General features: G+C 39.2%; 1 protein-coding gene and 1 long non-coding RNA gene across 2 annotated transcripts; one reads left to right on the top strand and one right to left on the bottom strand.

The window, feature by feature from the left end:
• Positions 1-15,799: 15,799 nt before the first annotated feature.
• EDNRA (endothelin receptor type A) lies at positions 15,800-71,937 on the bottom strand. Its single transcript, XM_045798872.2, has 8 exons — positions 71,537-71,937; positions 67,251-67,744; positions 41,147-41,274; positions 28,368-28,566; positions 24,322-24,474; positions 20,423-20,556; positions 19,889-19,997; positions 15,800-18,180 (listed from the first exon to the last, which is right to left on the bottom strand). Exons 2-8 carry the CDS (start codon positions 67,668-67,670, stop codon positions 18,040-18,042), a joined length of 1,284 nt encoding a protein of 427 aa, XP_045654828.1. The 5' UTR covers positions 67,671-67,744; positions 71,537-71,937; the 3' UTR covers positions 15,800-18,039.
• LOC123793235 (uncharacterized) lies at positions 30,244-42,325 on the top strand. The gene is made up of 4 exons (XR_006779875.2): positions 30,244-30,295; positions 33,314-33,411; positions 35,603-41,295; positions 41,883-42,325. It is a non-coding gene; the product is annotated as an uncharacterized LOC123793235 (long non-coding RNA).
• Positions 71,938-135,322: the final 63,385 nt, after the last annotated feature.

Below are 135,322 nucleotides of genomic sequence, written 5' to 3'. Positions count from 1 at the left end.
TATGTTCATTTTGTCTCCTGCAACTTTACTGAATTTGTTTGTTAGCTTTAACTTTTTTTTTTTTTGGTGGAGTCTTTAGGATTTTCTATATATAAGATCATATCATATAGAAACAGAGACAATTTTGCTTCTTCCTTTCTGATTTGGATGCCTGTTATTTCTTTTTCTTGCCTAATTGCTCTGGTTATGACTTCCAGTACTATGTTGATTAGGAGTGGTGAGAGTGGACACATTTGTCTTGTTCCTGATCTTAGAGGAAAAGCTTTCAACCTTTCACTGTTGGGTCAAACAGTAGTTGAGGGCTTCCCATATATGACCTTTATTATGTTGAGGTCCTTTTCCCCTATACCCAATTTGTTGAGAGTTTTTCTCGTAAGTGTTTGTTGAATTTTGGCAAATGCTTTTTCTGCATCTTTTGAGATGATCATGAGTTTTCTCTCTCATTCTATTAACATCTTGTATCACATTTATTGATTTGCATATTTTGAACCACTCTTGTATCCCAGGGATAAATCCCACTTGATCATGCCGTAGCTCTTTTTAATATGCTGTTGAATTTGGTTTGCTAATATTTTGTTGAGAATTTTTGCACCTATATTCATCAGGGATATTGGCCTGCAGTTTTCTTTTCTTGTACGATCCTTATCTGGCTTTGGTGTTAGGGTATTCCTGGTCTCATAAATGAGTTTGGGAATGTTTCCTGCTCTTCAATTTTTGGGGAAGAGTTTGAGAAGGACTGGTGTAAAATCTTTAAATGTTTGGTAGAATTACACCGGTGAAACCATCTGGTCTTGAGTTTTTCTTTGTTGGGAGGTTTTTGATTATTGGTACAACTTCCTTACTTGGTATTGGTCTGTTCAGATTTTCCATCTCTTCATGATTCAGTCTTGGTAGGTTGTATGTTTCTAGGAAGTTATCCATTTTTTTTGGTAGATTATCCAATATGTTGGTATATAATTGTTTATAATAGTCTGTGATGATCCCCCATATTTCTGTGGTATCAGTTGTAATGTTTCCTCTTTCATTTCTAATTTAACTGAGTTTGCCAAAGCTTGCTGTCATTACTGTTGTGAGCATACAGAGGGAGTTGACCACAGGTGTGTGTGTGTGTGTGTGTGTGTGTGTGTGTGTGTATGTGCGCACGCACACGTGTGTGTGAGATACATGGGGGTGCTGGTTGGGAAGATCTGAAGGCAAGGGGTTCCCAGGGGCTTGTGGGTGGGCTTCTTGATAGAGTCTGTGACATGGTTATTAGGATCTGCTTCTCTTTAATGCCCTCAAGAGTCCCATCTACTTCTTTCCCAGTCACTCTTTGCCCCCCAGTCATGCAGTTCATAACTCAACTTGATTGGTGTGGGAGAGGGGGGCCTTATTGGCAGCATCCTGCATATCTGGGGAAGCCAGGTGCTTACTTACACATGCTCACCTCACTACCCCACCCCTTGCAGAAAAATCACTCTCTTGGCTCTAAGCTGTCTTGCCTTGGGCTGGGGAAGGAGAGTGCTGACAAAGTCAAACTATTCTTCTTAAGCTCTCCAATGTATCCAAACTTGGATTTTTTTTTTTTTCTCCAGTGCCCCAATCTGGAACATGTCTGCTAGAAAATTGGACTTCCACAAAGATCTCTCATTTGTGGGTGATTGTTTAAAAGTGTGTTTTCCAGCCGCTCCCAGACCACAGCCAAGAGAGACAGAGCCTAGAGCAGGTTCATGGTCCACTTTAGGGTCCACTGCTGGAACCAAGTATGCCTGTTACTCATAGCATAGAGGTGGATGCGGGATGTGGCAAGACTCTCTCTGGATCCCTTGGCATATGGTACTGAGTCTCACAGCTCCAACAAAGGCAATTTTGGGAGCCAAAGACACTGTGTATGGATGCCAAATTGTTGAGGTGGGGAGGTGCTAGTGGAGATGTCTTATTTGGTCATCTTGCTGGTCTTACTCCTAGTTTGAATAATTTGGGGGAGCTCTGGGGCATGGGGGATAGTGGCTTTAAGTGTGACAGTTGGATAAAGGAGGTGGTTGGGGTATGTGCTGTGGATTGGTTGCTTTGCTTATGAAAGGTGTGCTTGCAGACTAGTTGTTGGCTATTTTAGAAATTACCTAACCCTGAGAGGGGCAGTTCAAACATGTTTGAAGGCAACAGAAGAATTAAAAAAAACCATTCTCTTATTTTGCCCAATTGGATTTATCCTATTTAGTAAACTGAATTCATATGGTGTCATTTAGGTAGTGGGCCTGGGTTGGGGAGGGAAGATAGACCTTAATTTTTCCTTTTACACTTTTTTTTACACTTTTATCATATTATCATATTCATGTATTCCTTTTATAAATTGACAAGTATCATATCCAGAGGAAAGAAAATACTAAAAATGAAGTATAAGAAAGAAAAATAAAGGTTGTAGAGTGCATATTTTGGGGTTTTGCAATGCAAAAGACTACAAAAATTGCTGCTGCATGTATCTGGTGAAAATTTTGCATTTGCTCTTTCACTACTGTTTAATTTACCATTGATCAGAGTCTCTGCAGGGTGGGAAATAGATTGTTTTCTTCCTCCTTTCTTTCATTGTCAGTTATTTTTCATATAAGCAGCTTTTCAATGATCTGAGTACCATTGGAAATAGATCTATCATAACTGCAGTGATAGTTAAGGTTATCTTCTTAACCAGGACACATTTGAATGTGAAAGTGAGTGCTACTAATAATTACACTGGGACCACAAGCATAAACTGAAACTGGAACATAAACTTGGTCAAACTGGGAAATATGTTCACTCCCAGCAAAGCTCTTCTTCATTAGATCCCCCTTACGTGAGGGATACATGTCAAACTCTTCAGAAAGGAACCCAGCCCTATATGATCTGGACCCAGCTCCCTCTCACAGAACCCCATGCTCCCTTGTATACTTGGGCAGCATGTAACTGTGTGTGGAGCCACCCCCTCCTGCAAGCTCCACTCAACCCTATGCTCGCTTCTAGGACTTCGTCCATGCTGCCATCCAGCCAGAATAAACTCTCTCTCCCACAGATGATGCTTATCCCTACTTTAAGGTTTTAAAATTTTCCTTCACAAAGCCTTGCATGCCCTCCTGTGTAACCCTGGGCTAGCATGTGCTTATTTTTATTATCCTCTGCCACATTGTTTATATTTACCTTTTTAGTTGTCCGTCCCTCCACTCGAGTATGAGCTCTTCCAGGGAGCAAGAGCTGGCTTTGTCTGCTTCTGACACACTATCAGACACTTAGGTATTTGTGGAATGAATGAGCGAGTGAGAGAATAATACACTTCAGATCCACCTTCTTAAAAGCACTGAGAGTCTTTAGATGGTAGAATGACTTATTCTTGGCCAGAAACTCAGTGTATCTACCTAGACCATCCTTTTTACTTTTTGTTTTGATCTTAGTGATATCATTAATGTAAAACATGCTATTCAGATTAAATAATTAATTTGAGATGATGGGGTTTGGAAGCATTGTGGTTTGAGTCTCAGTTTTGAAGTTCAAGTTCAGTTCTTTCTCTTATATATCTGTGTTCTTTACTGGTTTCATTTTTTCTGAAACCCCTTCAGACAGGGTGACTCAGGGCTGCAGTTTTGAGTTTTAGTTAGGTATTATTATTTTTTTTTCCTGACATCTGGCAGTTGGAGTTGCAATCTACTATCCAGAATTTGAGTTAGCTATGTATAGATATGTGGACACTTCCTGGATTTAGAAATAGGCTTACTGATTCTGGAATTGCTTATGGAAAATGTGAAGACAGGAAAGAAATTATCATAAGAATGATAGAAATATGTTCTATCAGTTTATAGTAGAGGAATATTGCCAGATTGCCCAGCTTTTAATTTTATTACTCAAAAGGAATTTAGAATTTTTCTGATTTGTTAGAGTACATAGCCTCTAGAAAGGGAAACAACCTAAATATCCATCAGTAAGGTGCTAGCTAATAAATTACAGCAAATCCATACAGAGGACTATAATGTAGCCGTTAAAATTAATAAGCCAGACCTGTAAGTGCTAACATGGAAATAGGTACAAAATATATTAAATGGAAAAATGTAGGATAATATGTAAGGTATGCCACTATTTTTTGTTAAAAATAAGTAAGTATGACAAGTTAGAAGCATTCAACTGTTTGAATTTTTTTTAAAAAGAATTTTATTTATTTGAGAGAATGCAGAGAGAGAGAGCATGAGTGGGGGTGGTAGTGGTGGGGGTTGGGGAAGGGGTATGGGCAGAGGGAGAGGGAGAAGCAGGTTCTCCGTTGAGCAGGGACCCCTATGTGGGGCTCAATCTCAGGACCTCAGGATCATGACCTGAGCCAATGGCAGATGCTTAACCAACTGAGCCACCTAGGTACGCATGAATTATTTTTTTAACTTTAAATTTTTAAGTAACTGGAGTCTCATGCAGTTGTAAGAAATAAGAGAGAAACCCCTATATGCCCTTCACCCAGTTTTTCCCAAGGGTAACATTTTGTATGAGTATAGTACAATATTGCAAACATGAAGTTGACCTCAATATAATTCATTGACCTTATTCAGATCAAACTATTTTGTTTTATTTTTTAAAAGATTTTATTTATTTATTTGACAGAGAGAGAGAACGATCACAAGCAGGGGAAGTGGCAGGTAGAAGGAAAGAGAGTTGCAGGTGGGGCTCAGTCCCAGGACCCTGGGATCATGACCTGAGGTGAAGGCAGATGCTTAACTGACTGAGCCACCCAGCCACCCCAGATCAGACTATTTTAAATTAATTTTATTTTTATGAAAATTATGCATATACATGTTAAAAATTTAGTACTAAGGACTTATTACTTTTGAGGACTGAAAGACTTAGTCTCCAATTAGCTACTGCTGTATAACAAACTATTCCAATATGTATGTATTAGGTTAAACCAACAATAATTTTATTAAGTCTTGAGATTTTGTAGATCAGGAATTCAAGCAAGGCTTGGCTGGGTGATTTTTCTCTTCTATGTAGCATTACCTGGGTGTATTCACCTGGTGTCTGGTCTGGTCTGGTGGTACAAAGACAGCTTCATTCACACGTCTGCTGTCCTGGGGAGGTGGCTAGAAGGTTGGGCTCAGCTAGTTATTTCTCTCTTAATGCAGTCTAAAGGCCTCTCCGTGTGGTCTCTCAAGGGAGGTGGTTGGTCTTTTTACATGTTGGTTCAGGGATTCATGAGACCACAGGGGAAGCTTCCAATCTCTAAAAAGCTAGTACTGGAAATGGCAGAGTGTCATGTCCACTGGGACGTTATTGGTAAGCAGTTATAGGTCAACCCAAATTCATTCTTTTGGGTTGAGGGGAAATAGACCCTACTGTGGGAAGAGTGTCAAACAATTTGTGGCCATCTTTAATCCACCATAGCTAATTATGAAAAGAAGAAGCCCCTTGCCTTTACCTCTCCTGATACCTGTTCCCCAGAGGCTACCACTTTCAACTTTTAGTTTGTTTTTACTGGTATTTAACTCCATCTCTTTGAACAATGTACTTACACTGTCATTTCCCTGGATTTAACAATCTTACACAGTATTTTTTGGTTTCTTTTCAGGGTAAATGAAGTCTTATCTCAATCTCTTTCTCCCCCCCTCCACACACACATTTTCCCTTCTCTGATTACCCCAGTGGAGCAATGTCACAATTAGGACAGTTTTAGATACTTCACTAATTCTATCTCATTATTCCCCTGCAGATAAGCTCTTCTTTCTAGAGCTTTCTGTCCTCCTGCTTCTATTTGCACTGGTTGCTCTAGGTCTGCTGCTATTCTTTATTATTCTGGGAAATTTCTTTGCCTCTCTCCTGTGTTAGAGCCTCTGTTTTACTGAAGCCTAAATTTTTTCTTTTTTGGTTAACCAACTTATTTTACTTGAGTCAATCTCTTTTGTCCCCAAAACTCATCTTGGGTTTGTGTTTTCTTTTTGGGATTTATAGAAGTCATTTATCTTATTTGGGAATAGGAGGAAAGTTGTAGTGAATGTTTGCACAACCTTTTCCAGCATGGAAAACAAAGTTGTCTCTTCCCTTCCATGGGTCGGAAATCTGGAAATATATTTCTGGAGAAAAGTCTTCCTGCTTTTGAGGAAAAGGAACCAATGCTATGGGATCCTGGTTTAATGGATAATCTTGGCTCTACCTATTAGCTCTTAACAGCTTATTGTATTAGAAAAAGAGAAAAGATAACTTTTTTTTTTTTTTGGTAGTGGCAATGGAGAAGAGGGACACAGGTTTAATTGGGAGAGGTTGATGATAGGAGCAGTAGTGTGTATGGTAATGTAGAGATGAAGACAAGGGCTGAGAGAGAAGGGTCACTTCCAGAGAAGTTCAAAGTCACACCATTGATGGTTCAGGTACTTACTGGGAAATTTGTATTAGTCTTCAAGTATCCTGCCAATAAATCATACAGTCACTGTGGGTATGGAAGTAATACCCACCTAAGTTTCCTTTCCTTGGTTCTACACCAAATAGAGGAAGCTACTCTTTTACTTGTACCCCACCTTTGCCTCCAGGACAATTATAAGCCAAAGGAATCTTTGGATACCTAGTGTGGAGGTTTGTGAATTGAACTGAGCTTACCTGAGGATCTCAAACTAGAACAATGAAAGTGGACACTTAGCTATACACAACAGAGTAGGGTCAAAATTGAAACAATCCAAATTGTGTATTTCTGTAACTGATCCCATGTTCCTTTGGAGCTACTTAAATTCCTGGTGATTGTAGAAAGTCATTATTTAAAGCTTACTATTAGAAGGTAATTTCATCTGTTTTATTTTATAGTTTCATTTTTATGGTTGTATATATTTAAGCAATTTAAAATTCATAAGATAAGCCCCACCAGAGTTGTTTCTCTTCTGAAGATTCTTCCTTCCTTTTCCTTGTGTCCAAGATGGCATCTAGGTGCAAGGAGGAGTTTATTTATCCTCATAGTTTTGGAAAGTGTTCCTTGGCCAAGTGATATCATTCTCTGTTGAGGTACATACTCACCTCTGCAGTGAGTGACTTTTGTCCTCACTGAGTCCACTGCTGAAATGTCCAGTCTTGTCCTCAATTGGCTCTCTGCCCTACCCTGTCTAGCCTATGGCCTTTGTTGTCATCTCACCTTTCTCTATAGTAACTCAAAGGTAAGCTCTCTGGCTCTTGACTCTTGGCTGGCTTCCATGACCTTCTCCAGGAACAAGTATAGGAACTCCTATATCTTTTCCAATTGCATGGGAAAGTATGGGGTGCTTGAGGCTATTCTCCCTAACAACTCATGATTATTTCTCAGTAGCTGCAGACACCCATGTTGGCTGAGGTCAGCAGACGCTTTATGAGATGGTCTGCTCATGTGTTCCAAATAGAAACTGTAGCGTACAAGACTTTTTCTACACGGGGCACAATTTACCAGTCTGAGGCTTGTCTTTCTTCTCTACCTGATTTCAGTTTCCACAATCAGCCCTTTAACTGGCTAAATCTTAGGGGTATGGAGTGTGAGCACTGAAATCCAAGAGAACCTGGGTGGGATGTGCATATTGTTTCTTCTTAAGCTTTCCCACTGCTCAGTAAAGAGCATGTATTTTTCCTAATCTAGGGTGGAATCTTTTCTCATCATGTTTTCACTGAGGACTTTTGTTTTAGGTGGTATCTGCCATGTCCTTCTCTTGGGTGATTAAGCCTTAATGGTGGATAACTTCAAGGAAAAACAATTCTGGATTACTGAAAAGGAAAATGTTCTGGGAAGCAGTGATTTCTCTCATTACCTCTTTGAAAATGATTTTTCTCATTACATGTTTTAAACCCATACTATAGGTCCAGTCCTATACCTGTTCTGTTGAAATCTTGGGCCAGTCCCATACTATTTTGGGTCACTCTTCAATAGTTATAAAGCCCTATCTTCACAAGAACAGTCTCATATCAACAATAAAAATATGCAGGCTAGTGTAATCAAGGCCTCATACGCTTATCTAATTGTCATATAGGTTTCGGCTCAAAAATCATCTCCCAGAAAGACTTTCTTTGACCATCCTATTTATTAAAAGTAGCCTCAAGGTCCTCCTAGCCATTTTTTCTATTGTATCACGTTAGTGTAATTGATTTTAACATATACATATTGAGGGCTAACTATGTGCCATCCAGAATTATCCCAGGCACTGGAGATATTACAAAAAACAAGATAGACCAGGTCCTTTATCTAGTGGGAGGGAACGGACAATAGACAAATACACTCAGGTGAGTAAAAAAAGTATCACTTAGTGATACGTGCTGTGCAGAATTAAAACAGAATGTTATGGTAGAGTGACTGGGTGACTAATTTGCATTGTGTGGTCAGGAAATGTCTCTCTGAGGAGGTGACATTTAAGCTGAAATCAGAATAACAACCTTTTATTTGTTGCATACTATGTAATCAACAGAGGCAAGAGCTTTTAGGATTGTACGTCATGCAGCATAACTCCTAGATGAGAGTACTCGAGCGTAACCACACAACGTTCCCTGGAGTGCTGGGGCAACCTGGTGGAATGCTGTGTGATCCCAAGCATGGTCAGAAATTATACCGTTATTTTTCCTGAACCAATTCACGGTTCAGTAGCATATTAAGTTCCCATGACCCTTCTACTTTTTGATTGAAGGAGATTCTGGGTGCTGGGCTGATGACAAAAGTGGATGACTGTACCGACTAACCAAGCCCAAGGAGTTGTGCAATTTGTAACGCAATTGCTGAGTATCTGCAGTTGACGTAGCATCTGAGAAACAGAGGGTCAACATGGAGGAAGTCATGAACTCTGGCTGCCTTCTGCCTGATGAATTTTAGGCCCAAGTATATTTGGAAATGGAGACTCAGTTGAAGGGGAAGAGTTGGAAAACAGTCTACCATTTTATAGATTCTCTATGGACACACAGAGGCAGGGAAGGGAAGAGAAGCATGTTGGACGGCTTTAGGGCTTACTCTCCACGAGCTGCTACACTGACAGATAGATTAGGAACAGGGAGAAAGACTCTTTAATGTGGAATAGCTCGAGATTGGGAGATGTTTATAAAATAAAGGCTTTAAGGCATAGTTATGTAGATAGTATGCATCTCCAGCTTATTGGGAATTTATGTACCCTTATAGGTTCTATAAGAAAACGTGAACAAGTAATGAAATGATTTTGGTTTTTCTTGTGTATTTATTGTATAACTGTGATGATCAATTTTATGTGTCAATTTTATTTTCACTTTTCTGGGCGAAGAGATGCTCAGCTGATAAAACATTATTTCTGGGTGTTGCTATGAGAATGTCTCTGGAGGAGATTAGCGTTTGAATGAACAAAGTCTTCTCTGAGTCCCTCTACTTAGAAGCTGACCAAAGTGAAGAGTTCATTCATACAGGTGCACTTGGTATCTTTCCAGGTTGTTCTTGTAAGGTATGACTTAAAAAATGACACTCTTCTACCTACGGTACAAACAGGCTCTGTTCTTGTCTGTAAGCCCAAAACATAGACAAAGGATATTCATAGGTTGGAAGATGTACAGTGTAGCCTTGTTTGTGGTAGCAAAGGACTGAATAAATTAGATGTAAGATGATAGGAAATCATATGCCTGAAGAAAGATGCTATTGATTAACCAGTAAGGAAGAATCTTCCTCCTTCCCTCCCTTCCTTCCATCCCTTCTTGCCTCCCTCCCTCCCTTCCTTTTTCTTTCATTTGCATATAGTTGACATACAAACCTTTTTAGTTTCAAATATTTCCTTCTATTAAAGGCTGCCATATCTGACTCTTATCTTCTCTGGGAGTTTGATCCATCAATTACCTTCTTTTTTTTTCAGCCATCCATGATCTCTTCCTTCCACTGGCCTCAATTCTTCCATCTTAAAAATGGTGAGGTGGTTTTTCTCTTAAAACAAAAGCCTTTTCTTTGACCCTGCTGTTTCTTCAAGCTGCCATCCTAGCTCTCTGGGACTCTCATTGTCCAACCCTTTGAAAGAGTAGTCTTTGCTTGCTACCTGCACTTCCCAACCTGGAGTTTACTAATCTCATTAACTCTCTCGTTGATTTCCAGCTTCATAAATGACTGACACTTTCATTTGGCAGACACTTGGGAGAGGCTGGTTCTTGTAAGGGTAAGTACACTTGCATTCCATTAGAAGTAATGTTAGATACACAAAAAACCTTTGAGCTTGCAGTGGAGCTCCTAGAGTGGTCTGTGTGAGCACCCAACAGAAAGCATGCCCTTTTACAGCGAATGGGACCGAAGTTGAGGGTGAGGAAGTTTGGATCACCACTTAGTGAAGAGATTGCATACACCCTAAGGTGCCCCAGATAGAGAAATTGAAAGAGTAGTTTCAAATATGAGCCCCAATTCAGTATGCTAAAGAATCTAATATGTTCATTGTTGGAATTTGCCAATCACATTTAGCAGTGAAATAAAAAGTGTGCTGTCTTTGGTCAGATTCCTCCAAAAGCAGTCCTTGAGCCAAGGATTTGGGTGTAAGTGGTTTGTTAATGCCCAGCCCCAGAAGAAGAACCAGTAAAGGAGTAGAAGTAGCAGACTGGGGAGAGGGAAGAACCCAAGGTGAGCTTTCAGGTAAAGTTGCAGACTCAGGCCCTCTCCTGGGGTGCTGGGTGTTAACCCCACCTGAGGCACGAGAGCTGGGCTTTTGTACTCTCACACCAGGAAGTCATTGTCCACAGGTCATGATGGGGGTGGTAGGCGGACATAAAATTCCCTGTCACTTCCTCTGCTCCTTTTAAGCTAGGGGGCTCCCGTGTCCAAGGGCAGGTGCAAATAGTAGCAAAAACCATGAAGCTAGGGGTGGGTGAACAGAGCCGGTACAACGGATCCAGAAGGATCTGGTCAGGTCTCCAACAGCATCTGTACGTATGCCTAAAGGTATATGCTCCCCCACACTGGTGTACAGTGGAGCAGCTGCAAGGCACCCGGAGCCCTGAAATAATAATGGCTCCACTCACAGCTGGGGGGGGACAGTCTGGCAGGATGTAAGGACAGTAACTGAGCAAAATCCCTATGACGAAGCAGCTATCCTACTCCTCTTTAATTGTCCCGGGGAAATCACACAATTCTCCACGAAGACTTGTATGAAGATGTGCAGTGGAGCCTTGTTTGTAGTAGCAAAGGACTAGATAAAATAAATGTAAATTATATGTAAATATAAGTATGTAAATATAAGGTAAATAATATATGCACATATATTTACATATACATCTTACGTTATATTTGAAGTCTCATGTATAAAGATCCCCCCCCCCCCGAATACATGGATCATTCATTAATTATTGTTTTGTTCTGAAAGGGCTTTAAATATATTACAGATCTATTTTGTATATGATTTTTATAATTTGAAGAGCAAAACTTCTTTTGAAAGAAAGTATTAAAAATTGAAGAATTAATTAAGCTAAAAATGTGAAAAAGCAGCAGAAATCAGGAGGAGCAGGATATATGGACGATATCCTCAAAGATGAAGAAAGGAAGTGGTGCAGCTGTTCTCGTTTCCCCTTTCTAAGGCCGTGTGGGGTTTCCTTTGGGAAGTCACCCTTCCCCGCATCCCACCCCCAGTTGGCCCTGTTTGGCCTAAACTGATCAGCAGAAATCCATCCCTCCCAACAAGATCTTGATTGCGAGTGAAGAGCAGCGATCCAGGCCTAAACCCAGTAGGCTTCATAAAATAGGGAAAAGACTGGATCAAAGAGATCAGTTTTGCATTAGGCACAAATGTATGCCTGAAAAGCCTAAAAGGGCCCATATGTTCCCTTCACCTGATCACATTTAGTAGATTTTCTCATTTCAAGATACTTTAAAAAACCTAAGCATTGAACTGCAGTTACTCTCAATGGTCACGCTTTGAGAGAAATAAAGAGCTAATGTTCATAGAGAAATGGCTTTTTCTGTGAAAACTTGAGTAAGTGGGGTGAGTCGGGGCTGTGTCTTGTAGGTGCCGGGGCCTGTGATTTGGCTGATTATATGATACTTCGCAGTCTGGGCAGCGTGCGTTACTGTCTCCCGTCTGGGACGAATCTGTCACACAACACCAGACAGTTGTACCTATCATCATAGAATCCAATTCAAATAAAAGATGGTCAGTTCCACGTAGATAAATTAGGAAAGAGGACTGTGGTTTAAGGCCAGAAAGGAAAAATTTGTGGAATACTCTATATTCCCTCAGGAGATTCCATGACTCTTCTTACTATATCTAGGTTTGGCAATGCTGTTCCTAATTTATTACCTCCTAGGAAGAAACAAGGAAATCTACTGACTAATACTGATGCTAAGAGCTTGGGAAACCGTGAGATATTAGGCCTCCTGGCTTCATCAAATCAAAACTGATCCATGCTAGTTTGCTTCAGGGGGAAAGCCTAGCTTTGCTGTTACAATGTTATTTTTGGTTCTTGATTATTTCCTGGTTCTAAGAACTGTGGCCTCTCCTTTCAGTTTTAGAAACAAAAAAGTCAGAGTATCAGTGCTGACCAAATATAGACACTGGTTTGTCTTTGTAAGTACTTAGAGGAAAATGTGACAGAAGCTTCTCCAAATGTAAGATTATTAAAAAAACAAAAAACAAAAAACATGGGGTGGTTTTCAATATGAAGACCCCACTGGAATTTCAGAGACAACTGCATATGGTGGGCTTGTGCCCTGATTTAACTTCGTTTGTTTGAGGTATGGAGAAAAATAAATCAGTAGACTGCTGTTCTAGATGATATTACAAATGAAGGAATCATAGTCTCAGAATTTTAGGCTTGAGAATACTGGTAGTGCATTTCCTTCACTCCACACCTATATTCTTTAAAACTATGTTATGGACTAGTAATACTATTAAAAATAATGATAGAGATAATAGACTAGCAAACGATTCATATTTGTCTTGGCTCTTTCCTGGACTTAATCTCCAATTTGTTTCATTACCTTAGTAATTTTAAATGCACTGATATTAGGTTTATTTTTGAATGGATAATAACATGTATTTACAGGCTTAAAAAAGCTCATAACGTACAGACAACAGTCTATTGCTTTTTATTATGCCATTTTCCTGGCAGTGACGTATTTTTGCATTAAAATAAGAATCATAGAAGCAAGAACTCTCACACTGTTGTTTGTTCACTAATGTCACCAGCTGAAGTTTAAAGAATGTTGACTACTTTGTCTTTGTGCCTTTACCGGACCCAATGCTGACATCTACTGAGTCATCACTAAGCACTTCAGTGTATTTATTTATTTATACATCTGGTTTTGCATTCCCAGTAACTCACACAGCGTAATAATGGAGGATGTTCACTATATTTGTATTGGGTGAAAAGATAAATCAAGAGGGAAAAGGAAGGAAGGAAGAAAAGGTAGAGCATATTTTAGGGCAGTGAAACTATTCTGAATGATCCTATAATGGTGGCTAACTGTCACTATACATTTATCAAAATCCATACAATGTACAATATAGTGAACCCCAATGTAAACTATGCACTTTAGTTAATAATATTGTATCAATATTGGTTCATCAAGTATACCACACTAACACAAAAGGAAATAATAGGGAGAACTCTTTGTTTTTTAAGATTTTATTTATTTATTTGAGAGAAAGAGAGAGATCACTCGTAAGAGAGCACAAGAAGAGGGAGCAGCAGACGGAGAGGGAGAAGAAGACTCCCTGCTGAGCAGGGAGCCCGACCTGGTGTAGGGCTCGATGCCAGGACCCTGGGATCATGCCCTGAGCTGAAGGCAGATGCTTAACCGACTGAGCCACCCAGATGACCCGGGAGAATTCTTTGTAGGGAAAGGGGAAAAGAGGGCATGTGGAAATTGTCTGTATTTTCCAATCAACTCTAAATCTCTAAAAAACATAAAGTCTCTGAATTTAAGCAATAAGAAAAAACAAATCAAGATAATTTAGATGAGATGTTCTTAGAATGTTTGTGTTATAAGCAACAAAACCCCAAATTTAATTAGCATAGGCACAAAGGTAAGTATGTTGGTTTGCTTACTCAAGCCATGGGAATACATCAGGGAAAACTGGCACCAGGAACTTCTCTGCCCTCTTCCATCTTTGTAACACTCTAGGTTGACTTTCCTCATAATGCCCAAAGCATGGTGGCCAGCAGCTCTGAGGCTCATGACCTACTAGGTGTACCACAATGGGAAAGGGCCCGTTCCTACTTTAGTTGTTATTGAGGATGCTGGTCAAGTTAGCTTGAAAATCCCTTTAGACCGTTTATGGGGGTTGAGAGACAGGCTCCAATTAGGGTATAATGTTTACAAGGCTGGAAACAAGTAGGCATGATAGGAGCCTATTGTAGTTACTCAAGCAAGAGGCGGTGGTGGCTCAGAAAAGGGATGTAGAGGCAGAGAGAGAGGTGGTCAAATTAGGAATGAATATATATATATGTGTGTGTGTGTATATGTATATGTATTTAACAATTTTATTTATTTGAGGGGGGGAGAGAGAGTGAGAGAGAGCACAAGCTGAGCGGGGGTGGCAGGGAGAGGGAGAGGGAGAAGCAGACTCCCCTCAGAGCAGGGAGCCTGATGTGGGGCTCAATCCCAGGCCCCAGAGATCATGACCTGAGCCGAAGGCAGACGCTTAACCAACTGAGCCACCTAGGTGCCCCAGGAATATATTTTGAAGATAGGGCTCTCAGGATGTATTTGAGGCATTGAGTATAAGATATAAGAGGAAGAATGGGCAATGACTTCAAGGTTTTTATCCTGACAGCTCAAAGGATGGCGCTGTCTTTAACTGAGCTGTGATGGTTAATGTTACCTGTCAACTTGACTGGGCCAAGAGACACCCAGAAATCTAGTAAGATATTGCTTCTGGGTATGCCTGTGAGGGTATTTCCAGAAGAGATTAACATTTGAATCGGGAGGCTGAGTAAAGCAAGTCTGCTCTCACCCGTGTGGGCAGGCATCATCCATCTGTAGAGGGCCTGAAAAGAACAAAACGGTGGAGGAAGGGTGAACTCTCTGTCTTTTCTTGAACTCTCTGTCTTTTCTTGACATGGGACATCCATCATCTCCTGGCTTGGACTTCAGTGCTCCTGGTTCCTCAGCCTTTGGACTCTGAGACTTCTACCAGCAGGCTTCCCCATGGTTCCCAAGCTTTTGGCCTCAGACTGGGAGTTATACCATCAGCTCCCATCTTTTTCAGGCCTTTGGACTTGGGACTGAATTACATCACTGGCTTCCCTGGTTCTCCAGCTTATAGATGGCAGGTAATGGCATATTTCAGCCTCCATAATCATGTAAGCCAATTCCCGTAATAAATTTCCTCTTCTATTTATCCACCTAGCTAGTTAGCTATCATCTATCCATCTATATGTGCTATTGCTTCTGTTTCTCTGGAGAACACTGAGTAATACATGAGCAGAGGAATATTAAGGCAGCACAGGTTGGAGACATAGGAGTAGTTTAGTTTTAGACATAGTATGTCTGTTAGCCATTCAATTGGAGATGTAAAATAAGCACTTGGATATATACGAGTCTCTTCCTCCAGGTATCCTCCTGATGCATTGTTTATTGTCCAACACCCTTTTCTAGAATGTGAGCTCCACGAGAGCAGGAACTCTGCCTGTTTTGTTCACTGCTATGTCCCCAATACCTAGAAGAATGACTGGGGCAAAGTAGATGCTTAGTAAAATATACTGGGAAGGCGAATGAAGGAATGGATGAAAGAGTTAAGTGTTCAGTATGACAAAGTAGGTTGCGAATAAGATACAGTTAGGAAGTATCTGTTTGAAAGTAAAATTGCTTGCTGGGCTATTACTAGGGAGAGGTTAGCAATAGGCATCATGTAATCAGCATTTTATACGTAGAACTATGTAAAAATGAAGAGACACTTGCAAGGCTTCTGTAAACTTTATTTTATACTTATGGGCCACTGCCAATGCAGGGGCCTTGGCTTCTGGCTCATTTCTAGAGTTTTTCTTGGAAAGGTGTGATAAAGGTAGAAATTGGAAATATTCCTTCTAGTAAACCATGGCTACTTACTGGTCCATAAACAAAATGCACATTGAAGCTGCTGTGTTATTCAGAAATCTATGACTTTCTGAACTTATGACATGTATTTTTTCATACGCAAGAGAAAAAACATCTTAAAGACAATCATCTAAACAAAATGCCGTGAACTATGGCTTATATTATAGGTATATATCACTGCACCAGTGATGCACCAGTAAGTTATGGAATTTGATTGTTAACACGTAAAGGAGCCCTGTGATTGGATCAACCGAAGCCTGATATCATTTTATACACGACTATGCTAAAATATAGCCCAACAAGTCAGCGTAGCTAATTTATCATCAGCAATCTGTCTGGTGAGGTCTGATAGGAAACATCAGACCTCTTGTCAGTCTCATTAGCATACTGAGTTGAGGAACCAGGACAATATAATACTTCAATATTTAATGACTTTTGCTCTAGCACAGGAAAAAGCACAATCCCAAGTGCTGTTTTATCAAACCAACCCACCAACCAGCTAAACAAACACTATTGCTAACCCATGGTTCGTCCCCACTCATGCTGCCTCCCATATTCCCTTTGTAATGGTGACACGTTCACAAGAATTATGGACACAGATAGATTAAAACTGACTAAGACCAGTGGTCACGATGAGCAACCACTTAGATTCCACTCAGAGTGTGTGCTGTGTTACGACTACGGGGCAGTATTATTAGATTACATGAAATCCATACATACCGTCACACACATGCATATATCACACACACAAGTACATTCCATAAAGACAATCACAGAAAAATTGGCTAAAAGAAATGCACAGTTGTTTATATATATTTATATACACACAGTAAAAGATTTTCTGCTGTACTCACAGTCTGTAAACATCATGGAACATGCCCAGCAAAAGTCACTGTGGGCCCTTTGAAATGGTGACCATGTGAGGAGTGGGGGTGGGGGAGGTGTTTAGATTCATTTGGAAACCCAGAAGTTTCGATACTGGAAACTCTTAAGTTCATGGTGGCATTTGGGGGTAATTTTATTTCACTGACATGATAAACTCAGTTGGCCACTTTGAAATGGTTTCTTCTATGGAAAAAGGAATGACCAAAAAAGTCTTACTGACATTTACCATTTTAAGAGAAATCAAGAGACTATGAGGTGGTATGTATAACATATATGTGTGTGTGTGTGTATACACATGTATATACACATATATATGCATATACACACATACATGTTACTATTACCAAAAAAAAAAACCTTAATGGAAATTTCCAAATCTTCTAAAAACATTCAGTCTTTTTCTACTAGTTGTGCTTTGGACGTCAATACATTCCACTGAAAGTCTTGGGTATGGTTGAATGATATGCACATTTAAATTTTGGTACATGATATTGATTTTACATAAAATATCTATATTAGAAATGACTGGACTTGTGAAAAATAGAACTATTTGATTCAAGCATTATTTTAAAATTTAACATAAAAATTTGCTCCAGATCTCCTGTAATGAAACACCATTACAAAAGAAAATATAGGTTCTTAAAAATTCTTTGAATAGCAGCTATTAAACTGCCACATGTGGATATCAGTCTGTGCTTTAAGTGCCTGTATTTGCTGCAGCTTGAGAATTGATGTTTTAAAAATAAAAAAGTGACATGAAAAACATTAACCTAATTTCTCACCTTACTGCGTCTGGCCAATTTAAAAAAATAGAAAATCCTGTCATAATCGCTAAATTTTCCTGGTGACCAGTTCTCACTGAACATTCCACAGAACTGCCATGGGAGCTGTTATGTACTTGAAGACTCTATTTTCATGCAAAAGTAGTAAATATCCCTCTGATTTAAACAGTCTCCTTTCCCCTTGCCAACTCCCACCATCTTTTAGTGCGGAATATAACATGCAGAATATGTAAATTAGATAAATTAAAGAAGTAAGATTCATTGAATTTGTGACCATAAACCACTCCACACTCCGATGTTTCAGAAAGCATTTTTCTGGGTTTGAGGCTGAGTCGTGGGAGAAGGATTGGAGAAAAGATTTCTGGAAACACAGTTGCTGTGTGATTTTTTTTCTCCAATAGAATTTGAAGGATTATTGATTAGTATCTCTTAAGATGTTTAGTTAATACTGTCCTTATGGCTGCTCCTCTCTGTGTTGTGGTTGTTTTGTTCATGGTTCTTCCACTGTATGCTTGTTCCATTCATGGGGACCGAGGTCATCAGACTTTTGGACTGGTAACAGCAGCAGCAGAGGCAAGACTGCGAGAAAGAACAGATTCTAAATAAATGAGCCTACCAACCCATTCCTAGCAGAACACAGAAGCCTTGGGTTCCTACCAACAAAATGTGAGGACAGAATGTGAGCCTGAACAGTAATCTAGAGTATGGAGCCTGTAATCTCTAGGTAGAAGTTTGACTGTCTATTCTAGTGAAGAGAAATAGATCCCTTGTTTCTTGTAATTTATTCACCAAATTGAAGTGGAAGGGAAGGCAGTGTTGGCCGAGGGAGTGTGCCTTATGACTTGGGGTGGGCATGGGTGGAGAAGGGTCCGGAGGGGCCTGACATTTCTGCAGTGTGCATCACCTGCATGGCTCTCTCCTTTGGGCACCTCATCGGATGCTCTTCACAGCCTTAGGTGGTAGGTGCTATTTTCCCCATTTTATTAATGGGGACAAGGAGGCTTAGAGGGGAAATAGGCAGAACTGGAATTAGAACCCAGGACTCTCTAGTTTAAGCTCTTTCTCCTGCATATGCTGCCTTTGTATGAAGATCAGTCAAAAGATAAGTTTAATTTCTGAGAGTTTGTACCTTGATTTTCCCTTCCCCTCTAATTAATATGTAAATTAATTAAAATGATATTAACTCCAGATTATATATGGATTAATTATGACCAGCATTTTAGTCAATCCTTCCTTGGGTAGCATCTTTCTTAGAGCACTTCATGACTTGTAAACATTGTCAAGTAGACTTCAAAAAGGTAGCAGCTAGAACTTCCATACCAATATTCATCTGTTCGTAAGATTCTTTGGGAAATATATGTCTATCTCCTTCTAGATGGTCCATTCCATGAGGGCAGTCACTGTGTTTTTCCTCTCTTCTCTGTCCCTAATAATAAAAAACTCCTCCTGAGAGCTTATTATTGTCCCAAGTGCTTAACATATATTAACCCACTGAATCCTACCCCTGAGATAGATACAGTGATCATCTGATTTTACACATGATCAAACTGAGGAGGCAGGAGGGGTACCACCTGGACCCGGGTTAGACAGTTAGCAAGTACAGAGCTGTGATTGCTTGCTGCCAGATCCTGCACCCTTGACCTCTAGACTACTCTTCCTAATATGTGCCATAAACTGAAGGGAAACATCCTGGCCAAAGAGAATGTCAGATTGACGCCATGCTAATCGTCTCCGGAAGTGGAGATTGATACCCCAGGAGGAGGTACATGGAGCTTCTGGGAGACAAGGGTTGGCTTAGCTGCAAGGAAGTTTGAAAAACAGAAGGAAATTGATTTCAAATTAAATTACATTAGTTCAGATTGCCAGGGCAATAAGCATTTCCTTTCCTTGAAGAGGCTATTATTAAATATCCTATTATTTAGCAAGATCTTTTTAACAGCAGACTTCATGTTTTGTTGAGGCTGTGGTTAACATCTAAGATAACGTGAGGCATGTATTCTCGGGAGCCCGGAGCTCACAGGTGAGCATTTCTTTTTAAAGCAGCATACTAAACTAACATGTCTCTAAGTTAGTTCTTTATATTCGAACACTTGAATACTTTGTTGTCTGAATTGGTATTGCTTTTCGGACAATTTTTCTGATAATATTGCTTTATGCTGACAATATGTCCCTCTTTCTGGGTAACAATATAGGATTTTCACTTCTCTACTGGAACTTAGCCATGCTTGCTGACTACTTCATGTGCTCACTTGGTTGTCCTTAAAAGATATGTGCAAAACAGTCTTACCTGGAAACAATTTTTAAATTTCTTGCTCACAAAGTATAGAGCTATGGGGTTTATACATGAATTCATGGTTGCCAAGTTAATGCCGATGTAATCCATGAGCAGCAAGAAACTAGAACAGAAGAAAATAGTAGAATAATTAGAAGATACTGTTTTTCAGTCTCCTAACTAGCATTTATCCCTAGAATAAGCATTTTTCTTGCCCAGGAGCCATTTCTTATAGGTGGCAGTCAGAACTTTTGTTAAGTCCTTGTTTAAGTGGCAGTTCAGTTTTGCAGAACCATTTACAGATATACCTGCCACTTGGTTAGCTCAAACCATGACGCACAGCCCTGGGAGGGGAGCCACAAAATTACAGAGATGGCCTGCCCAAACTCTGGGATCAGTCACGGGCTATGTCAGCGAAAGAAAAATAATCAGCTTTGCAGTTTTAATTTTCAGGGCTAACGAGACTGTAGACTAGATGGTTTTGTAAAGGTACTATAAGCGTGGCAATCGGAGAAACTCGCATTTCCTAATGAGTACACGGGACCGTACCTAAGTAATTCACATCGGTTCTTGTCCATCTCATCGTACACGGTTTTCTTCAAAATACGGCTCAAGTGAAGAGGGAACCAGCAAAGAGCAAAAATTACAACCAAGCAGAAAACTGTTTTTGCCACTTCTCGACGCTAAAGGAAAGCAAGGGGGAAAAATGAAATAAGTTAGTGTTTTTGTGCTAGAGGAAAGAGCGACACAAAGGAAGCAGTCGATAGCGGAGGAAGAATGACTTTACAAAGAGCCAGAACAGCAGGCCTCACGGTGCCTCCATCTTGTCGAGATTTGGACTCTAACTTTCTAATCAAGGAGTTGCTAATGATTCTTTTGGGCAGCTGCCAGGAAGGATGGTGGCCTCAAGCTGGTTATTAGGGTCAGGACAGAAGTTCGATGTCAGGGAAATGGGAACTGGCTAGAGCTGAGCCAACGCTGGAGCTGAGTGTGTGTGTGTGTGTGTATGTGACTATATGGGGGAAAGGGTTAACTAAGAGCCTCAGTCATGGGTAACTAGCATTAATGACAGCATGGCAGTCAAGGTGACTTAACCTAGCATAATAAAGAATGAACAAATCTACGAAGATATTTGGAAAACAGAAGTAGGGAATAGAAGAGAAAAAGCTAATAGCAATGTGTTTTCTTCATTTCTTGATGTTGAAGAAAGCTAGCATTGGGAGTCTTTTGCTTTTAAAATTCTTTTATTAATGACATGTAGCTTCCAAAGACCTCTTGTTTGCAAAGAGAGGGATGAGGGTAAAGGATTATCAGCAATGATGATTAGAACAACTGGGACATGTTGACCCTGGACCGACTTCAGTTTGAAGGTTTACATACTTTAGAGTGTGTGTAGGACCAGAAAAATCAGAGGTTAGGAATTATCTGCAACCAGACATTTGTATGCATCATGCTTGAGTATTACAATGCATGCATTTGAAAGCCTAACTAGGAACATAAAATGCAACTTGTCTGTAACTGGGATCAGTTAATGTCAAAATAAAATTGATTGAAAACAGGATTTGGAAGGGCAATGCTGGTTCAACTCAAAACATATAGCATTAAGTATGGGAAGCCTACAATAAACCCACATGATTAATAGAGCCATTTAAAAAGATTTCAAGGCAGTTGTCACAAATTGCTGCTCTAGCCCAAAGGACTGGCGTTCTTTAATCTTTCAGAGTTATTGGGTGGGAGAGCTGGGCTATGGCTTCACAGAACACATAAGCTGAGCAATGATTGAGAAGATAAAGAGTTCCAATCTGTAGGGATAGGGGCTCATTTTAAAGGGTCCTTTTGTGTACACAGAAAGTCAGTGTGACCAGAAAAAGAGAAAAGGAGGGTACTGGGGGGAGAGGTTATCTCCCTTGAGTACATCCTCAAAGAGGACGATCCTTCAAACTGTCATAGTAATACGCTCCCATGGCAGTCTGGTATTTGCTTAACCAGTATCTACTCTCCTGTTTTCCTTACTATCAGTGAGATCCTTGATTTTCCTGCTGTGGCAGGAGAGCTTGGGCGAATCATCTGCAAAGCCACCTGACACAGTCTGACCACTGAGATCAAGTAGAAATCACTGTGTGAGGTTTCCGGAAAAACTACTAAAAAGTGTAGGCTCCTCCTCTGATGCATACACACTAATGTGATCTATATTCTTTCCCTTTTTGCTGCCTGGAAATCTTCTAAGGGCAGAGCTGGAGCTACTGTCTTCTACAGGAAAAGTCAGCAAAAGAGCAGCGCTCTGGCTTCTGAGACCCTCGAGCTTGGAACCAGTGACATCTAATTTTTTTGCTGTGGGAGAAAGAAGAAACCTTCCCTTTTTTTACTCCATGTTATTTTGGGTTTTCTGCTACCAGCATCCAAACATAATCCCTAACCGATAAAAGTTGTTGTCAGAATAATGAAGAGAAATTCGAGAAAACCATGTGGGAAACAAAACCGGGAGCCATATAGAATACTAGTCAAAGGGTGACAGGGTCTTTCACTGTGAGCTTAGCTCCCCAGAGCCCCAGTGGAAGGCCTTCCAGCCAGGCTTGCTTTCCTGCTGTTAGAACCTGCTACAGCTTTGGGTGTGATACTAGGCCATTCCTCGTAGGACTGAGACTTCAGTTTTAATCTCCATCTGGATGAGCCAGTCTCATAATCAACTGTATAAGGACGTCTCCGGCCTATATCATGGGGTGCTTGGAGGAATCAAATAAGCAAATAACATGCTCTTTGGAAATGTAAAGAATGCTATGGAAATGTGAAGCAGCATCCTATTATTCTCGTGACCAATCCCTATTCAATTATTTCCAGAGCAGGTACCATTCCTAACTTAAACAGGCTCAATCATGGTACTAATGAAAAATTAGACATTGAAAAACACCACGTTTTTGGTTTTTGTTTTATACAAATCTATTCTAATTAATTACCTCCATTGCAGGAGTGAGAGGCATGAATTGCTTGATATATTTCACATCTGGAGCCCTTGAAACATTCATGTCTGAACAAAGCCATATTCAATATACTTTTTCTGTTAAATTTTACTAAAAGATAATAGCTACCATTTGTATGCATGTTAGATTTTACAAAGTACATGTATGCACTTAATTCCTTTGATTTCTGTAGTGATATTAATTCAAATACGATTATGGCCAATTTACAGATAAGAAGCTGAAGCTCAGAAAAATCAGTACAGGAGTGGAAAGGAGTCGCTGATGAAGAATGGCGCTTGTGTAAGGCAGTTATATAGGGCCGATTTACAGGCTCCATCAACAACCCGTTACCTTTGGTGTGGTTGGGTGTTCTTATATACATCTCTGCTGAGACTGAGAACTTACCTGTAGCCCAAGTTTTACTCTTTGAATTAATATGTATCAAACATTTTCTGGGTATTTACTATGAGTTGAGCTCTATTAGACATTGTATATGCTTTAGGTAATCCCCTTGATGTAGTATTATATCCATTTTATTTAACTTTTTAAGACTTAAAATTGAATTAATATTTGTACAGAAAGATGCAGATTCTTGAGGTTCTTATATATATTTTGTGAAGAACTAGGGGTTCAAAGAGATGAAGCAATTTGCCCAACAGCACAGAGTCAGCAAGTATGAGTATAAAGGTTTGCTCTCTAACACTACAGTTGTATCTGTGCTATTTGCTGCCTAGGGGTGAGGGGTGGGGGGGCCAACAGCAGCTCCTGTTGATATGTACAATTTCGGGGCTCTCCAAAATTTGACCTCTCTTTCTGTACTCAACCCCATATCCTATCATGAGTCTTACATTAAATGTTTCTCTAATGAGGTTCATCTCTTTTTCCCACTCCCCAAATGCGTGGTGCCTGCACCATGTTCTCACTGGACTCCTGTCCTCACACCTGAAATGCCCTCTGTCGTTTCCTTCCCCATCAAACCCATTTATCCTTTATGAACAGTTCAATCTCCCTCATTCATGACAAGTGTCTCTGTGACTTTGTCTGACATCCTCCTTGGCTTCCCACAACACAGTCTACTTCTACCATACCTTGTGATTCTGTTTTCCAGTGGTTTTATGTTTGTATTTTATTTCTGCACCAAGACTGCGAAGACTGCTGGGGGGGAGAAAGTCATCTGTGTCTTTGTGTCCTGGCACAGTTCCAAGCCCAGTTCAATTCACAGACACACAAACACACGTGTTGAATATACTCTTGGCAAACTAAATAAGAGCTCCTTCCTATTTGGCCCTGCCCCCAGGGCCACCTGTTCTACAGGCGGACTCCACATTCACAAAACAAAGTCCCAATATTATAACTATAAAGAAAACAGTTATAAGACACTGTTTTTATTTTTAGGAAATCAGGCTAAATCTGCTAAATACAGTATATAGGCTTTCTGTTGTATGGGAGAAATCAGTCATGGCCAAGTTTTCACACGCTTATGAGGTTTACCTGTTTAAGGTGCTCACTGAGGGCAATTCTCAAGCTGCCGTTCCTTCTGTTTAACATCTCACAGGTCATAAGGGTGTAAAAGATTGCAGTGCACACCAAGGGCATGCAGAAATAGAACCCGAAGAGCCACCAGTCCTTTACATCTTGGTAAAACTGTAAGGTGAAGAAAAGGGAGAGAAGAGGAGGGACATTATAATCTAAATTTACTGGGCAGTGCCTCTGGTAGCTTCAAAATCTTCACGCCTGCAGGCATGTTTCTATGCGCACCCTCTCTGGTGGTGGCAAAGGGCTTGGGGGTGATGCTCAAAACTCAATTAAAGTGGAAACTCCAAAAATCATCCTGGATTTATAAAAGCACATGAAGGAATGGCCCTCAAAAATAAATTATCCTGACAAAGATACTTTTTATGAACTGAAGTTGGTTTTAATGACACAATGGGAGAGCCCTAATCAAGAGGAATTCCCTTCCAAAGCTCATAAAGCACGATTCTGAGATATACAGAATATGCATCTATCTTTACTTATTGATGAGCCTCAAAATTTTGCTAGTGCCTGGTTTCCTTTTGCCTCTTGTGGTTAATGTGTACTTAACGTGAATCTTGTTTGGTAACAGCAAAGGTTATGAATGGCTTATCTGTGTAGCTTTGGTTACTGGGAGTTAACCCTTTGCCTGGTATGCTTGCTATGTGACCTCGCAGCCAGCCAGTTGGAGCCATCAACAACCATGCCCTTTCTCACTCTTTTAATACTTATCACCTGGAAACTATTGAGGCCGAGTATCTTTCTGAAGGCATAGTTAGCGTTATCTCCTTGTGGGCAGGATTTGTAAATACGAGGATTATACAGTTTTATGTCTTTTTAAAGGAGAAAATTTAGTACTCTATAAAAATGGAAATTAGAAAATTATATCTACATTCTTCCTCCCACTAAATTAATCACCAACTTAGAAATGCTTTTCCCTCTGCTCTTTCTCCAGCTTGTTTATTTACGGAGGATAATGCGGCCTCCTGTATCATCTCAGTTCCCACAGTAAAAAATAATCATGCTGCTCTGTGAAAAACTGGACAGTTGCTGAATATAGAAAGAGGCCCAGTAGGCTACATTTGTAACATGTCTATTAAAATAATCTATAAATGGTTCCTGAGGAAAAAAAGTTCTCAGCAGAGGTTCTTAACTGTTCTTATGCCATGGACCCCCTCGGATGTCTGGTAAAGACTGTAGTCCTTTCTGAGAATAACACTTCTACATGCATAAAATAAGATTACAGTGGTAACCAATTACATTGAAACACAGCTATTGAAATATTAAAAATTCTGAGATAGTAATATAGGTGTTTTTTAACAAATTAAGGGAAAAATCAAACAGTGATTCTAATAACTACCAGAAGTTGAAACGATGAACATAAGTGATATTTCAAGATTATCCAACTGTTATTGTGACATGAAAATATCTATTATTTCTATTAGTGGAAATATAATGGTTCTGTTAAATATGATTGTGGTTTGTTGCCCACATTCATAATAGAAGGAAATTTCAGTTAGAAGTTAGTGAAAATAAATATGTAATTTCTTTTCCATCTAAGTTCACAGACCCCTGCATTCTATCCTAAGGTTAGTGTAAACTATCAAAGGAGTTGGTTTATTCAGATGTGTTCATACAAATATCTCCCTCTGCACATCATACTGTAGAAAGATTTCAGTACTGAAGTCAAAAAACCAAAAAAAAAAAAAAAATCAGAACTCTTTGTTTAAGTGCACACAAACACTCCTTTGAGCACCCCCTTGACTTGTATCCCCGTCTTCCAGATGCATTGCTGACCAGCTGTAAATGCCCCAGGAACAGCTGCAGAGGGTCTGGAAGCTGACCCCTGAGGGGTCCGCACAGGGTCCCCTGCCCCCTCCAAGACCGATGCCTGTAGAGAAAGGGGTCACACATTTCTTTTGAACTAATGTCATCAGCCAGGGTATGGAGGGACCTCCCTCCAGTCTAGGTTAGAGCCAAGTCACAAACTGGGGAATAAAATGAGAAAAAAAGAACAGGAGGAGAAAAAGAATCAGAAAACCTCGGACTTGGAATGGAATCTAAAAATTGATCAGTTTAAACTCCTACCTTTTACTGAAACCCCCTAAGGTAGCCAGCCATTGCTTGCTCACTCTGTAAGGGAGACTCGGTCTTGGCAAAATAGCCCATTCCATTTTGTCTAGTTCACATCATTAGTAAGTGCCTCCTTATACTGAGCCTCTCCTCGCTAACACTTCAGTCAGGAGTATCTCCATTGCTTCTTCCCACTGGCCAAACTCTGATAACCCCCTGCCGTCTACTTTGTTTTTTCACTATGGAGATCGACTTAATAAAAAGGTCAGTAGATAAACAGAATACCTTCATTTTAACATGGCCAGTTTGGCAGTTTTCATGAGCACTTTAAAATTGAAAATAAGAATTTCCAAAGAGGAAAACTGGTCAACTGTAAAACCACTAATTTTGTGAATTTTCCGAGTTAGGAAAACATACCTGGAGATGTCTGTAAATGATTAAATGTGGAATCTGAGCTGCATGAAACCTACATCAAAGCACTAAATTATGCCGATTGAAGGGAAGTGTAGTTATCCTGTTGGTTTTTCTCCTCAGACCACATTTGACTAGTTTGGCAAAGGAAATATGCATTTTAAACATGTTTTCCAATACACTCAGTTACATAATTAAACTTTTGAGAGAAACATTAATGTGGTTAGGTGTATTAAATGATAATGGAATTTGTTAAACTAAAACACTTTTTAAAAAGTTGTGCAAATTTTGGAGGTTCCTCAAGATGTTAAAAATAGAGCTACCCTATGACCCAAATACCCAGTATTTCCCCCAAAGATACAGAGGTAATGAAAAGAAGGGGCACCTGCACCCCAATGTTCATAGCAGCAATGTCCACAATAGCCAAACTGTGGAAGAAGTCGAGATGCCCTTCAACAGACGAATGGATAAAGAAGATGTGGTCCATATATACAATGGAATATTACTCAGCTATCAGAAAGTATGAATACCCACCATTTGCATCGACATGGATGGAACTGGAGGGGATTATGCTAAGTGAAATAAGTCAAGCTAAGAAAGACAATTATCATATGGTTTCAGGATGGAACTGGAGGGGATTATGCTAAGTGAAATAAGTCAAGCTAAGAAAGACAATTATCATATGGTTTCACTTACGTGTGTAAAATAGGAATAGCATGGAGGACATTAGGAGAAGGAAGGGAAAAATGAAGGGGGGGAAATCAGATGGGGAGACGAACCATGAGAGATTATGGACTCCAGGAAACAATCTGAGGGTTTCAGAGGGGAGGTGTGTGGGGGGATGGGTTAGCCCGGTGATGGGTATTAAGGAGGGCACGTATTGCAATGAGCACTGGGTGTTATACGCAAACAATGAATCATGGAACACTGCATCAAAAACTAATGAAGTACTGTATGGTGACTAACATAACATAATAAAAAAATAAACATGCTACTAATTAAAAAAGATAAAAAACATTATGCAAATTTATATTAATGCAGAATTTGTATGAATATAAGTACATGTAAGTATGGCTTCCTACTTAAGTTAAAAAATCTATCTTTTAAAAAATATGAGCAATGTGCATTTGCCCAAGTAACATAAAATACCTACCAGCATGCCAGTCAGGTGGAAATTGTTGTGTTGTATTACTTATTATAAAAACAAATAGCACATCTATTTTTCTTTCTGAGTAAGTTTCTTTCAGTATATGTGCTACTGAAGTGAACACTGAGTAAGTTTGTTTCCGATTCTAAGTTGTTTGGTGTAGAACAACAGTTGTGTCTACAATTGTGCTATAAGAGTGAACACAAAACAGTTGTTCTGTTCAAGAAGCTAAACCCTCCCATAACGTGTACTTTTCATGCAGCTGAAGAGTATGTGACTGAAATAACAAAGTAAACTGCACTGGGCATTGTAGAAATATCAATAAGTCTTGGTGATGGTAAAGTATAAATGAAGACCTCCCCCCCCCAATTAATTCCCTTCATACTCTCCGTACCTCCATGAATTTTGACGTGGCATTGAGCATACAGGTTTTGTGCTGTTCACCCTTGTATTCAAAGGGCACCATGACGAAGCCAATAGCTTCAGGGATGGCCAGGATAAAAGAAAGGATCCAGATGGAGACTATCTCAATGGCAGTGATCAAGGGAATCCCAATTCCCTGGACGCGACTCCAGGAGGCAACTGCTCTGTACCTGAAAAAAAAAAAGGGGGTGGTGGTGGTGATGGAAAGCAGTCATGAGGAAATTTGAAATTTATTTCAATTAAAGAAATTAGAAATGCTGGAACGATCTTCCCCTTGGCCAGTGACCAATCATTGGCTTTTAGGAACTTTCTGTGAGTCCTGATGTGAAAAATAAGTGGGATCATTAAGAGTGCCACCCCTTTGGGAATCAGTTGCTCAGCAGGCCTAAGTCTGAGATCTTCATTTGGGGTTCAGCAAAATCTTGTGAGTTTATAAATGTGGCAGCATCAGATAGATTCGCCTGTGTTTTTTTACATGGGGTGGGGGAGAATTGGATGATGGAAGGAGTAGTGAAAGCTGCCAGTACTTGTTAAGATAGTATCTTATTCTTCTTTACACATTAAAAAAGAAACTTGAGGGAGGTGGGTGGGAGATGGGCTCAATGGGTGATGGGTATTAAGGAGGGCACTTGTGATGAGCACTAGGTGTTATATATAAGTGATGAGCCACCGAATTCTACTCCAGAAACCAACATTGCACTGTATGTTAACTAACTAGAATTTAAGTTAAAAAAAAAAACAAACCTTGAAACATTATTTACGAGGTAGATCTAGATATCCTTAAGTGAACAGTAGCCATGGATAGCCCATCATCTTCTCCTTTCCTCTACTCTCACTGCACACCTGGTACAGTGGCCTTGTACCACGTGACAGTTTTAGTAAGTATATATTTTTGGTAAATGTCAAAGAATGACTGTATCTTCCCCATTATGGTCCTATGCTAGAATAGATAAAATGGAGTTAAAGATACCTTGGTTCCTAATCTTTAGGGCTTACAATCTAATAGAAAAGAATGGTTCATACCAAAATATAGAACATAAATGTAACTGAACAATGATGTCAATCAAAAAACAAACTGGCATTAAGAAATTGTTTACCTTATTTTTTACTTCAATATTTTTGTGATAATAATCACATTTCGATGTTAAGTCTAGAGAAAGTTTGGTTTCAGAAATTGCTTTGACCTGATATGATGATCTGGTGTAAAGACTCTTAGACCTAGTGTTAAGATGGGACCTGTGACGTGGTATGGTATTTTTGTGGCTTCATTCTTGAAATGTTTTTTGCCGCTGTAATGGAAAGGAAACATTCTCTTTTTATAGCTTTCATTAGATAATGCCAGAAGAAGACTGTAAAACAGACCAGGGCATTGGGGACAGGTGGGTTTGTAGGACATGCGACTTTACGTCAAAGATTTTTCAGTAAAGCCAAGGCAAGCTACCCCTATCACTTATATTTAGTGTTCCGTCTCAGTACATCTATGAAAGCATAAGTCATAGGAATTATGCTACCTAGTTCTTCACTGCAGATTAGAACCTGTAGTTTTGGTATGCACGATGATGCCACATGGCATAGATGTAGCACGATTTACTGGAGAAATGTCTTTTGCAAAATATTTTTAGGGTAAATAAGATTGGCGTACAATATGAATCTTTAAAAAAGTCTGGATTAGTTCAGAAGAGAATGAAATACAGCTTTGCAAACAGACCCAGAAAATCCTTTCACGATATGAAGGTTGCGTTTTTAAATTTATGGTTATTTCCAGTGGGATAAAGACTGCTATTTATTTTGCTTTTCATTTCTGTTTACTTTTCTTTGTTGCCTTATTAGACTGGCAGCCTGGTGTCCAGTAAAAGCTAAAAGGAATGGAGACAGGATGTCTATATCCTGAGGCTGTCAGTGAGTTATATCTATTTCTTTTCCCCCTTCCCTTAGATCAGCTATCAGGAAAGGTGATTTAAATAAAATGCTTCATCTCCTAAGGGAGCAAGAAAGCCAGATTTCTTAGGCAGGAGTGGAGATAGAAGGTGGTTTGAGTAAGAAAATATGGTCAACATGTTACATTCATGTGTAATGTGATGAATACATTCACAGAGCAGCTTCATTTGGTAATGTGCCATGACTTCCCAGAATATTACACATCTATAATCTAATGTAAATTCAACATTTTTAAATAAATAGAAGTCATGTTTAGTGTGCAGTGTAGCAAACCCACATAACTGAGAATTAGATTATTTTTCATTTGTAATCACATTGATTTTGGTAATATTTCCATGAGATAAGAAAACAACCATGAGAGCAATGAGAAACAATCATTTGTGATGATGGAGGTAGGGAAAGGTGTGGAAAATTAGAAATACTGGATGCTCCAAAAATAATGTCTATTTGGAATACAATGAGACAACACACATATACACAAATATGTTCTCCTTACTAGGTGCAATTATAAACATCCCTCAGTGGAGCTGATATAAATATATGACATCTTCACTTGCCATAGAAAATCTGCAAGTGTATATTCAACCACTAACAATTGATATTCAAGAAATGATGTCTCCTTTTTGAAATGCTTTCTTCACTTGGCTTCTACTACATTCTTCTGGTTTTTTGCCAGCTGATAAGACTGGCCACTCCATCTCATCTCCTTGGCTGCAACCTGCTCAATTCTCAAACTCTTAGTGTTGGATTCCTTCTTAGTCCTTGGGCCTCTTTTCTACTCTATTGACACACTTTCTTCTAGTGATCCATCCAGGCTCATGGCTTTAGTATCATTTAAATTTTCTATTTACTGATAAATAATTCCCAAATTCATAAGTCTAGTCTAGAACCTCACCTCTAGCTCCAGACTTGTCCATCCAACTGCTTAACTGAGATGGCCATTCGATGTCCAGTAGGCATTGGAACTAACCCAAGCCAGACTCCTCATCCTCTTCCATGACCCCCACCCTATCCCCTCTCCAATCTTTACCATCTCAGGCCCAGAATTTGAAGTTAGCTTTCACTCCTCTTTTTCTCTTTGTTACCACACATCTGATTCTTTAGCAAACCCTGCAACTTCTTCCTTCACAATACATCCAAATGCAACCTCTCACCATCTCTCCTGTTACCATCCCGCCTGGATTACTGTAGTAGCTTCTGAACTGGTCTCCCTCCCTCCGCTCTGCCGTACTGTACTCTACCCAGTGTGAGTCTGTTAGCTCGGAAGTCCATCATGTCATCCCTCTGTTCAAATCCCCCAGTAGTTTCCCACCCCAGTGGGAATGCCTCCTGGTGTCCTCAGAGCTGCTGCTTCATCTCCTCCTTTGCTCAGTTATGTCTTTTCACAGGGTCCTTCCCTGAACATGTTCTTTGAAATTGCCAGGATCCCCTCCAGACTTTCCCTGACCTGCTCACCCTGATTTGTTTCTCCATAGCATTTACCACCATGTGACCAATCAAACATTCTATTTATCTTGTTTATTGCTCATGCCCACCCTTTTCTTTAAAATATAAGCTCCACGAGGGCAGACATTTTATATGTTGGTCATAATACCTAGGACAATAGGTGCCAAAGCAATATCCATTGAATTAAGTGTCTTTGTCTCCTGGCCGTGCATTTCTCTCTCCTGACTGAAGCCAATACAGCGCGCTGCATTCTGAGCATTTTCTTAGTTTCCAAGCCGTCCCTGCCTAAGCAACAGATAAAAAGCTAATACTTTTAGAATCCTAGAATCAGATAATTAAAAACACCACGAGGGACCCTTGGGCTGCTCTTTCTTGCCTTCCTGTTCTACTAGTTGGGAACCTGAGGATTGGAGCGTTACTACATCTTCTGCCTGGTCTCCTGTGAATGTGGGGAGCCTGGACCAGGGCTCTGCTCTGCCAACTCCCAGGGGAGTCTTTTCCCATGACATCACCTTGTACCCCGTCATGTGATGTACCCAAATAAAAGTATAAATTACGTGTTTTATTTATGTAAAGATGTTTGTTACTGTATATGTCTATAAATAGATTTTTACATGTTTTCAAGGCCAAAGGCCTTAAATGCCTGTTTTTGAATTTTTGAGGTATGCTCTGGGATGGTCACTAAATTTTAAAATATTTATTATTGGATGTGCTTTAAAACAATATAAAACAAATTCAAAAGATACTACTTCAACAAAATCTATTTTTATTTCCTCTTATTCTTTGTCCATTTCTCTTTGCATAAGCATAATCTAAATATATATTACAATCATATCAATTACAATTTTATTTTTAGTTTTGTCCACTTTTCATTATAAAAAATGCCCCTGGGGTACTGGGGTGGCTCAGTCAGTTGAGCATCTGACTCTTGATTTCAGCTCAGGTCATGGTCTTGGGTTCCTGGGATCGAGCCTGGAGTCAGGCTCTGCACATAGCGGGGAATCTGCTTGGGATTCTCTCCCTGTTCCTCTGCCCCTCCCTACCCTCTCTACACCCTTGCTCATTCCCTCTCTCTCTCAAATAAATAAATAAATCTTAAAAAAAAATGCCCTTAGGCTTCTACAGAAGCATGACATTTATTAATTTGATAGCTCCACAGTATAACTGGATATTGATACAGTTTACTTAAATATTTCTCCTAAGTTCACATCAATTCTAGTGTTTCATGGTTGTGAATAACACATCTATAAATATGTTCGTACGTATAGTTCTTTCTCTTTTTGAACGATTTTCCTGGATTAATTATCTTAAGTAGGATTGTTGAATCAAGAGAAGGAAAAGGTATCCGAAATACTTTAAAAAAGTTTTTATCAGGTGCCCGCCAATAGCTACCTACATTAGAATTGATTATTTTTCCTTCAATTCTGCCACTTCCATTAAGTAAAGCATCACTTCTATCCTCACCTATGCACACTTTTAACTAGTAGCAAATGCAATCATTTGTAATATTTGTTTATGATTTATGACTCTTAGGCAATAGACAAACCAACTGCCACATAGAGGTTTGGAGGCAAAATACCAGCAGGAAGAATTTTAAAGAGAAACCAGACATGGTGGATTAAAAGATAGCGGTGAGTACTTTCACACCTCAGCTGAGTCTTTCAATTGGGCTGGCCTGTGACTGCTTGGACCGGCTGGGTAGAGCTGGAAGGATGCTTTGTGGGTTGCAGGCCTGGCCTCTGAGCAGAGCCGCAACTCCACCCTGGAGCCCTGGGCCTGTCTCAGAGAACGTGTTGAGAGGTGCTAGACTACAGGCGAGGCAGTGGGGCTCCGCCGAGCTCAGACTTCCAGCTGTTCTTGCCAGTGGGCTAGTCATGTGTCTTGGACCCAAGAGACAGGCTTAACCACCAGCTGAAATCCACCAAAAGACCAAGGCCAAGTGACAAGTTGTGGAAGAATTGCCCAAATTCCTACCCCACCACTTGGTGAGATAATAATAAAATGGTGGTTGTTTAAAGCTGTTAAGTTTTGGGGGCAGATTGTTATCAAAGAAAAATAAGACAGCAGAATTAACCAGTCGCTTGGTCTTGTCAATAGAATTAAGATAAAAGGGCACATAACTATGTGCAACGGGCACAGACCTCAAAATGAGATCCAAAGTTGCCCTACAGTCAGCGTTTGGCTTTGTCTCTGTCCTGTCTCTGGGTTCTCTCTTCCGGCTCTGACTTTTCTTTCATGCCTTCCCTATTGTCATGCAGCGAAAGGAAATCATAACACCAGGAGAATAAGGAGAAATCAAGTCTGACTGTAAATAAAAATGCATTTTTCCAGAAAACCACTTTCATGTGTCTTGACTTAGGATAAACCTTCGAGAACATCAGCGAGACCACAGAGCAATGATTTGAAATGCTGGGATGGAGAACTGACATGGGTTTTTGAGTTTGAGGGTTATCAAACAAAACTGCCTTATTAATAGGTCTCTGCAACTTTACCAGGTATCTAATTATACACCATTCCTGGAGCAGTTGTTAAAAGAGTTTTATCTTTTTACAGGCTCCTTCCCCAGGCAATTTTTAACTACAAGTTAGATCTGTACCCAGACCTTTTTACTGGTCTGACCCTGTCATTTTCCACTTTAAACACGACCGTTAATTTTACAAAGAACAGCATTGAATTCCCCTTCCATTCTGCCCCATCTTTTTTAACCCCCAAACAAACTCAAAGTAACATCTGAAATTTGTCACTTATGGCATGCAAATATACCTATTTTAATTGTTGGTAATGGCTGGTTATTCCTATGTTGGGAAAAATTCATTCATGTTAGAGGTATATTGCCTTAGTATTAAAAGAATTTTCACTGATAGAGCTGAGTAGAGGTCAAAATTGTTCCTAAATTTCTTCTTTCTTTTCTGAAATCCCTGTTTTATCTTTTTTCTCAAGTGACTGAGGATGCAAAGCAAAAGTCAATAAAAGTTAGATTTGAGGAGGAATTAGTGAAAAGGCAGAGCTGAGACAGGTCTATAGTTGATATTAACAATGAAAGCTCATCTTTTCTAGGGGAAGTCATGGGCTTCTCCTCTTACTCTTGTTTACCTTATTCACATTAAAAGCTAATAGTGAGACAGCTAGATTTTTTTCTTTCATCTTTCTGTATTCCATATCTATTGAATAATCAATAAATAAAGAAATCGTAATAGTTTCTCTCATTATTTTCCTCTCAAAAATAACAACTCTGAAATGAGAGATAATTATATTTAAAATATATTTAAAAAAATCATGGGAACTCTTCCTGAACTATAATTTGATTCATTCAGCTCATAAGAGGAAGGCAGGGATTCCCAAACTGCAAATTGTTTTGTAATAGGTTCCAATTTCCCTCTTTTTATTTCTTGTTTTATTTTTTTAAATAGGGTTTTTTCTAAAAAAAAAAAAAAAGTAAACAGGGATTTTCTTACTTTTAGTAGAATATAATGCAACCAAATCAAGAAACTCAAAGCAAATGGTATCTTATCTTCTGGAATTAAGTGTGAATGATTCATTCTCTAGTGTGAAAGCTTTTGAAATAGAAATGCCAAAATAGATTCCCTACATTCAGGTCCCAAAGCTTAGAGTCAGTACCAAATGAAATGGGAAAATAATAAAGAAAGGACCCAGGGCACAAAGAATGTTGAGTTTATTACCGAGGAAAACCTCCTGGATTAAGGCAGATTTTTGTGGGAGTGGAATTTTAAAATGGTTTATCGTCTTGATCTAAAACTGAGCCCAAGTCTTAATGAAACAGACGCTTAATGCCATTTTTTTTCTTTCCTTTTTTTAACCAAGAACATGTCATTGGATATACAACTGATAATTTGTGATGGAGCATTTAGTTCATTTTTCTCCATGCATGAGATGGGAGCGAGGAGGATGTGGTAAGGTGAGGTGAGCCTACACCTGACATGGGACCTATGACTGAATCCCTGCATCCCTTCCACGCCCCACGCCACCCCACCTCACGACAGGTAGAGTTGCTACTGGGGAGAATGAAACTGTGCAAAATGGTTGCTTGAGATGCCCCCAAGGGAGAAAGAGAGGGCATAGCAATGCAGGGTTTTGATGATTCAGGTGATTTAGGCATCCCATAGCCTAAATACCATCATCATGTATTTCCTTCTCCCTTGTTCTCAGGACAGCAGTCCAGCCTTATTCTTCACGTCTGTCCATCATCCCCTTCCTGCCCGAGCCCCTGTGGAACTAAATTATGAATTATACTTCTCAACCTAGGGGTAATTTATTATACAGTATGTCACTAAAGGAATAAATGCCTTAAAATATTTTTTCAACAAAAAATGTACCTAGACTTATATAAAGTATAAAAGGGACCACTATAACCATGCCACATAATACAATTCACAAAATATACTCTAAATTTTCTCACAAGAAAATATATCACAAGGATGACAATTTGCCTACAGTGCTTGCCAAACCAAGCAAATTTTTTCTTCTCTCTTTTTAAAATATTTATTTATTTATTTGTATTGAGGTATAATTGACATAAAACATGATATTAGTTTCAGGTGTACAACATAATCATTTAGTATTTGTATACATTGTGAAATGATCACCACAATAAGTCTAATTAGCATCCCTCACCACACATAGTTACAGAATTTTGTGTGTGTGTGATGAGGACTTTTAAGATTTACTCCCTTAACAATTTTGAAATATGCATTACAGTATTAACTATAATCATCATATTGTACATTACATCCCATGATTTATTTATTTTATAACTGGAAGTTTGTACTTTTTGACACCCTACAGCCATTTCACCCCCAACGCCCTGCCCTTTGGCAACCACCGGTCTGTGCTCTGTATCTATGAGCTTGTTTTTTGCTTTGTTTTGCTTGTTTTGTTTTTTAGACTCTACATATAAATGGGATCATAAGTATTTGTCTTTTTCTGTCTCACTTATTTCACTTAACATAATGCCCTCAAAGACCACCCACGTTGTCACAAATGACAAGATCTATTCTTTTTTATGGCTGAATAATATTCCATTGTTTATGCATACCACATCTTCTTTATCCATTCATCCACAGATAGACACTTGAGTTGTTTCCACATCTTGGCTATTATGAATAATGTGGCAATAAACATAGGGTTGCATGTATCTTTTCAAATTAATGTTTTCATTTTCTTTGGATAAATACCCAGAAATGGAATTGCTAGATTATGTGGTAGTTCTATTCTTAATTTTTTGAGGAATTTCTGTACTGTTTTCCACAGTAGCCACACCAATTTACCTTCCCACCCACGGTGCACAAGTTTCCTTTTTCTCTGCATCCTCGCCAATACCTGTTGTCTCCTGCCTTTTTGATACTAGCCATTCTTACAGGTGTGAGATGATATTTCATCATGGTTTCGATTTGCATTTCCCTGATGATGACTTCTTCCTCTCTTTTGGCTTCTCTTTTTATCTATGCCTCTCAGGAGATTATACTTACATGTCTTAAAAAAGATTTTATTCTTTACAGAGAACAAGAATTGTCCTTCATTCTGTTTCTCATTCTTTTTTGTCACATGCTAATCTTGTCTGACTTTGGCTTTTGGTTGGATGTTTCCTCAGAGGTGTAGTTTTCCTTTAGGATGCTGGGTTCCTCTTTCCCAGCACTCATTATCATCCTGGTTTTTAAAGCCTTTAGGACAAAGTTTAATTTTTTAATAAAATGATATTTTCCCAAATACGACGGTTTCTGTAAAGGCAACAATAGGGATTGGAGCAGCTCTGGGCTGGGCACGTACATGTATGTCTCCATGTACAGAAGCTTCCGTGTTCGTGTTTATGTACCTATATGTGCTTGTGCGTTAGAGCTGCCTGCCCACAGAAATTTAGCCTTGATACAGAACACAGGTCATAGGAATGAGCTGCATAAATGATGAAATAAATGAAATGTATAAAATGGCATAGAGCAAATAAGGAAAATGGGTAACAGGTAATAAAAGTAAATACACTTTCAGAATTTTTTTTCTACTTCTAGAAGAACATTACAAACACCTGTCACCCCATCCCTAGACATAACTACTACTAATATTTGTCATGTTTCCTTCAAGGAATTTTATATTCATATACCTACACATGTTAGTTATAGTTAACCTCCTTATCCATTGGCCTAACATGGGGCAATAAGATTGCTATATTTTCCTGTAAATAATTTTACAAAGAACATTTTGGTGCATGAATTCTCTGTTCAAATTTTTTGGACTGTTTTCTTAGGATCGATCCTAAAAATTGTAATTACTAGGTCAGAAAGTGAAAGCATTTGTAGGATCTTACCTTCCTGAAGGGCTGTTTCAATCTATACTCCCACCAGATATTGAGAAATATGTTTTCTTAATTGGAATTTCTTTGATTACACGAATATTATTCATATGTTAATTAGTCATTTAAATGTCCTCTTTGGTATTTCTATATTCATGCTCTATTTATATGAAAGTCTTATGATTTTAATTACTATTTGTATGGCCTCCTTAATTACCAAGAATATTGACATGTTATAGATTTTATAACAGGTATTTGCTGCAAATATTTCCCCCAGCTTCTTGCTTTGTTTTTTACATTTATGAATGTTTGATCTTTATGTTTTAAAGTTTTATGTCCTGAAATCCTTTTATAACTATATTCAGAATTTCTACCATCCTTTTTAAGTTCAAAAAGTCCTCCTTTTCTAGTGATCAAAAAGATAGTAGCCTGTTTTCTTCTATATGTCTTGAGTTTTTACATGCTGGAGCATAGTGGTTAACAAGGAGGACCACTTATAATTGATTACTGGCTCCGATACTTGGTCAACAAATGGCCTTGGTTAACCTCTTCCAACCTCAGCTCCCTCATCTGTAAAGTGAGGGTGATTAGAGGACCATCACAAGGTGATGTTGTAGGGACTAAGGACAAGAACTTCTGTAAAGTATTTCTAACAGGGCCCACAATACTAATAGTCAATAAGTGGTAATTATTATAAATTTTGCTATTGATATATAGGAAAACATAAGTCTTTAACATGCTTTTTTCCCCAGATGGCTAAATAGCACCATTTTTCCTTCCCCCATTATACTCAAAGTGATTTCAGTCTATATTGCATTCTCATACACTGTAACACCTGTTTCTGGCTCTCCCATTTATTTCTCAGTATATTTGTATGTGTGTGCCACACTGGTTTTTTTTTTTTTTGTTGTTGTTGTTGTTTTTAGATTGGGGAGGAGGGAACAGAGGGTGGGCAGAGGGAAAGGGAGAGAGAGAATCCCAAGCAGGCTCCACGCCCACCGTGGAGCCCAACGCAAGGCTTGATCCCACAACCCTGAGACCATGACCTGAATCAAAATCAAGAGTCAGACGCTTAACCAACTGAGCCACCCAGGCACCCCTGTGCCATACTGTTTTAAATACTGTAGCTTTATAACATTTAACACTATTATATAGGAAGAATATGCCTGTAGAAAACATAATTCTTTCTTAAACTATTATGATTATTTTCTTATTTCTTTCCCCCACAGGGATTTTAGAGTTGTATTGTAATTAAAAATTTAATTGGATATTGTAATAAGAATACATAGCTACATCTCTACATATACAACCTGATAAATACAGGAAATGTTTTACACGTATTAGTAATGCCACCGATATAATTTAAATGCTTTAATTTGTAGATACTACAACACTTTGGATACAAGAGGAAATAGTGTTATTGCGATGCTAGGAGTAGGAACAGCAGAGTGAGAATTCATTAATGAATAAAATCCAGATTATAAGCGCTTAGTCAATTTCTTGGGCATGGCCACAAGTAACATAGTCTATTATTTCATCAAGTGGAAGTGATGCAGTGCCACCTACACTCTGGACACGTGTTAGTACAGAAGCCCTTAATGTCGGCTATGGTGCAGAAGAAAAGCACACAGACCTCAGGTTTTCCTGGGAGCTATGGAAAATCCAACTAGTAAGGGAGCAATGCTCTCTGATCGTTGTGTTTACCACTGCATCGGCAACATTTTTGTCAGCAGCATCAGGACATTTTAAAGTACTTAAAGGAATTTTTTGTGTGTTGTAATTTCAGCAATACATTTTTTGCAATACATTTATTTTTAATAACACTGCTAAACATTTTGTTTTGTTTCACAGTTATTATAGGCATACATTTATAACAGGGATGCCATGATAATTTTCATCTACTGATGGAATGAGTATTTTTATGTTTTAACAATAACGATTTGGTCCCCCAAAGTAATTGCAGATGACAGATAAGAGAATGTCTGTAAAGGCTTGAATATTCTTTAAGAAAGGGAGTCTTTTATTTCTATGAAGATGGGACTCAGGTGCTCTCACAGAATGATTGCCAGAGTGTGAGAGAGAAAAAATGGAAACCTCTTCTAAATTGTGGTAAATCAATTAAATAGGACATTAAAGAGTATTTACATAGGATAATATTCAATACAAAGGAACACCGTAGAGGGGCGCCTGGGTGGCACAGCGGTTAAGCGTCTGCCTTCGGCTCAGGGCGTGATCCCGGTGTTATGGGATCGAGCCCCACATCAGGCTCTTCCGCTATGAGCCTGCTTCTTCCTCTCCCACCCCCCCTGCTTGTGTTCCCTCTCTCGCTGGCTGTCTCTATCTCTGTCGAATCAATAAAATCTTTAAAAAAAAAAAAAAAAGGAACACCATAGAATGTGTTACAAAGTTCCTAACTTCATTCTTCATAATTACTGCTATGAAAGTTAGGAGGTGCAGAAAATACCATCTAGAAGGACTCCTTTAGAGAATTCGACATCCCTATTTGAGGAGAATTCCAGAAAGACTTAGAGATACCTGATGGGTTTTTCAGAATCTGATCAAGGAGTGCTTCTGTTGTTGCCCTCTTTTTAAAAATTGTGAAACATTTCAGGCATTCCAAGACACATAGAGAAGACTATAACAATATTATGTATTCATCACTCAGCTCGAGTAATCAAGTATTATACATATAATTGAATAGCATCTTCTTTTTTCTAATGAGAAAATCTACCATTGAAAATATAGCATTTGCATGTCCTAAAATCTCCTTTTCCAAGGTTCTTTCCATCTAATTTGTTCACTTTTTCCTTCGTTGCCATAGGGTGCCAAATGGCTATAGCTGGCAAAATGCTCTAGATATAAATTGCCTGAGCTAAAATGGCTAATGATCAGCAAATGTGTAAAGCAATTCTAAACAGTAGGGCTAGATTGTTGATATTTTAATTCATTTGAAACTAATTAACAACTGTCCAGGTCACCAACTCTCAAGTTTCCTTGACTTCTCTTTTTTTTGAGAAAAATGCCTTTTGAAACCTAACAAGAGTGGAGGGAGAGAACCATGTTACCTGTCAACACTGAGAGCGCAGAGATTGAGGACGGTGATCCCCACCGAGGACTTTTGCAAAAAGGGGAACAGCTTGCAAAGAAATACGCCAAAGTCATTGTGATCAAAAGGCCAGCGCCCCGCCAGAAGCTGAAAGAAGGAGACATCGTGGTAAGAAACACAGAGCTGGCGTGAAACATGTGGACACTTACATTTCTAATTATCCTCTGAACTTCTAAGTTGTATTGTTCCTTATGCTTTCCACTTAGCAGGGCAGCAATACAGCATTCTTATCATTTAAAAAAATAGTTTAAAGCCTTAGCCATTTTTTTAGTCTGGAAAAACGGAGAGAATGATAAATATCATAACAGAAGATATGAACCTTTGATCTTACGTGAAGTAGTCATACCGCCTACTTTTCAAAGAGCAGCAAAAGGTTAGGGTTTGGGTGCCAGCTTGACTGAGAAGCAGGCAGTCATTTTTTTTATCTATTTTTACTAAATCATAAGTAAAGCTAATTTTCAAGTAGCAGCATTGGAAAATTATATTATCTCCTGACAACCAGCACAGGCTCTGATTGCAAGGTGATGGAGAATCCTGGAAAAAGGAAGTGGCTTAGGTTGTACTGACTCGTCAGCGGCTTAACACCCTAAAGCCATTTTGAATTTAGCTCTTCCTCTGTGCTAATGGGGCTGACTCTGCTTCACCAGGTGTGTCTTAAGTGGCCTTCCTTAATTAAACCTCCCTTTATCATACAGAGAAACGAGGTTACTGTGATCTGTTGGTAGAATTTGCCAAAAGTCTATTCTTCCATGTTGACAATTCAAAACCTTTGTTGGAAGGAAAGGATGGATACCCGCTAGTGGCTACGGTAAGTAGCAAGGAAAGGATGGATACCCGCTAGTGGCTACGGTAAGTAGCAAGAACATAGTCTCCTGTGAGTTGCTGATATTTATTGAATTAGGTGTTATGGCAGGAGCATGGGCTCAGCTACCTAAAAGGGTAGTTCCTGCTGAATACATGATGCCTTTTCAAGAGTAAAAATGGTATTGATTTCCTTTCTAATTTTTGCTTAGTAACTCAGAATTGAAACTGACTCCACTCAGTTGGAAACACTGTCCTACTAACTTGACAGAACTGTCTTCTTTTTTGCAAAGTACCCATTGCCTTAGTAGCTCTGAGTTGAGCTTTGAATTTCTGATCTGACATATCTAAAAGATTATGTGAGGTTTAATTTCATGGTCAATGTGATCATTAACATAATCTTCATTTTGAGAATTTAGTAATGTAGGGCTCTCTAAAATTCTATTTTTATGGCCAAGACTTTGTATGATTTATTTCAGAAATCCTCTCTTTTTAGTCTTCAAACATATTTCCCTTTTATTTAAAACATTTTTATCAATTTAATTAATATATAGTGTATTATAAGTTTCAGGGGTAGAATTTAGTGATTCATCAGCTGCAGACAACACCCAGTGCTCATACCATCAAGTGCCATCTTTAATGACCAACAGGCAATTACCCCATTACTCCACCCACCTTCCTTTCAGCAACTTTCAGTTTGTTTCCTGTATATTTCCTGTTCTTTGGAATAGTTTTCTGAAAAGACCTCTGAATTGAGGAATCCAATTCTGCCTCTCATCTCTTTTTTTCCCCTTGCACTCTGATGAGTCTTGGTTAGTATCTTCTCAGAATTTCTGCATAAACTTTTGTCCAAGGACAATTGCTGGGCTCTTCACAGGAACAATCCCTAAACTCTTGACAGTCTAATGAAACTAACAAATAATTATATCATTGCTGAAGGCTGGTTGTTAATGCTTGATGCACGTAAAGATATAAAACACTATTTCTGAGATGAATCTCCCCCCATAAAGAGAAGAAAACCTGAAAACTACTTTTTATAGAATGAAAATTTAATATTTTGTCCCACCAATGTAATTCTCCACTAAAGACTACAGAGATGTAATTAATATGTGTAGGGATTGTTACAGGATATTCTCTGGAATGATTGAGTTGTTATGGCTGGTTCATTTCAGAAACAAAGTATCCTGAAATCCACATGGATGGATTTCCCAATTCACACATCCAATAATGAGAGAAAAGGATGTTTCTTGCTTAACAAGGGAGACTCTGAAGTCCTATGAGGGTCTAAATGACAAGTGCTAAGAAAAATAACCCAGAAAAAACCACAACTGAGTATGTATTGTTTCAGGCCCTTCCAATCTCAATTGAATTTTTTCCTTTTCATGCTTGCCAAAGCTTCAATTAGGGTTAGATGTAGAGGAGGGACTGAAGGGAAAGATATCACAGAATATTTAGCACCAAAAAGTTCACAGAATTGTCTTTCTTTGACATAAGTAGAGTTTTGTTATTTTTCCTTTCCCCAGGAGTAAGCATTGATTCTTCTTGGGAATTAAAGACAGGGGAAATGAAAGAAATCATTGGAGAGGGGCGCCTGGGTTGCTCGGTCAGTTCAGTGTTCGACTTTTGATTTTGGCTCAGGTCATGATCTCGGGGTCATGAGATCGAGCCCCAAGTCGAGTCGGGCTCCACGCTCAGCAGGCAGTGTGCTTAAGATTCTCTCTCTCCCTCTCCCTCTGCCCCTCCCACCACTCACACATTCTCTCTCTCTCTCTCTCTCAATCTCTCAAATAAATAAATAAATCTGAAAGAAAGAAAGAAAGAAAGAAAGAAAGAAAGAAAGAAAGAAAGAAAGAAAGAAAGAAAGAAAGAGAAAGAAATCATAAGAGGAAATTTCCAGACAATCACAGTGCAGATTTCTCTGGCCTATATCCACTTCATTCTGAAAGGATGTATGGATGGTAACTGTCCTAATGCAGCTGGGGGAAATTAGGCCACTGCCTGGGGTAACGTCTTCGCTTGCTGGTTAAAGGTGACTTCCTCAAAGAGGCCCCCGTTAGCTACCCGATCTCAGTAGGTTCTGCTTATTAATCTCTTTCTTCATGGAACCAGTGTGGGAGTAGTTTTACATTCCAAGTCTCAGCTCTTCCTGTTTTAGCAATAAAGCATATACAAAAGAAAGAGGGAATCAAAGAGGCTCACCTAATTTTCTCTTACTTAAGGAGGTATTTTAGAACTTCTGAAAGACTACTTACTGGGAATGCATCCCTTTTGTTATTTACTAACATTTAAAATTGAAAACACAACATTTAAAATGGTAAAAATGAAGCTGTATAAAAATATATAATGAAAAGCAAATCTCCCTTCCAGTCAAGGCCCCTAAACTCTCTGCCCAAAGGCAACCATTGTTAATTGTTACATGTTTTCTCCCAGAAAACTTCCTTTGTACATAAAAGCATATGCCCTTAAAAAAAAGCAGGAACATATGGAAATAATACCTTTTAACAGTCTTTTATGATCTTTTTTTTTTGCCTAGAGTACTTTTCTGGTAAGCGGTTCTATTGCCTAATTAAAAGGTTTTGATTTTTAAAAGCACATCAATGAAAGAATTCCGACTAGGAAGGGAAAAAAAAATAACTGTATAGGATAAATCTAGACCACAGCAAAGAAACTAGTTGATTTCATTCATGTTAACAGGCTACTATCAGTTCAGTGAAAGAAAAACCAAACTCCTCTGACAAACTGACAAGTTGGATTGGTTCAAAGGGTTAATCAGGAACAGGTAGTTGTAGCTTATTTTCGCCATACAAGGGCCTATGCTATTATGAACCATCATATTTATAACTTCCAAGGACATCACATAGTCCCTAGCACATAGTAGGTGCTGAATGAGTTAATAATCCCAACTCATTAATTCAGCAAAATATTTTCATATTTTAAAATTAGATAGTACCAATTTTGCCCTGAAAACATTCATCTTGTAATTTACTTTTTATTTAGATGTAGTTTATCAGTATCCCAGAGTCATATTTCCATTCCTTACATTGAAAGAAACCACGCACCTGCCAGCGAGTCGTTTGAGGAAGTGGGGGAATACTGTTCTATTTAAGACTTCAGGTTAAAGAGGAGCTGCCACCAACTCTTGGTCTGGAGACCTCGCAGTCTGGGCTGTGATGAGACTGTCCAGCTGATAAGAACCACAGAGCAGGCACGTGGACATGAAGCACATCCTGTGGTCTAACTGCATTCTCAAGTGCCTACAGAGACCAATTGCTGAGACAGTAGAGGCCAATCTGCTGAGTACAGATTTTACGGAAGGATACTTGCCTTGGTTCTAGCCTAGGGGATTTGTCTATAGTTGAAATACAAAGTTCCCGATCATCACCTGAAAACTAAAGTACCTCTAAATGGCAGATATTAATGTAGAGATTATGGATGTGTGTGGCTGATTTGGATGATGTCCAAACCAATATAAAATTGACAGGCTGCATTTTTTAACCTGCCAAAACCAGATTTACCTAAAGGACTTATCCCACATGGTATACTCATAAGCAACCTGTTTTTAGAATGACGAGATCCAAAAGCAGGATCTCTGTCCACCACTATGTTTAGTACAAAGCAATGTCTACTTGGTTGGAAGCTTTCAGCTATGTGCATTGTACCTGTTTATGTCAGTTTTCTGGAACATAATAACCAGAAAGGTAGCAAAAATGTAATGAGCCAATTGGTTGAGGTGAAATTTGTGCCCTAAAGCTCATGTGCTTTCCTTATGGGCAAACTGCCCGAATCTTCACCACAGGATGACTTACTCTTACTTTACACCCAATGCTATAAAGTTGAGCTTTTATTGTTCTTTAGTCCAGCGCACATCCAAAGCTGCTCATTACTAGGATCCCTCCCGAGTAATAGTTCTCAGTCTTGCCTGTACATTAGAATGATTTAGGGAGCTTTTAAGAAACCCAGTACCTGGACCATGCCCCTAGACAGTACTTCTCATCTTGGGGCAATTTGCCCCCCAGAGGACATCTGGCAATGTCTAGAGACATTTTTGGTTATCACAGTTGGGTTCGGGGACAGAAGCTACTAACGTCTAGGTGGTAGAGAATAGGCTTCCCCAGTGAATAATTATCCAGCCCAAAATGTCTATAGTGCTAAGGTTGGAAACCCTACCGTAGACCAATAAGCCAGAATCCTTGGGGTTGGATACAAGCCTCAGTAGCTTTGTAAGGCTCCCAGGTGATTCCAGTGTACAGCTGAGGTTGAGAATCATTGCTCCACTGGAGTGGGTCTCAAGCTTTCCGAGCATCAGAATCACCTGGAGGGCTCATTAAACCAGATTGCTGGGCTCCATTCCCAGAGTGTCTGATTTAGTAGATATGAGGTGGGGGCCTGAGAATTTGCATTTCTTTATTTTATTATTTTATTTTATTTATTTATTGTAGTATAGTTGACATGCAGCATTTGCATTTCTAACAGGTTCCCAGGTGATGCTGATAGTGCCGGGCCATCAACCACACACAACTAGAACCACTGCTCTAGAAGCACTATGATCAACAAAAATGATAGCTGACAGCCAGGTAGTGCAGGAGGAACAGAAGTGGTATAAAATACGAACATATGAAATCAAAACTCATAGTAGTTTAGGGCCTGCCTCCCACTACTCCCTCACCCCAGTAGTCCCTAAAGGCATCAGTCCATAAAGACACACTTCAGTACCAGGTGACTTCACTGTTCTGCAAGACCCGAATGTTGTGAACTCATAAGACTTAGGTTCGAGTCCAAGATCTACCTGTTACTGTGTGACCTTGGGTAAACCCCTCTAAGTCTCATTTCTGGATTTGTTAAATGGGGTGGTTCTCATGCCTCCAACAATGGTATGATGACCATCTGGGGGCTCAGTCAGAACAATGCATATGAAAGAATTCTGCAAACTGAATCTGTACCACACAAACATTAGTTATTTGGAATTGCTATAATTTGTAATCATAAATGGAAATGTACCGTTTATGCACAACTTAATGAAAACAAGGATAATAGAAACGCATTTACCCCTCTTTATCTATTCCAGATGTCATCTCCTGCCACTTAATGCTATTACTTGGGCACTACTTTTGTTATTGTCATGGCATCTTAATAATGGGATAAATAAAACCAGTGGCACATTTTTTTGTGTGCTAGTTTTCCTTCCGGCCCATCCGGTGCAGCTGAGGGATGCTCTTCCTCCCTTTGTGGCACTCCACCCATCTTAGACAGGAATGAGGGATTTATGAGCACAGTCGATAGTAGCTGAAAATCTCAAATTAAAGGTTCTCTTCTCCTCACCATGAATTCTGGTAGTGTCACTTGGAACTGAAGATGATGGACCCGGTACCAGGGTTCAAAAAGTGGGGTTCTAAGGTTTTCTTCCTTGCCGGGGGAGGGGCTGGGATGTAGAAGTTGAATAGTCAAATCAGTAGTAAACAAGAACATCTTCCAATAGCACAGACTGAGTTAATTATAATGCCTGTGATGCCCAGGACAGGCCTTTAATGGGAACATGCTCTCTGGCTGTTGCAAATCTCAAATCGGATACAATAAAATAAATCACTGTGCGTGACTGAAAATGGATTTTGCTTTTCCTTTATGTTTTAATTGCTTCAGGATTGAGGCAGAGATTTTTTTTTAAAGATTTTATTCATTTGAGAGACAGAGAGAGAAGAGCATGAGCAGGGGGAAGGGCAGAGTGAGAAGCAGGCTCCCTGCTAGCAGGGAGCCTGATGTGCGGCTTGATCCCAGGACCCTGGGATCATGCCCTGAGCTGAAGGCAGACACTGAACTGACTGAGCCATCCGGGCACCCTGAGGCAGGGTTTTCATAGAGATAAATGAAGTAAAAATCATAGCTTCGACTCTATCCACACACATTTTCCTTTGACAGGCCCCTTTTGCCTCCTGACCTGCCCCAAATTTGGAGTCTATGACAAATGCAGAGCAGAGCAGCAACTCCATAAACCTTCTCAATTCTGGTGCTGGGTGCCCTCAGAGACCTAGGGGGTTGGAGAAGCACTTCTTTTTCATTAAAGCAAGTGGCTTGGCATAGCAGTTAAGAGCGTGGGCCCCAAAGCTCTCCTCGGACTGTAGTCTCTGCTTTGTTCCTGTGTGACCTTGGCTTGTTGATTAACCTCATTGCTTTTCAGTTCCCTCCTCTAGAAAATGAAGACGGGGGTGGCAGCTACCGTGGAGGGTTACTGTAGGCAACAGGTGAGACAATCCAAACAGAGGGATTAGCAGAAGTAAGCATCTGGAAAAGTGAGCTATTTGTACAGCCGATTGTTATCAGTCTCTACTTTCTGTCCTGTTTTTCCATGAGAATGTGAAGAAGGACCATCCAAGTCACCAGGTGCAGGGTGGTAGAAGAGACCTCATTCTCAAGGAGATTACTACCTGGAAGATGAACAGACGTAACCGTCCCTAAAGAAGCTGTAAGCAACATTCCGTGGCCGCTCAACAGGAGGAGGAGGTGGCCTGGCACAATGGCAGAGAGAATAGGATCTGGAGTCTGCGATGTCCCCTGGCATCACTTAGACAAGTTAACTGTGCCTCAGAGAAAACTGGAGATAAGAAGAAGATCTATGCCCTCCGGTGGATGTGGGTATGAAATGAATTAATCCATGCAAAGCACTCAGAACACGGCCTGGCCCATCACATATCCTAAGTGTTAGTTCCCATGAGGCACTGCTCCTGATACTCTGCACTCCCTGGGAAACATGGAGTTGTTGCTACTCCTCGCCGTCCGTATCTTACACTATTGGATTGTCAGTGTTTCCATTTTTGCTGAGGTCTTAACTTTTTAGAATCTGAAATACATAGCTGTTAAGAACAACCAAGTGGGGATGCCTGGGTCGCTCAGTTGGTTAAGCATCTGCCTTGGGCTCAGGTCATGATCTCGGGGTCCTGGGATCAAGTCCCACATAGGGCTCCTTGCTCATCAAGGAGCCTGCTTCTCCCTCTGCCTGCCGCTCCCCCTGCTTGTGCTCTCTCTCTTTTTATCTCTCTCCGACAAATAAATAAAACCAAAAAAAAAAAAAAAAAAAAGAACAACCAAGTGGAAGAGCGGAAAGAAAAAGAGGAAAAATACTATTTGAAACCAGAGTTCCAAAGCCATGAAGCTTTCTTCCTTAGAAGAATGATGGTTCACCCAATATATGGGCTTATTATTCTCAACAGTCTCAGTTACCTGAGGGCTGGGAATGAAAAGGAATATCTCTTTCGAATAACTCTGTTTGCTGTAAGGATGCCAACTAGAAGCAGGGGACCTGAGACTTCTGCTTATTTTGCATGCAGAAAACCAAAGGATCATTGGGTGGAAAAGAATTAAACTTCTTTAAAGCAGAAACATTACAAGGACTCAATAACAAAATTACACAGGTCAGTGCCAAAGACATGTGTCAATACTCTAAGATTTCATTCATAACAGGGAGAAGATTTATGTTGGAAAAAATGAACCCTGGCTTTTCCTGAATGGAGAAAAGATTTTACATATGTGTCATGACTGGCGGCTTACATTTTCTTGTAACAAAGTGCAAGCATAGTTAATTATAGAAAATAAGTGCTCTGACCTGGACACACAATAAGGCCCAAAACCTAATGAAAACTTTACTTGTTTCTTTTAATCAGCAGTCTCTATGGTAGTACATGCTGGTACTTATTTAAAAGAAACCAACAGGCAAAACCAAAGCAGAACAAAGCAAAACAAAGGAAACTGGTAGAGATCCCTACACACAGATTTAGGGAATAGCTACAAAAGACTTACCAAGGATTGGTGATAAGTAGGAAAATGGAAAACCAATGGCCTAGTTAAAGGCATGCAGCTTATTTAACGATTTAATGTACAAAATCTTAGGAACTGGAGTTAGTTCTTCATTGTGAAAGTATGTCATGTGGTCACAGGAAATTAATTATCCCACGTAGTTAGAAACCATGACCCAACCAAGAAATGGTATGAAGCATGAAGAAATGGTACCGTATTTATCCAGGGGAGGGGATGGCAGGGAGAATACAATTGATGCTGAAGCCGACGTGTTATAGTACCTAAGGTTGAGGTGATTTTGAATACTTAATAACAGAAAGTCATTTGACAATAAAACTTCAAGATTTCCAATAGCCAAGACATAAAGTGAAACAGAAAAACATACCTAAGATGTCCGAATTACCAGTCATGTAATGAAACTTCACAGAAGAATGACATGCATTTTTACAATTCACCATTAAATTTTTGGAAGCCTGGCTATCTTCTGGGGAAGTGCTATGTGTGGTACAGACAGTATTAAAGCCGCGAGAGTTATATTTAATGGGAATGGAGAGGAGTGGAACATCCTGAGGGGGAAGTTGGAAATCCTGACTTCCAGCTCCAGTCCTGTCAGAAATCCTTGGGCCTTGCTTCCCTCCTCTGCCAAATAATCTAGTTCAGGCCCAACATTTCTTATCTCTAAATTCTTTACCAGCTCATAAATTGTGTGATTTCTTTTTCACATCAGAACTCCAGTTTGTAACTGGCTTCTCTGAAGCTATTCAACTCCATTTATCCCTAATCTTACCTCAATCCTTCCCTTCATTTTGTATGATTAATTTTTTTCCAATTTCTCTTTTATTTTTCCCATCTGTGACTCTTTTAGTCCTCTTTGCCCTTTTTTCTATCCAAAAAGATTAAAGATGTCAAAACCTGTGGGAATCCCATAGATTGAAGTGTTGAGACTATTTATTTACCTTGACTGAATCAGCAGTATTTTATTACTCTCCAGGAAAAAGCTAAAATATACAGTAAATTTGTCCAGTGAGTTATAAGCATCATATTTTTTTTAAAGATTTTATTTATTTATCTGACAGAGACAGCGAGAGAGGGAACACAAGCAAGGGGAGTGTGAGAGGAGAAGCAAGCTTCCTGCTGAGCAGGGAGCCTGATGCGGGGCTTGATCCCAGGACCCTGGGATCATGACCTGAGCTGAAGGTAGATGCTTAACGGCTGAGCCACCCAGGCGCCCCATAAGCATCATATTTTAAATATAATGCTGACAATATATAAAATGCAGGAAAAAATAGTAGATAAGTAGCTATTTGAATCTTCCAGTCAAGGGTCTATTAGTGTAATTATGTAAAATTAAGGTGTTTAAAAAAGTTTTGAAAATGAATTTGATATAACTGTCTTATTTATGGTTATTCAGAGATGACATAACATTAAATTGTACTACTCAAGACCAATAGGTTACTACTTAGTTTTGCCTCTAATCTTGCTATTTGATATGTACTGCATCTCTAGTGTAAGCACTTTGTTTATTTTTAGTGCTACCTAGAACAGAAAACATACAAATTTATTAGTCTACAGTAACACCAAGGTTCCTTTTCTAGATCCTCGATTATTTGGAGATACTTGTGCTTGTCTAAGGAATATTAACTGCCATGAAAATCAGCCATCAGCCATTTAATCAAATGTTATTAAGACAAGTTTGGTAAACAACATTTATCTTAGATTTTAAAAATAGTTTCAGACTTGGACAGGTGCTTAGAGATCATCTAGATCAGTGGTTCTTTTAAGTGTTGTATGTGACTCCTGAGGATCCCTGAGAACCTTTCATGGAGTCTGCAAGATCAAGATAACACTAGCAGATTACTGTCTTTTGCCCTGTTGGTACAAAAGCAATGGTGGGTAAAACCACTGATGCCTTAGCATGAACCAAGACAGTGGCACCAAACTGTTTTAATAGTCATTCTATTCTTCACCATCACACACAAGCAGAAAAAAAAAATCGTTGCTGCAAGAGTAATGGTGAGGGGTTCATCAGAGTCACAGAATACAAAAGCAAAATACAAATACCAGTTGCATTTCAATATAGCAGTAATGGAAAATCCAAAAATCCAAAAATGAAATTAAGAGACAACTTCCCTCAAAATAGTGTCAAATACTTAGGAATACATTTGACAAAAGAAGTGTATGATATGTACTGAGAGCTACAAAATACTGGAGAAATCAAAGATTTAAATACATGTTTATAGATTAGAAGACTTGATATTGTTAAGATGGCAGTTTTCTTCAAACTCACCTAAAGGGTCAATACAATTCCTATCTAAATTCAAGGAAATGAATAAGTTTATCTTAAAATTTATATATAAATGTAAAGAACCTAGGATAAGCAAAACAATTTTGAAAAAAGAAAGAACAAATTAGGACTTAAAATATCTGTTTAAAAATTTACTATAAACTAGAGTAATCAGGACAGAATGGTATTGGTGTAACAATAGACACATAGCTCGTTGGAACAGAAAAGAAGGTCCAGAAATAAACTCTTACATTGATCATCAAATGAGTTTTGACAAAGGTGCCAAGGCAATACAATGATAAGAGGGCAGTCTTTTCAAAAATGGTGTTGGAACAACTGGATATGCCTATGCAAAAAAAAAAAAAAAAAAAAACAACTTAGATGCTTACCCCATATTCTACACAAAAATTAATTGTGTTCATACATCTAAATGTAAGAGCTAAAACTATAAAACTGTTAGAGAAAACACTGGAGAATTTTTTGTGAAATTGGTTTAGGCAAAGATTTCATAGATATGACACAGAAACATGATCCATATAAGAACAATTTGATAAACTGTATTTAGTCAATATTAAAAACTTGTGTTCCTCAAAAGACACCATTAAGAAGATGAAAAGAAAAACTACAGAGTGGAAAAAATACTTGCAAATCATATATCTGATGAAGGACTTCCGTCTAGAGTACATAAAAAACTCCCACAATTAAAAAATATAAAGACAAATAACAAAAAGTATAAGAAATTTAAATAGACATTTCACCAAAGTAGATATACAAATAGCTAAGAACATGAAAATGTAAAATACTCAAAATCATGAGTCTGTTGGGAAATAGAAATTAAAACCACAATGAAATACCATTATACAACATTAGAATGGCTATAATGAAAAAGACTGATAATGGTAAGTGTTAGTGAACTTGTGGAAGAATTGGAACTGGCATACAATGTTGGTAGCACTGTAAACTGGTACTATCATTCTTTACATTAATATGATCCAGCAATATTATTCATATTCCTCCAATGTTACTCATTGGTTTGTATTTAGTTCTATGTAGTTTTAGGACATGTCAATATATGGAACAGGTCCTTCACCACAAGGATCCCTTATGATGTTCTTTTTTTTTTTTTTTTTTAAAGATTTTATTTATTTATTCAACAGAGATAGAGACAGCCAGCGAGAGAGGGAACACAAGTAGGGGGAGTGGGAGAGGAAGAAGCAGGCTCATAGCAGAGGAGCCTGATGTGGGACTCCATCCCACAACGCTGGGATCACGCCCTGAGCCGAAGGCAAACACCTAACTGCTGTGCCACCCAGGCGCCCCTATGATATTCTTTTATAATCACACTCCCTTTGCCGCCCCTTCCCCATTCCTAACTCCTGGTAACCACTGATCTGTCCTCAGTCTCTACAATTCTGTCATTTCAAGAATGTCATATAAATGGAATCATATAATATATAATCGTTAGAGTTTAGCTTTTTTCACTCAGCATGGTTCCCTTGTAGTTCATCCAAATTGTTGTATATCTCAATAGCTTGTTCCTTTTTAATCTTGAGTAGTACTGCATGAAATGGATGTAAATGTAAATGTAATGGTCTTCTGGACCATTTCCACAAACTATAAAATGTTTATCGTTTCATGAGAGTTAAGAGTTACTGTAAACAAGTAAAGAATTTCAAAACCACACTAGAGGTGGACCCTGGTCTATCAGCTGAGAGATTGCTTTTATTATATCAACCTGAAAGCAGGACCGATTTGAATTAGTACCTCTTTAAGATTATAAACAGCTCAGTGTTCTGGTTCACACAATTGGAACTAAAGATGTTGACTTCTCACATTCTGAGAGTCTGTGCTGCCTCTCTCCCTCCCTCCTTCCACCTCTTCTTTTCCTAAATATATATGAACTGTCTTCTGTGTACCTAATGAATTACATAGTGTCTAAGAGTTGATCCCCAAGGATGAATCCATCACCCAACTCTGTCTTCTTTCCTCCAACCCCTGTAGCACCTTCTTCTTTCCCCAACAACTGAGAAAGGACTGATACACACAGAGAATATCTGGTGCCACAAAATTACGTGTATGCGCGCACGTGCACGCACACACACACACACACACACATACACACACACAGTGTATAAAAAAGGAACACAGAGTATTTCTGATCCTTTCCCTACTTTCCCCTTTGTGACATGGCCCTTTGGTCCATTATCAAAGAAAAATTCCTTGGGGGCGCCTGGGTGGCACAGTGGTTAAGCGTCTGCCTTCGGCTCAGGGCGTGATCCCGGCGTTATGGGATCGAGCCCCACATCAGGCTCCTCCGCTATGAGCCTGCTTCTTCCTCTCCCACTCCCCCTGCTTGTGTTCCCTCTCTCGCTGGCTGTCTCTATCTCTGTCAAATAAATAAAATAAAATCTTTAAAAAAAAAAAGAAAAAAAAATTCCTTGAATTTTATAGCACAAAGATTAAAAAAAAGTCACTTATTTTAAATTGTGACCATGTAATTTAATTGGCTTATCAAAGAAATATAAAGTATAGTGATTTTCTGATAAAATAATTTCAAATATGGAAAGGTTTTGTCTTTAAGATCTTTAGCGAGTACCTTTTTTTGGTGTGAAATTTCTCTTTAGTAGATGGAAAAGTCTTCTTTACTTCTTTTTTTTCTTAACTGAAACATGAATGGCTGCCCAAAGATCTGGTCACCTGGTTTAGTGCTGCTCTTAATTGTTTGAAAGACAATATAATAAACATCTCTAAGTTCATGACAAAGAATTTAGAACTTCTTCAGTTTTGACCACAGATGCATGATTTGCCCAACAGGCTTCATGGATATCTGGTCACTAAGACCCTCAATGAGGCCAAAGTTCTGATGTGTGATAACTAAATGGGGAAGACAAAGAGACAATAACAGCCCTTAGCTGTTCTTCTAATTGATGTTAGTAGTCACCTCAGGAACACGCCTACTATGTGTTATTATGCCTAATGGGACTCCATGAGACGGGGGGGTCCTTCATTATTTTTTTCATATAAAAATAATTTCTTGAAAGATCAAGGGATTTATTCAAGATCAGTCACAAACCATTTAAAAAAAACATATTTTGATTTCTTGGGATGATGCCCATTTACTTTTTTGCGGCATTGAAGGCCTAAGCCACTCAAAATATCAAAGGTTAGGAAGATGCAGTAATATTTTTGAAGATCAGGTCTTGAGTTTGACCTGCTAGGGAACAAAATGAAGGAGAATGAGAGGCAAGGATGAAAAGCAGGGAGGAGGGTAGTTGGTGAGATGCCACAGGGGTTGAATAGGTTTGGTTTTTTTGTTTTTTTTTTTAATGGCCAGATAGCAAATATTTTAGCCTTTGCAGATCATATGGTATCTGTCAAAACTATTTATGTAAGTAATTGGGTATGGCTGCGTTCCAATAAAAATTCATTTACAAAAATAGGCATTGGGTGGGGTTTGGCCTGCTGGCTGTAGTTTGCCCACTTCTGGGTCAGAGACTCAGGAGAAAGCAGAAGTGGTGAGCACTCAGGGCTTGCAGATGACGTACTGGAATCTCCCTTTTAGTGTCTACTACCTTCCAGGTTCACTTCCCCTCCTTTATGGGAGCTGGAGGCAGCTTTAAGGTCACTCCATAAAACTAATGAAAATATTACTGTGAAGCTAACTATTTCCTTGGAACAAAAAGCAGGAAAAGGTTCAACACATCACCTGAGTTCAAATGCATTTTCACAAGATTACAAAACCCAGGGCTCTCACATTTCACTCACTTCTGAACACCTTTGGGGAGTATGTATTAACTGCATTGTAAGACCATCGTTAAGTTCCATTTGAAATCGAATTGGTGTTTTGGTGAATACAATTACTTTTTCGGGATGTTGCAATGCAAATTTTGTGGATGACGTTAAGAGGGATTTTATTCTGTCTTCGTAAATTACAATTTGCTAAATTTCTATAGCAACCCTCCCTTAACCAAAGAAGTAACCAGATTACAACTAAACCTCCAAGTTGTACCTAGCAACTGGCACACCCAAGATATGTCATGTAACAAAATTAACCTCAGAGAGATTGTGTGGAAAATTTCATCAACTCAACTTAAACTCTCGTAACATTTACTGTTTGCAATCATGGTTTTTAAATGTGTTTCATGGTATGTTTTCACGTTTTAAAATAAATAACCATTTATTATAGCCGTAATGGAAAATGCTGATGCCTAATTTTATTTCTGTTACTCTTGAAATTAATTTGACTAGTTTTGTTTTAGCTGCATATATTACTTTGGGAGAAGGAGAAATGACAGTGTTTCTGTTTTTTAAAGAAAATGTTAATAGGTGTTTCACATTCAAAATGTTTTTCATGTGTATGTGTTTGGTGGTCTCAAAAACTTCAACAAAACACCAAAGTATAAAATTACAGTGGCATTTGCACTAACTTGATTGTATGCATTTATATTCTCAAACAGAATGTGTGCCACTCAAAGTCATGGCTATCCTAGATTTGTGTTTTCTATAGACATTTAGCAAATGTGTGAGTTGATTTGGGGATTATCCATTATGGAGGCAGTTAACAGATTTGCTTGAAGGCAAAAAAGTATTACAATGAACAAAATTCACACATATACCACACAGGTCTTTAGAGCATCTAGAATTAGAAAAAAAAAAAATCTCCGTTTAGGAAATCCTGCCTAATTTCTAATACCATAACATGCCCTGGTAAGTTCTCAAAATTACTGATCAAAATTTATATTAAAGATTTATAATCAAGATATATATTTAATATATAGGTATATGTTGATATGTAAGTATTACCTATATATTTTGATATATACGTATGTAGGTCATGTGTGTGTGTGTATATTTCAGCATATGTATGCATACAAAGATGCATATGAGAACGTACATAGATGCACATTCTTATTAGCTCAAAATCAGAAACTATTTAAATGCCTACATATAATAGAGTGGATAAATGTGACATATTCAGACAAGGAAGTACTATGCAGTAATGAAAATGAATCAGCTACGACACAACAACATGGGTTACTCTCACCAACATAATGTTGAGCAAAAGAAGCCATACAGAGAAGAATATATATCATATGGTTCCATTTATATAAAATACAAAAACAGGCAAATTCATGCCATTAGAAGTTGGGAAAGTGGTTGCCTTGGGAATTAGGGTGGTTAGTGACTGAGGGACTTCTGGGGGCAGGTAATGTTGTTTCTTGATCCTGGTTACACAGATATGTTCATTTTGTAAAAATTCATGGAGTGGACACATACATTTTTCTGGATGTATATTATATTTCAATAAAAATTTAAAAAAGTTTACACAGTATTATGGCTCTTAAATTATGTAACATTTCGCTAATTTTCCTAGGTTTTAGCTTCTATAAGAAAATCAGATTTGGGGAAACAGTGGAAATAGGCCAAGAAACAGTGTTTATGACATAAATGACATTATTTTAAAGGAGAAATTTTGGAGTGTCTTAGACATTTTTATTTTATGGAACTAAGTTAAAGGTTCACAGCAGAGATTTGTTTTTTCTTTCTTGGTACAGACATTCTGCAGAATTGCTTCACCAGACAGAAAACTCATGTGGGATGGGGCGTAGTATAGCGCTCAGGACTTGGCAGAGCTGTGAGCCCACTACCTTTCATGCTTTGACAGTCAACGACTGTGGACACGTTTAACATGTTCAGTAAGTATTTGCTTTACTTGTTGCTTTTATAATTAGGGCTATTAAAGTTCCTTACTTAGGTATTTATGTATGTATGTATTTTTGAGAGAGAGAGAGAGAAAGAGAGAGTGCAGCGGGGAGGGGCAGAGGCAGAGGGAGAGAGAGAATCTTAAGCAGGTTCCACGTCCAGTGTGGAGCCTAATGTAGGACTCGATCTAACGACCCCGAGATCATGACCTGAGCTAAAATGAAGAGTTGGACGCTTAACTGACTGAGCCACCCAGGCACCCCTAAATAGTTTTAGAGTCCATGGAATCACTTCACAAAACACGTGGTTCTTATGTCAATTTTTTAAATTGAGGATTTCTGACTTCCTTTTAAACATCAGTTGAGACCTATTCCCAAACATCATCCATTGTGTTTCACATTCCCCTTTTAATTCTTGTGCATCTGCAAAACCTAGGAAGGAAAGTCTAGGAATGCAGCATTGAGTTTCATCAGTAAAATCTGATGTTTCCAGCCCAAATAAAACTATGGGCTAGCCACAGACACTCATTTTCTGTCTCACGTTCACAGAAAAATTGCCCAGCCTTCCCATCAAGAACTGGGTGAGACACCTATTTGGCAAAATGTGTCCCTCTGAGCAGATAAGCAGATGCATGTTTCTAGACCAGCAGCTCATCAATGACTCAAACTTTCTTTTCAGTTTATTATTTTGCTTGCTGCCTCCTTTCTGTCAGTTGACCTCCCCAACATGACAGTGAGTATGGAATACAAAAATCTGTTTAGCAGACGTGCCAGTGCAATCAGCAAGATTTACAACATAGCTGCTATTCTGGAGAGCCTCTCTGTATCACACATATTTTCCTTTATGATGTGTTACTTCTGTCTTAAATAAGCAACTAAAGAAGCTGTTGGGTTCAATGGAGGAGAGAAAAGGGTCTGACTTCATTTTTGAAGACAGTCTTTGAAATTATATTTCTGTACAAAGGATGGCATGTGGAGGACTATGAAGTTTGCCTTATGAGGTATGTGGGAGAGAAGCAGTGTGGCTGCTCAGAGACAGCATGGTCTCTGAGATGAGACTGGATCCAAATCCAGCTCTGCCACTTGCTGGCTGTGTAACCCTGAGAAAATTCCTTAAGCGCCGCATCTCAGTTTCTACATTTTCGGGCCACAGTAGTGCATCGTAGCTTGTTGTGAGGATCAAATGAGTGAGCCTGGCACAAAGCAAACACAGGTTGAGCCACAGGTAACAGTATTCTCTTGTTGTACATTGGTATACGTAACGTATTTTAAGATTGTATATTTTACCTTCATTGATTCAGGAAGTGCTCCTCAACCCACTAGCGAGAATGTTCTTGTTAAGATATAAACCAAATCATGTCACTCATCTGCTCTTAGGCTTCTAAAAGCTTTCCATCTTGGGGTGCCTGGGTGGCTCAGTTGGTTAAGCATCTGCCTTCAGCTCAGGTCATGATCCCAGGGTACTGGGATCGAGCCCCACATTGGGCTCTTGCTCGGTGGGGAGTCTGCTTCCCCCTGCCCTGCTGTCCCTCTCCCTGCTCATACTCTCTCTCTCTGTCTCTCTCAAATGAATAAATAAAATCTTTAAAAAAAAAAAATAAAAGCTTTCCGGGGCGCCTGGGTGGCACAGCGGTTAAGCGTCTGGCTTCGGCTCAGGGCGTGATCCCGGCGTTATGGGATCGAGCCCCACATCAGGCTCTTCTGCTATGAGCCTGCTTCTTCCTTTCCCACTACCCCTGCTTGTGTTCCCTCTGTCGCTGGCTGTCTCTATCTCTGTCGAATAAATAAAATATTTTAAAAATAAATAAATAAATAAAAGCTTTCCATCTCACTCCGAGGAAAAGTCTAAAGGCTTTATAAAGATGTACAGGTGGGGTGACTATGTTTCCTGGTATTTTTAGGACAATCTGGGTTTATGCCTATTGTCCAGATGTAATTATTGACGGTGTCTCCTTTCACTCTCAAACTATCCTGGTTTGGATGCTAAAATATATGGTTACCCTATTATTAGGCAGGCCCTATGTTATCTGCTTCCCCCCATCACATACTTTACCTGCCTATCCCTGTGACCTCATGTTACTACTCTCTCCCTTCCACTCACTACTATGGCCTCCTTGCTGGTCCTTTAACCCTCCAGGCACATTCCTGCCTCCAGGCCTTTGCACTCGCCCTTTCCTCTGGCGGGAATGCTCTTACCGTAGACAGTGGCATGGTTTGCTCCTTTTATGTTTTAAGTTTTTATTCAACTGTCACCTTGTATTGAGGCATTCTTTGGCCACCCACTCTAAAATTAATATCTTCTTCCCCTTCTTTCTATTCCTCTTTCCCATTTTACTTTTCTCCTTAGCAGTTATCTCATATGCTATATATTTACGTATTTCACTTGCTTGTGTCTTGTTCTTCGGCTAGGATGTAAGCTCCATGAGGGCAAGGATGAGTGTTTTTCTTCATTGCTATTTCCCCAATGACTGGTATATAGTAGGAGCTCAATAAATATCTATTGAATGAATAAAGGAAGAACATTTAGAGAAGAAAGATCTGATATCATTGAGTAACCAAAGGGTCAATCCATTGCCATCCTCATTATCTTCTAGTATAAAATTTGATCTAAAATGATAGGGATCCTATGTTTAGGATTAGCATTATGAGAAGCACGATTTGACTGGATTCCATTACTGATGCTCTTTTCTAAGTAAGTTGTTTTAAAAGTTGAGATGGCAAACTGTCTATGAAACTCATAGAGATGCTTATACTCTAAAAGTAACTTCTATGTGCCCATCTAAAACTAGTATTAAATCTTCCTGAGGGCACACTTAATCTTTGCGTCCTGAGTCCAGAAACACTGGACTTCAAATGTTCCAAAATTTAAGTAAACATTTCAGAGCACATGGTTTTGTAAAATTTTTGATGTTCAAGTTTAAAAATAAGGCTACCAAAAGTTAATACTGAATGATACTTACATTTAGTCCTCTTATTGAATTCAATTGCAACCATTAACTTTGTAATGTAGGAAAGTTATTCCAAGAAAAACTAGACCTAGTTAAAAATAAAATTGTAGCTATAGAAAGCAGTTATTCTAACTGCCAGGAGAGTATGGCAGCTCCAGAAAGCAGTTGTAGAATTTCTGGCAGTATATCAAATTTATTTTGACAGAATTTCTTAGAACAGTCCTTATTTAATCACTCTAGTCTTAGAATCAACTTCAGAGACAGTAAAGTTGATTCCCCATCCTCTTTCATTTTAGTGCGCATACTCTACCAACTGCATAAACTTGTGTGATAATAAAGAAATAACACTCATATCCTAGCAACTCATGAGATGAAGACACCATAGAAATATTTTGGGATGAAACAGCCTGAACATCTGCTTTTATTGATCTGAGTATTTGAAGGAGCGCAACATTTACATACACACTCTCACACACACTCACACACGCACAGCGTATCTTGTGAAAATTGTTTTCTCAAAAGTCAAGTTTTATGCATCTCTATTTTAGACCACAGCAGCCTCTTCTAGGAGCTGAAGTGTTTGATGGAGGAATATCATCAGCCATGATGCCTTTTACATCTCAACACCTTCCTAATAAGAACAGGACTGAAACCATCTCTCCCTCCTCAGCCATGGGAACAATCTCGCGGTTATGGACGGGTTCCATCCCCCATCCCCCATCCCCCTGAAGTAGGAATAACTGTGCTGTGAGCCAAATGCTGAGGGTTAGCGGAGTAACCCCACATGAGAATAATTACTTAACATGACCATGAGAGAAAGCAATGAGGTTCCCAGACACAGGAAACGAAAAGTCAGAATGGGAGGTAGAGTTGGAGAGGGCTCTGAAGCCTTTCCAGACAGCAACTTCCTTGTAACAAACAGCAAATTGGGTAATAAATTTATCACTCTGTCATTTTAAGTGTACAGATATTCTGAAATCAGCTAGTGACCATAATGAACTTTTGCAATGCGCATGTGTCTTAGCAATGCCAGAAACTCGACCTATTTCCTGTTCTCTGAAGAGCAAATACAATCTTGAATAACATGAATGTTCTTTTGATATTCCAAATCACTTGTAGGTTTAATATTTCAATCCCAATCCCAATACCAAGTGTGCTCAAAGAGTGCATATTGCACAGAAACCTTGAAAAAACTCTTCAATTGACTGTACATACCAGAGAGAGGAAGGTAAACGACACAATGCCCAGACAAAGGCAAAGGGGGAAAATGATCCTGTTATGTCCTGCTCTGCTTTGCATACATATCTCACGGACTTATGGACCCTGAGACATTCCTGGTTTGCAGGAAAAGAGGAGAAATTCAAAAAGTCAAAAGCACTTCAGCTCTTAGATCTGGAATTGTGTGGGAGGAAAAACATCCTTAGAGAAGCAAATACAGTACATTTTCTTATTTTACTCATCCATCAAATATTTTTTAAGTTGTGTACCATGCTGGATGCAGGAGATACACTGATAAATGAGCAGGATGGCAGCTTGCCTCAAGGAACCTGCAGTCTGGTGGGGCAGAGAGGCAGATGAACTGGCAAATACAATCATCGAGTATATGTTAAATGCTATTTTAGAGTTAATAGAGGGCATCACAGGAGCCCATGAGAAAGCAATAACCCAATTTGGGACATAAATACTTGCCAGACAAAGAGATAAATGTTTAAGCTGAGATCTGAAGAATCAGGTAGAATAAACTGGAGGAGGCATGAGGGAAAACTATGGCAGGTAGAAAGAGCATTGGGTATTCTCAGACAGGCCAGGTTAGCTGCAGTCAATGGAGGTAGAGGAAAGTAGCGTGCAGAGGAGTCACCAGGAGGGAAGGCAGGGTCAGAACTACCCCACAGGAAACATTTAGCTGGGACGCAATGCACCAACCTGGGGCAGAGATCTTGGTCAAGGGACGCACTTTTTTTTCGCGAAATTCGGGGAATACTAATTTTGTGATTATAGCACTATTACTGGAGTACATGAGAAAGATCTGTTTCTATTTGCTTGATGAAGAGTGAAAGGGAAACACCACCATTATCACATATGCAATAATGTGGTGGGTAATTTGATCAACTTGGGGAAATAGGATGTGCAGACACAGGTAATAACTTGTGTCTTGTACATAAATGGAGAGGCCCTCCGACAAGCTGGGTGATCATCACCACCATCACCACCAATATTTTACCTTGAAGATATCCAAGAAAGTGGATGAGAAGTGAATTTTAACAGTAAAGACCCTCATCAACTCAAATCATACTGATAAGCACTTACTGAACAACTATTATGTTTGAGACCCACAATCTATAAGTTGTGGCAATTTAACTTTGAGGCAGAAGTTGCCCTGGTGATTTGATGTGTCAGGAAACAACTTGTGTATGGCTGTCCCAACAACGGGATGGATTCCAGTTGCACAAGATGTCAAAGGCTGTGTGAATACGGAGATAACTGGCTCCAAGCGAACGTCTTTGGTTTCCACATTGCTCAGATCCTCTGCCAGAGCAACATATTGAGTCTCAGTTTTCCATTGCAAAATATTCCTGATAATTTCAAACAGAAATTGTATTTGTTTATTTTTCATTGTTGTCCTCAATTAGAGGTGGATGTTCAGAGTGGACCAAATTAGTAACCGACAATCGGTTATGGGATTCTGTCACTGGGTGGGTAGCCTGTTCTCACAAATCCGCTTTTACCCCCCATGCTGAATGGAGACATTATTCGCCTCCAGTATGATCCACGACAGCACTGGTTTCAACTCCCAGCGACGCATGTTAGCGAATTCTACGCTACGCCATTGGACTCAACTTCTTTCCTCTTCCCTTGGCCACCATTCTAATCCCCTTCAATCTACTTCTGTCATGCACTATTTCCCACATTCCTGTTTCTACCGAATAGGCTGAGGTACGGTGGTTTAGGGGCATGTCTGTGGGCACGTATGGGTGAGCTGTTATCCTGCAGGAACGTGATGCCCAACTTTGGCTTATGCATGCACACATCATTTGTAGGGTTTCTCCTCTATTCAAAATTATAACCCACCTCCCTATAGACAATACTCCAGGGCATTAACATCATCTCATGGAATCATTAAGGAGTACAATTATTAGATTCTGTACTTCCAACCGATATTGGCATTTAGTAGTTGGGAGGTTATTTGTGACCCTAAACCTGGATAAAATGTTTCACTTGTTTTGCCATTGTAATGAATGTAAACAATTTATATAACAGATTAATTTACTGGCTAAATTTGTGCATTTCTTGAAAATTCACTTACCAGATAATGTAATTTCTTGACAATTCAAATCCATCATCAGTTTAGGTGACAAGTGTGGATATTTGAAAGGGTCTGTAACTCCTTTCCCTTCCTCTTTCCTGCTTTTGTCAGTCTTCTCTTGTAATTATTGATATTCTGCTTTTTGCATAATTAAAAATTAGAGTAATCCTTTGATAAACTTAGTAATAACTTTTCTTTGACATTGCCATTTGCAAGGCCCTTGTATGCTCAAAAACCAAGAAGGAAACTGGCCTTTATATGCTTCCTTTGCGTCCTTCTGCTTTATATTTTATTGTCTCAGACTGTCTGATTTTATCGCCCCGTAGCATGTCTGTGTGTGTGAGTACAAGCCAGGGCCATTGGAGTCTCTCTCCACTTTTTGGCTTATTTCTTCTCCCTGCAACATATATAACTCCAGACTCATTTTTTCAATTTAGGGTCTGTAAATGCTTCAACAGCAATCATACAGTGACTAGATCTAGCCTCTCTGAGAAAATCATTTACTTAGGGGTGGTGATGGCATTTTGACCAGAGCTGTGTAAATGCATGCAGGGAGCTGGTAAGAAGCAGGTGAAATATGGTCAAAGGAGGGATGATCTTGACTACTAAACATGGGAGCCCCTGGGTGTTTTTTTATTAAAGCAACGCTCAGTAGGTAGAAGTGAAGATCAGTAGAGACTGGAGGAAAGAACCTCTGAAGATAGAGATCACTAGGAAACTTCTGGAAATCAGGTGTAGAATGACCTGCTCCCTCTTCCATGCTCACAGACCATCAAGAGCCACTCAGTACTAAACAAAATGGTAAAGTGAGATGGACAGCTGCTACTTGGCCCTGCAACTCAGGGCAGCTTGCCAAGGTCAGAGGAGTCCACAGGTCAGATATGTGAGACACCAAAGCACTGGACTCCTACAGCAGGAGGCAGCTGCAGACAAAAGGCAAGAGGGCCCAGAGCTCACATTGCTTGGAAGGATTTCTCTTGACTCTCCTGGGCAGAAATCGGGGAAATTGCACATCTTATGGTCTCCTAGCCTAGAGAAGAGGGCTGACAGAATAGAGCAGAAATAACCTCTAAATATTGTGAGGCTTCTTAGCTTACTCAAATGTTTTCTTCTTTTCCTCTGGAAGGAGATTAAAATAACTCAAGTGTATATATATTTTTTTTACCCAAAAGGTTTACTTTCTAAAATGAATGTTGGTTAAATGACTCATTACATGAGTTTTAGAAAAAACAGAAGTTACACAAATGTACTCCTGTGATATAAAAACATGTCAAACTGTCCACATTATTTAGAACTACAATAAGGTATATAAAGTCTTGGATTCCCAAGAGGGAAGAATCAGATGGTAAATGAGGACATGTAAATTATTATCCATTGTTAAATGAATGTAAAACAAAGTTTTATTTGAATTTTCACCAATTGGAGATATCCCAGATGATCTGACTTCAAATGCTGCTATGGAATAGAAATGATGTTTAGTCTGGTGATTGGCAGGTAGCACCTCAAAGAGATAAGCAAGTCTCCTTCCCAGCAGTTGCAGATACGGATTTTCCAAAGAGCTTCTTTGCAAATGGTCAAATGGGAATAATTAACTCAGAAATAATTATTCTCCTGAGCCCTGATGGATTGGTTAACTAGAGTGTAAGTATGAATAATCAATGTTTAATACTCTATAATGTGACTACTGGAGTAAAATTTTGAATAAGAGTCATATAAACATTTTAAACCTATTATTAAAGAAAGATGTCATGGGAAAGTCAAGTGTTTACACATAATATTTCATAAAGAGAAAATTAATAACCTTTTAAAAAATTAAAGTTCCACAGCATGTGCTAAACATTTTAAGTTAACTGCACATTTTAAGTTTTGCATTGTAGTTCAGTTCTAAAATCCCATTTTAAGTTCAAATAGAAAACATATGTTTTCATGCTATTCTGTGAAAAGAGATGGTGTATTTTTAAAAATCATTTGTTGTCTAATTTCCCCAATTTTGCGAACAGTATATTGGAGTAATTCTGAAATGGTTCTTATTTGTAACATTCAAGATGGTAATCACTGTTTTCAGCTTTATTGTTAGCACTTCATTGTACCGCGGCTTTTCCTGGTAGGCGAGGATAATTTTGCCACCATTTAAGTGTATCTATTGGAAGCCGAGAGATTTACTTAAACTTTATCATGTCTACAAACAAAAACTTGCCATTTAAAGTCATATTGCAGAATATTACTGCTCAGAATAGCTTTGTTTTTATGGATAATTTCATAGGAGAAAAAAATAAAGGCTGAGGGAAGCACTTCTCTGGGCTTAGAATAAAGACATTCCATAACATCCGGCACAGACCACGTGATTTCACTTGAATTTTAGGTCATTTGGATTCTTGCAGCAATTTCCCCTCACAACCACTAGACCAAGTATGAAATATCTAATTCTTTTTGGCTTTAGTTTGTTTCGATACTAACCCGTCCCTGAAGTGAGGTGATAGAGTGACAGTGGGTTAGTTAGTTATCTTCCTCTGGGTTGAGGCACCAACTTTGTCTTATTTGTCTTGGGATCCTTATTCCTCGCTCAGGGGTGGGCACACAGTGGGTCCTCCATAAATGAAAACTCCTTAGACCAAAGAAATGAAGGAGGCGACAGTAAACTGATGCCTATTTTAAACAGCTTTAGTGACACTGTTCGACAAGTTTAGCATTGGCCCAGGATCCTGTGGACCCCACTGTCTCTACGTCACCCAGATCAGTGAGGGAAGCCAAGTCCCTCCATCATCAATCCAGACAGTCAAAATAAAATAGGTACTTTTCATTTCAAGACGTACTGTGGGTACATGGCTGCTGAAAGGCAGCACCTTGAAAAGGCAATGGAAACCGAGGAGATGCTAATTTTAAGTACTCTTTGGGCTCAACAGATCTCACCCTGCAAACTGAATCTCAGAAAAATCCAGTTGCTTCCCAACATGGCCCATCCACTCAGCAAGCTCAGGGCTGGCATGAGAATCTGCTTCGTTAAAGACCATGACTTTGAATAGTCATCCCAGAAATACAATTTTGTTAACAATGAAGTTAGCAAGTAAGTGTAACATTTAACAAATAATAAAATTTTTAAATGCCACCGAGTTTGAAGGCTGCAGAAATCACTTCTAGTAAAAACACGGACTAAAATTCCAAAGGTCGGCAGCAACTCTCTTACTCTGGAATCAGAGCACATGTTCAAACCTGCAAATACATTTGTGGTTACTTCCTACCTTAAACACATTGATGGGGAGATCAATGACCACATAGATAAGGTCTCCAAGGGCAAGGCTGGCTATCAGCGCGTTGGGGCCATTCCTCATACACTTGTTCTGGTAAATGATCCTGAGCAGAGTTGCATTCCCCACCATTCCCACGATGAAAATAGTACAAGATATCACAGTGTTAATGTATTTGAAAGCTGAAGTAATCTTAGTCTGCTGTGGGCAATAGTTGTGCATTGAGCCATTGCTAGGTAGGGCCAAATTAGTGGGCTGATGAGTGGTAACTGGGAAGTTGAGTTCTGTCCCATGAAAAATGGTGAAGTCATCCACCGGAGTGCTCAGGTTTGTGCTGTAGCTCTCAGGATGATCACTGATTACAAATCCCACCAGCGCTACCCAAAAGGCCACCTTGAGGCAAAAGGTTTCCATCGTGATGCAAATTTGAGGAAATGTCTCTTATCGCGTTGCCTTTAGACCCTTGCTTTTTTTTTTTTTTTCCTCACCTGGAAAAGAAAGGAGGAAAAATAAATTTGGTTACAAAATTCAGCTGCCAATGAAATTGTAGTCAATGATTATTTACTACTTCAAGTAAAAAGTAGTATATATTTGGTAATTAGATAAGATAATCTGTGTCAGGTTATCCCATGGCAGGAAAAAAAAAGGAGACCAAAGCTCCATTATGGCAAATTCTCTATCTCTGTGTCTGTCTCTCTCTATGCCTCTCTGCCTCCTCTTTCCCTCTCTCATCTCCGTCCATAGCGATCCTTATATCTGAATTATAGTATGGATGAGGATATGCCGGTTTTTCCTTTAGTAGATAAAAAGTTACTTTTTTCTATTATACCTAGGCTGATAAGAACCTAAATTACAAAAATCTTCAAGAGTTGAGATACAAAATTTTATTTGTTAGTGGAAGAGAAAAGGCATTATTTGCCAAGTAGGAGTTACATGGTATTAATTCTAAAAATCACCCAATTCTGTAATTCAATATTCCAAAATGTGTTGTTTTGCACATGGTAAATAATGAATGTGGGAATAAAATGTAGCACAGGTAGCTATTTAAAGTGTTATAAAACGCTCTTTTAAAATCAGAACTCTGGTGAACACCATCGATACATTTAACAATCTTCTTTTCAATTAAAAATTATATAATGGATAAAGACAAAATATTTATTTTATTGAAAATCTTGATGATTAATGGGTACAATCCACCTCTCTGACAGGAACTCTGGTTCTTTTCCATTCCTCAGAAATTATTATCACAATATTGGCCAATGAGTGAAACTGGGAGTAATGGCTTTCTCAGGCCAGGCACAGTATTTGGCTTTTCAAGGGACATCTATCCCAAACTCTTTAAACATCCTATACAGCTACATTTCTAACGCCCACGGCACTGAGCGCTTCACATGCATGGTACCATCTAATGCGGACCCTGCTCCTGCGAAGCCAATACATAGTTCCATCACAAACCCAGGGAACCAGGGGCTCGGTAAGGGCAAGTAGCCTGCCAAGTCCACAGGTGGTAGTGGAAGCGTTGATGGTAAGGCAGGTTAGTCTGACTCCGAGCCTGAGCTCTTAACCACTAGACCACACTATCTCTCATTCTTTTGCCTTCTTAGCGCTAAAATGTTTCAATGGAGTCTCCAGAGTTTTGATGAAGCAATAGACTCGGGAGGGGGATGACATGTTTTCAAAAGATCTTTTGTCGTTTCTGCTTAAGTGACTTGCAGGGAACAAGTGGTCCTTCTTGCTCAGAAAGTCTAGGTTTCTACTTTAATCCTTAAAGGAAGGATGTTGGGGAAAATGAGGGGGTTGGTGGTAACACAGTAATCAAAGGTAAATAAAAAAATGGCTCATCCCATTTAAATTTTTTGTAAATTTTCTTCTCTGTAAGTTTTTAATGATTCTTTAAATGAAGATCCATTAGCTCATTAATGCAGAGGCATGTGTCTATGATTTATATGCCCAGGTCATAATTTAATTTTTTAAAAATTGTGTCCTTCTGCTTGGTCTGTTTACAGTTGGTATTAACCACTTTTAGGAATTTTGATAGTTATCTTGGGAAATCAATAGAGCTTAGGTTTAGACAATATATAGATGAAATAAGATTTATTCAGGTTGTACAGAAGGTCTTAAGTAAGTACAAGGTGCAAATACCATATACTTTTGCCTTCCCCTTAGATTTTTTTCCTCCAGGAACCTGAAACACTAATGACCTCATATGTATATTAATAATTTATGCATCTGACTTGAGCTTCACAACTCTAGGTAGGCAGGGGCAATATTCCCATTTTAATTGCGGAAGTGAGTCTTGAAGAAGTTAAGGCTGCATGGCCAAGAAGAGGCAGGACAGGTATGATGCCTCACTTTGCTTTGCTTAATTATAAGTAGTTTGCCATTGTTTCCTGCTTTTTACGGTTTGGAGTGAATATTTGACCAAATGTTGACAGACCTACAAAATGCCACTACTTGCATTCCACAGTGGAGACCAGGCCTCTAAGAACAAAGCAGATTGTCATTCTCCTCTTTAGATCATAGATATGGAAGAAAGAAATCCTGCAATACTTTGTGCTATTTGATGGCTAAAGCCTCCCACTTTCCCAATTGGAATGGACCCTTCAGTAATGTTTCCTTAAAAATAAGAGAGAGAAGGCCTTTCCTGGAAATGGAGTGCCTCTTTGCCCAGTAGAGTCCAGTAGGAGGATATTTAGTAAACTGACCTGGCTATCAGGGGTGATTATGACACTCAGGAAAGGTACCACTACTGAGTCTGAACATTAGCATGCTGCTTTGCTTGGTCAGCTGATAATGCGGGAGGTAAGGAGGCTAAGGCTGTGGGTTCTTAACAAGGTGTGAGCTAGCTACCACCAAAACCACTTTCCTCCTCCAACAATGATACCACCACATCATTTCTGATGACGTCTCCATCAGCTCTCTGCATGTATTAAGCTGCAGAGCTAAGGGATATTTGGCAAAGGTATGTGCGCATCATATCATCATTGGGTGAAAAATATAAAACCAAACAAAAAAAGCCTCTCAAATGCATGTTCCTCCAAGGATGAATCTGTAGCCCTTTTCCATGGATCTAAGTCATGCTGTGCTTGGAACTCTCAGTCATAATCAGACCTAGCTCTCTAGTGAAGCATCTCAGGTTCAGCCCAAAGTTTATAGATACGACATTCTTCATATTTGGGGGCTAAGAATTTGGTGGAGTTCAAAAGCTATTACTAAGGAAGAAGACTGAATCATTAGCCTTACACTATAAGCATTTAACATCTTGGATTCTCAGGATTAAAGTTCACCTATATAATTAGTAATTTGGAAATTCCAACCTTACTGAAATGGCATAAAGTTAAAGCAGGTAATTTACTGAAATGACTGCCAAGGTGTTTCTCACTTAGTTAACACTAAACACAGAAGTGAGTACGAGGTGCGTGTGCGTGTGTGTGTGTGGGGGGGGTGGAAGCCATGAACAGCTGCAGGAGGAGAGGGGAGAGAAACAAAAAAAAAAAACCTAAACAAATAAACTAGAAACTTTTACTAGTTTTCCGTGGGTTTTGCTGTCTGGGTAATAAATTAGCAACTGCTCTTACTGACGACGCCTGATTTTAATATGCGTCCCACCCCACCCCCTCCGCCGCCAACTCTATCCGGGAACTCCATTAGGATGGTGTAAACAGAGGCTGATTATCTAGAAACAGCCCTTGTTTTCCGCACGTGAAACGCAACAAGTGTCCTTTAAAGGACAGCACAGAACAAAACGCCCAGACCTCTGCAGGCAGGTTTCCAAACTAGCTGCACTGGGGGTTTTCCAAAACCCATCAGTCCCTCACACCGAGTGCCCTTGGCTACCCTTGGCATACCCCGGGTGTGCGGGGAGGAGAAGCAGGCGAGTCAAACGGCTGCGAGGCAAACTTCACAAGTAGGCTTTGGAGCCGCCGACAAGGGCGTGATGTTCCACAAAGTTCTCGCATGCTTGGGGGAAAAGGGAGACAGACCCAGGGAGAACCGTTGGTTTTCCTCTGACTAAAAAGCCGAATCCCGCCTGGGGAGGCTGGGGGCTTTCGCTCAGGCCCCCAACCCTCAAACGTTTCCGGAGCGCGCGGTTCCTGGGAAGGCGCCCGCCCCGCCACGCGCCCTTGGGCAGGTGGGTGGCAGCCCCTGGGCGGAGGGTCGCCAAGCTGCAGGGCGCCGGGCGACCGGGCGCCCGGCTCGCCTCTCCTCCCAGCGGAGGGGCCGGGGCGGCACCCCCCGCACCCCCTCCCGGCTCCCTGAGAGGAAAGAGTTGCACCGACCGTGGAGCTTGGCGGGCTCAGACAGCTGCCCGGTCCGCGCGCCGCACCCGCGCGGGAGGAAGCGGAGCCGGCGACGGTGGGTGGTGGACGTCCCCGGCTCCCGCGCCGCGGCGGCCCCGCAGGCGCAGCTCCCTCCGCTGCAGGAAGCTTCCCCCGCACGGCTTCTCCCGGGAGGTCTTCCCGAGCCTCCAGCCTCTGGCCGCCGGGTGGGACGGAGTCTCTCCACCTCCTGCCCGCCGTCGCCAGACCAAAGGGATGACTGTACGCGCGCGCGCGAAGGCTCGCAAGAAAAAGAAAACTCCAGGGGAACACGCCTCCCGTCTGTCCTCCCCTGCTCCTCGAAGCACTCCCAGACCTTCCACTCCACTCTGGGACAGCAAGAGCGTCCCAACCTTCCAACCCTCCCAAGGCAGCCGCTATAAAGCGCAGAGCTGCCGCCCCCTCCCAAGCCCTGAAGGGCAAGAGTCGTTTAACTCTTTCCTTCCCGAAATGAAGGAGGTTTGGCAATCGAAGGAGGAGCGTTTCACAGATAAGACTCAGGACTGAGGAAGGCCTTGCTGAAAAACCCATTCCCTTCACAGTAAGTGTAGGCAGATTCTATCCGTGAGGGAAGGGACAACAGCTAGAGCCAGGGTCCAGAGGGGAGGGGGTCTCCTCTGCATTCCCTGCCTCTTGGCTTGGTTTGTATGCCCCCTTTTAAGCTTATTGCAAGTGAAAGAGCCATCTTAGACAGCAGTTGACTGGATCCAAGTTTTGTTTCTATGTCGTCTCTAGAAGCCTGCACCCCAAGGCTCCATACCACTCCAGGGCAAGACAGGAGAGTCTGTGGAAGGGTCCAGTGTGTGGCTCAGAGAAATCTGCGATTCCTCAAGAAATCCAAACACTGAGGGTGCACACACTGCAGAAGGTGGGTCTCAGCATCTTTCTATGTTAAGAGTTTTATCCTAAATTGGGGAGTGGGAGAAGAGGTGAGAGACAAAGGCCATTGCCTGTGACATATGAGAAAAAATTGAGGGCTCTTTAGAGAAAGTTCTCCCTTGGAGTCCTTTGAGGCACTACTGGTGTGAGACATATTGTGGAAAGGTGAGTTTGGAGCACTGGTAACATTATATTATGACTGTTCTGGTTATCTATTGCAGCTAAAGAAAATCGCCCTAAAACAGTAGTGGCTTAAAACAACAGCAGTGATTTACTTTACTCATCATTCTGCAATTTGAGCAGGGCTTGGCTGGGACAGGCTCCACTTCCAAGACAGTTCACTCACTTGGTGATGAGTGTTGGTTTTTCTCCATGTGTGTCTCTCTACAAAGTGGTTTAGGCGTCCTCACAGCATGGTGGCTCCGTTCCAAGAAGGAGTGTCCAAAGAGTCGGGAGTGGAAGCTGCCAGTTTCTTAAGGTCTGGGCCTGGAAACTAGCACAGTGTCACTTCTGCAGAATTCTATTATGAAGCTGTCACTGATCCCAGATTCAAGGTGAGGGGATGTTGCCTCCACCTGTCAATGCAAAGAGTGCAAAGAATTTTTAGGCGGTATCTTTAAAATCAAAGAGATGCACGGTATATCACCGTTGAGTGGGGCCTTAATAGTCATCTAGTCTGGTTGGACTAAGTATTATCCTGTGTATTAATCTACTCTATCTACAGCTTTCCCATGACAGAGGGTCAGTCAGCCACGGTAACCAATAGCTTCCATAAATAAGTGCCTTAGTTTGCATTGAAAAAAAAAGGTACCTCTTCAAGCACATGGCTTGGCAAGCTGGCAATGTTTCCAGGGAAGAAAAAGTTATTGCTTTCTCCCAGAAGAGGCAGTTCTACACCAGGGTTCACACCTTGGAATGTGAAACATGTGCTGGGTTTTACTCCCTACTCCCCCTGTGACCAGACACATTTGGACAGTGCACGACTTGCATAACTGAGCATATTAGTCTATCCAGTCTTTCGTAGAGCACATCTGTCAGCCCCTACATCCTGGGAACCGCTCATCCCAGTGTGGCACAAGTCTAGTTATTAAAAATTCCTCCTCCAGAGGTGCCTGGGTGGCTCAGTCGGTTAAGCATCTGCCTTCAGCTCAGGTCATGATCTCAGGGTCCTAGAATCAAGCCTCTTGTTGGGCTCCCTGCACAGCAGGAGTTTGCTTCTCCCTCTCCCTCTGCCCACACCGCCTTCCCTGGCTTCCACGTGTATGCACACACTCTTTCTCTCAAATAAATAAATAAAATCTTTAAAAAAATTCCTCCTTTGCATGCATTAAGACGGCTGTTATCAAAAAGCAGAGAACAGCAAGTGTTGACAAGGATGTCTAGAAATTGGAGCCCTTGTGCGTTACAGGTAGGCATGTAAAATAGTGCAGTAGCTGTGGAAAACAGTATGGTGATTCCTCGGACAATTAAACATAAAATTACTGTATGATCCAACAATTCTATTTCTGGGTATATACCCAATATAATTGAAACCAGGGGCTCAAACAAATATATGTATACCCATGTTCAGATCAACATTATTCACAATAGCCAAAAGATGGAAATAACCCAAATGTCCATCTATGGATGAACGGATAAACAAAATGTGCACACATACACACACACATACACTGAAATATTATGTAGCCTTAAAAAGGAGTAAAATTCTGATACATGCTACAATGTAGATGAAACTTAAAGACCTTATGCTAAGTGAAATATGCCAGATGCAAAAGGACAACTGTTGTATGATTCCCCTTATGTGAAGTGCTTGGAGTAGTAATCAAAATCAGAGACAGAAAGTGGTACGGGGGCGCCTGGGTAGCGCAGTCGTTAAAGCGTCTGCCTTCGACTCAGGGCGTGATCCCGGCGTTTCGGGATCGAGTCCCACATCAGGCTCCTCCGCTGGGAGCCTGCTTCTTCCTCTCCCACTCCCCTGCTGTGTTCCCTCTCTCGCTGGCTGTCTCTCTGTCACATAAATAAATAAAATCTTTAACAAAAAAAAAAAAAAGAAAGTGGTACGGTGGTTAGCCAGGGCCTGGGGTTGGGGGAGGAATGAGGATATGCTGTTTAATATACTTCAGAATATCAGTTTGGGATGGCAATGTTCTGGAGTTGGAGTGTGGTGATGGTTGCACAACAGTGTGAATGTACGTAATGCCCCAACCGTACACTTAAAAATGGCTAAGATGATAAATTTATATTACATGTATTTTGCCACACAAAAAAATTCTTCCTGACATTAAGATGAAATCTGCCTCTGTATCTTACCTGTTGATCTGCTGTACATGTTGCTAAAATAAATTTACTGCTTCTTCTAAGAAAGATCTTCAAATATAAATAATTCTGTTTTCTGTAGATCACCAGCATAGATCTGCTTTTGTAAGGGATTGGGATTGCCTCATCTAGGTGAGAACAACACAAAATTCCTTAGTTGTTGATTCGTATTCTTGTCTTTTCTGCTTTACCTTGGGGAAAATGACTTCAGTAGATTTAAATCTGTTTTCATTTAAATTAACTACTTCCACTAACCCCTCTCCCCATATACAGGACTTTATAAACTCACCCCACTTCTATATTCCCTGCTTTGTACTTTTTTTCTTTTTTAAATATTTATTTATTTATTAGAGAGAGAATGCACGCGTGCTCCCACGCACGGGGCGGGGTATGGACAGAAGGAGAGGGAGAGAGAATCTCAAGCTGACTCCCTGCTGAGCACAGAGTCTGACGTGGGACAATCTCAGGACCCTGAGATCATGAGTGGAAACCAAGAGTCAGACGCTTACCCAACTGAGCCACCCAGGCACACCCCTGCTTTGTACTTTTAATGAACATATAATTAATATATTTGACTAAGTTTCTCCACTTGACTTCCAAGGATTATTTCTTTCCCCTGGAAGGTAGGTTGAATGCAGATTTGTGGGTGTTCAGAATTTCCAGGAGACTTTCTTAATCACACTTGACTTCTGGTTCAAGCAGCTCGTAAGTGGAGCATTACTGTAATGGTAGTTACATTGACTTTTCTCAGCATCGTATCATCATTATTGATTTCCTGAATAATAATTGCTGAAGATTAAGAAGTACTCAAGATAGCACTTAAAAGCCAAGTTCTCATGTGCCCTTGGGATAAAAGTTCTTATGAATTTAAGTTTCTTGATTTAAACTTGCAAATCAATTTCACATTTCCTAATTCTTAAAATCCTCAAACTTGACGTGCAATAAAAGATTTACGTCTCACAGTATTTGCTAAAAATGTTGTGTTCACTTCAGGGCCCCCTGCAGGAAAGCAAACACGAAGGGGTCAGAGAAGAACCACAATGATAAAGAAAGTCTGGAAAGTTGGTTGTGAGAGGAGAAGGGGGAAGCTGGGGACATGTACATCAGAGACCTGGACCCGGTCACCATAGCCTTCATTCACCCTGGGCAGTGCCAGGGTCGAGGCTCGCTGTTGACAGTGTACCTGGAGAAGAAAAAGCAAGCCTGGTGAGTTTAAGTTCCATTTTAAATTGAAATTCACTATAGGCAGTTTGTTTTTTTAAAAGGAAGTATTCCCAAACGTTAGCTTATTTTGTGCTGCTGAGGATTCTAAAGTGTTTTCTCACTGCAGTAATGTTGCCCATGGTGGTCAAGACTGCAGGTTACCTCATCCAAACATAAGGCCTAAGGCAGCTGATGTTTTGCAAACCACTGGTGGCCTCATTGGAGGGCTGAAAAATCATTCTATCTTAACATCACTAATGATCAGGCAAGCAGATATTAGTTGTCCTCTGATGACATATTCTGTCTGGCCACAAATGTTTAACTTAAGCCTTTAGCTATTCTAGTTTCCAGGAAAGATAGAGATAGTTCTACAAGTTAGACAAATGCCATGAGGAAACAAATAGACAAATCCTGAAAGTGTGACATTTTACAGGACTGCTAGCCCCATCTCCTCAACAAGCCAGTCAATGAAAAAGGGTATTTTTCTAGATTAAAAGAGACTTAAAGGAGCGTGGCAACACCAGCTGCACTGTCTTGAGGGTTCAAGATGTTGCTAGTGAGGACTAGAGGCCAAGATGGGTGCATGAGGACATCATTATGACTCTGACCCTTAAACGTTCCTTTAGGTTGGTGTGGGCTTGGGAACTGTGGGTTGCACTTGTAATACAAGATGACAAACAAGATATGTGTAAGCTTGAATAAAGAGACTTAATCAAAAGAGGTGACAGCAGGTGTCCTATGGACTAACCTCAGAGCAGGAGAGGTAAGGACAATCAGCTTACAGTTTGTTCTTTAGATACGTCAGGGTGACATACTATAGATTTTGAAATTGGCAGAAAAGATCCCTAGGTATCCTGTCTAGTGCATTTTTCTGTGTTATCTGTGCCTTCCATCACCTTTGAGCTCTTTTACGACTCTGTAAGTTGTAGAAAACTGATAGCAATACACGAGATTCTTGAGCATAGAAATAACAAGTAATTTTGATTGGTAGAGATGCAAGCAATTCTTGCTTTGTGGATGTTGACCACTCGTCTTAGCTCAGGCTGCTCTAGTAAAATACCACAGACTGGGCAGTTTAAACAACGGAAATTTCATTTTCTCACAGTTTTGGAGGCTGGAAGTCCAAGATCCAGGCACCAGCATGCTCAGTTTCTGGTGAGAGCTCTCTTCCTGGCTTCTCGCCGGGTCCTCACATGGCAAATGGAAAGAAAGTGAGAGAGAGATTGTAAGGGTAGGATTCCATCGTGAAGGCACCACCCTCATGACCTAATTACCTCCCAAAACCCTGTCTCCAAATACCATCACATTGGAGGTTAAAGCTTCGTGGGTTCTAATCAACACTTTTAATGTGTGGAGCGGTATATTGGAGGGAGCGGTTTTCCACACCACCGAGTAGTTCTCCAACATCAGCTGCATGTTCTACAGTTCAACTCAACGCTACCTCTGTCTTCCCAGATACAGCATCAGACTCTCCAAGTGAAGGGTTCAGTCCCAAGTGATGGCACTCCACTTACGAAGCCACTCACAAACCCGGGTTGTTGTCTGTGCTTCTGACGGACTGGCTGTAAATCAGAGGTTCACACACCCTCCTCCTTGGGTTTGATTAATTTGCTAGAGTGGCTCACAGAACTCAGGAAAGTTGTTACTGATTTATGACAAAGGATCTCAAAGGATACTAATCCATAGCCCAATAGAAAGATACATAGGGTGAGGTCCTGAACAAATAAGCTTTTGTCTTTATGGAGTTTGGGGCCCAGCATGGTGGTATGTGGGAGCCAACTGATTCTGCAACATGGAGGCTCTCTGAACCCTATCGTTTTTGTTTTTTGTGGCGGCTTCATTACGTAGGCATCATTGATTAAATCATTGGCCATTGATCAATAATTCAGTCTCAAGAAATCAGGCATGGACTGAAAGTTCCAAACCTCTATTCATGCTTGGTTTCCCTGACAATTAGCCCCCATCCTTAGTTTTTTTCCAAAAGTCACCTCATTTACATAGCCCAGTTGTGTTGGAAAGGGGCTTGCCATGAATAACAAGACCCTCATTTCACCTTTATGGATCTGAAGGGTTTTTTTGGCATTGAGGTCAAGAGACCAAATATTATAACAAAAGATGCTGTTATTGCTCAGGAAATTCCAAGGGTGTTGGGAGCTGTGAGCCAGGAATTGTTGGTGAAGACTAAATACATGAGAGACATATGCTTTGGTCATCTGAATAACCAAATATATATGTATATATATGTGTATGTATATATGTATAACCAAATATATATAAATCACAATATCACAGGGTTTCAATATATGAATTCAAGGGAGAAACAAACATTCAGTTTAGAACACTTTTCCCCTAGACTCCTTAAATTCATGTCTTTTCTCGCATGCAAAATACATTCATTCTAGCCTACAGCCCCCCAAAGTCTTAATTAATTCCAGCATTAACTCTAAAGTCTTAGGTCCAAAGTCTCATCTAAATATAATCTAAATCAGATATAGGTGAGACTAGAGGTATGATTCTTCCCTAAGGCAAAATTCCTCTCCAGCTGTGAACCTGTAAAAACCATGCTGCTAAAATATAATGGTGGGACGTGCAGAGTAGACAGTTTGCTCATCTATAAAAGGAAGTTGTAAGATCACATCATCTATAGGCTTTTTACGCTTTATAAATCTACCCATTTCTTGTGGATCTTACAATTTACCTATCTTTTTTTTTTTTTAGATTTTATTTATTTATTTGACAGAGAGAGAGCTTGAGCAGGGGAAGTGGTAGACGGAGAGGGAAGGGCAGGCTCCCCGCTGAGTCGGGAGCCTGATGCTGAGCAGGGAGCCTGATGGGTCTAGGTGAGGCCTTCAGGCTTGAATGAAGGTAGTAATGAGTAATTGAAGCCCTGAGTTGGAAGCATTTCACTTGGAGACTGAATGTGAAAAGCAAAAGGGCCAAGAAGCCAGGATGAGCCTTGTAGAAAGCATTCAGTTAGGGTAAGCAACAATCAGAAGCTTGTCAAACAGAGAGAGAGAAGCATCAGAGAAAAAACCCAGTGAAGGGCCATGTCTGTGCCTGGAAGAAAGAAGAGAGTTGGAAGGAGTGGGTGGTCAAGAGGGGTCAAAGGGAATGAAGAATGAGAATGGGGTGGGGGGATGGGCAATAAGGGGGATATTGTTCTAAGGATGTGAAGCTGGGCCTTTAGGCAAACTCCTCTGCTTTATGCACATTCAAAATAACTTAGAAACAGTGCAAAAAGACATGCAGGGACATTGCTAAGTAGTGAGTATAAATCTTTCTGCTAAATTTATTTTTGTAATATGTGGAAGAAAAGTCAACACCATCTACAATTAGCATGTACTACATTGGGCTTTTTTTCAAAACTCGGTAAGTTTGGAAAAGGAATTTTATTGGGGAAACGATTCTACTTATATTTTTTTATGTAGAGGCGAACAAGAGACAAGGAAGCTTGTACGTAAGGTAAAGTTTGAAGCAAAGCCTCTTCCTAATTTCTTAATTTATATTCTTCAAATGCTGCTAAGATATTTTTCATGACCTCATCTGAATTCTGAGTTAAGGAAAAATGATTGAGACTCCCAGCTTTTCATGTATTTTTACCGATTAGATTTAAATAGTGTTTAATGCAGTGTGTTCTGTAGCAAAGCGTTCCAAATTTTTTCATCTTAATTTGTCAACCAGAGCTTTAAGGCTGCTATTCTGAAATCGATATCCAAAACTGTCTGATGGGTTTTGTGCTGTAAAGAATTTAGAACTGAGATTTCACACTTCCATTCTCAGCGTGCACGGCCAACAACAGTCATCTCCCATGCTATCAGGTACTCTTACCCCTCGCCTGGGAGACATACAGGTGGCTTTGCCCAAAGGATGATGGACAGATTGGGCTGCATCTCAAGGATCTTTGTTTGCAGCTTTCTGATTTGAATATATCTGGGAGGACATCTGTATTTGTTTGCTAGGACTATCATAACCAAATACCACCACCTGGGTGGCTCAAACAACAGAAACTTATTTTTCACAGTTCTGGAAGCCAGAAGTCTGAGATCAGGGTGTCAGCAGGGTTGGTTTCTTCCAAGGACTCTCTCCTTGCCTTGCAGATGGCAGCCTTCTTGCTGTGTCTTCACATGGTCTCTCCTCTGCATAAGTGGGTTGGGTTCGTGTGTGTCCTAATCTTATAAAGTCACATTGGATTAGGGCCCACCATATGATCTCGTTTTGCCTTAATTACTTTTTTAAAGGCCCTATTTCCAAATACCGTTAGATTCTGAGGTACTGGTGGTTAGTGCTTCAGCATATGAATTTTAGGGGGGAACATAATTCCGCCCACGACGTTTAATATTTGCACCGTGTGGCTTGAAATGCCTCAATTTTGTGGGTATATTTAGCACACCCCACTACACTCCAGGCTCCATAGCTCCACTCCAACTTGCCACTTCATGTACTGACCTTTGGGTTTGCACAGCTTGAAGAAAGTGTTCAGTTTGCTTTATGCGCTTTATAAATGTACATATTTCTGTGGAAGTGTTTTAAAGTAGGTTATGGACATTATAGCATTCACTTCTAAATATTTGATTATCTCTAAAATAGAAGAACATCTTCCTATTGAATTTATTTATGATTTTATTAAATGTTGATTTTTCGTTGAATTTATTTGTGATTTCCTTAAGTGTTTATTTCTTCTCAAGCATATGAATTCAATTTTGATGTTTTCCCGAAGCACTTATTTTTTTGCTGTCCTCTTTTAATCAAGTTTGCATAATATCTTCTTTCAAAATGTTGGTGTTCCAGGGTGCCTGGGTGGCTCAGTCAGTTAAGCATCTGCCTTTGGCTCAGGTCATGATCCCAAGGTCCTGGGATTGAGTCCTGCATCGGGATCCTTGCTCGGTGGGGAGCCTGCTTCTGCTTCTGCCTCTCCTCTCCACTCGAGCTCTATCTCTTGTCTCTCTTTCTCTCTCTCTCAAACAAATAAATAAAATCTTAAAAAAAAAAATGTTGGTGGGACACCTGGGTAGCTCAGTCTGTTAAGCGTTGCCTTCAGCTCAGGGCATGATCTCAGGGTCCTGGGATTGAGTCCTGCATCAGGCTCCTTGCTTGGCAGGGAACATGCTTCTCCCTCTGCCTGCAGCTCCCCTGTTTGTGCTCTCTCTCCGACAAATAAATAAATAAATAAAATCTGAAAAAATAAAATAAAAATTTAAAAAATGTTGGTGTTCCATGAACATTTTATAATTCATAAAGCATCCTCTGGTTATGTAACATTAGGAAATGCTGATGTAGGTTTCTCAAGGATGTGGTTATGTGTCATTATTCCTCATTTTAATAATACTATGTTGATATTAGTCACTACAGGTAAAGTTTATTCATGCTATAGTTTTGTAATTTCTATCTATTGAGACTTAGAAAAAAATCATGCCTTGAGTATATTAAGTTTTAGAGATTGTTTTTAATAACATTTTAAGCCCTTTTACTTTGAGCCCTTACCTACTTTATTCTTTGGAAATGTTCTATAATGTTCTTCTTTTCATTTCTGGTCTGTGGTAATATTTCTCCAGAACATTTCTTTTCCTTATCCTTAATGGCTGCTGGAACTAACTTGAGTTCCTATGAAAGACTTCACCTCATCCCCTCCTTCTATCTTTATTGGGAGCCAGTTCTAGAATGCTGAGAACCACTGTGTCTGCTTGCATCTACACTCCCATCCCAGGACCCTGAAAGGATCCTCACTGTCTTCCACCCCGAACTACAGGAAACTGAAACTCCTGAGGGTCTTGTCTCTCCATCGGCATTGCGAAAGGAATCCTACTAGTCTGTATTTACCATCTGTTACAGGCAAGGCCCTACTTTTGAGCCTACATGCTCTCGGGGGGTTAGTCAGACAAATACATTTGACCGCTCTCAAGCAAGGGCTATCCATCGAGCCTTCTGTATGCGCCACTCACTCTGACCAGAGTACCCCCCCAGCTCCTTTTCAGGAATGCCTCTTACCCTTCCATCACAGCCTCTGACGCATCTAGCTTGGTGAGCGCTTGCCAGACTTGGCCAGCTGAGTCCACTTACACTTATCACTCCGGGGTTAGAATGCATCCATTTTCTCTTTTAGATTACTTAAATGCTTGTTTAATTTTATTCATTTTTAAAATCGTTCTTATTTAGGCCTTACGATGGAAGAGAATATAATAGATGTAGTCCTTGGTCCCACAAATTTTTAAAAGCTAAAAGGAGGACCATACATGGTAATCATGCTGCCCGCCCTAGGATAGAATATTTCCATGATAAGAACTGGATTTGGGGGTGGGGGGGGCGTAACAGTTTGCATTTAATTCACTTAACTTTTTCAAATTGCATTTATAGCCAACATTTTTTTAAGCTTCCAGGGAAAGGTAGGGCAGGTACAGGCAAATCTCATTTTCTTATCAGTCTCTCTGGAAGTTGCATCATAAGGTAAATCGTTGTAAGGAGATCCTGTTTTCCCCAAAGGAAAAATTTTAATTTGAGGGTTACATACCTTATTAAAGGTTCTCACTTACCTTAGAGCTATTCTAAAAAGTGTAGCTGTTCAATTAAAAACCTGAAAAAATGCTTTCACATTTTTTCCTCACTGGCAGTGTTCTTAAAAAATTAAAAAACCAAGTTTCACCTTTACTGTCTTTAGCATCCTCAATTTGCCCAAAGTTATGAATGTGGTTTCTTGATACCAGATATTTGAAAGATGTTGGACTTCCAAACACTTTGTTGACAGATATTAGATATCAGGATTCCTCACACTTCATTGCTATCTATAAATATTGTTACCAAAATCAGAATTTTAAAAATGGAGCATTATCACAGTAGTGCTGCAACTAGAATAAGATAGGATCTTAATTTTTTTTTTAAGATTTTACTTATTTATTTGACAGTGAGAGAGACAGCCAGGGAGAGAGGGAACACAAGCAGGGGGAGTGGGAGAGGAAGAAGCAAGCTCCCAGCGGAGGATTCCGATGTGGGGCTCGATCCCAGAATGCCAGGATCAGGCCCTGAGCCAAAGGCAGACGCTTAATGACTGAGCCACCCAGACGCCCCAGATAGGATCTTAATTTAAGTACATATACTGTGGATGGTGGCAACTATGAATTACTAAAGGCTATAAAATTAATGTGTGTATTAATTATCATTACATGAATATAGCTAGCAGCAGGGAGGGATTGCTCATTGGAACAGGAAAGAAGGTTGAATATAGAGGTACAGGAGCCCCCCTTGCTCCTGTGGTTTTGTTTTCCAGGTGTTTCCAGTTACTGTGGTCCACCGGAAGCAGCTGATCCTCCTTCTGATGAATCATCAGGAGGTCACCGGTAGCCCAAAGCTACGTCACAACGCCTGCGCCTTTCACCTCACTGCATCTCATCACTCAGGCATTTTGTCATCTCACATCATCACGGGAAGAAGGCTGAGTGCAGTACAATAAGATATGTTGAAAAGGAGACAGAGACCACATTCACATACCTTTTCTTACAGCATATTGTTTTAATTGTTCTATTTTATTATTAGCTACTGTTAATCTCTTACAGTGCCTAATTTATCAGTTAAACTTTATCATAGTTGTATGTACAGGAAAAAACACTATACACAGGGTTTAGTACTATCCACAGTTTCGGGTGGTTACTGGGGGTCTTGGAACGCATCCCCACGGATAAGGAGGGACTAATGTGCAGCCACATGAATGCTGGTAGAATTTGTGGTAAAAAGGTGAGATAGCTATTTTCAGACTGCCTCTATTTGCTCAGTGAAATAGGAAGTAAAGCCATTAGTTAAAAGTGACAATAGAGAGAATAAAATGGAGTATGCTTTGTTAACAGGGTTATTTAAAATGGAGTTGGGCAGACATTATAAGGATGTGGGGCTTATGCACGTCTTCAGTCTCAAATTCTCAGAATTTTTGCTGAACTCAGCTGAAAGCCAAGGCATCTGTTATATGTTAAGATGGACACAAATGAACTTTCTGCCTAACACTAGCCTAGCAACCAATCACATATAGATTAGTGTAACTATACTAGCACCAATCACATTTTGTTTGAAACAACTTACGTACATTCCCTCTTTCCTCTTTAGAAGCTCGAACTTCCTTTGTCTCTCTGGAGCATGCTTTTGATTTTGGTGGGGTCTGTGTCCCCCAACTGCAATCTCTAAGACCCTAAAGAAATGCACATATTTTATTTTGGAACTACAGTTTCGCCTTTTGGTAGTTGACAAAGGTGAGGACTGAGGATGAATTGTTGGAGGTTTGAGAAGAATGGAGGGGATGAAATTATGGTCTCTTCTCCTAGACTCTAGGGGAGTGACGGACTAGGGTATGACGCAGAAATGCTAGGTAACACAGAAGGCCCGCCAGAGCTTTGGGTTAGCAATATCAAAATGGGACTGCACACTATTGAGTGCTCTTCAAGCCCAGAGGAGACAGAGGCTGGATTTCAATTGTTTGCAGTAGTGGGTGTCAGCCCCAGGCAATTTTGCCCCCAAGGAGACATTTGGCAGTGTCTGGAGACATTTTTGGTCATCACAGCTGAGAAGGTGTGTGTGTGGGCACAATTCTACTATCATCTAAGGTTGGAGGTCTGTGTGGCGCATACTTCTGGCAGCCACAGACAGTAGAGAATTTGGATTTCATTGTAAGTTGATGGGAAGTCATTGGAGAATTTTGAATAAGGGAAAGAGATGATCCAATTTCTTTATAAAAATGTCACTCTGGCCTAACTAGAAGCCAGGGATGCTGCTAAACATCTTACAACACACAGGGAAATGCTCCACAACTGAGGATTAGATACCTCCAGATTCCAAAAGCTCAGATGAGAAATTCTGGCCCCTAGGTTCATAGGCAAGCATTTTCTTTGACCCTTGATACTAGGTCATCATTCTTGTGTTTCTGTAGAACAAAGCCAACTGTGACCCAGGATTAAAAATTAAATGCTCATCCTTAACCAGATTATTACTATTAAGAGTATATGTAAAACTACTTACAGATTACAGGCATTTTGTCTTTATAAATACTGTACAGTGCTCTTAAAGTGTTTGTGAACTGCACAATTTCATAGATGTTTAGCTTCAAATGGTTACTCTGGCTGATGGTGGGGCACTAAGGATGCAAAACTCAGGAAGACTCATTTATTTCCTTCTTTCATATATTTCCTTCACTCTTGTTGATTCTGGATGTACCCTGGAGGTGTGTGTGTGTGTGTGTGTGTGTGTGTGTGTGTGTCTATATGTATCTATATCTATGTGTATGTCTATGAATCTATATTTTTTATGTGAATTCTGTTTTAATTAACATGGCTTTATAGTTTGTTTTGATATTTGCCAGGAGGAAAAATTCTTATTATTTTTTTAATTTTTAAGCCCCTTTTCTGGGCATATTCATGATTACCAGTAAACTTTGGAATCAATTTTTCAAATTCCATTGAAAATAGTTTGGATTTTTGTCAGAATCACATTCAACTTGTAGCTATCAGGTTGGCAAAAACTGATAGCTTTACCAATGGAATCTTCCTGTATAAAAAAGAATAATATATTTTGATACTGACTCAGGTTTTTATAAAGGCTCTTCTAAAATATTTAATAATTTTCTTACACTTTTCTGGTTTGATTATTTAAAAATATATGTATATACAAAAATTTTAATTGTTACAAATATGATTTTTATTGGATTTAATGGGTCTTTTTTTTTTTTTAGTAATGTCATTATTTTGGTATACTTACCTTGTAATCTTGATCTTCCAGAAAACTCATTAGTTCTAAAAATTTTCCATTGATTATCTTGAGCTATAACTATTCAAAACATTGTCTATTGTCATTCTAATATTTATACTTCCTTTGGTTTCTTGTCTTATTACATTACTTAGGAACTAAGAATAATTTTTAATAATAGTGATTTGTCTTTTTTCTTAATTCTTTCTTACCTTTTACCCTTAAGAATGTCATTTGCTCTAGGTTTTAGATATATTCTCTTTGTCAAATTAAGGAAGTATTCTTCTATTCTTAGCTTACTAAGAGTTACAAAAGAGGGGCGCCTGGGTGGCTCAGTTGTTAAGTGTCTGCCTTCAACTCAGGGTGTGATCCCAGGGTCCTGGGATCGAGCCCTGCCTTGAGCCCTGCCTTGAGCCCTGCCTTGAGCCCTGCCTTGAGCCCTGCATTGGGCTCCCTGCTCTGCTGGGAGCCTGCTTCTTCCTCTCCCACTCCCCCTGCTTGTGTTCCCTCTCTCGCTGGCTGTCTCTCTCTCTGTCAAAAAAAAAACAAAAACAAAAACAAAAACAAAAAACTTAAAAAAAAAAGAGTTACAAAAGAATCAGGAATGGATGTAAAATTTTCTCTGTGTGTATGTGTGTGTGTGTCCATCTATCAAATGGTTCTTTAATATATTAATATAGTGAATTTTGTGAATTACTTTTCTGATGATAAACCAGTCCCTGCCTAAGCTCTATTTAGTTATAATGCTTTGTTCTTTTATTCTATGCTAGATTTGATTTGCTAATATTTTGGTAAGAATTTTAAAATTCACATTCGCAAGTGAAACTGGTCTATGGTAAGAACTGTGAACTCACATGCCTAAAGGAGTCAAATTTGTTTAAAAAAAATCAAGTAGAGTAGATGAGGCTTGTAAAGAAAGAAAGAGAGACTGTGATAATAGAGAATGGATGTTGGGTCTCATAATACTTATATTTAACATTAGAAAATGCTATGTACGCATAATCATTGGAAAGGTAGGTGTGGTCCATAGCACCAGCTTGTAGCATTTGGTAAGGTGTATGTGTTTGTGATAGCCTCATAGAAGGAGCAGGGAGATTTTTTTGTCTTTTTTAAATATCTAGGGACAATTTAAATAACTAGAGATTATTGGTTTTATTGACACAAATTCACCCATGAAACAGTCTGGGTCCTTTGCCTTTTGGAGCATACATTTACTCCCCCCTCCCCCGTGCATTTATTTTATCCTATGGTTATTATCCAGTTTTGGCTTACAGCTTTTTCTGGAGCTGTGAATATTTATGTTTTCTAGGGACATAACATTTTGTCTAGAATTTAAAATTTTCTGTGTAAGAAGACATGCTTTTTTTTAGAGTATGTTAGCTAGGAGCAGTTGTGCAAGCTGAGAGACCCCCAGGATTGCCATTACGGGAATGTTTGGGCGTGAAAGTTGATTCTTTGTGTGTGTGTGTGTGTGTGTGTGTGTGTGTGTGTGTGTGTGTGTCTGTCCATTGCGGATGTCTGGAGCCACCTCAGACTCTGCTGTGCTTCCATTTACCCTGCCTAGTTAAATCCCTTGGAAGCAAATATTCCAGCCAAAAGATTTCCATAGACAGAAAGAAGGGACACAGCTGGCTCAGCTGTTTTATAGATATTTCCTTAATTTATTATCTTCCATTCCACCTTCCACGTTTGTAGATTCAGAGCTTACAGTTTCTCTCTTATGGAGTCCTCAGAGATGGACGTCTCTCACGGCTGCTTTCCCACACCTATTTTGTGTTCTAGTTTTCTCTGGTTTGCATTTTCCATCCCTCTGATTTCATCTGCTTTTTATTTCCTCAAAATTTCTGGTCTACTGATTGTACTTTTTCTTGTTTCCGATGCTGTTAGTGATTTATTCCTCAAATATATATATTTATTTACTTACATAAATATATATATTTATTCCAAATGGGGTTTGGGAAGGAACGAAAAGTAAACATAAATGCTCAGTCTGACCTTGAACTGAAAACTTTATGGGTTCTGTATAGCAATGGTTATTACTTTGCTAGAGTCTTGCTCAGTCTCCTTTCTAACAAACATACTATTTCCTTCTCTGTTGATGAGTTAATATTAGATAGAGTTGTTTTTTTTTTAAATAACATTATGGAATTAACACAGTATTGGTGAGAAATATTTTTTAAACATTTCTAAATCTTTAGACTCCTTATTATGTTGGAACCATGAGTTTATTTGAGCATTGAAAGGTTTTGGGTTTTTGTTTTTTAGTAAAAATTCTGTGGTGCTTTTGATAGTCGATTCAGTAAGGCCAGTCTAGAATTCAATCACTAAGTCAACTGAGAAAGGATTGATGTATAACCTCTTGGAAATGAACAGTATTGGCCGATCCATTGTCTTCTGCTCCGATACTCAAATGGGACCTAAGTAATGTCATGAGAGGGCCTTTGGGTTTGGAGTTTGTTTTGTTTTTAGCACTTACTAGCTATTGGACCTTGAGCAAGTCCCTTAAATTTCTGAGTCTCATATGCAAAATGGCAGTGATAATACCTTCCGAGCCCTATCTCACAGATGTTGAGAGAATAAATGTGAAGGTCCTTTAAGAAACCAAGCTTAGGTAAGTATAAGTTAACATTAAGTATTCTCATACTTTCTCAATGACTATCTTCAAAGATTGGATTTAATTATTTATTTTCCTTTTTAAAAGGTTTTGCTTATTTATTTGAGAGAGAGAGCACGAGAGCATGTATGAGCAGTGGAAGGGGGTCAGAGGGAGAAGCAGGGTCCCTGCTGAGCAGGGAGTCCAACACAGGACTCTATCCCAGGACCCAGAGATCATGACCTGAGCCAAAGACAGACACTCAACCAACTGAGCCACTCAGGCTTCCCCAAAGATTAGATTAAAAGAATGAATAGAATTCTTGACTTCCTTAGATGACATCTTGAATTTAAATGTTTATTATTTTTTTATTATTAAAATGAGAACTTTTTGTATGAGGAAAAGACAAATGCAGAATAATAGGTTCTTTGCTTAATAAAGTAGAACAATTCATTAGATCTGATGAAAAATAGAGGTCTGTTTTCATCAATGTTTCAAAATTATGCTTCCCAAAAGGAACCAATTTAGAGATGTTTTCATAGAAACATCTGGATAGTGGGTTAGAAATGTTTAGAATGTCCTGGTCTAAGTATTTAATTTACTTTGGCTGGCTAAGCCTTTTCTCTAGAATAGATACTTAGGACTCACCTTTCCTTGGTTGGTTCCAACAGTAACCACTGTCAGCTGAAGAGACTCATTCTTTTATTTAGAATGCCCAATCCAGCAGTCTGTGTGAGTCAGTCTTAAGTTGAAGAATTCTGCCAGGCAGGGAAGTGTAAAAGAAAAAATTTTGAAGTCAGGCCATGAAAACTCAGAATTCATTTGTGTCCAGATAATTCACCAGGGAAAATAACCTGGGGTATATTTATTGCAGAAGAAAATCAAGCATTCTAATGATCAGGATTAAGCCTTTGGAAAAAGAGAAGGATTCATTAACAAAAAGTCCTTCCCATAACTGAAGTTATGGGAACAGAATATGCCAAAGAACAAATACTGTTGAAAGTTTGTTTGTAACGGTTGCAGGGGAATGGCATTCCACAGACGTGGAACAGAATAAGAAGTGCTGAATGGGGGGCGCCTGGGTGGCACAGGGGTTAAGCGTCTGCCTTCGGCTCAGGGCGTGATCCCGGCATTGCGGGATCGAGCCCCACATCAGGCTCCTCCGCTATGAGCCTGCTTCTTCCTCTCCCACTCCCCCTGCTTGTGTTCCCTCTCTCGCTGGCTGTCTCTGTCTCTGTCGAATAAATAAATAAAATCTTTAAAAAAAAAAAAAAAAGAAGTGCTGAATGGAAGGTTCACGACTGTTCTGTGTTTTGGTGGCTAAAACGTTAAAAATTTAAAAACTGATTCTATTGGTCTAAATATACTTCCTAATTTGCCAAACTCTTTGGGATGATAAATAGATAACATATGTGCACATTCAAATGTAGACCGTAACAGATTAAAAATGTGAATTAACTACAAACATTTTAAGGCTTTTTTTGAGCATCGCCAGCTCTCAGTTTTCTTCTTTGTGATACTTTCAATGTATTGGGGGAGTATTTTTTTTCAAAAAGGAAAATAGATAGGAAAACTACTTTACTGACTGTTCAGAGCGAATGCAATAATCATTTTTGTCTTCACCCACCCCCACACTAGTCATGCCCTGACATTTATGTTCCCATTTATAAAATTACTTGAAAGAATTGTCTATACTCGTCATCTCCAACTTCTTTTTTCCCGTTCTCATTTAAGTCCACTTAACGTGAACTAGCCCCTACTAATTGACCATGTATGACTTTTCGGTACATACTGGTAGGCACCAAGACAGACAAGTAGGGGTTTGCTGTTCTTCTACCATCTCACTACCAGGTTATAACAAAAGCTAGTCCCAGAGCAAATTCTCATCTGCGTATAACATTTATTAGCAAGTAGCCACAAAAAGTATGTAAAAATCTCAAATCTTTGTCCTTTTAGGTGTTCTGATCACAGCTTGTTTGGAAATGTCATATAAAACATCACAATATCTTAGAAGTACAATTCAGACAACTGGAATGCCTTGAATTTAAAGCTGGACATGGAACTGATTCGAGATCTTGGCTAGGATGCCATCTGGAAGTGTACCGGCTATAGGGCTTAGCAGACTTTTATACCATCTTCAAGCAAAATGGGAGCAAAATATTTTAGGCAATCCACATTGTGGTGACTCTCATGAATTTCACCTATGAAAATCTTCAAATCTTCATAATAATTCAAATCTTCATAATGATTATAAGCAAGTTCTCTCGTGTTCATCAGGGATAAAAGTCACTGAAATGATCTTAGTAGCTCCCTTTGTAGAGTAGACTTTATTGTTTTAGTTGTACCAGAATCAAGAGAGGATTTGTTAAAATATGCATTGGTAAGCCCCACCTCCAGAATTTCTACTTCAGTTGGTATGAGTGGGGGCTTGAGAATTTGCATTTCTAACAAGTACCCACATGATGTTATTTCTGGTCTGGGGTTCTCTATTTGAAAACTTTTTTTTTTTTAAGATTTTATTTATTTATTCGACAGAGATAGAGACAGCCAGCGAGAGAGGGAACACAAGCAGGGGAAGTGGGAGAGGAAGAAGCAGGCTCACAGTGGAGGAGCCTGATGTGGGGCTCGATCCCACAACGCCGGGATCATGCCCTGAGCCGAAGGCAGACGCTTAACCGCTGTGCCACCCAGGTGCCCCTCTGTTTGAAAACTTTTGATATTATGATTGCAAATTTATTCTGTTCAGTATTTCTTCTAGAGTTAATTTTGATAAATTTAGAAAATAGAATATTTCACCTATGTTTAGAACCTCAATTCATTAATTTTTAATCCTGACCTTTTCTAGTGTACATATTTAAGATTATAATTGCCCCCTTAAGTCTTGCTTAATTGGCATCATTCAAGTTTTATATGTAGTATTTTTATTGACATTCACTTCTGAGGACTTTATAATTTCCAGTATAATATTTATTTCTTCCATGAATTACTGAGAAGTATGGTTTTTAGTTTCTAACTATATTTTTTTGACGGACTTTTGTTATTGCTCTCTGTTTTTGTTGCATTGCTGTCAGAGAATACTATCTGTATAATATTAATCCTTTGGTAGTAGATGAAACTTCCCTTGTAGCATAGGGCAAGATTAATAAGATTTCCATAGGGTGGCTGGAAACATTTTAAGGTCTCCAGACATCCTTTTCGTTACTTAGGTCCTTTCCTTCCATCCATTCTCTAAGATTCTCGACCAGTGGCTCTCAGACTGATCACCACCGCCTAGAGGACTTGTTAGAACACACATTGCTGGGCCCCACTACCGGAGTTCTAGAATCAGTAGGTCAGGTGAGGATGAGAGATTTTGCATTGTTAAGTTTCCAGATGATGCTAAAGTGGTTGGTCCGGGGAATCACGCTCACAGAACTGCTGGTGCAATTAGGCCTCCTCTATTTCTCATGACTTTGTTGTCTAATGCCCCTGGTTTTGACTTAAGACCCATTTCTGTACTTTGCTATCCTAACACCTCTACACGTTTGCTGGAGTTGTTTCATGCAAGAAACTGAGTGTTCTTCTATAACCTGATTCTAACTTCTAATTGTTCCATTTCCTTTTTTTTCCAGACATTGAGCTTCACCTCTGTTGATCAATCACAGTATTGGTTAGTAATTTCCCAAACCTTATTTCACAATAGGAAGACCTGTGGAGGTTTTCAGACGTACATGTTGATGACCCTCCGCTAGAGGTTCTGGGGTATGAAGTGGCCACGTGTGGATTTAAATGCTGTGTAATTGATTCTACTGTATAGCAAGGACCAAGATCTATTGACCATATGGGTTAGTAGTAAAGGTTGCCTTTTTAGCTTTGTTGCCTGCTCTGCCATTACTTCACTTATTTGAGAACATACTAATATGAGATGCTGGATGTATCTCCAAGCGGAAGCCTTAACACAGTAGAGTAGATACTGAACTCAGGAGATAGGCTGGATGTAGATATGGAATTAAGGATTGTGAACGTACAAATTAATATTGAAACTATAAGAATGGATGCACTGACTATAGGGAACAGGATGGGGAAGAAGAAAAGAACATCAAGGACTAAGCCTTGGGAAATACAAAAAATGGATTGTCAGAGAAAGAAGTAATAGAGTGAAGGATCATTTGTAAGGAAAACCAAAAACTTGGGAAATATGATCAATTTAACTCACTGTTGTCTGTAAAATCAACATTCCAATTTCTTTCAATAGTGATATCATATTGCTGTTTGTCCAGGGTCAGAGCCATCTTTGAATCTTCATTTTTTTTCTGACCCCTCAGGCAAATTCAGTGACGGAGATGACACTCCTTTTTGTAATGTTTCTCAGTCATCTCTTCCTTCCCCTTTACTACTACTTGTTTGAGCCTCTGTATCTGCAAATCTCACTTGTCATGAAGGTCTATAACTAGTCCTCTATTCAAAACCATCATGCACATTATTGTCAGATTCATTTTCCTAAAATGTCATTTTGATATGTCTATTTCTTGCTTAAAAATCTCGGTGGTTCTGTTGTCATTGTTACCAATAGCCAATCTTTCCAATCTTGTATTTTTCTACTCCAGGCAAACTGATTTTTCTCACCTTTTTGCTTTTGCTCTTACTTTTTCCCACTAATCTCCTCTGCCTTTAGTGAAATCTTGTCCTTCAAGACCCAGATTAAATCTCACTTCTTTGGTCATCCTTTGGGTTCATACTCTGTAGCTGGAATGTATGGATTCAAATCTCAGCTCTGCTACTTACTAATTGTGTGATGTTGGATAAATCACTTAACCTTTTTGAGCTCCAATTTACTCCTCTGTAAATGAGGATACTATTACCTATTCACAGATTGTTGTAAAAATTAAGTGAGCTAACGGATATCCTGTGGCACATGATAAGCACTTTATACATGTTAGATATATTGGTGGTAGTGGTGGTGATGTCGACGATGATGATGATGATGATGTAGATGGAGGTCTTTCCTGACCATTTTACATCCCTCCTCTCAACTCAGCATTTATTCACTAAGTTACTCCTTTTGTAACTGGTGTAATGATGTCTTTTCTTGTGTTGGTAATTATCTTTTTAAACCATTTAAGTATCATCTCCTCTTTTAGGTGCTTAACTTCTTCAGAATAAGTAAATCTGTCTGACGTTTCTCTCTGTAAGGATTTAAAAGAGCCTGAAAACATCTTATAGCTAGTGTTTGCAGATTGAAATTAGATTGACGGTAGGAACCAAGTGAAAGGTCAAGAAATCTAGTTAAACAATAGAACCAAGTATCTCCGCCATTTTCCTAAGATGAAGTCACTTCAGTAGATGTTGTGCCATATACTGATGTAAAAAATAAACATAAACCAAAATCCCATTCCAAGTGTCTTTTAGTTATTTGGACTTTGAAACAGTGAAAAGAACTAAAACATATTCTTATACTCTCTATAAATATTCAACAATAGGCTTCATTGGCTGGAACACATAATTTTTTCCTCAGAAACAAAGGTTTTTTTTTTTTCCTTTGAGAAATACTCTTTCTGGCTTCAGTTTTAAAATAATAACAAGGTTATAGGGCACTGAAAAGGATCTTTGTGATTATAGCTTCTAGAATTTGGCTAGAACAAGAGAAACACTATCAAGAAGCACTGGCAGCCAAGAACTAATGATTCTGGAATTAATTGACATGTCTGGGCTAAATTATCTTCAGAGACAGTGGTTAAAGTAACAAAGAGGTAATAATTATTTACTCCAAAGGACTACATGCTCAGTCTTGGCAGTCTTATAATGAATAAAATGTTCAATAGGTTCGTTAGGTTTATATTTAAGTAGAATATGACACAGTGTTCATTAAATTTAGGAGAAAAAGTGTTCAAGTGACAAGGCCAAAAGCAAGTAAAATAGTGAGGTTATACATTTTGGAAATGTAAGTCAGCTAAGACTAATGCTTATCCCCTACTTATGGCCATAAATAAATCAGCCAACCTTGTCTGACATTACTTTTCTTTTCTAAAATAACCATTATTTTTAATATTTTTTCCAGATAAGAGATCTGTTGTATACTTGCAGTGTGACTTTGAGTTAATATGATTTTGGGCCTCAGTTCAGCTACTTATAAGTTGGAGCTGAATTCCATAATCTCTAAGGGGCATTTCTACTCTCATACATCTAATAGTATATAAGAGCATGGGCTTCCTCCCCTAATTTATTTAGCTATTTATATTTCTCTGAAGCCTAAGTAGGGATTTATTTTTTCCTTCTTTCTCCCTCCCACCTTCCTACCTTCTTTCACTCACTCTCTGTCCCCCCTCCCCAGTCTCTATAAATGCATCAATAATCTTTGTGGAAGGCACTGTGCTAAGTGTTGTTCAAATTATTCCATTTACCCTTCCTTACAATTCTGTTTTTACTCTTATTTTACAAATGCGGAAACTGAGTCTTGGAGACGTTTTGTAACTTGTCATATCACAGAGTCAGTGAGTGGTGAAAAGCACTACACATCCACGTGAGCCCATCTCCAAATCCAAGCTCTGTTTGTCTGTGTTTCTCATCTTGTCTCTTTCTTTTCTTTCTTATTTTTGTACCTATAGTATCACCTATAGTATCTCTTTTCTTTCCATTTTGATTGGCTATGGCAGTAATAGTCACAAAGCTTGAAATCCTTAAATGAATGTAATTCCTGTTCTTTTATAACATAAGCTTCATATGTTATATATTTCAGAATCATACACCTTAAACTCTAAGTAAGTCCTTGGATCTCCAGAATTTCTGTTGTCTCTAAAAGTTGTTTTTCTTATTTGTTCTTGAGTTCTGCTTTTAAAGCAGGATTTTCAGCAATTTTCAATAGTTTCTTTCTAAAATTCACCTTTTCCTGGAAAATCCACCTGGATCTCTTTCTCTTGACCTTCATAAATGCCTTTTGGCACCTTTTCCCTTGATATCTGCATTCGCTTGTTTTGTGTCTTGGTATAATCCTGTATCTTTCACTTCTTAATCTTTTCTCTAGCCTTTTCTCTCGTGCCTGTGTTATGCTTTTATAGAGACTCTTCTCTCCATCATTCCAAGGAAGAGGAGTAAATCCATTCCCCTACTTCTGACATTAAAATAGAAATAGACCCACTGCACTCCAGAAAGCTTTGACTACAGTAAAATATCCAAGCTATCTTAAATTCCCATTGGCACTATTCTTTTTTTTTTTTTTTTAAGATTTTTTATTTATTCATTTTAGGGAGAAAGTGGGGAGAGGAGCAGAAGGAGAGAATCTTCAAGCAGACTCTCTGCTAAGTGCAGAGCCCTACACAGTGTTCAAACTCACGACCCATGAGGTCACAACCTGAGCTGAAACCAAGAGTTGGATGCTCAACCGACTGAGCCACCCAGGTGCCCCCATGGGCCTATTCTTATTCCATTATCCCATTCTTTGGAGAATACGCACTTATATATGAAGATATAGTTCTTTATATCCCATAGTAAATTTGAGGATGAAAACCAGTTCTGCTGGATGCCACCATGGACTGGCATCTGGCTTTGATTAAAATGGTAAAGTTCGCTTATGAATAACTGACAGAAAGTTAGGACTTCAGCATATTGTCCACGTTCTTATACATTTTTCTGTAAGAGTACAAATGTAGCATCACCAGTATGCATATTAACCTCTCATAGGTAAGAATTGAATGATACGTTTATGCCAAGATAAAAAATAGCAACCTTTGAGAAGTACAAAGGCAAGCTCCTTCCACAAGAGCTCAAATGTTATCAATTATTGTTTAATCTAGTGATGAATGCTTTTTGGAAAATTTATTAGCAGAAACAAAGGTTTTCCCCCTTGAAGCATGTGTATGCTTTCTTTCATTGGCATTATATAACTCACTGTGTTTTCCTTTTGGTCTTGACTGCCAAGAAGCTTGGGGCCAAGCATGGAGCTCAGTCACAATAACTGTATTATCCTTTGTGGTTAAGCATTTGTTTCTTCTTTTCTGGTTTTAATTTCTATTCTGACAGTATTTATGCCCAACTTTAACAAAAAGCTACATCAAATTCCCTCTTTGTCTCTCTTTCAAATAGGCAAGAAGTAATAATAAATAAACCATAATGGATTTGTTGCTTCGGATAAAATACAATTCATTTTAATTTTTTTCAAAGTCAAAAATTTGCTTTTAGGTTCTACCTATTTGAAGTAATTTAGAACTTGATTTGACTTTGCATTAAAATACACACCTGCACAAACACCGTATACAACAACCCTGTAACTAAGTCTTTAATTTCTTCCTCTTTATCAGAAAGGATGTAGTGGTTTTTTCTGTTTGGCTCTTTTAATTAGCTATGGCCTACAGCTTTCCAAGGGCTCCTCTTCCAAATCAAAGGGCTCGGCTCCTTCCTGCTTCACTTCCTAGTGGCTGACATCTGGGGGTGGTGGGTGTGGGAGTGCAGCAGATGAGATTCCACTTCCACTAGTTCCCTATATCAGTCTTCTTGCATAGCAACCTGTTCATTTATTCTTCTCATCAATTCATTTCTTTAGCTAAATTATTATTCTATTTTGCCCAGTGAAGCCAAAGTTCATTCACAACCTGCTTAAGATCTCTTTTTGCCAGTATTCTTAAAGAAAAGTGTATATATACATATATAAAAGTAGATATAGATGTACTTTTATGTTTTTATTATATGATATATAAAATATATAATATATGTGCATTTTTACATATCATATATTATATATATTACACACATACACATATATATTCACATGTACATATTCCAAACAATATTAGAATTATCTAACCTTAAAAAGTGTTCATAGTCCCACTGTCTCAATAAATTACACATTTTAATATTTCATTTTTTAAAAGCCAAACTTTTTGTATATTGTAAACCTACTGAAGCAAAATGGAACAATATTTAAAATAAATGTATGAAATGGTACTCTTACAACCTAGGTTAAAAAATAAAAATCTTTTTTATGATGAGCAGATATTCACATTTGCAAAGTCTTGTTTTTTTCCCCCTCTTCCTCTCAGTTTTCACTGATTTCTTTCCATCATTTTGTTTGGTTTTCTCTTTTCCCTTCAACCTTAGGGATTGCTTGGGTTCTTCATCCAGTTTATCTTCAGCATTATAGAAATCTTACATAGACTGGGGCGCCTGGGTGGCACAGCGGTTAAGCTTCTGCCTTCAGCTCAGGGCGTGATCCCGGCGTTATGGGATCGAGCCCCACATCAGGCTCCTCCGCTATGAGCCTGCTTCTTCCTCTCCCACTCCCCCTGCCTGTGTTCCCTCTCTCGCTGGCTGTCTCTATCTCTGTCGAATAAATAAATAAAATCTTAAAAAAAAATAAAAAAATAAAAGTGGGAATTAAAAAAAAGAAATCTTACATAGAAATAACGTTATTTTGTCTTTTGTTAGCAGATGTATCATTTACATCTGTTAATGTTGGCTTAATGTATGTTCCCCCCTTTCCGTTTTCATACCAGATGCCAGAGTCAAAAAGGTTTTATGAACAACCTCACCTTGCATTTTGGAACAGCTTTTTTTTTTCTTTTTTTCCCAGCCTGTCATTTGCATATAGCCATGGTATTTGGGTAATTCTCATAAAGTGTCACAACACTGAATTAGGCATACTTGTCAGCAAATCTCATCCATGAAAAGTGGCTGCTGCCTATGGCAGAACTTCCTAGGCTTTGGTCAAGGACATACTTGCACTTTCTCTCAAGATCAAATGTCTCAAGACTGTGTATTTTGAGAACTCAAAAGACTCTGCCTTTTTCTTCTTCTGGAGAAATGGACAGTCCCTTCCTCCCAGCTTGATGGACCAATGGCTCCTGAGTGGGTTCTGGAAGCTCCGTCATTCCTGAATGCCAGCGTGGAGTCCTTTACTTTTACCTAACTTGGAGAATCATAATTACTGATTCTCTCTCCATTGTCTTAAATGGGCAAATTTCCTGCTTCTCGGGGAAAAGATTCCATGGAAACCTGAATTTCCCTGACACGATACATCCAACACTCAGGGCTCGCTCTCTCCCCGCTTCCCCCACTGCTTGCCTGAGCTCTCTCTGCTTCTACGTCTGGAGCTACTTTCTGCACTCCCAACCTCAACCCCAGAATGTCTGGAGTGGAAATAGTGAATGGCAGTTGAGGCTTGGAAATCTCACTCTTGCAAAAGCGGGAGTGTGGCCAGCACTGCCACTTCTAAATGCAGAATCAAAAACACCTGAGCTCCAGCTCCAGCTCTACCACAGACTGTCTAGGTGACCCTAGGAAAACGATTTAATTTCTGACATTCCTTTTCTTCATCTATAAAGTGAGATAAAACTACCCTGCCTACCTCACAGGATATATAAGAATGGAATGTGCTGATGTATATGGAGGAGCTTTGAGCATAACTTACTCTTTTATTAGAGTAAGCAGTGGAGGGAGCGTCAGTTTACCGCTTTGCACTTGGCTAGGAAGGGTGCAGTGGCAGAGTTAGACTCTTCTTGCAAGAATGGGAAGTTTGAGGCGACTCTGGGAGGAGCACATGCTGGTACTTGCTAAAGTGTCTCCTCAACTCCTATCCCTTTCTACTTCTCTATGTCATTTCTCTAAGGACATTTCTCCCCTGCCTTTGGGGTCCTGTGGGCTAAAGTCATGGTGCCACGTTACAGAATCACGGCTTTCAGAAAAGCTGTATTAGCAGCTGAACCTGGGCATCTGAAACTGTCCCTCTTTGGAGCTACTTCCATCCCCTTCCATCCCATTTCATTTAAACATATATTTGGTGTGTTCGGTGCTGGGAGAGGAACATGACACACAGTAAATTTCTGAGTCAGAGCTCACAAGTAACGAGAAAGATACACAAGCAAAAACTAACGTGACATGTGATGAAGGCTCTGATTCTGGTAAAGGCAATGTATTCTGAAAGTACAGAGGAGGAGAGATTGATTCTAAGTGATTAGCTCTGAGGAGGATTATCGAAGACAGGGGATTTGGTGATAAGTACCTAGCAGATAGATTTTGGTGGGTCTATAAATGGAAATAGGTTGGATTAATTCAAAAGGAGGGATGAATTTGAGAAGGGCCATGCAAGACAGGGGAGGTCAGGGTAGCAGAATATAAGTCTAGAATGTGAAAAGGTGGATGGGGAGCAAACTGTAGAGTGGGGCGTGTTCTCATATGAATGAATTTACTAGTGTCATTTCCTGAATTTACATTGACTCTTGGAACTAAGTCACTTTAATTATACACAATTCTTATACTTCCTATGAAACCCAATTATGATGGGATTTCATCCATGAAATCTTTTGAAGTCTGGATCAAGATTGGACATAAACCAATACTTTTGTGGATTTCAGTAACTGCAGTTTTTATAATATTTTCTCCTCAACAGCTGAGAGTAACTGGTAATCATGGAGCTTAGTGGTGTCTTGTGGAATAAACAGACACAGAGAGTGTGGCTTGTAATATTATAAGCTAGGACTCAGTTTCTGACTGAGTGCTTAGAAAAAGTGCCCCAAGAACTATGGCAAGGTGAAGGCAAAAAGCTGAAGTTGGATATTAGCGCCTGTGACTCACAAAGTTTATGGTTAGACTTTGAAATAAGTGATAAAGGAAATCATCCAAAAACCTGCTGCCTGAATATCTAATATCATTGGGAGGAGGAAGGATTTCTATGGATTTATAACTTAATTTCTTCTTGCTCAGAAAACACCACTGCACGCTATATATTCATCAGTTATGAATGTAAAATCAGAAATAGTTAAGGGCAGAAGGAACTTCCTAGTGGAAGTATAAACTTAATATCTTTCATAAACCATGAAGCCCATGGTCTGGAAGAATTTTTTTTTTTTTCCCCTGGAAGTCAAGCAAATTTCCTTCTCTTCTGCATACCAAACTCACAGAAAAATTCAAGCTGGGTTTAGAAGTCTGGAAAGGGTATTATTATTATTATTATTATTATTATTATTATTATTATTAATTATTTACTTTTTAAAAAGATTTTATTTACTTATTTGCGAGAGAGAGAGCACGAGCATGTGGAGGGTAGAGGCAGAGGGACAAGCAGATTACCTGCTGAGTGCAGAGCCCCAAGTGGCACTTGATGTGGGGATTTGATCCCAGGACCCTGAAATCATGACCTGAGCCCAAGTCAGGTGCTTAACTGCCTGAGCCACCCAGGTGCCCCCAGAAAGCCTTTTTTAATGAAAACTGTTTTTCCCTCCAGCTGAGCTTATTTCCTGAGATGCTCAAAGTAGTTGACCAATGTCTCGTTTATTTTCCGGTTTTCCCAAGTGGTCATATAATCTGCAAAATGTAATTCCAAGTTTTGTTGTCTTGGATAGGCTTTGGCAGGGGGCAGTTTGGGGAAAAGAGAAAGGCTAGTGTTTCTGCTACCTCACCTCTTAGAGCAATCCTCAGTGTTGACATCAGGTGTCCTGTTCTGAAAGCTCATGGAGACTTTGCTCTTGCCATAAACTGATGTGTGACAGGTGACCAGTGGCCATCACAGCCAGGTCTGCCTTTATTACAGCCTCTCTAAAGGTACGGTCTCCACCAGTGATGCTGTTGAGCTTGAGGAAAGTAGCCAGAGAGGGAGCTGGAGCTAAAGATTTCAATCTCCATCCCCTTGTGATGGTTAACTGTGCCACGTTGGCTAGGTTATGGGTACCCAGTTGTTTGGTCAAACACCAGTCTAGATATTGCTATGGAGGTACTTTTTTAGATATGATTCAGATATGATCAACATTTACACCAGTAGACTTTGAGTAAAGCAGAGTGCCCTCCATAATGTAGATGAGCCTCTCAAATCCGTTGATAGTCTAAAAGTCTTAGGCTTCCAAAGGAAGAAGGAATTTTGCCTTCATCCTCAAAACCACATAAGCTCTTCCTTGAATTTCCAGCCTTCTGGCCTGCATTGCACATTCAGACATGCCAGCCCTCGCAGTCACATGAGCCAATTCCTTAAGTAAATCTCTATCTGTCTGTCTGTCTGTCTGTCTAATCCCTGACTGATACATCCTCTTGTTTCTTTGTTTCATTTGTGGTGCTTGTTGCTTTTGTCGCAGAGTCAGAGTTGAGTATTCCGGATAGAGCTGCGTGTGACACGGTGCTCCACACCACCTATGCTTCTGTCTCACTGGTATGAGCTCCCGCGTCAGGTCAAGAGATTGACTGATGGAAGTTCGGGGTAATGACTACGGCTGCGGGATGAAGCATGCCGAGCACAGGGCCTGTTCTGGTTAGCTTCAGCGGCTCTGTTACCCGTCTTTCCCTTTCCGTTCCTTAATGTCATGTTCCATTTGAGGTTAAGCTGTACTGTGCTTTGCTGGGGAGAAGGAATGTAAGCTTTTTATTAATGGATATCATGTTGTCCTGACCTATCCTTGCTGTTTTTTTTTTTTTTTTTTTTTTTTTTTTTTTTAGCAGACATGGCTGGAGTTTTACCAATGGCAGTTCAAGATTTCACTTTTTGATTTGTTTGGAAGTAGAGTCAACCTTCTGTTCTTTACATTTTTGTTTGGTAACTGAACCATCTCCAGCTCAGTGCTGTTCACTAGAAATTTCTACGATAATGGAAATGTTGTTCCACGCTCTCTGTTATGGTAGCCGCTAGCCACATATGGCTATTGAGCACTTCAAAGGTGGCTAATGTAACTGAGAAATTAAATTTTAGATTTTTCATTTAAATTTAGAGAGCCACCCAAGGCTAGAAGTGATCATATTGCACATTACAAATTGAACTGAGTCACCAAACCTCCATTTACAGTTTGTTTTTACTCAAGTGGATTAGTTAGGGTTCTCTAGAGAAACAGAACCAAAAGGATCTATACACATGTATAGAAGAGGAGATTTTTATAGGAATTGGCTCAAGTGGTTATGGAGGTTGAGGAGTCTCATGCTCTGCTGTCTGCAAGCTGGAGAACCAGGAAAGCTAGTGGTGTAATTCAGTCCAAGTCCAAAGGCCTGAGAATCAGCGGGGCCAATGGTATAGTCCCCACCTGAGTCTAAAAGCCTGAGACCCAGGAGAGCTGAGAGTCTGAGAGGAGGAGAAGGTAGGTGTCTGAGCTTCAGTAGAGAGAGTGAATTTGCTCTTCTCCACTTCTCGTTCTACTCAGGCCCTCAAGGATGAATGTTGCCCCCCCTGCAGTGGTGAGGATGACCTTCTTCACTCAGCCTACTGATTGAAATGATAATTTCTTCTGGAAAAATCCCCACAGACACACCCAGAAGTAATGTGTCACTAGCTATCAGGACATCCCTCAGTCAAGTCAAGTCATACAATTAACCATTGTACTGAGTGAAGGCAAATTTCTTCACAGATCAACTTACTGATAAAACATATAATAAAAGCCCTTACTACTTGTAATTGAGGTCCTCCTGCCAGTAGCAGTAGCATCGTCTAGGAGCTTCTTACATGAATAAAATTTGAGACCCCATCCTAGACCTGCTGAATTAGAGTCTGCATTTTAAAGAGATCCTCAGTTCATGTGCTCATTAAAATTTGAAAATCACCAATATAAACCAACCATACAGTCTTCATGCATAGGTGCGGGTAAGGGAAAGCAGGGAGGATTTTGTTCGGATTGCTCATGTGACTTCTGAGTACCTTCCCCACACCCCTCCTACCCTGGCTCTGGCATCACCTTTTTAAGGGACGTATTAGAATCTCTCAGTGCATGTTTTTGATTTTTCAAGATGCTATACCTGCTCACAAACTTCTAATTTTTTTTCTTTGTTGGAATAGAGAGTAGCATGTCTGAATATTAGGGTTTTCTCAAAGTGAAAAACAATCGTTCCTGAATAAGTATATAGTTGAGCTTTGTGATACTTTATGTGATATAGTTCATTGACAAAGACACAAAGTACAAATCAACATCTACCTTGGGTTCCTGTTCATTATCAATCCAATCAAATATATCATATTACTAGCATTAAATACAATAAATGCTGACTGCTACGATATTTGTGACTACCATATATCCAGCACTGTTCTACCATTAATTGGGGGGGAACTGAAACTTGCAGTATATGATAGAGACGAGGGGTGGTAAATTGAACATTTACTCGATTCTAAATTACATCTTTAGTCCCTCTAGGCATTGGTCACCCTAGCCAGTATGATGGAAAAATCAGATAACTGCAGTTATGTCTCTCAAGGTTTTTTAGTTCGCAATCTGTGGTCATGTATGCATTGGTTCTAAAGCCGGTTCTAAATTACTAGACTTTCCTGCTGCCATGATGGGTGTCCTGTAAAAGCCACCTGCTGCAGAGCTGTCCTGTCTCTTTAGGACATAACTGGGTAGAAAATAATAATACTGACTTAGAGTTGTATTGGCACAACTCGAAAATGCTGTTTATGTTTATTAAAGAACTAATACCAAGTGCGTAGAAGGACATTGTGATCTGTGATTTTGTGTTAGCCTCGATGTCAGCACCTTTTTGTGTCCCTACCATTGTATTCACTTTTCTTTCTCACCTACTTCTCGTTCATATTATCTTCCTACACTTTATGCATCTTTGTAAGCTACTTTTTGGTAACAAAATGGGGATATAAATTAAAAAATAATAGTTTGGATTAAAAGTCAAGATTTAGTTAATTTGGATCAAGATTAGGAATTGCCATCAGATCCATGGATTCATCCATTTGGTTACTTATTTAAGCACACATTATATGCAAATGTTGGGGGGGCACCTGGGTGGCTCAGTTGGTTAAGCCTACGACTCTGGGTTTCTGCTCAGGTCATGATCTGAGGGTTGTGAGATTGAGCCCCTAATAGGGCTTCCTGATCAACAGGGAGGCTACTTTCCCTCTACCTCTCCACATACCCCCCCCACTCACTCACTCTCTCTCTCTCTAAAATATATGAATAAATCTTTATTATATGCAAATATTGGTACACTGCTCTCCCCCCCATAGAGGATAGATGGGGAGAAGATGGAATTCTTCACATTCATAGGCCACAGGTTAAAATTTACCCTGACTCTCTCAGAAAGCAGATGCCTCCTGTGCTCCTTCTAGAAGGTGGCTTTGGCAGGTTGGAAGTACCTGGAGTGGGGGCAGAGAAAAAAGAAAACAAAAAAGAAAAGAAGCCCTTGGAATGTAAGATTCTGATTACTGAAGCCACATTCAAGGTGTGATGTTATGATTTTGGGGAGATCCAGCCCCAGATGTTTCTTTTTAATTAATTTTTTAATTTAAATTCCATTTAATTAACATATAGTGTATTATTAATTTCAGAGGTAGAATTTAGCAGTTCATCACTTGCATATAATACCCAGTGCTCATTCCATCAAGTGCCCTCCTTAATGCCCATCACCCAGTTACCCCAAACCCCCACTCATCTCTCCTCCAACAACCCTCCGTTTGTTTCCTAGAGTTAAGAGTCTCTTATGGTTTGTCTCCCCCTCTGTTTTTGTCTTATTTTTCCTTCCTTTCCCCTCTGTTCATCTGTTTTGTTTCTTAAATTCCACATATGAGTGAAATCGTATGATATTTGTCTTTCTCTGACTTATTTCATTTAGGTTTATACCCTCTTGTTTCATCCACATTGTTGCAAATGGCAAGATTTCATTCTTTTTGGTGGCTGAGTAATATTCCAGTGTGTGTGTGTGTGTGTGTGTGTGTGTGTGTGTGTGTGTATACACACACCACATCTTCTTCTTCCTTTTTTTTTTTTTAAGAGAGAGAGAGTGCACATGAGAGAGCGAGAGAGCATAAGCAGGGGGAGTGGCAGGCAGAGGGAGAGGGAGAAGCAGGCTCTCCGCTGAGCAGGTAGCCCAATGTCAGACTCGATCTGGGATCATGACCTGAGCCAAAGGCAGACGCTTAACTGGCTGAGCCACCCAGGCGCCCCTCTACCACATCTTCTTTATCCATTCATCTGTTGATGGACATTTGGGCTCTCTCCATAGTTTGGCTGTTGTGGGTATTGCTGCCATAAACATTGGGGTGCACGTGCCCCTTTGAATCACTACATTTGTATCCTTTGGATAAATACCTAATAGTGCAATTGCTGGGTCATAGGGTAGTTCTATTTTTAACTTCTTGAGGAACCTCCATACTATTTTTCGGAATTGCTGCACCAGCTTGCATTCCCACCAACAGTGTAAGAGGCTTTCCCTTTCTCCACATCCTCACCAACATCTGTTGTTTCCTGAGTTGTTAAATTTAGCCATCCTGACCAGTGTGACGTGCTTTCTCGTTGTGGTTTTGATTTGTATTTCCCTGAGGCCGAGTGATGTGGAGCATTTTTTTCATGTCTGTTGCTGGCCCCAAATGTTTTATATGTTTCATATAAACACATATTAGTGGCAGGTGCTGTGGTTGATATTCTTTCATAGGTTCAATTTCAAATGGACTTACACGCTGAAGAAGCTTCAAGAGATTCTCATGTGCTCTGGCTGAAGAGTCAGCCTGTATCCGACTCCCCTGAAGTACCTACAGCTTTGTGAGGTCCTTTTCTTGAGCACTGCAGGAGTGTGAGTTCTGTGCTGTGGTTCGAATCATACTCAGCAACGCTCTGACCCTTCAGTGTGCCATGATTCACGTGTGCAGTAGCTCTCCAGACCAAGACATGGGGTAGAGATCGTGACTTGTATGCCCCTTCGTATCAACCGATTTCAACATGGACTCGTCCTAGGCACTTGACAACTGTCCAGTAGAAAATTAAAGTTACCTAAAATGCCACTCCTCAGAGATAATGGTTTAAATTTTCATGTATTAAATTTCAGGAGTTTTTTTGGGAGGGCACATTTGCACATTCATTCACACATATTCATTTGCACATGGATTGTATTGGTATTTACCAATAATCTGCCTTTTAAGTAATAGGAGAAATAAAGTAGTAGAGAATAGTGAATATTATTAAATATTTTATGAAAACAGGATTTTTACCAGCTATATTCTTTCCAATTATACAGATGTTGCATTACCCACTGAACCATTTTCTTGTTGTTGAACTTAGGGTTTTTTCAATTTGTTGTGTTATAAATAGGATGTCATTGCTACTGTTACAGATAATATTAATTATTTTTTATGTGTAATTTTATTTTATTTTATTTTTTGCTCATTTCTTTATTTTACTATTTTTTTAAATTTTTTCATCATGATAAGTGTACTCTTTAATTTCCATCACCTATTTCACCCATCCCCTCTGGTAACCATCAGGTTGTTCTCTATAGTTAAGAGTCTGTTTCTTGATTTCTGTCTCTCTTTTCCTTTTTTTCCCTTTGCTCATCTGTTTTGTTTCTTAAATTCCATGTATGAGTGAGATCATATGGTATTTGTCTTTTTCTGACTGACTCATTTCGCTTAACATTATACTCTCTAGCTCCACCCATGTTGTTGCAAATGGCAAGATTTCATTCTTTTTTGTTGCTGAATAATATTCCATTGTGTATATAAACCACATCTCTCTCCATTCATCTATCAATGGACACTTGGGCTTCTTCCATAGTTTGGCTATTATACATAATGCTGCTATAAACATAGGGGTGCATATATCCCTTTGAATTAGTGTGTTTGTATTTTTTGGGGGGGGATAAATACCCAGTAGTGTGATTGCTGGATTGTAAAGTAATTCTATTTTAATTTTTTTGAGGAACCTCCATACTGTTTTCCAGAGTGGCTGCACCAGTTTGCATTCCCACCAACAGCATACGAGGGTTTCTTTGTCTTCACATCCTTGCCAACACATGTTGTGATATTAATTCTTTCTTAATACAATATGTGTGTAGGCTTTTTATGTTCCCAGTGGCAGTGGCTGAAAATATGTATCTCTCAAGACTCTTGTAAGCACTGAGAATTAACATTTAAAAGATGCCCATTTGATGAGAAAAATTTTCTTAACTTGTAATTTAATTAGCTTTTAATTTGTACTTTTTTGTGTTTTAATTGAGGTATAATTGACACATAACATTATATTAGTTTCAGGTGTACAACACAATGGTTAGCTATTTGTATATTTGTATATATTGCAAAAAGATCACCACAGTAAGTCTAGTTAACATGTCGCCATATTTAGTTACAAAGTAATTTGTACTTTTTTATATGATCATGTAGGACTATTCTGCAAATTTTAAAATCTATTTTATAGTGTTTAAATATTGAAATGTTAAGGTGTTTCTTTTAAAAAGAGTTACATATTTTCCATACTCAGAGTTGTAAGCTCTCATTGCAAAAAATCAGAAAATGCATAAAAATATACGGAAAAAAAGTCATTCATAATCCTATCACTCAGGAGTAACTACAGTTGATAGTGTAAACTTAGAAGAAGTCCCTCCATATTCTCTCCTATGCCTACATAAACACATGCCACACAACCACCCACACTTTCTTTTCTGTTACCAAAATGGAAACACATATTGTTTTCATAATCTGATCTTTCTCAACTAAAAATATATTGTGGGAAAAGCAGACAGCATGATGTTGTGGTTGGGAGCATGGCCTTGGATGTTAGGCTTCCCGGGTTTGTAGCCCAGCTCTACCACTTATTAACCTTGAGCAATTGTTCAATTCCTCTGCACTCATTTTCCTCATTTGTAAGGAAATGGGAATAATTGAGAAAAAGAATAAATGAGAAAAGTTTGTGATCCATTCACAGAGCTGTTGTGAATAGCAAATGAAATAAAGCACGTAAAACACTAAGAACAATGCATGACACATAGTGACACCCAACAAAAGTGAACTTTATCTTCTCATATCAACATGGATTTATATTGTTGGGAGGATAATTGCATTTTATTCTATTATTAGTGGTAGTTTATTGTATCATCTGTTGTATCTATTTGTAACATAATTTACTAAAACAAATCCCTTTGAATACTTTCCAGTTACTTTACTAAGATGAATGGTCAGTGGGGTAGCACAGAGTTTAAGAATGTTCTCTTAAAATTATTAGCTATGTCCCTGTGAATCCTGGCTTTGCTACTTACCAGATAGACTACTTAACTAAGTCTAGGATTCCTTATGTGTAAATTAGATGTAACAAAACTCTCTTAGGATTGTCTTTTAGTTATCTATTGCTGCAAAACAAATTAGCCCTAAACTTAGTGGTTTAAAACAACCATTTTATGGTTCACTTATGGTTCATGAGTCTGTTAGCTCAACATATGGGGCTGGGCTCAGCTTGGTGGGTCTTCTGCTTCTCTCATCTGGGGTCACTCATGTGGCTAACATCATCTGAGAGCTCAACTATGGCTGGGTTGTCTAAATAAGTCACCTTCCCCTGTCTGATGCTTGATGCCAACTGTTGACGGACCTTGAGTCTTAGCAGGCTAGGGGTTCTTAACATTGTGGCAAGATTTCAAAAGCAGAAAGAGAAAGGGAAATCCTCTATTTGTGACATTTGCTTATATCTCATTGGACAAAACAAGTGACATGGCCAAACCCAGAGTCACTGTGGGAGGAAACTATGCTAGGGTACAGATACAGGGAGGAATGATTCATTGGAGGAGGCCATTACTATAATAAATGTTCTAGTAGTTACAAAGATTGTAACTTAATTTTATCTTCCTTAAAATATAGATGAGGATAATAGTATATACCTTACAGAATTATCATCAGAGTCAAATGATCTAATACATTTGTACTATTATCCACACATTGTAAGTGTTCAATAAATGTTAGCTTTATTGAGTACTTGCTTGCTTATTTCCTTGGGAAATGAATTGAGGTATGTACTTGATAAAGACATTAGATGCCAGTGGCAAATTACATCTTTTCCCACACCTTTTTAGAAACATTAGACATTGTCACTTTTGAAAATCATTGTCATTCTGATGGGTGAAAAATAACCATCATTCACATTTCTTTGTTTACTTGTTTGTTCATAATTTCCACAGATTTTGACCATCTGCATTTTTTTAGTGATTTGCCTATTCATTCTCCTTGCCCATCTGAAAGAAAATAAATGTTTATTTGGGAATCACTTTAGGTTTATAGAAGAATTACAAAGATCATTATGGAAAGTTCTCGTCTATCCTACATAATATTTTGCATTACTGTGGTATATTTGTCACAACCAAGAAACCAACATTAGTGCATTGCTGTTAACTAAACTTCAGATTCTAGGTTTCAGTAGTTTTTCCACTATTACCCTTTTTCTGTCCTGGAATCTAGCCCAGAGTACCACATTGCATTTAATCTTCATGTTTCCTTAGTCTCCCCTGGTATGGGATAGTTTTTCAGTCTTTGTTTTTTATGACCTTGGACAGTTTTGAGGAGTACTGGTCAGATATTTGTGGAATATCTCTCACTTTGGATTTGTCTGATGTTTTCTCCTGGTTTGACTGGGATGTTGGGTTTTTGGGAAGAATACCACAGAGGTAGAATGCCTTTCCCATCATATCCTATTTGTGGGGAGGGGGGCACATGTTGTCAACATGACTTAGCACAGATGATATTAACCTTGATCATTTTGTTCTGGTGGTGTTTGCCAGGTTTCTCCACTATAAATTTATTATTCTTCACTTTCCATACTCTGTTCTTTAGAAGTGTGTCACTAAGTTGAGCCCATACTCAATATGGGGGTGGGAGTAAAGTGCCACCTCTGAAAAAGGAGGGTATTAATTTGCTAGTACTGCCTTAACAAAATCCCATAGGTCAAGATGCTGGAGTTACAGCCATAAATAAAACAAAGGCCTTGCCTTTCATGGTGCTTATGCTCTAGAGAAGGTAATCAGTCAATGAACAAGTTGGGAAGTGAAAACAATAATATAATGTCATACCATAAGACCTATGAAGACAAATAAAGCAGGGTAAGTGCTAGAGAGCAAGAGGGATGACAATCTTAAGCTAGCTATGGAAGGCTTCTTGGATTAGGTGACATTTGAGTGGAGATCTAAATGAAGAGAGAAAGTAAGCTCTGAAGATGGCTGAGGAGTAGAGCATTGTAGGTAGAAGAAATAGGGAGTGCAAAGGCCCTGAGGTGAGTGTATGCTGGCTATATTGTAGGAATAGCAGAGAGGCCAGTCCAGAGGGAGAGGAATAAGGGAGGCAGTAATAAAAGATGACATCCGAGGTTGTGAGGGGCTGGATCATGTGGGGCATCATAGGTCATGATAAGAACTTTGGCTTTATTCTGACTGTGATGGGGAGCCATGAAAGGGTTCTGACCAGAGTTGTGACATAATCAGATTTGTATTTTAAAAGATGTACCTTTGCGGATCATGTGAACATTTGGCTAGACAGAGCTGAGAGTGGAAGCAGGCATCCCAGGTAAGAGGCTGCTGTAGTAATCCATATGGGAGGGGTGTGGGTTAGACCAGGTTCATAATAGTGGAGATAGAGAGAAGCTGTAGGATTTAGGATACATTCTGAAGTAGAACCAACAAAATTTATTGACTAGATGTGAGGTAAAAGAAGGAAAGGAATCAAGAATAACTTTAAGATTTGCACCTTAGCCATTGAGTGAATTAAAGATTCTTTTTATTGAAAAGGAAAACTCTGAAGAGAACCAGGTTCTCTTTTGGACATTGGATGCATATTGATATCAGAGGGGAGACGTCCAATTGGCATATGGAAAAATGAGTCTGGCATTCAGCAGGGGAGGTCAAAGTGGGAAAAATAAATTTGGAAGTCAGTCATGCGTATACACTCACACATACGCACACACACATTCACACTGACAGTTTTAGAGATTACGCAAGGTTTAAATATGCACATCTAATTTATATGTAATATTAGCCAATAGTTCTGAAGTTAACACTATCAGGGCCTTTTTAGCTTATTATTTTATTTTTTATTTTATTATATTTTTTAATTTATTTCAGAAAGAGAGAGAGGGAGTGGAGGAAGTGGCAGAGGAGGAGGGAGAGAGACAAGCTGACTCCGTGCTGGGTTGTAGAGCCCAACACGGGGCTCAATCCCATGACACTGAGATCATGACCTGAGCCGAGATCATGACCTGAGCCGAATTCAAGATTTGGAAACTTAAATGACTGAGCCACCCAGGTGCCTCTTTATTATTTTAATTAACCCAAAATTGCAATTTTTCTATATCTTGAGTTTCATTTCACATGGTTAGTATATGAAAAATCATGGATTTTATCTATTTTTTTAAGAGAAAGGGTACAATTTCACGTTTCCATACTTTCTCAACAATTAAAAGAAGATTAAAAGAACTAAGAAGGACACTTGGGTATCAATGACATTGTAATGTCCACTGTATTAGTTAGGACTGTATGCTGCAAGTGACCAAAAATCCCATACAACCAAATATACAAGGGAATATTTCGGTTTACTTAACTGGGACCTTCAAGTAGTAGGTTTAGTTTCAGTCATAGTTGAATCCAGGAGTTCAAACAGTCTTACCTGCTTTCTGTCTCTCCATTGCTATCTCTATTCACTGTCTTTGTCTCTCTTTGTCTTTCAGTATTGCTTACCACTATTTTGTCTCTCTCTATGGCAACATATCCCTGGTGGACACAAGCACAGAAATCCTTACAGTTTGGGATGAAAGCACAAAAGAGACATCTTCCTCAGAAAGAACTTGGATGAACACTTCTTGCATTTTTATATCGGTATGATGAATTATTCTCATTGGACAGCCTGAGTGATGTGTCTACAGGGGATAAAGAGCTTTTTGATGGATGGGCTCAATAGAATCTCATGGAAAGTAGGAGGCATTTACCAAAAGAAAACCAGGCCACACTGGCTGCCTGCCCACAGCTATAAAAGTGTCCATTAGAGAAGAGACTGGCTGATATTTGTAATTTAGATGGCAAGGGTAGAGAGTTGAGTTGAGTTGAGTGAGATGATTTTTAGATCCCCAGAGTAAGTCTAAAGTCCCAGGATTTTTCATTATTCAGTCAATTTGCTTTAGTAAATACTGAAGTATTTTTATACCTAGATAGGATTTTTTTTTTTTTTTTGCTTAAAATATCTCCATGAAGTAAACATACAGAGAGAGAGAGAGAGAGAGAGAGAGAGAGAGAGAGAAATAAAGAGACTTATCAAAGTCCAGAGAGAGTGGCAGAGGGAGGACTAGAAAAGAAACCTTCTTCCTGGCCCTTTGCTCTTATCCCTAGAGGAGAGCTAACCCCAAGGACCAGGGAGCGGTCAGTCACATTTAAACACTGGATACAAAACTGCCTGGTGAATTCAAGCCTCAGGAACCACGAGGACTCCTTCAGAAGTGAAGACTAGAGACCTAAGCAAACTGTGTGTTTAGGGAGGCAGGAAGAGAGAGTGACCAAGGACTAAAGTGGTTTCTGAGCACTTCGCTTTGCCTAAAAGCATCTCCTAGAGGTCACGTTGGTTCAGAAATCAGGTAACAAGGAACCCTGGAATGTCTCAAGTTACACGATGCTAAGTTCAGGATAGTGGTTCAGTGGGTAGGCCCTGGGTCAGGGTAATTTTGTTCATTTCCTACATTTACTCGTCCTGTGAGTTCTGTCCAATTACTTAACCTCACAAAGTCCTAGTTCCTTTATCATTCCAATGGTGAACAATAATCATATTGACCTCAGAAGGTTGTGGAGAGTGTAATACACATCAAGTGCATGGTACAGTGCCTGGACCACAGTAAATGCTCAATGACTGTTAGCATTTCTTGCTATTATTTCTATTACTACTGCTGCTGTGTTACTACTCTACACCATCATGGTTGTAAGAACACTTGGGTCATTTAGGCCTCAGTCTGTTTCAGAATTACAGCATTTCTTCTAAGCAGAGCTTATGATTTAGGACCTTGGATTTTTTTTTTTTGCTTGTTTTAGGAAGTGTGACTCAGTGACGCTCGGAGGCCAGTGCTTTGGATTTCTTGCATCTGTTAGACCGTGGTATATAGCTCTGAGCTCTCATATTTCTTGGTTGGATACAGAATACAATCATGACAACTGTTCTAAAATCATATAGATGCACAGTGGACAGTCAAATCTCGGCAGTCAGGGCTAAATGCCTCCTACTCACCAGCCGGCTGTCAGGAAGGGCTGGCTCAAGAAACTTATGAGGGGCGCCTGGGTGGCACAGCGGTTAAGCGTCTGCCTTCGGCTCAGGGCGTGATCCCGGCGATCTGGGATGGAGCCCCACATCAGGCTCTTCCGCTATGAGCCTGCTTCTTCCTCTCCCACTCCCCCTGCTTGTGCTCCCTCTCTCGCTGGCTGTCTCTATCTCTGTCGAATAAATAAATAAAATCTTTAAAAAAAAAAAAAAGGAAACTTATGAAATAAATTTCCAAAAATTTCAGAATAAGAGACCCCAGCTTTGATATATGTTGAAGAAGGGAATAATATCTTCCTGCCTTATGTTCGAATCATGCCCATCATGGTTTCTAGGTATTATAGAAAAACAAAATTTTAAGCAGCAATAGGCTTTCAAAGGAACTTAGGGACAAATTGTAGCAGGTAATAATTATGAGCTAGAATTCTCATGGTCACGTAATGACAAGATACTGGGACTCAACGGCCTATGCTTTCACAGAAGGACATAGAGTTCATGCCCAGAGAAAACACTGTTGGGCCCCAAATCGCCTCCTATGCTGAGTTTTCAGGTGAAATAAGATCTGTGTTTCCAGAATGCTGGCTTTCTGTAAGAAAGGTCCCTCTTCTGTATAGACCACTTCAGCCTGAAATGTGTACTCAGAATTCAGGGTGCCTAGCAGAAATCCTTCAGGAGACAGGAATTTAAGGGTTTTGGGGAGAGTTGTCCTCCCATGTAGTGCTAGTAAAGAACTACTTCCTGTCAATTCTTTTGGAAAATGATGGGCCCATATGTGCTGCAAGGAATTTGCCCGACTACCCAAAGTAGCTGTTTGTCCACCCCTCCCCCCAACATGGCTTCAGTTCAATACTTATACCTTGAATGGAGATGAGTCATTTCTTCCCTCTCTTACTCTTTCTTACTCTCTCTCTTTAAAAAAAATATTTTTAACAATTTTTACAATTAAAGCACAATTGCAAAGTTAGTACAGAGTTCCCATAGTCTTCACCCAGCTTCCTGTTTTATTAGCACCAGATAAAACTGAGATACAGTTTGCAAAACTAAGAAATTATGCAGATACAGTATTCTTTTTTTTATTTTATTTTATTTATTTATTTATTTATTTATTTATTTATTTATTTATTTGACAGAGATAGAGACAGCCAGCGAGACAGGGAACATAAGCAGGGGGAGTAGGAGAGGAAGAGGCAGGCTCATAGCAGAAGAGCCTGATGTGGGGCTCAATCCCATAACTCCGGGATCACGCCCTGAGCTGAAGGCAGACGCTTAACCGCTGTGCCACCCAGGCGCCCCAAGATACAGTATTCTTAAGTGAACTAAAGACTTTATTATAATTTCTAGCTTTCCAAGAGTATCCTTTTTTTTGTTTCAGGATCCAACCCAGGATTGCACATTACATTTGGTTGTCATTCCTCCGTAGTCTCCTCAAATCTGTGACAGTTCCTCTGTCTCTCCTTGTCTTGTGTGACCTTGAAACTTTTCAAGAGTACTGGTATTTTTGTAGGACTCTCAAATGTGTAGGCTCTTCAACTTGAATTTTTTTGATGTTTCTCATGGTTAGATTAAAATTATGGATATTTCACTCCTTTTTTTTAAACTACATTGTTCCTGGCTACTTTTTCAGAAATACTGATGTTGAATATTGCAAAATTAACTAATAAGTTAAAGATAAGTTGTAATTGTGTCTTCTTGCAGAAGGAGAATGAATTAGGTTGGAAAGAAGCTAAATTTCTTTTTTTTTTTTTTTAAGCTTTTTAAGGATGGAAAGCTCTCCTTAGAGAGAATCAGCAGTTACCTTTAGGTCAAAACATAATTTTGAAGGTGTTTTCAATGTTCCCTTTGTAAGAATATTTGGTTATTGAAGGGCAAGCAGGCCTGTGAGAAATTAAGGTTAACTACTATTGCAAGCAATAATAGCTCAGACAAAGGAGGTTTGTGAAGCCATCATGTTTAAGGCTTTTCAGAAAATGTAACTAAATGTTGGTTAACAATAGGCATATTATGACATCTGTTATTTTTATTTAAGGCAACATTACATTTATGCAATAGCCATTGATTCCCCATTTCTCTTCATTCTAGGCACGGTGTTAATCTAGCTCATGGTGCATTTAATGTAATATTTGTGGAAAGCATGACTGAATTGTTTATACAGTCTATTCTCATTATTCATGCTAGTGACGGTCTATGAAGTTGCCATGAAGAATGAATAGCAAATACTCAACCATTGTTCCTAGGAGAAATACAGGTTTCGGTTCCTGTGAGTCTCTGGTCGCAAAATTTTTGTCAACTAATCAATATGGCATTTTGTTTTCTGTGTGTTCCTGTTTAAAGACACCTTATTTAACATATAGTGTTGAGTCATTAACTTTGAACTCACACCCAACAGCACTAGAACTTATGCCTGAATGAAACTTACCCAACACATGTATTTTTCTCGTAAGGCACATCACAGCCTTTTTGTACTTAGGGACACTAGACAGCACTAGTAACACTCTAGGTAGCCATTTTAAACAGTGAAATCACTAACAAAGAGTACAAAAATGTGAAAAACATGGCATTAAATAGACCATGAAAAGAACACTTGTTTACTTTGTGAGAACTGAAACAAAGCAGAGTATCACTTATTCAAACTTAGCTGGAAACATGTGGGTTATGTCTCAAAATATTCCCTGCTCTAAGCATATTGGTAAGTGATCATGAAAGCACTGTATTGATTTTGAGGTTACAAATACATTTTAGCAGATAGGCAAATTCACAAATATGGAATCCATGAATAATAAGAATCAACTGATTTCTACATCCGCACTGTGTGAAGTAAGAGTTGTCCTTATTTCACAAATTAAAAATCCCTAAGTTTAAAAAATACTGAGTCACTTCCCTAAGGCTAGCGAGCTAGTTAGCGGGAGAGATAGAAAGTAAATGATGTTCTTCTAATTCCAAAGGCAAGGCTTCCATATTTTTACTATGTATCTCACTGCATTTGAGAAAGCTAAGCTATCTCTTAGCAAATTCTGGAGTCAGTCAGGTGTTGTTCCCTTACCCATATTAAATTGTGATAAGGTGAGACATCTCCACTTAGATGTTTGTCCCTACACTGACCTCAAACAGGATTTAAAGTCTATTTAATCATGTGTCTGTTAGCCATTTGTATGTCTTCATTGGAAAAGTGTCTGTTCATATCTTCTGCCCATTTTATGATTTGTTTGTTTCTTGTGTATTGCGTTTGAGAAGTTCTTTGTAGATCTTGGATACCAGTCTTTTATCTGTAGTGTCATTCACAAATATCTTCTCCCATTCTGTGGGCTGCCTCTTAGTTTTTTTGGCTGTGCAGAAGGTTTTATCTTATGAAGTCCCACAAGTTCATTTTATCTTTTGTTTCTCTTGCCTTTGGAGATGTGTCATGAAAAATGTTGCTGTGGCCTATGTCGTAGAGGTTGCTGCCTATGCTCTCCTCTAGGATTTTGATGGATTCCTGTCTCACATCAAGGTCTTTCATCCATTTGGAGTTTATCTTTGTGCATGGTGTGAGAGAGTGGTCAAGTTTCATTCTTTTGCATATAGCTGTCCAATTTTCCCAGCACCATTTATTGAAGAGACTGTCTTTTTTCCACCAGATGTTTTTTCATGCTTTATCAAAGATTAGTTGCCCAAAGAGCCGAGGGTCCATTTCTGGGTTCTCTATTCTGTTCTATTGGTCTGAAATTCAATTCAAAACCACACTGAGATACCACCTTACACCAGTTAGAATGGCAAAAATTGACAAGGCAAGGAACAACAATTGTTGGGGAGGATGTGGAGAAAGGGAATCCCACCTACATTGTTGGTGGGAATGCAAGTTGGTACAGCCACTCTGGAAAACAGTGTGGAGGTCCCTTAAAAAGTTAAAAATTGAGCTACCTTATGATCCAGCCATTGCACTACTAGGTATTTACCCCAAAGATACAGACGTAGTAAAGAGAAGGGCCATATGCACCCCAATGTTCACAGCAGCATTGTCCACAATAGCTAAATCGTGGAAGGAGCCAAGATGCCCTTTAACAGATGACTGGATTAAGAAGATGTGGTCAATATATACAATGGAATATTACTCAGCTATCAAAAAGAACGATTTCTCAACATTTGCTGCAACATGGACGGCACTGGAGGAGATAATGCTAAGTGAAATAAGTCAAGCAGAGAAAGACAGTTATCATATGGTTTCTCTCATCTATGGAACATAAGAACTAGGAAGATTGGTAGGAGAAGAAAGGGATAAAGAAAGGGGGGTAATCAGAAGGGGGAATGAAGCATGAGAGACTATGGACTCTGAGAAACAAACTGAGGGCTTCAGAGGGGAGGGGGGTGGGAGAATGGGATAGGCTGGTGATGGGTAGTAAGGAGGGCACGTATTGCATGGTGCACTGTGTGTTATACGCAACTAATGAATCATCGAACTTTACATTAAAAACCAGGGATGTACTGTATGGTGACTAACATAATATAATAAAAAATATTATTATAAAAAAATAAAGTCTATTTAATCAAATACCACTCCTTCTGAAACATATATTGTATTTCAAATAGTCTCAGTGTATGGATCTTGTAACTCTTACAGGAGTTACAAATCAGTATTCTAGGAGAATGGTTACTATATCATCTTTATATGACCTCTTTTTTTGGAGGTTTTTCCCTAAAAAGTTTATTTTCCCTCATTGTTAAAGTAATTCATGCTCTTTTAGTGAATTTTGAAAGTACAAAAAAGCCCCCAAAATAAAATTCAAATAATCCATATTCCTTACACACAAAAAAATAATCATTATTAACACTGGGTGTGCCTTCTTTCCATTTTTTCCTGTCTTGTTTTCTGCATGTATATATATTTATTCAAATACATATACATATAGTAAGGACTGGGGTCATATTCTATTTGCTATTTTTCACTTTTTCATGAAGTAACATTTTAGACATTTTTAAATGTTATTATATGGATATGCCATTAGTTATTGAAGTATTTAGATTGTTTTCAATTTATAGCTAATTCAAAGGCATTTTTAATTGAGCATTAAGATGAATATTAGCGCATATTCCTAATTACTATATGGAAATAGAATTGTTGCATCAAAATGTACAGACATCATAAAGACTTTTTGATAATTATTGCTAAATTGCTTTCAGGAAGGTTATAGCATTTTAATTTTCCCACTAGCCTGTCTCCCTGTCTTCTTGTAAACAGCATGATTTAGAGACTTTATCTTAAGTTGCTTTATTTTAGGTATCTAAATGCCTTTGAAATTATATGAGCTTATATTTTATTTTAAAAGTAAGATTGAAGTTTCTAGAATGTTCTCTAACTAAAAGGTTGAAATTGTTCAGAGTCCCTTCCTCCTTGTAGTGGGCTCTGTGCACCATATAGTGAGAGGAGATGGGCATTGAGGTGGCACCCCTGGGAACACCTAGAGTTTAAGTGGGGAGCACAGGGGAAGAAAAACCTATGAAGGGACAGGGAGAGGCCCAAAGAACCTGGGGAACAGGGTATCACCAGAACTGGGATGAGGCAGCTTCATAAAGCTGTGAAGTTTCCATTACACAACAGTGTAAATGCTTCAGAAAGTATTCAGAAAGTCAAGTAAGACAAGAGCTAAAAATTGTCCACTGAATTGAGCAAAAAGGGAGGACAGAAATCTGGATTACTGTGGGCTGAGGTGCATGCGTCAGAGACCTGTTTTTTACATGTGCCTGTTTCTGTTTAGTTCCTGTGGATTCTTTTTGGAGTATGTGTGTGGGGAGTGAACGCACAAACATGGATTATTCTGGAAGCAGCTGGCACAGTTTGCTCCAGGCCACCTGCTTTGGGGGAGCAGCAATTCCATAAATGCAAAGAAGCAAATAATTGCAGATACTATCTGTCTGCTTTTGAATCACCATAAAAGGCCAATTCCAATTTTGTTCTAAAAATGGGCAAAAGTTTGCAACTGACCCATCATTGATGAAACATCTTAAAGATGAATTTTTAATCGCTGCAGTAGCAATTAAACTCTTAGCAGGAGGCAGTCAGTTATCGTAGCAATGGGTCCGCCCCTGACTTGTGGCACCCATTGTAATGGCATTTTTTGTTTCAGCAAGTGCGCAGGTTTACATTTGGGGTTGACTGCTATTTTCCCAGGGCAGCTTTGAGAGAACTACAGAGGCTGTGTCTGAGCAATTATACAGCAGACGTGCCAAGGTTAAGAGGGATGCACTGAAGCCTGGGATGCCTGGGGGCAGGGACACTTTTTGGTGAAAGGAACAACTTACATGCTGAAGTGGCCCTTGGGACTCACCTGGGAAGAGCTGACTGAGATATGAGAAGTTCCCATTCTGAGTTTTTTTCTCACTTTGCCTAAGAAGAGACTGTGAGATGATGGAGCAAAATAACAGTACTAATGATACTCCTGCTATTACCAGCTAATACTCACTGAGAAGTTACTCTGTTCTAGGCTATTGTGTTATCTAATGCAGTCCTCCCCTCAGTCTTATGACATGTGAGCTATTAGATTTTACAAATGAGAAAAGTGAGGTGCAGAGCAGTTAAGAGGCTTGGTGAAGTCACTTGGCTGGTGAGAGGGGACATTGAACATCAAACCTTGGTCTCCCTGACCCCAGGACCCTTCTCTCCTCCATTGCTACTTTGTATGTGTGTATAGTGCCAGTATGGTGCCTGGCACACAGCAGGCACTCACCAGATGTTCATTTCCTTCTTTTCTGAGTGGTGGTGGGCCAGGACAGCAGGCCTGTTATCTCGTTGGATAGGATGGCCACACACCAGGACACTGCCTGGACACTCATGAGTCTAGGCTGGAATGACAAGCATGAGGAGGGCAAAGGTTTCAGGGCTTTCTGGACCCTCTGGGGGATTTGAGCACGTTATATAACCTTCTGAGTCATTCTTTGTCATTGAGCAGTAATTCTTGCTCACATTTTTAGCAGTGGTTCATGATTTTTGCTACTAATGAAGTCTTAAAGTTTTTGTTTTTGTTTTTTTAAACCTGGGTTTTCTCCATCAGTTGAAGATTGATTGTAGTTTTGCAGGGATGAGGAGGTGTTTGGAAGGAATGTTCTTTTGCATCTGAAATCCTAAGATAATGCTGTGAGGTTAGTGGAGGAGTTTCTATCAGTTGGGAGCTGAGGAGCTGCCGATGAGGAACCAAGTTTCGAGTTGCAGAGGTAGAGGAGAAACTGGCTCTTTTTCTCTTTACACAGAGACGTGAAATTTCATTGCTGCTTCTGGTGCTGGGAGGCCTTAGGGAAAACGGAGAGGGTCCAGAGAGGAGGGCTAAAGATTATGGTTTCCCACTTTTCTGCTAAGACTTGCCTCTGCTTCTGGGGGTGGTTGATGGAGACTCCAGTGTGTCCCAGCCAAATCCTTGCTGGTTGGAGGGGCGGAATGGGGCCTCCTACAGGCCTCTGAGGGAGTGGCATATCAGGTAGTAGGAAGCCACCTTGGGCAGCCTGGATCCTGGCCTTTGCCATCCCCTTACCCACCCAGCTGGATGGAGGGTACTTGGCCCTTCCTGAGAGTGGAAGTGCATTCAGGGGCACATATATAACAACAGTCCTTTTATTTTACTTTTATTTTTTAAGAGATTTTGTTTATTTATTTGAGAGAGAGAACACAAGCAGAGGGAGCAGGATAGGGAGAAGCAGGCCCGAGGTGGGGCTCCATCCTAGGACCCTGGGATCATGACCTGAGCTGAAGGCAGATGCTTAACTGACTGCGCCACCCAGGTGTCCCAACAGCAGTCCTTTTAAAACGAAGAGCTAAAAGCCGAATCACACTTTTGTGTGTGATTTTAAATACAGCATGGGTGCCTAATTTTGAACTTATGTGTTATAATTAAGTTACACTACCTAACTTTATTTCTATAAGGCTTACAGGACTCCAACCATTTTGGGGTACAGCCTGGCAACCACAGAAAAAAAAATGAACTCTGGAGTCAGACTGACTGGGTGTGAATCACAGCTCCAGTATTAACTGGTCGTAGACCTTGGACAAGTCACTCGAGATTTTAGTGCCAGCACCCTCATTTGCAAAATGGAGCTAACAATACTACCTCATAGAGTTGTAGTGAGGGTTAAATGAATAATAATAATAATAATAATAATAATAATAATTCTATTATTAGGCAATAAGCACTATGTAAGTGTTAGCTATTATTATTTTTATTATTGTCATAGTTAAATGTTAAAAAATGGCAAATCCTTGGGACTCCTTACCAAGGCAGCAACAAAAATTATTTGTAAAGGAAATTAGTTGGTGGATTTCTCTGTGTTTAAGCTTTGTGTCACAGTAATGGAAAGTCCACAGTGAGATACCTACCACTTCACATCCACTAGGATGACTATAAATGAAAGCAAAAAACAAAATGGAAAAGAACAAGTGTTGGCAAGGATGTGGAGAAATTGGAAGCCTCTTATTGGTGGTGCGGATGTAAAATGGTTCAGCTGCTGTGAAAAGTAGGTGGTGTTTTCTCAAAAAGTTAAACGTAGAATTACCGTATCACCCAGCAATTCTACTTCTAGTTTTATATCCAAAAGAATCAAAAGCAGTTACTCAAACAAGAACTTGTGTACCATGTTCACAACAGCATTATTGACAATAGCCAAAAGATGGAAACCATCCAAATGTCCATCAATTGATGAACAGGTAAACAAAAGATGGTATGTACACACAATGGAATATTTTTCAGCCATAAAAAGGCATTTGGTACTGGGGCGCCTGGCTGCCTCAGTTGGGAAAGCATATGACTCTTGACTGTGGGGTCGTAAATTCAAGCCTTGCATAGGGTGTAGAGCTTACTTAAAAATAAAATCTTAAAATAAAAAAAGAATTAGGTATTGATCTGTGCTGCACTATGGATGAACTTTGAAAACATTATGCTAAGTGAAATAAGCCGGACACAAAATTGTACATATCATATGATTCCATTTATATGAAATATCTAGAATGTGTAAATCCATAGAGACATAAAGTAGATTGGTGGTTGCTGAGAGCTGGGGGGAGGGGAGAATAGGGAGTAACTGCTTAATGAGTACAGGGTTTTGTTTTGGGATGATGATAATTTTTTGGAAGTAGATGGTACAACATTGTGAACGTACTAAATGACACCTTAAAATGGTTAATTTTATGTTATATAAGTTTTGCCTCAATTTAAAAAAAACGCAATGAGATAATCTGTTTCTGATTACAGAAAATAATTATTTTGTCTACACTATTTTTGAAGTTGTTACTAAAATTTCTTTCTATGATATCTTTTAGAATTCTACTTTATTGCATTATAATTTACTTATAATGAACTGATTTTAGTTCAGTGAGTTTTAACAAATGTATTTGTACATGTAACTATTAGTTGAACCAAGAAATATGATATTCCCATCACCTTAGGGAGTTTACTTATACCCTATTCAAATAATTATTCTAATTTTGATTACCAAAGAATAGAAGTGTCATTCTAGAGATAGAATCTATCAATGGAATCGATATTATGTACTCTTTGGTATCTGGCTTTCTTCACTCATTATAGTGTTTTTGAGATTCATTCATATAGTTCTGTGTGTTAATAGTTCATAATGTTTCATTGCTCGAGGTATTCCATTGTAATATTATCTGATGATTTATATGATTTGTTTATCCATTTGTTTATCCATTCACTTGTTGGTGAACATTTGGATTATTTCCAATTTTTGGCTATTATGAAAAACCTATTATAAATATTCTTGTATAATTCCTTTTGTAAAAATATGCTTTCTTTTTTCTTGGGTAAAAATTTAGGAGTGAAAGTGCTGGGTTAAAAAGTTAAGTGTTTACTGACTTTTAACAATTGTCTATTTTCCCAAATGTACCATGTTGCACTGCCAGACATACTGTATTTCTGATTGTCTCCTAACCTTGTCAACAGTTGGTGTTGTTAGTCTTTTTAATTTAAGCTATTTTGGTCGGAATGAAGTAATATCTCCTTCGTGGCTTTAATTTGCATTTCCCTTATTACTAAGGATACTGAGTATTTTTTGCAGGTACTAATTGACCACTTATATAACTTAATTTTTTTTATTCTTCAAGTATAGTTCACATATAATGTTATATTTGTTTCTTGTACAATATAGTGATTTGACAATTCAATACATTACCACCATGGTAAGTATCGTTACCATCAGTCACCATTTTATGTTATTACAATATTATTGACTATATTCCCTGTGCTGCACTTTTCATCTCTGTGACTAATTTATTTTATAACTATAAGGAGATTGTATCTCTTAATCCCCTTTCCTTATTTCACCTATCCTTCCATTCTTCTCCCCTGTAGTGACCACCGGTTTGTTCTCTGTATTTATAAGTCTCTTTCAATTTTGTTTGCTTGTTTGTTTGTTCCTTTGTCCATTCATTTATAGATGGACACGTAGGCTATTTCCGTATCTTGACTATTGTAGATAATGCTGTAATAACATAGGAGTGCATGTATCTTTTCAAATTAGTGTTTTTGTTTGATTTGGGTAAAATACCCAGTAGTGGAATAACTGGATCGTGTGGTATTTCTAGTTTTAATTTTTTGAAAAAACTCCATATTGTTTTCCACAGTGGTTATTACATCAATTTACATTGTAGATATATCTTATTTGATGTCTTCTTTTCAAATATTTGAGGATTTTCTATTATCTTATTTTTGTTGATTTCTAATTCAGTTCCACTGCAGTTAGAGAACAATGTTTTGAAATTTCTTGAAATATGTTAGTGAATGTGCCACGTGCACTTTAAAGAGATATGTGTTCTGTTGTTGGGTATAGTACTATATAATTGCCAGTTTGGTGATATTGGTCAAATATTTACATTCTGAGTTTTTTCCCTACTTTTATCAATTATGAAAGATGGGCAGTAAAATCTCTAACTATAATTGTAATTTTTCCCCATATTTCCTTTGTTCTTTGTTCCTTTGTTATTCTTTGTTATTGTCTTCTTTTTGGTTAATTGAGAATATTTTATTTTTCTGCTTCATCTTTTCTTTTTGTTTTTTAGCTATACTTCCTTATTAATTTTTAATTTTTGAAGACTACTCAAATGATTAAAATATGTCATTTATCCTATCACGTTCTTCCTTGAATTGATATAATAATTATTATAATGAAAATAATTCCTGTTACACTCTCACCATCTGTTCTAATGTTGTCATACATTTATTTAGTTTTACATTTAGTATACACCCCATGAGAGACTGAAAAAGGCAAGCCACAGAATGAGTGAAGATATTTGTAAAGTTTACAACCAATAAAAGGCTAGTATCCAGTGTACTTAAAAAAATTACAAATCAATAAAAATGCAGACAACCTAGCATAAAAAGATCTGAAAGGAGAATTAAAAAAAATTTAAATTTCCAATAAGAGTATAAGAAAGTGATCAATATCATTAATAATCAGGGAAATGCCATTAAAATCACAATGAGAGAGCATTACACACCCAACAGATTGTTTAAAATGAAAAACAACAAAACAAAACTTCTCATACACAGCTGGTGGGGATGTAATTAGTACAACCATTTTGCAAAATAGATAGGCAGCATTTTCTTAAATTGAAGATAGTATGATCTCTATGACTTAATGGTTCCACTTCTATTGAAATGCAGGCATATGTACCCCTCAATACATGTCCAAGAATGTGCTCATAGTAGCTGGATTCATTATAGCCCCAACAAGAGGAAGCATTCCAAGTTCCTGTTAACAGAAGAAAGGACACAGAAATAGTGCATATTTGTGCAGTGTGATATTATTCATTAAAGAAAGTAGAAGGACTATTGCTGAATGGGACATCATGAACAAATCATACCAACAGTAACTGCAGAATCTATACTCACAAAAGAATACATACTATATGATGCCATTCTTATGAAGTTCAAAAACTATGGTATTTAGGGATGTATACCAGTTGTTAAGGCCTTAAAGTAAAGTAAGAAAATGATTACCATAAAAATCAGGAAAATGTTTCCTTTAGGTGAATGGTAGAATTGATTTGGAATGGTATTTTTTGACCTGTGAGGTAGATATGCAGGTTTGCTGAATAATGATTTATTAAGTTTTTGTTTTATGCACTTTTCTGTATGTGTATTATATTTTACAAAATAAAGTAAAAAACAAACTTGGCTAGGCTGTTGTCTGAAGGATAACAGTGAAACTTTTCCATCCCCTATTGAATAGATGCCTTACTTCATAAACTTATTAGCCAATAGATACAAATATAGGCTTCTTCCCAGTGTATATTAAAGAGATCTATTTTGAAACCCAAGCAGTGAACCTTTTCTAAGACATAATGTTCATCTGAAGAATTTTGGGGTTTGTCCCAGTGCAAAAAATTTTGTTGTCTGGATAAATGAATTAACAAAGGGGAGAGTGACCAAGTAAAAAAATACAGAATGAAGAGAAAGAAGAGAGTAGAATGTGTGATGAGTTGCTAATACTTTGTTTCTTTCATTCGGGATAATTAGAATTCCATGCTGTCTACTTCAATTTTCCCTACTCTGTGTTTAGAAAAGTAGTTAGAAAATTTCAAAAAGAATTGACTGGCAAAAAGTTGACCAGCCAAGTCACATTGCTGTATACCTTACAGTACTGCCGTTGAGGTGGTTCATTTCTTCTTTTGACAGCTTTTGATATTTCCATATTCTTTTTGACAAATAGCTATGGTCTGTCCTCAGACGTTTTCTTTTCTTTCTTTCTTTCTTTTTTTTTTTTAAAGATTTTACTTATTTATTTGACAGAGAGAGAGGGAGACAACCAGCGAGAGAGGGAACACAAGCAGGGGGAGTGGGAGAGGAAGAAGCAGGCTCATAGCAGAGGAGCCTGATGTGGGGCCCAATCCCGTAACGCCGGGATCACGCCCTGAGCCGAAGGCAGACGCTTAACTGCTGTGCCACCCAGGCGCCCCTATCCTCAGATTTTCAACCAAAAGCTGTTTTAAAGATAAAAGGAAGAAGCACCCTTATGATGAAAATGTATTTAGGAAAAGGTATAAGGCTTCTCTTTTAGCATTTTTTTAAATAAGCCCTCTGAATGTGAGGACCTTGAATAGCTTGCTCATCATTGGGTGAGCAACTGAAAATATCAAATACTCAATAGAGTTGAAGGACCAAATTCTTAACTTCAGTAGAAATATAGATTGTAACATTGATAGGTACCTTCCCGTTGTCCTAATTATCCTAATATTTTAGTAAAATCTGTAAGATTTAGTGGAGTGGCTTACCTGAGGGGCAAGGCTGATTTTGTATTTAAACACAGACACACACACACGTAAAGAAGTGGCAAGAGGCCAAACACGTTCCTCTAGGTTGAGTGCAGGTCGTCCCTACAGGAAAATGCAGCCAGGGTTACAGAGGCTCCCATCCTATTGCTCAGTCAAATTGAATTCAAGACAACAAATCCCCAACAACACACGCACACACGTAAACACATTCATATCCACCCCTTCCAAGCCACTGTGCCATCTAAACCCATAATGCAATGAGTGGTGACCTAAATAAATGGGCATTGTTGTGATGACCCGTCAGGAGGTTGGCGTGTTAGAGAGGAAGAACAGCCGTTACTTAACTCTTTTCTTTCTTAGCACCAAATTAAGTGACCTTGGATTAAATTCCAAAAAACAAACTTTCATGAAGTATTGAGAAGATTTTGCATATTATCCCTGTCAACTATATGTGTTTTTTTTTTCCCCGTTGGACATCTAGGTCTTTTTATTTTTTTATTTATTTTTTTATTTTAAAATTTTTTTTTATTATATTATGTTATCACCATGCAGTACATCCCTGGTTTTTGATGTAAAGTTCAATGATTCATCAGTTGCATATAACACCCAGTGCACCATGCAATACGTGCCCTCCTTACTACCCATCACCAGCCTATCCCATTCTTCCACCCCCCTCCCTTCTGAAGCCCTCAGTTTGTTTCTCAGAGTCCATAGTCTCTCATGCTTCATTCCCCCTTTCTGATTACACCCCCTTTCTTTATCCCTTTCTTCCCCTACCGATCTTCCTAGTTCTCATGTTCCATTGATGAGAGAAAATATATGATAACTGTCTTTCTCTGCTTGACTTATTTCACTTAGCATTATCTCCTCCAATGCTGTCCATGTTGCAACAAATGTTGAGAACTCATTCCTTCTGATAGCTGAGTAATATTCCATTGTATATATGGACCACAACTTCTTAATCCAGTCATCTGTTGAAGGGCATCTCGACTCCTTCCACGATTTAGCTATTGTGGACAATGCTGCTATGAACATTGGGGTGCATATGGCCCTTCTCTTCACTACGTCTGTATCTTTGGGGTAAATACCCAGTAGTGCAATGGCTGGGTCATAGAGTAGCTCAATTTTTAACTTTTTAAGGGACCTCCACACTGTTTTCCAGAGTGGCTGTACCAACTTGCATTCCCACCAACAGTGTAAGAGAGATCCCCTTTCTCTACTCAATAGAATGAGTATTCTTTGGTTCTGGGGTGTAGTATTCTATATATATCTATAAGGTCCAACTCATCGAGTATGGCATTCAAAGCCCTTGTTTCTTTGTCGATTTTTTGCATGGGTGTTCTGTCTATTTCTGATAGTGGAGTGTTGAGGTCCCAACTATTAACGTATTTTTATCTATATGTCTCTTTATTGTGGTTAAGAGTTGGCTTGTGTATCTTGCTGCTCCCCTGTTGGTGGCATATATATTTATAATTGTCATATCCACTTGTTGGATACATCCTTTAAGAATAATATAGTGCCCTTCTGTGTCTCTAACTATAGTCTTTAGTTTAAAATCCAATCTGTCTGATATGAGAATTGCTACCCCAGCTTTCTTTTGAGGTCCATTGGCATGAAAGATGGTAATCCATCCCTTTACTTTCAGTCTGAATGTATCTTTAGGTTCAAAATGAGTCTCTTGTAGACAGCAAATGGATGGGTCATGTCTTTTTATCCATTCTGCAATCCTGTGTTATTTATGGGAACATTTAAGCCATTTACATTGAGACTGATTATTGAGAGATATGATTTTAATGATGCCATGTTTCCAGTAAAGTCTTCGTTTCTATAGATTGTGACTTTCTGTTCTGTATCACTATTGGGGCCTTTTTACTTTTATAGAACCCCCCTTAATATCTTCTGTAGAGCTGGTTTCATGGTTATGAAATTGGTCAGTGACTGGTGATTCTGGAAGGTCTTTATTTCTCCATCAATTCTGAATGACAGCCTTGCTGGATAAAGGATCCTTGGTTGCATGTTTCTCTCTGAAAGAGCTTTAAAGATGCCCCCCCCAACCCTTTCTCTCATTCCAGGTCTGTGTAGACAGGTCTGACATAATTCTGATACCTTTGCCTTGGTACTTGAGAAATTTCTTTGCCCTGGCCGCTTTCAATACTGTATCCTTGGATCTAATATTTGCAAATTGCACTATGATGTGACATGGCGTAGGTTTGTCGTGGTTGAGCTTGGGAGGAGTCCTCTCTGCCCCTTGGACACGAATGTTTGTTTCCTTTGCTAGATTAGGGAAGTTTTCAGCTACAATTTGTTCAAATATCTCTTCTAGACCTCTGTTTTTCTCCACTCCCTCGGGGATGCCGATGATTCTGACATTGGAATGTTTCATTGAGTCAGTAATCTCCCGTAACCTACATTCTTGGGAATGGATTTTTTTGAGTCCAGATTCTATTTTAGCTTTCTCTTCTACTAACCCATCCTCCAATTCACTGATACATTCTTCGGCCTCATTCATCCTGGCCGTCAGAGCCTCTAGTTTTGACTGCATTTGGCTCATAGAATTTTTAATTTCTGCCAGGTTCGCTCTCATTTCCGCCCTTAGAGGTTCTATATTCTCATTAACATTTTCGTTAATACTTTTTTCAAATCTACACATCATCTTGACCATTGTTACTCTGAATTCCATTTCTGATAATTTGGTTATATCCATATCCATTAGTTCTGTGGCAGAGGCCACAGACTCATTGTCTTTTCTTTGCTGGGGGGGATTTCTCCTTCTCGTCATTCTGATGAGGAGAGGTTGCGGGGTTGTCCAGAGCCCAAATTATTGACCGGGACCCAGGCAGTGCGCCCTTGTTTTATAGGGATCTTAGGGATGTGGGCTTCTTGATTTTTCAGCCTGCCTTCTGGGGGAGGGGCCTGCCGCGCCGATACTCAGGCAACCCTGTTTGGGTAGAGTCTCCATGTCCCCTGCGAGGGGGGATGGGGATGGGCACACTGTGAGCCGGTATTTCCAGGCTTTTGTTCTCTGGCAGCTTTCCCTGGCGGTTTGCTGTGCCTCTTCTGAGAGTCAGAGCAGCAGTGGCCGAATCCCAGCCTGTCTCAGAACAGAGGGATTGCGGACCGTTCTCCACTGATGTTCTGGCCACTTTAACTCTGTTTCTGTTGGTGCTGCTCAACCCTGCAGCGTCCCGGGATGTGCCCCCCACACCTGGTGTCCCAGCCCTCACTTCCAGGGCCGGCGCGTCTCTGTCCTTTTTGTTTCTAACACCACCAGCCACAAGCCGCTCCACCCCGTGCTCCCGGAGCTCCCGGTCTCAGTCTGGTTCCAGTGAGTGCACCGGAGCTCCGTTTCCATCTGGTTGCGCGTTCCCTGGCTCACAGTCTCAGTCCGCTCTCTTGCGGGTGCCGGTCTGCAAGTCTGCCCCATCCCCCCCCGTGCAGGTGGCTACCGCTTCCCGGCACCCGAACACGGCGGCTCCCTCCCCCTTCCGTTTATCTTCCTATATCTGTGCGCGGTTTCATGGCTCCCCGCTTCGTACCTCAATAGTGCTGGAGATGTTCATTTGTAGAGATCCAGATGTATCTTCCTGCGTCTCAGGCTGATTCCGTGGATGTTCAGGATGGTCTGGTACCTATCCAGCATGCCTCAGGGGACTGGCTGAAAAAGGGGTCCCCTGCTCCTCCGCCATCTTAACTCCTAGCCAACTATATGTGTTTTAACTTTAGACCCTGAGCTCTCCCTTTAAAAAAACAATAATATAAATTATTGGGCACTTACTATTGGGCACTTGGGCATTTATTTGTAGCACAGTGTCCAAAAGCTCTTTTAACCAATGTTCTCTCCCTCTTCAGACAGGTAAACCTATAGTAAACTCTGAGTCCTGGCATTCGTAAAGAGAATGTTTAATTAGCAAAGAGTCACCCACTTGAAATATGTTTTGTTAATGCATTTCTGTTAAGGTGATGGCCAGGAAGCTTCACATTATTGTTAGCCTCAGTGATATTGAAATTATTCAAGAAAGTTTATTTTACTTGTGGAAATTTTTTTTGTTCTCTTTTTAGAGGCTAGTCAATAATAGAAGTTAATATCTTAGAAATTCTCCCTAGACTAGAGCCAAAAGCAATTTTTAGGGTTTTGTTCTCTGTTTTTCCTTTTTAGTGTCTTACTTTATGTAAATTCCCAGACAAGCATATATCAACAGTTAGTCTATACAGTAGTCCCCCCTTATTTGTGATTTCTCTTTCCCTGGTTTCAGTCACCTGTGGTCATCTGGTCCCAAAGCAGATGTTCCTTCTTCTTAAGTGTCCTCAGGTCCTTGTAAAGTGAATGTTAGTCTAAGGCTGTGTTGCAAAGCCTATGTTATTCTCCTCACTTCATCTCATCACATAGGCCTTTTATCATTTCACATAATCACAAGAAGAAGGATGAGTACAGTAAGATAATTTTGAGAGAGGCCATAGTCACATAACTTTTATTACAAGATATTGTTATAATTATTTTATTAGTATAGTTGCTAATCTCTTACTATGCCTAATTTATAAATTAAACAGTATCATATATATATATATATATATATATGAAAACACATAATATATATAGGGTTTGGTACTGTCTTTGGTTTTAGGCATCCACTGGGGGTCTGGGCACATATCCCCCACAGATGATGGGGAATGACTGTATAAGAGAAAAAACACATTATGGGATGGGAATCTCATTATTGCCACAAGTAGACCCCATCTGATATATTGTTAGACTAATATGACAGTGGCTGACCTAGTCTTAAAATATCTGTGTGCAATGGCTGACCTAGTCTTAAAATATCTGTGTGACGGTTGTACTTTTGAGTGAAAATAGGCACAGAAGAAGTTCTTGTGGTGGGGGGAGGGTCATCATGTCATTTTTTCAATACAATTTTTAAAGCAACAAAAACCCAGCTATATGCATTTGAGATTAGGTTGAAAAGGTCAGTCAGCACACATAGGCTTTTGCCTGCCAAAGGTTAAGGGTATTGGAAGATCAATTTGAGTCACCAAATTGCCTCATTTTATCTCAATATTAGCTTAGGGGCAGGTTATGGTATTAGGTTATAAATGGGGCATAAAGCACTTTGAAGCTGGAGAAATTCATTCTGTAGAGGAAATGCTAGGTACCTAGAATGTTGACTCCTTGCCCGTAGTATATATGTATATATTTTTTTAATCAATGTACTGGCTAAACTTTTTTCCATGTGGCAATTTGTCAAAATTGCCTAAATGTGAAGACATTTACATCAGTAGAAATTATTTCTCTTTTATTTATTTTATCACTATCGTTACTACTTGTTAAATGTTGGTCATTAAATCTTGAATGTTTTAAATTCTAGATAAAAAATTTTTTTAATTTTTAGTTGGTTATTTCCATGTGTTTTTAACATGGTAAATAAGCATTTTAGATAAATGGTAAATATTCGAAATTTTCTCTTCATAAAGCAGTGAAATGTATTATATATATGAATATAACAGTTTGATAGACAACAAAAATGATAATCAGCTTTTAATAGGATGACATGTCTGAATTATTAAATTTCTATGCATAGTATTAAATAAAAAAGAAATACTTTTGCCTTCATAAATTAAAAAAGGTGTCAGGCAGCCACTATGGGTGGCTTTTCCTTAGGCAAAAGAGACATCATTCTAGCTCAGTTTTCAAACATTATTTTATGTAACATGCTTGTTTTCTTTGTCTCTCTGACTGCAGAGATGACGCAAGATATGCCCATGCTATGGCCCACAGATCCTTCTTTTTATCCTTAACTTAAGCATATATTGTCAGAGAGAGAAAAAAGAGAGAGAAAAGGTTGGGGCAGAGGTAGAGGACAGAGGAAAGAGAGAGTACAAATGGAAATTTCCAGAAATTAATCAAGATTAAGTAGAACCAAAGAATGTGAACTGTGTACATTCAAATTTTATAAGTGGTAAACTGCACAAATAGTGTTTGGAATACATTAAATTGAGAAAACTCAGAATAGTTTGCTTAGGGAGAAATCTGTTTAACTATGAAGACAGAGAGTATAGTTTCTATATGATGGCTTTCTAGTTGCTGGCTTCTATTTAGGAATATCATCTTTTGGCACAAAGAGAGAAGCCCCGACATGGCAATAAAAAGAAGAATTTTCTCTTTTTCATTGTTTGGAATTTGTCTAAACATAAGGATGAATATCAAAGTAGAATCTTGTTCCCAAAGTTACTCACTTCCGCTGTAGGAGACTGCTGCTTTGTCATAACTCCTGGTTATGTTTAATGTTAGTGATTTGCTACAACTTTCATAAAAACCATTCATTCATTCTTTCATTCATTCAGATAGTTATTCATTTATTACTTTATTCATACAGCAAATATTCATTGAGTAGTCTGTTAGGCAAAGGTTCTGTTCTCTGGAGATATACTGGTAAACAAGACAGACAAGGACCTTGCTCTTAGGCTGCTTATATTAGATGGGGAGACAGACAGAAATCAGCTAAACAAACAAATGAATAAGCTACTTCAGATAGTGAAGAAAATAGAGCTGCAAAGCGAGAGGGATTGCCTCATCGTATGTGTGAGTTGAGAAGGGAGGGGTGACCTGGGAAAGCAGGTCTGAGGTCTGAGGGTGATGCATAAAGTGAGTCATGGGTGACAAGTACAAGCAAACCATGTGTCTAACCTGGGAGCTGAGTGTTCTAGGCAGAGGGAGCAGCAAGGTGCAGAGCCCCGACAGGAACAAGCTCGAGTTCTTTGAGGAACAGGAAGAAGGTTGGTGTGGTTGAAGAAAAGCCATCATATAAAGGAGTGCTAGGAGGCAAGGTCAAGAGGAAGACATGGCCTTATCACATGGGGTGTTGGAGGCTAGGCTTTATTTTATTTTGTCTACTTTGTGTTTGTCATCACATCAACATATAAACAGTTGTAGCATGAAAAATCTGCTGTGAATTGATTTTAAAAAATTACTTATCATGTAGGCAAAGCCTTTGGGTTTGCCTTATGCTGAAGAGCATAAGAAAAAAAAAATGAAGATATAAGTAGGAGCATAGAAGTATTTTAAATGTTAATGCAACACCACGAGGGAACAATAAGGCTAGAAGGTGGCTCTTCTTTAGCTCCACTGAACTTTAGGCATGCCCTTTAGCCAAGTCTACCTGGGCCAAATAAAACATAAGGCTTAGCACATCTTGCTCAAGAATATTGGAGAATCTGTAACTTTAACATGTGTGAGTCATATTCTCATGACAGAGTTGCCGTTAAACTTTGAGGCTAGTGAAATATGGACCAGAGCCCAAGAAAGCTCGAGTATGGGCCTGTCCCAAGAAAGCAAGTTCTCACTCGTCATAGAGAGAGAAGTTCAGAGGAGGAGCTGAGGTTAGCCTACTCTATGCTAATCAGTTAACAGCAGAAGTCGAGAGCTGATCAGGCGACAGGCTTTTGGATATAAAAAAGTACCTTATTTTTTATATAGAATCTTTTTGACTACAAGGTTTAGAGAGCAACGTGTGATTTTATTTGAGGGTGATGTGAAGTCTCATCTTCATTTTCCTCAAAGTAGCTTATAGTCCTCTTTTTTCTTTCTTGTTGATATTTCATGAAAAATACAGGTGGTCTGTAGGGTTTAGTTTTACTAAAGGATGTATCTCAAACCTTGAAGACAGGCAAAAGCAATCTTTTCCTAATAACCTTTTAGTTATTCCATTTAACTTTCCAATCACTTGATCAACAAATCATTTATTGTAAGTGACAAGCTCCGTAGCAGAATCCACCTGTAATCCTTCTTCTGAGAAGCATTGCTCTAGAATGTGTGGGGCAGAGAGCGTTCTGAGTTACAGTCCAACACGGCACACTCACGACCACGTTCCGCGTGAGGCGTTTTGGTGGATTCCATGTGGGAAGATGGCGAGGACTGGTGGCAGGTATACAGGCCCGCTCTCCGTGTGAGCTCAGATGAGTTCCTCACACTTGCTGAGAGGCCGCTGTTCTGACATGGGTAAAATGGTGACAATACCCATCCAAAAGGTTTTGTGAATTTAAATGAAGTTATGCGTGCATAGGGCCTGTAAACAGAAACTGCTTGTAAAAGGGCAGCTGTTACTACTATTCCATATGAACTTAATTAGTTGCCAATATTACTGCCTGAAATCTTGAGGTTTTTGGTAGGGAAAAATAACTTTTTTGTTTCTGATCTCCTTTTCTCTTTCTAAGGTAACATCTCTCTGCTTCTGTATCTTTTAAAAACTAATTTCACATTTTAAATGGGAGCCTCAGGCATATCTAACTTCTCACTGTAGTGGGTTTTCCAATCTAGTGCAAATCCGTCAAGACGTTTCTTAGGAATCGATCATGTAATTGACTAGTACTTTGTTTTATTACTTCTAAATTTGGCATCTCAAAGGTAGATATGATAATTAGTACACATAGTTTTCTGAAGAATCACATAAAAAATTTATTTAAAAAAAGTTTATCTCACAGGTAGAAGTGATGCATAAGGATCTGGAAACACTTCTCTCTCTAGGCCTGGGGCCAGTTTTCTCAGATAGATGTGGGAGGATCTTCCTCCTTCATTTTGAAAGATTACAGCAGCTCTACATGTGAAAGTCGTCTGATAAACCACCAGCTAAAGCTATGATCCTAGGAAAAATGGATGACTCTCTGAGGAACATAATCCAATTTACTACAGTGATTAAAAAGCATACAATAAAATATCCTTGCCCTAAGGATAAAGTCCAAATGTCAAACAGACCAAGCCTACCTCTTTCCAGTCTCATATTTCAGCACTGCTTTTTGTATACGCTGTTATCTTAGGTGTCTAGGATAGTGGGTGCTCTCCTCCTAATGTGCTATGAAAGTTTCCACCTTGGCCTTTTATGGACAATGGAGAGGAGGGAGTTC

This window comes from Ursus americanus, chromosome 13 (genome assembly GCF_024610735.1).
Source record: "Ursus americanus isolate L20-20 chromosome 13, mUrsAme1.1.p, whole genome shotgun sequence".
Classification (NCBI taxonomy): Eukaryota; Metazoa; Chordata; class Mammalia; order Carnivora; family Ursidae; genus Ursus; species Ursus americanus.
This window is presented reverse-complemented; position numbering and strand designations above follow the sequence as displayed.

Coding starts and splice junctions, on each gene's coding strand:
- EDNRA (XM_045798872.2), bottom strand. CDS start 67,670: ATGGAAACCTTTTGCCTCAAGGTGGCCTTTTGGGTAGCGCTGGTGGGA. Junction 28,567..41,146: donor TGCGCTCTCAGTGTTGACAG/GTAACATGGTTC, acceptor TTTTTTTTTCAG/GTACAGAGCAGTTGCCTCCT. Junction 19,998..20,422: donor AACCGATGTGAATTACTTAG/GTACGGTCCCGT, acceptor CTTCTGTTCTAG/TTTCTTGCTGCTCATGGATT.